The sequence below is a fragment of the Rhynchophorus ferrugineus genome, unplaced genomic scaffold (genome assembly GCF_030347505.1).
Source record: "Rhynchophorus ferrugineus isolate W39M unplaced genomic scaffold, kcgeb_rfMv2 rfM13, whole genome shotgun sequence".
NCBI classification, from domain to species: domain Eukaryota; kingdom Metazoa; phylum Arthropoda; class Insecta; order Coleoptera; family Curculionidae; genus Rhynchophorus; species Rhynchophorus ferrugineus.
Genome location: NW_027472592.1, coordinates 3,654,039 through 3,798,217, shown reverse-complemented (window position 1 = coordinate 3,798,217; position 144,179 = coordinate 3,654,039).

The window sequence follows — 144,179 nt, the reverse complement described above, 5'->3', positions numbered from 1 at the left end:
TCGATTGTCCATATCTCGGAAACTATGAGAGATAATGCAATTTGGCAATCGGCAGCGTAATTAGCATGCCGAATATTACTTGGAATGTGAATTGGAACGAAATCGCTAATTCATAAGACCATTTTACAATTCTGGCCCAAGTTAGAAGCAGAGCCAATATTGTCAGATGTCGATAGTCCATATCTCGGAAACTATAAGAGATAATGCAATTTGGCAATCGGCAACGTAATTATCATGCCGAATATTACTTGGTATGTGAATTGGAACGAAATCGCTAATTCGTAAGACCATTATACAATTTTGACCCCAGTTAGAAACAGACTCTAAGGTGTAAAATTTCGATTGTCCATATCTCGGAAACTATAAGAGATAATACAGTTTGGCAATCGGCAACGTAATTAGCATGCCGAATATTACTTGGAATGTGAATTGGAACGAAATCGCTAATTCATAAGACCATTTTACAATTCTGGCCCAAGTTAGAAGCAGAGCCAATATTGTCAGATGTCGATAGTCCATATCTCGGAAACTATAAGAGATAATGCAATTTGGCAATCGGCAACGTAATTATCATGCCGAATATTACTTGGTATGTGAATTGGAACGAAATCGCTAATTCGTAAGACCATTATACAATTTTGACCCCAGTTAGAAACAGACTCTAAGGTGTAAAATTTCGATTTTCCATATCTCGGAAACTATAAGAGATAATGCAATTTGGCAATCGGCAACGTAATTAGCATGCCGAATATTACTTGGAATGTGAATTGGAACGAAATCGCTAATTCGTATGACCATTTTACAATTTTGACCCCAGTTAGAAACAGACTCTAAGGTGTAAAATTTCGATTGTCCATATCTCGGAAACTATGAGAGATAATGCAATTTGGCAATCGGCAGCGTAATTAGCATGCCGAATATTACTTGGAATGTGAATTGGAACGAAATCGCTAATTCATTAGACCATTTTACAATTCTGGCCCAAGTTAGAAGCAGAGCCAATATTGTCAGATGTCGATAGTCCATATCTCGGAAACTATAAGAGATAATGCAATTTGGCAATCGGCAACGTAATTAGCATGCGGAATATTACTTGGAATGTGAATTGGAACGAAATCGCTAATTTGTAAGACCATTTTACAATTTTGACCCCAGTTAGAAACAGACTCTAAGGTGTAAAATTTCGATTTTCCATATCTCGGAAACTATAAGAGATAATGCAATTTGGCAATCGGCAACGTAATTAGCATGCCGAATATTACTTGGAATGTGAATTGGAACGAAATCGCTAATTCGTATGACCATTTTACAATTTTGACCCCAGTTAGAAGCAGAGCCAATATTGTCAGATGTCGATAGTCCATATCTCGGAAACTATAAGAGATAATGCAATTTGGCAATCGGCAACGTAATTATCATGCCGAATATTACTTGGTATGTGAATTGGAACGAAATCGCTAATTCGTAAGACCATTATACAATTTTGACCCCAGTTAGAAACAGACTCTAAGGTGTAAAATTTCGATTTTCCATATCTCGGAAACTATAAGAGATAATGCAATTTGGCAATCGGCAACGTAATTAGCATGCCGAATATTACTTGGAATGTGAATTGGAACGAAATCGCTAATTCGTATGACCATTTTACAATTTTGACCCCAGTTAGAAACAGACTCTAAGGTGTAAAATTTCGATTGTCCATATCTCGGAAACTATGAGAGATAATGCAATTTGGCAATCGGCAGCGTAATTAGCATGCCGAATATTACTTGGAATGTGAATTGGAACGAAATCGCTAATTCATTAGACCATTTTACAATTCTGGCCCAAGTTAGAAGCAGAGCCAATATTGTCAGATGTCGATAGTCCATATCTCGGAAACTATAAGAGATAATGCAATTTGGCAATCGGCAACGTAATTAGCATGCGGAATATTACTTGGAATGTGAATTGGAACGAAATCGCTAATTTGTAAGACCATTTTACAATTTTGACCCCAGTTAGAAACAGACTCTAAGGTGTAAAATTTCGATTTTCCATATCTCGGAAACTATAAGAGATAATGCAATTTGGCAATCGGCAACGTAATTAGCATGCCGAATATTACTTGGAATGTGAATTGGAACGAAATCGCTAATTCGTATGACCATTTTACAATTTTGACCCCAGTTAGAAACAGACTCTAAGGTGTAAAATTTCGATTGTCCATATCTCGGAAACTATGAGAGATAATGCAATTTGGCAATCGGCAGCGTAATTAGCATGCCGAATATTACTTGGAATGTGAATTGGAACGAAATCGCTAATTCATAAGACCATTTTACAATTCTGGCCCAAGTTAGTAGCAGAGCCAATATTGTCAGATGTCGATAGTCCATATCTCGGAAACTATAAGAGATAATGCAATTTGGCAATCGGCAACGTAATTATCATGCCGAATATTACTTGGTATGTGAATTGGAACGAAATCGCTAATTCGTAAGACCATTATACAATTTTGACCCCAGTTAGAAACAGACTCTAAGGTGTAAAATTTCGATTGTCCATATCTCGGAAACTATAAGAGATAATGCAGTTTGGCAATCGACAGCGTAATTAGCATGCCAAATATTACTTGGAATGTGAATTGGAACGAAATCGCTAATTCATTAGACCATTTTACAATTCTGGCCCAAGTTAGAAGCAGAGCCAATATTGTCAGATGTCGATAGTCCATATCTCGGAAACTATAAGAGATAATGCAATTTGGCAATCGGCAGCGTAATTAGCATGCGGAATATTACTTGGAATGTGAATTGGAACGAAATCGCTTATTCGTAAGACCATTTTACAATTTTGACCCCAGTTAGAAACAGACTCTAAGGTGTAAAATTTCGATTGTCCATATCTCGGAAACTATAAGAGATAATGCAATTTGGCAATCGGCAATGTAATTAGCATGCCGAATATTACTTGGAATGTGAATTGGAGCGAAATCGCTAATTCATAAGACCATTTTACAATTCTGGCCCAAGTTAGAAGCAGAGCCAATATTGTCAGATGTCGATAGTCCATATCTCGGAAACTATAAGAGATAATGCAATTTGGCAATCGGCAACGTAATTAGCATGCCGAATATTACTTGGAATGTGAATTGGAACGAAATCGCTAATTCGTAAGACCATTTTACAATTCTGGCCCAAGTTAGAAGCAGAGTCTATATTGTTAGATGTCGATAATCCATATCTCGGAAACTATAACAGATAATGCAATTTGGCAATCGGCAGCGTAAATAGCAGGCTGAATATTACTTGGAATGTGAATTGGAACGAAATCGCTAATTCGTAAGACCATTTTACAATTTTGACCCCAGTTAGAAACAGACTCTAAGATGTAAGATTTCGATTGTCCATATCTCGGAAACTATAAGAGATAATGCAATTTGGCAATCGGCAGCGTAATTAGCATGCCGAATATTACTTGGAATGTGAATTGGAACGAAATCGCTAATTCATAAGACCATTTTACAATTCTGGCCCAAGTTAGAAGCAGAACCAATATTGTCAGATGTCGATAGTCCATATCTCGGAAACTATAAGAGATAATGCAATTTGGCAATCGGCAACGTAATTAGCATGCCGAATATTACTTGGAATGTGAATTGGAACGAAATCGCTAATTCGTAAGACCATTTTACAATTTTGACCCCAGTTAGAAACAGACTCTAAGGTGTAAAATTTCGATTGTCCATATCTCGGAAACTATAAGAGATAATGCAATTTGGCAATCGGCAACGTAATTAGCATGCCGAATATTACTTAGAATGTGAATTGGAGCGAAATCGCTAACTCATAAGACCATTTTACAATTCTGGCCCAAGTTAGAAGCAGAGCCAATATTGTCAGATGTCGATAGTCCATATCTCGGAAACTATAAGAGATAATGCAATTTGGCAATCGGCAACGTAATTAGCATGCCGAATATTACTTAGAATGTGAATTGGAGCGAAATCGCTAATTCATAAGACCATTTTACAATTCTGGCCCAAGTTAGAAGCAGAGCCAATATTGTCAGATGTCGATAGTCCATATCTCGGAAACTATAAGAGATAATGCAATTTGGCAATCGGCAACGTAATTAGCATGCCGAATATTACTTGGAATGTGAATTGGAACGAAATCGCTAATTCGTATGACCATTTTACAATTTTGACCCCAGTTAGAAACAGACTCTAAGGTGTAAAATTTCGATTGTCCATATCTCGGAAACTATGAGAGATAATGCAATTTGGCAATCGGCAGCGTAATTAGCATGCCGAATATTACTTGGAATGTGAATTGGAACGAAATCGCTAATTCATAAGACCATTTTACAATTCTGGCCCAAGTTAGAAGCAGAGCCAATATTGTCAGATGTCGATAGTCCATATCTCGGAAACTATAAGAGATAATGCAATTTGGCAATCGGCAACGTAATTATCATGCCGAATATTACTTGGTATGTGTATTGGAACGAAATCGCTAATTCGTAAGACCATTATACAATTTTGACCCCAGTTAGAAACAGACTCTAAGGTGTAAAATTTCGATTGTCCATATCTCGGAAACTATAAGAGATAATACAGTTTGGCAATCGACAGCGTAATTAGCATGCCAAATATTACTTGGAATGTGAATTGGAACGAAATCGCTAATTCATTAGACCATTTTACAATTCTGGCCCAAGTTAGAAGCAGAGCCAATATTGTCAGATGTCGATAGTCCATATCTCGGAAACTATAAGAGATAATGCAATTTGGCAATCGGCAGCGTAATTAGCATGCGGAATATTACTTGGAATGTGAATTGGAACGAAATCGCTTATTCGTAAGACCATTTTACAATTTTGACCCCAGTTAGAAACAGACTCTAAGGTGTAAAATTTCGATTGTCCATATCTCGGAAACTATAAGAGATAATGCAATTTGGCAATCGGCAATGTAATTAGCATGCCGAATATTACTTGGAATGTGAATTGGAGCGAAATCGCTAATTCATAAGACCATTTTACAATTCTGGCCCAAGTTAGAAGCAGAGCCAATATTGTCAGATGTCGATAGTCCATATCTCGGAAACTATAAGAGATAATGCAATTTGGCAATCGGCAACGTAATTAGCATGCCGAATATTACTTGGAATGTGAATTGGAACGAAATCGCTATTTCGTAAGACCATTTTACAATTTTGACCCCAATTAGAAACAGACTCTAAGGTGTAAAATTTCGATTGTCCATATTTCGGAAACTATAAGAGATAATGCAATTTGGCAATCGGCAACGTAATTAGCATGCCGAATATTACTTGGAATGTGAATTGGAACGAAATCGCTAATTCATTAGACCATTTTACAATTCTGGCCCAAGTTAGAAGCAGAGCCAATATTGTCAGATGTCGATAGTCCATATCTCGGAAACTATAAGAGATAATGCAATTTGGCAATCGGCAGCGTAATTAGCATGCGGAATATTACTTGGAATGTGAATTGGAACGAAATCGCTTATTCGTAAGACCATTTTACAATTTTGACCCCAGTTAGAAACAGACTCTAAGGTGTAAAATTTCGATTGTCCATATCTCGGAAATTATAAGAGATAATGCAATTTGGCAATCGGCAATGTAATTAGCATGCCGAATATTACTTGGAATGTGAATTGGAGCGAAATCGCTAATTCATAAGACCATTTTACAATTCTGGCCCAAGTTAGAAGCAGAGCCAATATTGTCAGATGTCGATAGTCCATATCTCGGAAACTATAAGAGATAATGCAATTTGGCAATCGGCAACGTAATTAGCATGCCGAATATTACTTGGAATGTGAATTGGAACGAAATCGCTAATTCGTATGACCATTTTACAATTTTGACCCCAGTTAGAAACAGACTCTAAGGTGTAAAATTTCGATTGTCCATATCTCGGAAACTATGAGAGATAATGCAATTTGGCAATCGGCAGCGTAATTAGCATGCCGAATATTACTTGGAATGTGAATTGGAACGAAATCGCTAATTCATAAGACCATTTTACAATTCTGGCCCAAGTTAGAAGCAGAGCCAATATTGTCAGATGTCGATAGTCCATATCTCGGAAACTATAAGAGATAATGCAATTTGGCAATCGGCAACGTAATTATCATGCCGAATATTACTTGGTATGTGAATTGGAACGAAATCGCTAATTCGTAAGACCATTATACAATTTTGACCCCAGTTAGAAACAGACTCTAAGGTGTAAAATTTCGATTGTCCATATCTCGGAAACTATAAGAGATAATACAGTTTGGCAATCGACAGCGTAATTAGCATGCCAAATATTACTTGGAATGTGAATTGGAGCGAAATCGCTAATTCATAAGACCATTTTACAATTCTGGCCCAAGTTAGAAGCAGAGCCAATATTGTCAGATGTCGATAGTCCATATCTCGGAAACTATAAGAGATAATGCAATTTGGCAATCGGCAACGTAATTAGCATGCCGAATATTACTTGGAATGTGAATTGGAACGAAATCGCTAATTCGTATGACCATTTTACAATTTTGACCCCAGTTAGAAACAGACTCTAAGGTGTAAAATTTCGATTGTCCATATCTCGGAAACTATGAGAGATAATGCAATTTGGCAATCGGCAGCGTAATTAGCATGCCGAATATTACTTGGAATGTGAATTGGAACGAAATCGCTAATTCATAAGACCATTTTACAATTCTGGCCCAAGTTAGAAGCAGAGCCAATATTGTCAGATGTCGATAGTCCATATCTCGGAAACTATAAGAGATAATGCAATTTGGCAATCGGCAACGTAATTATCATGCCGAATATTACTTGGTATGTGAATTGGAACGAAATCGCTAATTCGTAAGACCATTATACAATTTTGACCCCAGTTAGAAACAGACTCTAAGGTGTAAAATTTCGATTGTCCATATCTCGGAAACTATAAGAGATAATACAGTTTGGCAATCGACAGCGTAATTAGCATGCCAAATATTACTTGGAATGTGAATTGGAACGAAATCGCTAATTCATTAGACCATTTTACAATTCTGGCCCAAGTTAGAAGCAGAGCCAATATTGTCAGATGTCGATAGTCCATATCTCGGAAACTATAAGAGATAATGCAATTTGGCAATCGGCAACGTAATTAGCATGCCGAATATTACTTGGAATGTGAATTGGAACGAAATCGCTATTTCGTAAGACCATTTTACAATTTTGACCCCAATTAGAAACAGACTCTAAGGTGTAAAATTTCGATTGTCCATATTTCGGAAACTATAAGAGATAATGCAATTTGGCAATCGGCAACGTAATTAGCATGCCGAATATTACTTGGAATGTGAATTGGAACGAAATCGCTAATTCATTAGACCATTTTACAATTCTGGCCCAAGTTAGAAGCAGAGCCAATATTGTCAGATGTCGATAGTCCATATCTCGGAAACTATAAGAGATAATGCAATTTGGCAATCGGCAGCGTAATTAGCATGCGGAATATTACTTGGAATGTGAATTGGAACGAAATCGCTTATTCGTAAGACCATTTTACAATTTTGACCCCAGTTAGAAACAGACTCTAAGGTGTAAAATTTCGATTGTCCATATCTCGGAAACTATAAGAGATAATGCAATTTGGCAATCGGCAATGTAATTAGCATGCCGAATATTACTTGGAATGTGAATTGGAGCGAAATCGCTAATTCATAAGACCATTTTACAATTCTGGCCCAAGTTAGAAGCAGAGCCAATATTGTCAGATGTCGATAGTCCATATCTCGGAAACTATAAGAGATAATGCAATTTGGCAATCGGCAACGTAATTAGCATGCCGAATATTACTTGGAATGTGAATTGGAACGAAATCGCTAATTCGTAAGACCATTATACAATTTTGACCCCAGTTAGAAACAGACTCTAAGGTGTAAAATTTCGATTGTCCATATCTCGGAAACTATAAGAGATAATGCAGTTTGGCAATCGACAGCGTAATTAGCATGCCAAATATTACTTGGAATGTGAATTGGAACGAAATCGCTAATTCATTAGACCATTTTACAATTCTGGCCCAAGTTAGAAGCAGAGCCAATATTGTCAGATGTCGATAGTCCATATCTCGGAAACTATAAGAGATAATGCAATTTGGCAATCGGCAGCGTAATTAGCATGCGGAATATTACTTGGAATGTGAATTGGAACGAAATCGCTTATTCGTAAGACCATTTTACAATTTTGACCCCAGTTAGAAACAGACTCTAAGGTGTAAAATTTCGATTGTCCATATCTCGGAAACTATAAGAGATAATGCAATTTGGCAATCGGCAATGTAATTAGCATGCCGAATATTACTTGGAATGTGAATTGGAGCGAAATCGCTAATTCATAAGACCATTTTACAATTCTGGCCCAAGTTAGAAGCAGAGCCAATATTGTCAGATGTCGATAGTCCATATCTCGGAAACTATAAGAGATAATGCAATTTGGCAATCGGCAACGTAATTAGCATGCCGAATATTACTTGGAATGTGAATTGGAACGAAATCGCTAATTCGTAAGACCATTTTACAATTCTGGCCCAAGTTAGAAGCAGAGTCTATATTGTTAGATGTCGATAATCCATATCTCGGAAACTATAACAGATAATGCAATTTGGCAATCGGCAGCGTAAATAGCAGGCTGAATATTACTTGGAATGTGAATTGGAACGAAATCGCTAATTCGTAAGACCATTTTACAATTTTGACCCCAGTTAGAAACAGACTCTAAGATGTAAGATTTCGATTGTCCATATCTCGGAAACTATAAGAGATAATGCAATTTGGCAATCGGCAGCGTAATTAGCATGCCGAATATTACTTGGAATGTGAATTGGAACGAAATCGCTAATTCATAAGACCATTTTACAATTCTGGCCCAAGTTAGAAGCAGAACCAATATTGTCAGATGTCGATAGTCCATATCTCGGAAACTATAAGAGATAATGCAATTTGGCAATCGGCAACGTAATTAGCATGCCGAATATTACTTGGAATGTGAATTGGAACGAAATCGCTAATTCGTAAGACCATTTTACAATTTTGACCCCAGTTAGAAACAGACTCTAAGGTGTAAAATTTCGATTGTCCATATCACGGAAACTATAAGAGATAATGCAATTTGGCAATCGGCAACGTAATTAGCATGCCGAATATTACTTAGAATGTGAATTGGAGCGAAATCGCTAATTCATAAGACCATTTTACAATTCTGGCCCAAGTTAGAAGCAGAGCCAATATTGTCAGATGTCGATAGTCCATATCTCGGAAACTATAAGAGATAATGCAATTTGGCAATCGGCAACGTAATTAGCATGCCGAATATTACTTGGAATGTGAATTGGAACGAAATCGCTAATTCGTATGACCATTTTACAATTTTGACCCCAGTTAGAAACAGACTCTAAGGTGTAAAATTTCGATTGTCCATATCTCGGAAACTATGAGAGATAATGCAATTTGGCAATCGGCAGCGTAATTAGCATGCCGAATATTACTTGGAATGTGAATTGGAACGAAATCGCTAATTCATAAGACCATTTTACAATTCTGGCCCAAGTTAGAAGCAGAGCCAATATTGTCAGATGTCGATAGTCCATATCTCGGAAACTATAAGAGATAATGCAATTTGGCAATCGGCAACGTAATTATCATGCCGAATATTACTTGGTATGTGAATTGGAACGAAATCGCTAATTCGTAAGACCATTATACAATTTTGACCCCAGTTAGAAACAGACTCTAAGGTGTAAAATTTCGATTGTCCATATCTCGGAAACTATAAGAGATAATGCAGTTTGGCAATCGACAGCGTAATTAGCATGCCAAATATTACTTGGAATGTGAATTGGAACGAAATCGCTAATTCATTAGACCATTTTACAATTCTGGCCCAAGTTAGAAGCAGAGCCAATATTGTCAGATGTCGATAGTCCATATCTCGGAAACTATAAGAGATAATGCAATTTGGCAATCGGCAGCGTAATTAGCATGCGGAATATTACTTGGAATGTGAATTGGAACGAAATCGCTTATTCGTAAGACCATTTTACAATTTTGACCCCAGTTAGAAACAGACTCTAAGGTGTAAAATTTCGATTGTCCATATCTCGGAAACTATAAGAGATAATGCAATTTGGCAACCGGCAATGTAATTAGCATGCCGAATATTACTTGGAATGTGAATTGGAGCGAAATCGCTAATTCATAAGACCATTTTACAATTCTGGCCCAAGTTAGAAGCAGAGCCAATATTGTCAGATGTCGATAGTCCATATCTCGGAAACTATAAGAGATAATGCAATTTGGCAATCGGCAACGTAATTAGCATGCCGAATATTACTTGGAATGTGAATTGGAACGAAATCGCTAATTCGTAAGACCATTTTACAATTCTGGCCCAAGTTAGAAGCAGAGTCTATATTGTTAGATGTCGATAATCCATATCTCGGAAACTATAACAGATAATGCAATTTGGCAATCGGCAGCGTAAATAGCAGGCTGAATATTACTTGGAATGTGAATTGGAACGAAATCGCTAATTCGTAAGACCATTTTACAATTTTGACCCCAGTTAGAAACAGACTCTAAGATGTAAGATTTCGATTGTCCATATCTCGGAAACTATAAGAGATAATGCAATTTGGCAATCGGCAGCGTAATTAGCATGCCGAATATTACTTGGAATGTGAATTGGAACGAAATCGCTAATTCATAAGACCATTTTACAATTCTGGCCCAAGTTAGAAGCAGAACCAATATTGTCAGATGTCGATAGTCCATATCTCGGAAACTATAAGAGATAATGCAATTTGGCAATCGGCAACGTAATTAGCATGCCGAATATTACTTGGAATGTGAATTGGAACGAAATCGCTAATTCGTAAGACCATTTTACAATTTTGACCCCAGTTAGAAACAGACTCTAAGGTGTAAAATTTCGATTGTCCATATCTCGGAAACTATAAGAGATAATGCAATTTGGCAATCGGCAACGTAATTAGCATGCCGAATATTACTTAGAATGTGAATTGGAGCGAAATCGCTAACTCATAAGACCATTTTACAATTCTGGCCCAAGTTAGAAGCAGAGCCAATATTGTCAGATGTCGATAGTCCATATCTCGGAAACTATAAGAGATAATGCAATTTGGCAATCGGCAACGTAATTAGCATGCCGAATATTACTTAGAATGTGAATTGGAGCGAAATCGCTAATTCATAAGACCATTTTACAATTCTGGCCCAAGTTAGAAGCAGAGCCAATATTGTCAGATGTCGATAGTCCATATCTCGGAAACTATAAGAGATAATGCAATTTGGCAATCGGCAACGTAATTAGCATGCCGAATATTACTTGGAATGTGAATTGGAACGAAATCGCTAATTCGTAAGACCATTTTACAATTTTGACCCCAGTTAGAAACAGACTCTAAGGTGTAAAATTTCGATTGTCCATATCTCGGAAACTATAAGAGATAATGCATTTTGGCAATCGGCAACGTAATTAGCATGCCGAATATTACTTAGAATGTGAATTGGAGCGAAATCGCTAACTCATAAGACCATTTTACAATTCTGGCCCAAGTTAGAAGCAGAGCCAATATTGTTAGATGTCGATAGTCCATATCTCGGAAACTATAAGAGATAATGCAATTTGGCAATCGGCAGCGTAAATAGCATGCCGAATATTACTTGGAATGTGAATTGGAGCGAAATCGCTAATTCATAAGACCATTTTACAATTCTGGCCCAAGTTAGAAGCAGAGCCAATATTGTTAGATGTCGATAGTCCATATCTCGGAAACTATAAGAGATAATGCAATTTGGCAATCGGCAGCGTAATTAGCATGCCGAATATTACTTGGAATGTGAATTGGAACGAAATCGCTAATTCGTAAGACCATTTTACAATTTTGACCCCAGTTAGAAACGGACTCTAAGGTGTAAATTTTCGATAGTCCATATCTCGGAAACTATAAGAGATAATGCAATTTGGCAATCGACAGCGTAATTAGCATGCCGAATATTACTTGGAATGTGAATTGGAACGAAATCGCTAATTCATTAGACCATTTTACAATTCTGGCCCAAGTTAGAAGCAGAGCCAATATTGTCAGATGTCGATAGTCCATATCTCGGAAACTATAAGAGATAATGCAATTTGGCTATCGGCAACGTAATTAGCATGCCGAATATTACTTGTAATGTGAATTGGAACGAAATCGCTAATTCGTAAGACCATTATACAATTTTGACCCCAGTTAGAAACAGACTCTAAGGTGTAAAATTTCGATTGTCCATATCTCGGAAACTATAAGAGATAATGCAGTTTGGCAATCGACAGCGTAATTAGCATGCCGAATATTACTTGGAATGTGAATTGGAACGAAATCGCTAATTCATTAGACCATTTTACAATTCTGGCCCAAGTTAGAAGCAGAGCCAATATTGTCAGATGTCGATAGTCCATATCTCGGAAACTATAAGAGATAATGCAATTTGGCAATCGGCAGCGTAATTAGCATGCGGAATATTACTTGGAATGTGAATTGGAACGAAATCGCTTATTCGTAAGACCATTTTACAATTTTGACCCCAGTTAGAAACAGACTCTAAGGTGTAAAATTTCGATTGTCCATATCTCGGAAACTATAAGAGATAATGCAATTTGGCAATCGGCAACGTAATTAGCATGCCGAATATTACTTGGAATGTGAATTGGAGCGAAATCGCTAATTCATAAGACCATTTTACAATTCTGGCCCAAGTTAGAAGCAGAGCCAATATTGTCAGATGTCGATAGTCCATATCTCGGAAACTATAAGAGATAATGCAATTTGGCAATCGGCAACGTAATTAGCATGCCGAATATTACTTGGAATGTGAATTGGAACGAAATCGCTAATTCGGAAGACCATTTTACAATTCTGGCCCAAGTTAGAAGCAGAGTCTATATTGTTAGATGTCGATAATCCATATCTCGGAAACTATAACAGATAATGCAATTTGGCAATCGGCAGCGTAAATAGCAGGCTGAATATTACTTGGAATGTGAATTGGAACGAAATCGCTAATTCGTAAGACCATTTTACAATTTTGACCCCAGTTAGAAACAGACTCTAAGATGTAAGATTTCGATTGTCCATATCTCGGAAACTATAAGAGATAATGCAATTTGGCAATCGGCAGCGTAATTAGCATGCCGAATATTACTTGGAATGTGAATTGGAACGAAATCGCTAATTCATAAAACCATTTTACAATTCTGGCCCAAGTTAGAAGCAGAGCCAATATTGTCAGATGTCGATAGTCCATATCTCGGAAACTATAAGAGATAATGCAATTTGGCAATCGGCAACGTAATTAGCATGCCGAATATTACTTGGAATGTGAATTGGAACGAAATCGCTAATTCGTAAGACCATTTTACAATTTTGACCCCAGTTAGAAACAGACTCTAAGGTATAAAATTTCGATTGTCCATATCTCGGAAACTATAAGAGATAATGCAATTTGGCAATCGGCAACGTAATTAGCATGCCGAATATTACTTAGAATGTGAATTGGAGCGAAATCGCTAACTCATAAGACCATTTTACAATTCTGGCCCATGTTAGAAGCAGAGCTAATATTGTCAGATGTCGATAGTCCATATCTCGGAAACTATAAGAGATAATGCAATTTGGCAATCGGCAATGTAATTAGCATGCCGAATATTACTTAGAATGTGAATTGGAGCGAAATCGCTAATTCATAAGACCATTTTACAATTCTGGCCCAAGTTAGAAGCAGAGCCAATATTGTCAGATGTCGATAGTCCATATCTCGGAAACTATAAGAGATAATGCAATTTGGCAATCGGCAACGTAATTAGCATGCCGAATATTACTTGGAATGTGAATTGGAACGAAATCGCTAATTCGTAAGACCATTTTACAATTTTGACCCCAGTTAGAAACAGACTCTAAGGTGTAAAATTTCGATTGTCCATATCTCGGAAACTATAAGAGATAATGCATTTTGGCAATCGGCAACGTAATTAGCATGCCGAATATTACTTAGAATGTGAATTGGAGCGAAATCGCTAACTCATAAGACCATTTTACAATTCTGGCCCAAGTTAGAAGCAGAGCCAATATTGTTAGATGTCGATAGTCCATATCTCGGAAACTATAAGAGATAATGCAATTTGGCAATCGGCAGCGTAAATAGCATGCCGAATATTACTTGGAATGTGAATTGGAGCGAAATCGCTAATTCATAAGACCATTTTACAATTCTGGCCCAAGTTAGAAGCAGAGCCAATATTGTTAGATGTCGATAGTCCATATCTCGGAAACTATAAGAGATAATGCAATTTGGCAATCGGCAGTGTAATTAGCATGCCGAATATTACTTGGAATGTGAATTGGAACGAAATCGCTAATTCGTAAGACCATTTTACAATTTTGACCCCAGTTAGAAACGGACTCTAAGGTGTAAATTTTCGATAGTCCATATCTCGGAAACTATAAGAGATAATGCAATATGGCAATCGGCAACGTAATTAGCATGCCGAATATTACTTGGAATGTGAATTGGAGCGAAATCGCTAATTCATAAGACCATTTTACAATTCTGGCCCTAGTTAGAAGCAGAGCCAATATTGTTAGATGTCGATAGTCCATATCTCGGAAACTATAAGAGATAATGCAATTTGGCAATCGGCAACGTAATTAGCATGCCGAATATTACTTGGAATGTGAATTGGAACGAAATCGCTAATTCGTAAAACCATTTTACAATTCTGGCCCAAGTTAGAAGCAGAGCCTATATTGTTAGATGTCGATAGTCCATATCTCGGAAACTATAAGAGATAATGCAATTTGGCAATCGGCAGCGTAAATAGCATGCCGAATATTACTTGGAATGTGAATTGGAACGAAATCGCTAATTCGTATGACCATTTTACAATTTTGACCCTAGTTAGAAACAGACTCTAAGGTGTAAAATTTCGATTGTCCATATCTCGGAAACTATAAGAGATAATGTAATTTGGCAATCGGCAGCGTAATTAGCATGCCGAATATTACTTGGAATGTGAATTGGAACGAAATCGCTAATTCATAAGACCATTTTACAATTCTGGCCCAAGTTAGAAGCAGAGCCAATATTGTCAGATGTCGATAGTCCATATCTCGGAAACTATAAGAGATAATGCAATTTGGCAATCGGCAACGTAATTAGCATGCCGAATATTACTTGGAATGTGAATTGGAACGAAATCGCTAATTCGTAAGACCATTTTACAATTTTGACCCCAGTTAGAAACAGACTCTAAGGTGTAAAATTTCGATTGTCCATATCTCGGAAACTATAAGAGATAATGCAATTTGGCAATCGGCAACGTAATTAGCATGCCGAATATTACTTAGAATGTGAATTGGAGCGAAATCGCAAACTCATAAGACCATTTTACAATTCTGGCCCAAGTTAGAAGCAGAGCCAATATTGTTAGATGTCGATAGTCCATATCTCGGAAACTATAAGAGATAATGCAATTTGGCAATCGGCAGCGTAAATAGCATGCCGAATATTACTTGGAATGTGAATTGGAGCGAAATCGCTAATTCATAAGACCATTTTACAATTCTGGCCCAAGTTAGAAGCAGAACCAATATTGTTAGATGTCGATAGGCCATATCTCGGAAACTATAAGAGATAATGCAATTTGGCAATCGGCAGCGTAATTAGCATGCCGAATATTACTTGGAATGTGAATTGGAGCGAAATCGCTAATTCATAAGACCATTTTACAATTCTGGCACAAGTTAGAAGCAGAACCAATATTGTTAGATGTCGATAGTCCATATCTCGGAAACTATAAGAGATAATGCAATTTGGCAATCGGCAGCGTAAATAGCATGCCGAATATTACTTGGAATGTGAATTGGAGCGAAATCGCAAACTCATAAGACCATTTTACAATTCTGGCCCAAGTTAGAAGCAGAGCCAATATTGTTAGATGTCGATAGTCCATATCTCGGAAACTATAAGAGATAATGCAATTTGGCAATCGGCAGCGTAAATAGCATGCCGAATATTACTTGGAATGTGAATTGGAGCGAAATCGCTAATTCATAAGACCATTTTACAATTCTGGCCCAAGTTAGAAGCAGAACCAATATTGTTAGATGTCGATAGGCCATATCTCGGAAACTATAAGAGATAATGCAATTTGGCAATCGGCAGCGTAATTAGCATGCCGAATATTACTTGGAATGTGAATTGGAACGAAATCGCTAATTCGTAAGACCATTTTACAATTTTGACCCCAGTTAGAAACGGACTCTAAGGTGTAAAATTTCGATAGTCCATATCTCGGAAACTATAAGAGATAATGCAATTTGGCAATCGGCAACGTAATTAGCATGCCGAATATTACTTGGAATGTGAATTGGAGCGAAATCGCTAATTCATAAGACCATTTTACAATTCTGGCCCTAGTTAGAAGCAGAGCCAATATTGTTAGATGTCGATAGTCCATATCTCGGAAACTATAAGAGATAATGCAATTTGGCAATCGGCAACGTAATTAGCATGCCGAATATTACTTGGAATGTGAATTGGAGCGAAATCGCTAATTCATAAGACCATTTTACAATTCTGGCCCAAGTTAGAAGCAGAGCCAATATTGTCAGATGTCGATAGTCCATATCTCGGAAACTATAAGAGATAATGCAATTTGGCAATCGGCAGCGTAAATAGCATGCCGAATATTACTTGGAATGTGAATTGGAACGAAATCGCTAATTCGTAAGACCATTTTACATTTTTGACCCCAGTTAGAAACAGACTCTAAGGTGTAAAATTTCGATTGTCCATATCTCGGAAACTATAAGAGATAATGCAATTTGGCAATCGGCAGCGTAATTAGCATGCCGAATATTACTTGGAATGTGAATTGGAACGAAATCGCTAATTCATAAGACCATTTTACAATTCTGGCCCAAGTTAGAAGCAGAGCCAATATTGTCAGATGTCGATAGTCCATATCTCGGAAACTATAAGAGATAATGCAATTTGGCAATCGGCAGCGTAATTAGCATGCGGAATATTACTTGGAATGTGAATTGGAACGAAATCGCTTATTCGTAAGACCATTTTACAATTTTGACCCCAGTTAGAAACAGACTCTAAGGTGTAAAATTTCGATTGTCCATATCTCGGAAACTATAAGAGATAATGCAATTTGGCAATCGGCAACGTAATTAGCATGCCGAATATTACTTGGAATGTGAATTGGAACGAAATCGCTAATTCGGAAGACCATTTTACAATTCTGGCCCACGTTAGAAGCAGAGTCTATATTGTTAGATGTCGATAATCCATATCTCGGAAACTATAACAGATAATGCAATTTGGCAATCGGCAGCGTAAATAGCAGGCTGAATATTACTTGGAATGTGAATTGGAACGAAATCGCTAATTCGTAAGTCCATTTTACAATTTTGACCCCAGTTAGAAACAGACTCTAAGATGTAAGATTTCGATTGTCCATATCTCGGAAACTATAAGAGATAATGCAATTTGGCAATCGGCAGCGTAATTAGCATGCCGAATATTACTTGGAATGTGAATTGGAACGAAATCGCTAATTCATAAGACCATTTTACAATTCTGGCCCAAGTTAGAAGCAGAGCCAATATTGTCAGATGTCGATAGTCCATATCTCGGAAACTATAAGAGATAATGCAATTTGGCAATCGGCAACGTAATTAGCATGCCGAATATTACTTGGAATGTGAATTGGAACGAAATCGCTAATTCGTAAGACCATTTTACAATTTTGACCCCAGTTAGAAACAGACTCTAAGGTATAAAATTTCGATTGTCCATATCTCGGAAACTATAAGAGATAATGCAATTTGGCAATCGGCAACGTAATTAGCATGCCGAATATTACTTAGAATGTGAATTGGAGCGAAATCGCTAACTCATAAGACCATTTTACAATTCTGGCCCATGTTAGAAGCAGAGCCAATATTGTTAGATGTCGATAGTCCATATCTCGGAAACTATAAGAGATAATGCAATTTGGCAATCGGCAATGTAATTAGCATGCCGAATATTACTTAGAATGTGAATTGGAGCGAAATCGCTAATTCATAAGACCATTTTACAATTCTGGCCCAAGTTAGAAGCAGAGCCAATATTGTCAGATGTCGATAGTCCATATCTCGGAAACTATAAGAGATAATGCAATTTGGCAATCGGCAACGTAATTAGCATGCCGAATATTACTTGGAATGTGAATTGGAACGAAATCGCTAATTCGTAAGACCATTTTACAATTTTGACCCCAGTTAGAAACAGACTCTAAGGTGTAAAATTTCGATTGTCCATATCTCGGAAACTATAAGAGATAATGCATTTTGGCAATCGGCAACGTAATTAGCATGCCGAATATTACTTAGAATGTGAATTGGAGCGAAATCGCTAACTCATAAGACCATTTTACAATTCTGGCCCAAGTTAGAAGCAGAGCCAATATTGTTAGATGTCGATAGTCCATATCTCGGAAACTATAAGAGATAATGCAATTTGGCAATCGGCAGCGTAAATAGCATGCCGAATATTACTTGGAATGTGAATTGGAGCGAAATCGCTAATTCATAAGACCATTTTACAATTCTGGCCCAAGTTAGAAGCAGAGCCAATATTGTTAGATGTCGATAGTCCATATCTCGGAAACTATAAGAGATAATGCAATTTGGCAATCGGCAGTGTAATTAGCATGCCGAATATTACTTGGAATGTGAATTGGAACGAAATCGCTAATTCGTAAGACCATTTTACAATTTTGACCCCAGTTAGAAACGGACTCTAAGGTGTAAATTTTCGATAGTCCATATCTCGGAAACTATAAGAGATAATGCAATATGGCAATCGGCAACGTAATTAGCATGCCGAATATTACTTGGAATGTGAATTGGAGCGAAATCGCTAATTCATAAGACCATTTTACAATTCTGGCCCTAGTTAGAAGCAGAGCCAATATTGTTAGATGTCGATAGTCCATATCTCGGAAACTATAAGAGATAATGCAATTTGGCAATCGGCAACGTAATTAGCATGCCGAATATTACTTGGAATGTGAATTGGAACGAAATCGCTAATTCGTAAAACCATTTTACAATTCTGGCCCAAGTTAGAAGCAGAGCCTATATTGTTAGATGTCGATAGTCCATATCTCGGAAACTATAAGAGATAATGCAATTTGGCAATCGGCAGCGTAAATAGCATGCCGAATATTATTTGGAATGTGAATTGGAACGAAATCGCTAATTCGTATGACCATTTTACAATTTTGACCCTAGTTAGAAACAGACTCTAAGGTGTAAAATTTCGATTGTCCATATCTCGGAAACTATAAGAGATAATGTAATTTGGCAATCGGCAGCGTAAATAGCATGCCGAATATTACTTGGAATGTGAATTGGAACGAAATCGCTAATTCATAAGACCATTTTACAATTCTGGCCCAAGTTAGAAGCAGAGCCAATATTGTCAGATGTCGATAGTCCATATCTCGGAAACTATAAGAGATAATGCAATTTGGCAATCGGCAACGTAATTAGCATGCCGAATATTACTTGGAATGTGAATTGGAACGAAATCGCTAATTCGTAAGACCATTTTACAATTTTGACCCCAGTTAGAAACAGACTCTAAGGTGTAAAATTTCGATTGCCCATATCTCGGAAACTATAAGAGATAATGCAATTTGGCAATCGGCAACGTAATTAGCATGCCGAATATTACTTAGAATGTGAATTGGAGCGAAATCGCAAACTCATAAGACCATTTTACAATTCTGGCCCAAGTTAGAAGCAGAGCCAATATTGTTAGATGTCGATAGTCCATATCTCGGAAACTATAAGAGATAATGCAATTTGGCAATCGGCAGCGTAAATAGCATGCCGAATATTACTTGGAATGTGAATTGGAGCGAAATCGCTAATTCATAAGACCATTTTACAATTCTGGCCCAAGTTAGAAGCAGAACCAATATTGTTAGATGTCGATAGGCCATATCTCGGAAACTATAAGAGATAATGCAATTTGGCAATCGGCAGCGTAATTAGCATGCCGAATATTACTTGGAATGTGAATTGGAGCGAAATCGCTAATTCATAAGACCATTTTACAATTCTGGCACAAGTTAGAAGCAGAGCCAATATTGTTAGATGTCGATAGTCCATATCTCGGAAACTATAAGAGATAATGCAATTTGGCAATCGGCAGCGTAAATAGCATGCCGAATATTACTTGGAATGTGAATTGGAGCGAAATCGCTAATTCATAAGACCATTTTACAATTCTGGCCCAAGTTAGAAGCAGAACCAATATTGTTAGATGTCGATAGGCCACATCTCGGAAACTATAAGAGATAATGCAATTTGGCAATCGGCAGCGTAATTAGCATGCCGAATATTACTTGGAATGTGAATTGGAACGAAATCGCTAATTCGTAAGACCATTTTACAATTTTGACCCCAGTTAGAAACGGACTCTAAGGTGTAAAATTTCGATAGTCCATATCTCGGAAACTATAAGAGATAATGCAATTTGGCAATCGGCAACGTAATTAGCATGCCGAATATTACTTGGAATGTGAATTGGAGCGAAATCGCTAATTCATAAGACCATTTTACAATTCTGGCCCTAGTTAGAAGCAGAGCCAATATTGTTAGATGTCGATAGTCCATATCTCGGAAACTATAAGAGATAATGCAATTTGGCAATCGGCAACGTAATTAGCATGCCGAATATTACTTGGAATGTGAATTGGAGCGAAATCGCTAATTCATAAGACCATTTTACAATTCTGGCCCAAGTTAGAAGCAGAGCCAATATTGTCAGATGTAGATAGTCCATATCTCGGAAACTATAAGAGATAATGCAATTTGGCAATCGGCAACGTAATTAGCATGCCGAATATTACTTGGAATGTGAATTGGAACGAAATCGCTAATTCGTAAGACCATTTTACAATTTTGACCCCAGTTAGAAACAGACTCTAAGTTGTAAAATTTCGATTGTCCATATCTCGGAAACTATAAGAGATAATGCAATTTGGCAATCGGCAACGTAATTAGCATGCCGAATATTACTTAGAATGTGAATTGGAGCGAAATCGCTAACTCATAAGACCATTTTACAATTCTGGCCCAAGTTAGAAGCAGAGCCAATATTGTTAGATGTCGATAGTCCATATCTCGGAAACTATAAGAGATAATGCAATTTGGCAATCGGCAGCGTAATTAGCATGCCGAATATTACTTGGAATGTGAATTGGAGCGAAATCGCTAATTCATAAGACCATTTTACAATTCTGGTCCAAGTTAGATGCAGAGCCAATATTGTCAGATGTCGATAGTCCATATCTCGGAAACTATAAGAGATAATGCAATTTGGCAATCGGCAACGTAATTAGCATGCCGAATATTACTTGGAATGTGAATTGGAACGAAATCGCTAATTCGTAAGACCATTTTACAATTCTGGCCCAAGTTAGAAGCAGAGCCTATATTGTTAGATGCCGATAGTCCATATCTCGGAAACTATAAGAGATAATGCAATTTGGCAATCGGCAGCGTAAATAGCATGCCGAATATTACTTGGAATGTGAATTGGAACGAAATCGCTAATTCGTAAGACCCTTTTACAATTTTGACCCCAGTTAGAAACGGACTCTAAGGTGTATATTTTCGATAGTCCATATCTCGGAAACTATAAGAGATAATGCAATTTGGCAATCGGCAACGTAATTAGCATGCCGAATATTACTTGGAATGTGAATTGGAGCGAAATCGCTAATTCATAAGACCATTTTACAATTCTGGCCCTAGTTAGAAGCAGAGCCAATATTGTTAGATGTCGATAGTCCATATCTCGGAAACTATAAGAGATAATGCAATTTGGCAATCGGCAACGTAATTAGCATGCCGAATATTACTTGGAATGTGAATTGGAACGAAATCGCTAATTCGTAAGACCATTTTACAATTCTGGCCCAAGTTAGAAGCAGAGCCTATATTGTTAGATGTCGATAGTCCATATCTCGGAAACTATAAGAGATAATGCAATTTGGCAATCGGCAGCGTAAATAGCATGCCGAATATTACTTGGAATGTGAATTGGAACGAAATCGCTAATTCGTATGGCCATTTTACAATTTTGACCCTAGTTAGAAACAGACTCTAAGGTGTAAAATTTCGATTGTCCATATCTCGGAAACTATAAGAGATAATGTAATTTGGCAATCGGCAGCGTAATTAGCATGCCGAATATTACTTGGAATGTGAATTGGAACGAAATCGCTAATTCATAAGACCATTTTACAATTCTAGCCCAAGTTAGAAGCAGAGCCAATATTGTCAGATGTCGATAGTCCATATCTCGGAAACTATAAGAGATAATGCAATTTGGCAATCGGCAACGTAATTAGCATGCCGAATATTACTTGGAATGTGAATTGGAACGAAATCGCTAATTCGTAAGACCATTTTACAATTTTGACCCCAGTTAGAAACAGACTCTAAGGTGTAAAATTTCGATTGTCCATATCTCGGAAACTATAAGAGATAATGCAATTTGGCAATCAGCAACGTAATTAGCATGCCGAATATTACTTAGAATGTGAATTGGAGCGAAATCGCTAACTCATAAGACCATTTTACAATTCTGGCCCAAGTTAGAAGCAGAGCCAATATTGTCAGATGTCGATAGTCCATATCTCGGAAACTATAAGAGATAATGCAATTTGGCAATCGGCAACGTAATTAGCATGCCGAATATTACTTGGAATGTGAATTGGAACGAAATCGCTAATTCGTAAGACCATTTTACAATTTTGACCCCAGTTAGAAACAGACTCTAAGTTGTAAAATTTCGATTGTCCATATCTCGGAAACTATAAGAGATAATGCAATTTGGCAATCGGCAACGTAATTAGCATGCCGAATATTACTTAGAATGTGAATTGGAGCGAAATCGCTAACTCATAAGACCATTTTACAATTCTGGCCCAAGTTAGAAGCAGAGCCAATATTGTTAGATGTCGATAGTCCATATCTCGGAAACTATAAGAGATAATGCAATTTGGCAATCGGCAGCGTAATTAGCATGCCGAATATTACTTGGAATGTGAATTGGAGCGAAATCGCTAATTCATAAGACCATTTTACAATTCTGGCCCAAGTTAGAAGCAGAGCCAATATTGTCAGATGTCGATAGTCCATATCTCGGAAACTATAAGAGATAATGCAATATGGCAATCGGCAACGTAATTAGCATGCCGAATATTACTTGGAATGTGAATTGGAACGAAATCGCTAATTCGTAAGACCATTTTACAATTCTGGCCCAAGTTAGAAGCAGAGCCTATATTGTTAGATGTCGATAGTCCATATCTCGGAAACTATAAGAGATAATGCAATTTGGCAATCGGCAGCGTAAATAGCATGCCGAATATTACTTGGAATGTGAATTGGAACGAAATCGCTAATTCGTAAGACCATTTTACAATTTTGACCCCAGTTAGAAACGGACTCTAAGGTGTAAATTATCGATAGTCCATATCTCGGAAACTATAAGAGATAATGCAATTTGGCAATCGGCAACGTAATTAGCATGCCGAATATTACTTGGAATGTGAATTGGAGCGAAATCGCTAATTCATAAGACCATTTTACAATTCTGGCCCTAGTTAGAAGCAGAGCCAATATTGTTAGATGTCGATAGTCCATATCTCGGAAACTATAAGAGATAATGCAATTTGGCAATCGGCAACGTAATTAGCATGCCGAATATTACTTGGAATGTGAATTGGAACGAAATCGCTAATTCGTAAAACCATTTTACAATTCTGGCCCAAGTTAGAAGCAGAGCCTATATTGTTAGATGTCGATAGTCCATATCTCGGAAACTATAAGAGATAATGCAATTTGGCAATCGGCAGCGTAAATAGCATGCCGAATATTACTTGGAATGTGAATTGGAACGAAATCGCTAATTCGTATGACCATTTTACAATTTTGACCCTAGTTAGAAACAGACTCTAAGGTGTAAAATTTCGATTGTCCATATCTCGGAAACTATAAGAGATAATGTAATTTGGCAATCGGCAGCGTAATTAGCATGCCGAATATTACTTGGAATGTGAATTGGAACGAAATCGCTAATTCATAAGACCATTTTACAATTCTGGCCCAAGTTAGAAGCAGAGCCAATATTGTCAGATGTCGATAGTCCATATCTCGGAAACTATAAGAGATAATGCAATTTGGCAATCGGCAACGTAATTAGCATGCCGAATATTACTTGGAATGTGAATTGGAACGAAATCGCTAATTCGTAAGACCATTTTACAATTTTGACCCCAGTTAGAAACAGACTCTAAGGTGTAAAATTTCGATTGTCCATATCTCGGAAACTATAAGAGATAATGCAATTTGGCAATCGGCAACGTAATTAGCATGCCGAATATTACTTAGAATGTGAATTGGAGCGAAATCGCAAACTCATAAGACCATTTTACAATTCTGGCCCAAGTTAGAAGCAGAGCCAATATTGTTAGATGTCGATAGTCCATATCTCGGAAACTATAAGAGATAATGCAATTTGGCAATCGGCAGCGTAAATAGCATGCCGAATATTACTTGGAATGTGAATTGGAGCGAAATCGCTAATTCATAAGACCATTTTACAATTCTGGCCCAAGTTAGAAGCAGAACCAATATTGTTAGATGTCGATAGGCCATATCTCGGAAACTATAAGAGATAATGCAATTTGGCAATCGGCAGCGTAATTAGCATGCCGAATATTACTTGGAATGTGAATTGGAGCGAAATCGCTAATTCATAAGACCATTTTACAATTCTGGCACAAGTTAGAAGCAGAACCAATATTGTTAGATGTCGATAGTCCATATCTCGGAAACTATAAGAGATAATGCAATTTGGCAATCGGCAGCGTAAATAGCATGCCGAATATTACTTGGAATGTGAATTGGAGCGAAATCGCAAACTCATAAGACCATTTTACAATTCTGGCCCAAGTTAGAAGCAGAGCCAATATTGTTAGATGTCGATAGTCCATATCTCGGAAACTATAAGAGATAATGCAATTTGGCAATCGGCAGCGTAAATAGCATGCCGAATATTACTTGGAATGTGAATTGGAGCGAAATCGCTAATTCATAAGACCATTTTACAATTCTGGCCCAAGTTAGAAGCAGAACCAATATTGTTAGATGTCGATAGGCCATATCTCGGAAACTATAAGAGATAATGCAATTTGGCAATCGGCAGCGTAATTAGCATGCCGAATATTACTTGGAATGTGAATTGGAACGAAATCGCTAATTCGTAAGACCATTTTACAATTTTGACCCCAGTTAGAAACGGACTCTAAGGTGTAAAATTTCGATAGTCCATATCTCGGAAACTATAAGAGATAATGCAATTTGGCAATCGACAACGTAATTAGCATGCCGAATATTACTTGGAATGTGAATTGGAGCGAAATCGCTAATTCATAAGACCATTTTACAATCTGGCCCTAGTTAGAAGCAGAGCCAATATTGTTAGATGTCGATAGTCCATATCTCGGAAACTATAAGAGATAATGCAATTTGGCAATCGGCAACGTAATTAGCATGCCGAATATTACTTGGAATGTGAATTGGAGCGAAATCGCTAATTCATAAGACCATTTTACAATTCTGGCCCAAGTTAGAAGCAGAGCCAATATTGTCAGATGTCGATAGTCCATATCTCGGAAACTATAAGAGATAATGCAATTTGGCAATCGGCAGCGTAAATAGCATGCCGAATATTACTTGGAATGTGAATTGGAACGAAATCGCTAATTCGTAAGACCATTTTACATTTTTGACCCCCAGTTAGAAACAGACTCTAAGGTGTAAAATTTCGATTGTCCATATCTCGGAAACTATAAGAGATAATGCAATTTGGCAATCGGCAGCGTAATTAGCATGCCGAATATTACTTGGAATGTGAATTGGAACGAAATCGCTAATTCATAAGACCATTTTACAATTCTGGCCCAAGTTAGAAGCAGAGCCAATATTGTCAGATGTCGATAGTCCATATCTCGGAAACTATAAGAGATAATGCAATTTGGCAATCGGCAGCGTAATTAGCATGCGGAATATTACTTGGAATGTGAATTGGAACGAAATCGCTTATTCGTAAGACCATTTTACAATTTTGACCCCAGTTAGAAACAGACTCTAAGGTGTAAAATTTCGATTGTCCATATCTCGGAAACTATAAGAGATAATGCAATTTGGCAATCGGCAACGTAATTAGCATGCCGAATATTACTTGGAATGTGAATTGGAGCGAAATCGCTAATTCATAAGACCATTTTACAATTCTGGCCCAAGTTAGAAGCAGAGCCAATATTGTCAGATGTCGATAGTCCATATCTCGGAAACTATAAGAGATAATGCAATTTGGCAATCGGCAACGTAATTAGCATGCCGAATATTACTTGGAATGTGAATTGGAACGAAATCGCTAATTCGGAAGACCATTTTACAATTCTGGCCCAAGTTAGAAGCAGAGTCTATATTGTTAGATGTCGATAATCCATATCTCGGAAACTATAACAGATAATGCAATTTGGCAATCGGCAGCGTAAATAGCAGGCTGAATATTACTTGGAATGTGAATTGGAACGAAATCGCTAATTCGTAAGACCATTTTACAATTTTGACCCCAGTTAGAAACAGACTCTAAGATGTAAGATTTCGATTGTCCATATCTCGGAAACTATAAGAGATAATGCAATTTGGCAATCGGCAGCGTAATTAGCATGCCGAATATTACTTGGAATGTGAATTGGAACGAAATCGCTAATTCATAAGACCATTTTACAATTCTGGCCCAAGTTAGAAGCAGAGCCAATATTGTCAGATGTCGATAGTCCATATCTCGGAAACTATAAGAGATAATGCAATTTGGCAATCGGCAACGTAATTAGCATGCCGAATATTACTTGGAATGTGAATTGGAACGAAATCGCTAATTCGTAAGACCATTTTACAATTTTGACCCAGTTAGAAACAGACTCTAAGGTATAAAATTTCGATTGTCCATATCTCGGAAACTATAAGAGATAATGCAATTTGGCAATCGGCAACGTAATTAGCATGCCGAATATTACTTAGAATGTGAATTGGAGCGAAATCGCTAACTCATAAGACCATTTTACAATTCTGGCCCATGTTAGAAGCAGAGCCAATATTGTCAGATGTCGATAGTCCATATCTCGGAAACTATAAGAGATAATGCAATTTGGCAACCGGCAATGTAATTAGCATGCCGAATATTACTTAGAATGTGAATTGGAGCGAAATCGCTAATTCATAAGACCATTTTACAATTCTGGCCCAAGTTAGAAGCAGAGCCAATATTGTCAGATGTCGATAGTCCCATATCTCGGAAACTATAAGAGATAATGCAATTTGGCAATCGGCAACGTAATTAGCATGCCGAATATTACTTGGAATGTGAATTGGAACGAAATCGCTAATTCGTAAGACCATTTTACAATTTTGACCCCAGTTAGAAACAGACTCTAAGGTGTAAAATTTCGATTGTCCATATCTCGGAAACTATAAGAGATAATGCATTTTGGCAATCGGCAACGTAATTAGCATGCCGAATATTACTTAGAATGTGAATTGGAGCGAAATCGCTAACTCATAAGACCATTTTACAATTCTGGCCCAAGTTAGAAGCAGAGCCAATATTGCTAGATGTCGATAGTCCATATCTCGGAAACTATAAGAGATAATGCAATTTGGCAATCGGCAGCGTAAATAGCATGCCGAATATTACTTGGAATGTGAATTGGAGCGAAATCGCTAATTCATAAGACCATTTTACAATTCTGGCCCAAGTTAGAAGCAGAGCCAATATTGTTAGATGTCGATAGTCCATATCTCGGAAACTATAAGAGATAATGCAATTTGGCAATCGGCAGTGTAATTAGCATGCCGAATATTACTTGGAATGTGAATTGGAACGAAATCGCTAATTCGTAAGACCATTTTACAATTTTGACCCCAGTTAGAAACGGACTCTAAGGTGTAAATTTTCGATAGTCCATATCTCGGAAACTATAAGAGATAATGCAATATGGCAATCGGCAACGTAATTAGCATGCCGAATATTACTTGGAATGTGAATTGGAGCGAAATCGCTAATTCATAAGACCATTTTACAATTCTGGCCCTAGTTAGAAGCAGAGCCAATATTGTTAGATGTCGATAGTCCATATCTCGGAAACTATAAGAGATAATGCAATTTGGCAATCGGCAACGTAATTAGCATGCCGAATATTACTTGGAATGTGAATTGGAACGAAATCGCTAATTCGTAAAACCATTTTACAATTCTGGCCCAAGTTAGAAGCAGAGCCTATATTGTTAGATGTCGATAGTCCATATCTCGGAAACTATAAGAGATAATGCAATTTGGCAATCGGCAGCGTAAATAGCATGCCGAATATTACTTGGAATGTGAATTGGAACGAAATCGCTAATTCGTATGACCATTTTACAATTTGACCCTAGTTAGAAACAGACTGTAAGGTGTAAAATTTCGATTGTCCATATCTCGGAAACTATAAGAGATAATGTAATTTGGCAATCGGCAGCGTAAATAGCATGCCGAATATTACTTGGAATGTGAATTGGAACGAAATCGCTAATTCATAAGACCATTTTACAATTCTGGCCCAAGTTAGAAGCAGAGCCAATATTGTCAGATGTCGATAGTCCATATCTCGGAAACTATAAGAGATAATGCAATTTGGCAATCGGCAACGTAATTAGCATGCCGAATATTACTTGGAATGTGAATTGGAACGAAATCGCTAATTCGTAAGACCATTTTACAATTTTGACCCCAGTTAGAAACAGACTCTAAGGTGTAAAATTTCGATTGTCCATATCTCGGAAACTATAAGAGATAATGCAATTTGGCAATCGGCAACGTAATTAGCATGCCGAATATTACTTAGAATGTGAATTGGAGTGAAATCGCAAACTCATAAGACCATTTTACAATTCTGGCCCAAGTTAGAAGCAGAGCCAATATTGTTAGATGTCGATAGTCCATATCTCGGAAACTATAAGAGATAATGCAATTTGGCAATCGGCAGCGTAAATAGCATGCCGAATATTACTTGGAATGTGAATTGGAGCGAAATCGCTAATTCATAAGACCATTTTACAATTCTGGCCCAAGTTAGAAGCAGAACCAATATTGTTAGATGTCGATAGGCCATATCTCGGAAACTATAAGAGATAATGCAATTTGGCAATCGGCAGCGTAATTAGCATGCCGAATATTACTTGGAATGTGAATTGGAGCGAAATCGCTAATTCATAAGACCATTTTACAATTCTGGCCCAAGTTAGAAGCAGAACCAATATTGTTAGATGTCGATAGGCCATATCTCGGAAACTATAAGAGATAATGCAATTTGGCAATCGGCAGCGTAATTAGCATGCCGAATATTACTTGGAATGTGAATTGGAGCGAAATCGCTAATTCATAAGACCATTTTACAATTCTGGCCCTAGTTAGAAGCAGAGCCAATATTGTTAGATGTCGATAGTCCATATCTCGGAAACTATAAGAGATAATGCAATTTGGCAATCGGCAACGTAATTAGCATGCCGAATATTACTTAGAATGTGAATTGGAGCGAAATCGCTAAACTCATAAGACCATTTTACAATTCTGGCCCAAGTTAGAAGCAGAGCCAATATTGTTAGATGTCGATAGTCCATATCTCGGAAACTATAAGAGATAATGCAATTTGGCAATCGGCAGCGTAAATAGCATGCCGAATATTACTTGGAATGTGAATTGGAACGAAATCGCTAATTCGTATGACCATTTTACAATTTTGACCCTAGTTAGAAACAGACTGTAAGGTGTAAAATTTCGATTGTCCATATCTCGGAAACTATAAGAGATAATGTAATTTGGCAATCGGCAGCGTAAATAGCATGCCGAATATTACTTGGAATGTGAATTGGAACGAAATCGCTAATTCATAAGACCATTTTACAATTCTGGCCCAAGTTAGAAGCAGAGCCAATATTGTCAGATGTCGATAGTCCATATCTCGGAAACTATAAGAGATAATGCAATTTGGCAATCGGCAACGTAATTAGCATGCCGAATATTACTTGGAATGTGAATTGGAACGAAATCGCTAATTCGTAAGACCATTTTACAATTTTGACCCCAGTTAGAAACAGACTCTAAGGTGTAAAATTTCGATTGTCCATATCTCGGAAACTATAAGAGATAATGCAATTTGGCAATCGGCAACGTAATTAGCATGCCGAATATTACTTAGAATGTGAATTGGAGTGAAATCGCAAACTCATAAGACCATTTTACAATTCTGGCCCAAGTTAGAAGCAGAGCCAATATTGTTAGATGTCGATAGTCCATATCTCGGAAACTATAAGAGATAATGCAATTTGGCAATCGGCAGCGTAAATAGCATGCCGAATATTACTTGGAATGTGAATTGGAGCGAAATCGCTAATTCATAAGACCATTTTACAATTCTGGCCCAAGTTAGAAGCAGAACCAATATTGTTAGATGTCGATAGGCCATATCTCGGAAACTATAAGAGATAATGCAATTTGGCAATCGGCAGCGTAATTAGCATGCCGAATATTACTTGGAATGTGAATTGGAGCGAAATCGCTAATTCATAAGACCATTTTACAATTCTGGCACAAGTTAGAAGCAGAGCCAATATTGTTAGATGTCGATAGTCCATATCTCGGAAACTATAAGAGATAATGCAATTTGGCAATCGGCAGCGTAAATAGCATGCCGAATATTACTTGGAATGTGAATTGGAGCGAAATCGCTAATTCATAAGACCATTTTACAATTCTGGCCCAAGTTAGAAGCAGAACCAATATTGTTAGATGTCGATAGGCCACATCTCGGAAACTATAAGAGATAATGCAATTTGGCAATCGGCAGCGTAATTAGCATGCCGAATATTACTTGGAATGTGAATTGGAACGAAATCGCTAATTCGTAAGACCATTTTACAATTTTGACCCCAGTTAGAAACGGACTCTAAGGTGTAAAATTTCGATAGTCCATATCTCGGAAACTATAAGAGATAATGCAATTTGGCAATCGGCAACGTAATTAGCATGCCGAATATTACTTGGAATGTGAATTGGAGCGAAATCGCTAATTCATAAGACCATTTTACAATTCTGGCCCTAGTTAGAAGCAGAGCCAATATTGTTAGATGTCGATAGTCCATATCTCGGAAACTATAAGAGATAATGCAATTTGGCAATCGGCAACGTAATTAGCATGCCGAATATTACTTGGAATGTGAATTGGAGCGAAATCGCTAATTCATAAGACCATTTTACAATTCTGGCCCAAGTTAGAAGCAGAGCCAATATTGTCAGATGTCGATAGTCCATATCTCGGAAACTATAAGAGATAATGCAATTTGGCAATCGGCAACGTAATTAGCATGCCGAATATTACTTGGAATGTGAATTGGAACGAAATCGCTAATTCGTAAGACCATTTTACAATTTTGACCCCAGTTAGAAACAGACTCTAAGTTGTAAAATTTCGATTGTCCATATCTCGGAAACTATAAGAGATAATGCAATTTGGCAATCGGCAACGTAATTAGCATGCCGAATATTACTTAGAATGTGAATTGGAGCGAAATCGCTAACTCATAAGACCATTTTACAATTCTGGCCCAAGTTAGAAGCAGAGCCAATATTGTTAGATGTCGATAGTCCATATCTCGGAAACTATAAGAGATAATGCAATTTGGCAATCGGCAGCGTAATTAGCATGCCGAATATTACTTGGAATGTGAATTGGAGCGAAATCGCTAATTCATAAGACCATTTTACAATTCTGGCCCAAGTTAGAAGCAGAGCCAATATTGTCAGATGTCGATAGTCCATATCTCGGAAACTATAAGAGATAATGCAATATGGCAATCGGCAACGTAATTAGCATGCCGAATATTACTTGGAATGTGAATTGGAACGAAATCGCTAATTCGTAAGACCATTTTACAATTCTGGCCCAAGTTAGAAGCAGAGCCTATATTGTTAGATGTCGATAGTCCATATCTCGGAAACTATAAGAGATAATGCAATTTGGCAATCGGCAGCGTAAATAGCATGCCGAATATTACTTGGAATGTGAATTGGAACGAAATCGCTAATTCGTAAGACCCTTTTACAATTTTGACCCCAGTTAGAAACGGACTCTAAGGTGTATATTTTCGATAGTCCATATCTCGGAAACTATAAGAGATAATGCAATTTGGCAATCGGCAACGTAATTAGCATGCCGAATATTACTTGGAATGTGAATTGGAGCGAAATCGCTAATTCATAAGACCATTTTACAATTCTGGCCCTAGTTAGAAGCAGAGCCAATATTGTTAGATGTCGATAGTCCATATCTCGGAAACTATAAGAGATAATGCAATTTGGCAATCGGCAACGTAATTAGCATGCCGAATATTACTTGGAATGTGAATTGGAACGAAATCGCTAATTCGTAAGAACATTTTACAATTCTGGCCCAAGTTAGAAGCAGAGCCTATATTGTTAGATGTCGATAGTCCATATCTCGGAAACTATAAGAGATAATGCAATTTGGCAATCGGCAGCGTAAATAGCATGCCGAATATTACTTGGAATGTGAATTGGAACGAAATCGCTAATTCGTATGGCCATTTTACAATTTTGACCCTAGTTAGAAACAGACTCTAAGGTGTAAAATTTCGATTGTCCATATCTCGGAAACTATAAGAGATAATGTAATTTGGCAATCGGCAGCGTAATTAGCATGCCGAATATTACTTGGAATGTGAATTGGAACGAAATCGCTAATTCATAAGACCATTTTACAATTCTAGCCCAAGTTAGAAGCAGAGCCAATATTGTCAGATGTCGATAGTCCATATCTCGGAAACTATAAGAGATAATGCAATTTGGCAATCGGCAACGTAATTAGCATGCCGAATATTACTTGGAATGTGAATTGGAACGAAATCGCTAATTCGTAAGACCATTTTACAATTTTGACCCCAGTTAGAAACAGACTCTAAGGTGTAAAATTTCGATTGTCCATATCTCGGAAACTATAAGAGATAATGCAATTTGGCAATCGGCAACGTAATTAGCATGCCGAATATTACTTAGAATGTGAATTGGAGCGAAATCGCTAACTCATAAGACCATTTTACAATTCTGGCCCAAGTTAGAAGCAGAGCCAATATTGTCAGATGTCGATAGTCCATATCTCGGAAACTATAAGAGATAATGCAATTTGGCAATCGGCAACGTAATTAGCATGCCGAATATTACTTGGAATGTGAATTGGAACGAAATCGCTAATTCGTAAGACCATTTTACAATTTTGACCCCAGTTAGAAACAGACTCTAAGTTGTAAAATTTCGATTGTCCATATCTCGGAAACTATAAGAGATAATGTAATTTGGCAATCGGCAACGTAATTAGCATGCCGAATATTACTTAGAATGTGAATTGGAGCGAAATCGCTAACTCATAAGACCATTTTACAATTCTGGCCCAAGTTAGAAGCAGAGCCAATATTGTTAGATGTCGATAGTCCATATCTCGGAAACTATAAGAGATAATGCAATTTGGCAATCGGCAGCGTAATTAGCATGCCGAATATTACTTGGAATGTGAATTGGAGCGAAATCGCTAATTCATAAGACCATTTTACAATTCTGGCCCAAGTTAGAAGCAGAGCCAATATTGTCAGATGTCGATAGTCCATATCTCGGAAACTATAAGAGATAATGCAATATGGCAATCGGCAACGTAATTAGCATGCCGAATATTACTTGGAATGTGAATTGGAACGAAATCGCTAATTCGTAAGACCATTTTACAATTCTGGCCCAAGTTAGAAGCAGAGCCTATATTGTTAGATGTCGATAGTCCATATCTCGGAAACTATAAGAGATAATGCAATTTGGCAATCGGCAGCGTAAATAGCATGCCGAATATTACTTGGAATGTGAATTGGAACGAAATCGCTAATTCGTAAGACCATTTTACAATTTTGACCCCAGTTAGAAACAGACTCTAAGGTGTAAAATTTCGATTGACCATATCTCGGAAACTACAAGAGATAATGCAATTTGGCAATCGGCAGCGTAATTAGCATGCCGAATATTACTTGGAATGTGAATTGGAACGAAATCGCTAATTCATAAGACCATTTTACAATTCTGGCCCAAGTTAGAAGCAGAGCCAATATTGTCAGATGTCGATAGTCCATATCTCGGAAACTATAAGAGATAATGAAATTTGGCAATCGGCAACGTAATTAGCATGCCGAATATTACTTGGATTGTGAATTGGAACGAAATCGTTAATTCGTAAGACCATTTTACAATTCTGGCCCAAGTTAGAAGCAGAGCCAATTTTGTTAGATGTCGATAGTCCATATCTCGGAAACTATAAGAGATAATGCAATTTGGCAATCGGCAGCGTAATTAGCATGCCGAATATTACTTGGAATGTGAATTGGAACGAAATCGTTAATTCGTAAGACCATTTTACAATTCTGGCCCAAGTTAGAAGCAGAGCCAATTTTGTTAGATGTCGATAGTCCATATCTCGGAAACTATAAGAGATAATGCAATTTGGCAATCGGCAGCGTAATTAGCATGCCGAATATTACTTGGAATGTGAATTGGAACGAAATCGCTAATTCGTAAGACCATTTTACAATTTTGACCCCAGTTAGAAACAGACTCTAAGGTGTAAAATTTCGATTGTCCATATCTCGGAAACTATAAGAGATAATGCAATTTGGCAATCGGCAACGTAATTAGGATGCCGAATACTACTTAGAATGTGAATTGGAGCGAAATCGCTAATTCATAAGACCATTTTACAATTCTGGCCCAAGTTAGAAGCAGAGCCAATATTGTTAGATGTCGATAGTCCATATCTCGGAAACTATAAGAGATAATGCAATTTGGCAATCGGCAGCGTAATTAGCATGCCGAATATTACTTGGAATGTGAATTGGAACGAAATCGCTATTTCGTAAGACCATTTTACAATTTTGACCCCAGTTAGAAACAGATTCTAAGGTGTAAAATTTCGATTTTCCATATCTCGGAAACTATAAGAGATAATGCAATTTGGCAATCGGCAACGTAATCAGCATGCCGAATATTACTTGGAATGTGAATTGGAGCGAAATCGCTAATTCATAAGACCATTTTACAATTCTGGCCCAAGTTAGAAGCAGAACCAATATTGTTAGATGTCGATAGGCCATATCTCGGAAACTATAAGAGGTAATGCAATTTGGCAATCGGCAGCGTAAATAGCATGCCGAATATTACTTGGAATGTGAATTGGAGCGAAATCGCTAATTCATAAGACCATTTTACAATTCTGGCCCAAGTTAGAAGCAGAACCAATATTGTTAGATGTCGATAGGCCATATCTCTGAAACTATAAGAGGTAATGCAATTTGGCAATCGGCAGCGTAATTAGCATGCCGAATATTACTTGGAATGTGAATTGGAACGAAATCGCTAATTCGTAAGACCATTTTACAATTTTGACCCCAGTTAGAAACGGACTCTAAGGTGTAAAATTTCGATAGTCCATATCTCGGAAACTATAAGAGATAATGCAATTTGGCAATCGGCAACGTAATTAGCATGCCGAATATTACTTGGAATGTGAATTGGAGCGAAATCGCTAATTCATAAGACCATTTTACAATTCTGGCCCAAGTTAGAAGCAGAGCCAATATTGTCAGATGTCGATAGTCCATATCTCGGAAACTATAAGAGATAATGCATTTTGGCAATCGGCAACGTAATTAGCATGCCGAATATTACATGGAATGTGAATTGGAACGAAATCGCTAATTCGTAAGACCATTTTACAATTCTGGCCCAAGTTAGAAGCAGAGCCTATATTGTTAGATGTCGATAGTCCATATCTCGGAAACTATAAGAGATAATGCAATTTGGCAATCGGCAGCGTAAATAGCATGCCGAATATTACTTGGAATGTGAATTGGAACGAAATCGCTAATTCGTAAGACCATTTTACATTTTTGACCCCAGTTAGAAACAGACTCTAAGCTGTAAAATTTCGATTCTCCATATCTCGGAAACTATAAGAGATAATGCAATTTGGCAATCGGCAGCGTAATTAGCATGCCGAATATTACTTGGAATGTGAATTGGAACGAAATCGCTAATTCATAAGACCATTTTACAATTCTGGCCCAAGTTAGAAGCAGAGCCAATATTGTCAGATGTCGATAGTCCATATCTCGGAAACTATAAGAGATAATGCAATTTGGCAATCGGCAACGTAATTAGCATGCCGAATATTACTTGGAATGTGAATTGGAACGAAATCGCTAATTCGTAAGACCATTTTACAATTTTGACCCCAGTTAGAAACAGACTCTAAGGTGTAAAATTTCGATTGACCATATCTCGGAAACTACAAGAGATAATGCAATTTGGCAATCGGCAGCGTAATTAGCATGCCGAATATTACTTGGAATGTGAATTGGAACGAAATCGCTAATTCATAAGACCATTTTACAATTTTGGCCCAAATTAGAAGCAGAGCCAACATTGTCAGAAGTCGATAGTCCATATCTCGGAAACTATAAGAGATAATGCAATTTGGCAATCGGCAACGTAATTAGCATGCCGAATATTACTTGGATTGTGAATTGGAACGAAATCGTTAATTCGCAAGACCATTGTACAATTCTGGCCCAAGTTAGAAGCAGAGCCAATTTTGTTAGATGTCGATAGTCCATATCTCGGAAACCATAAGAGATAATGCAATTTGGCAATCGGCAGCGTAATTAGCATGCCGAATATTACTTGGAATGTGAATTGGAACGAAATCGCTAATTCGTAAGACCATTTTACAATTTTGACCCCAGTTAGAAACAGACTCTAAGGTGTATAATTTCGATTGTCCATATCTCGGAAACTATAAGAGATAATGCAATTTGGCAATCGTCAACGTAATTAGGATGCCGAATATTACTTAGAATGTGAATTGGAGCGAAATCGCTAATTCATAAGACCATTTTACAATTCTGGCCCAAGTTAGAAGCAGAGCCAATATTGTTAGATGTCGATAGTCCATATCTCGGAAACTATAAGAGATAATGCAATTTGGCAATCGGCAGCGTAATTAGCATGCCGAATATTACTTGGAATGTGAATTGGAACGAAATCGCTATTTCGTAAGACCATTTTACAATTTTGACCCCAGTTAGAAACAGATTCTAAGGTGTAAAATTTCGATTTTCCATATCTCGGAAACTATAAGAGATAATGCAATTTGGCAATCGGCAACGTAATCAGCATGCCGAATATTACTTGGAATGTGAATTGGAGCGAAATCGCTAATTCATAAGACCATTTTACAATTCTGGCCCAAGTTAGAAGCAGAGCCAATATTGTTAGATGTCGATAGTCCATATCTCGGAAACTATAAGAGATAATGCAATTTGGCAATCGGCAGCGTAAATAGCATGCCGAATATTACTTGGAATGTGAATTGGAGCGAAATCGCTAATTCATAAGACCATTTTACAATTCTGGCCCAAGTTAGAAGCAGAGCCTATATTGTTAGATGTCGATAGTCCATATCTCGGAAACTATAAGAGATAATGCAATTTGGCAATCGGCAGCGTAAATAGCATGCCGAATATTACTTGGAATGTGAATTGGAACGAAATCGCTAATTCGTAAGACCATTTTACAATTTTGACCCCAGTTAGAAACAGACTTTAAGGTGTAAAATTTCGATTGACCATATCTCGGAAACTACAAGAGATAATGCAATTTGGCAATCGGCAGCGTAATTAGCATGCCGAATATTACTTGGAATGTGAATTGGAACGAAATCGCTAATTCGTAAGACCATTTTACAATTTTGACCCCAGTTAGAAACAGACTCTAAGGTGTAAAATTTCGATTGACCATATCTCGGAAACTACAAGAGATAATGCAATTTGGCAATCGGCAGCGTAATTAGCATGCCGAATATTACTTGGAATGTGAATTGGAACGAAATCGCTAATTCATAAGACCATTTTACAATTCTGGCCCAAGTTAGAAGCAGAGCCAATATTGTCAGATGTCGATAGTCCATATCTCGGAAACTATAAGAGATAATGCAATTTGGCAATCGGCAGCGTAATTAGCATGCCGAATATTACTTGGAATGTGAATTGGAACGAAATCGCTAATTCGTAAGACCATCTTACAATTCTGGCCCAAGTTAGAAGCAGAGCCTATATTGTTAGATGTCGATAGTCCATATCTCGGAAACTATAAGAGATAATGCAATTTGGCAATCGGCAGCGTAAATAGCATGCCGAATATTACTTGGAATGTGAATTGGAACGAAATCGCTAATTCGTAAGACCATTTTACATTTTTGACCCCAGTTAGAAACAGACTCTAAGGTGTAAAATTTCGATTGACCATATCTCGGAAACTACAAGAGATAATGCAATTTGGCAATCGGCAGCGTAATTAGCATGCCGAATATTACTTGGAATGTGAATTGGAACGAAATCGCTAATTCGTAAGACCATTTTACAATTTTGACCCCAGTTAGAAACAGACTCTAAGGTGTAAAATTTCGATTGACCATATCTCGGAAACTACAAGAGATAATGCAATTTGGCAATCGGCAGCGTAATTAGCATGCCGAATATTACTTGGAATGTGAATTGGAGCGAAATCGCTAATTCATAAGACCATTTTACAATTCTGGCCCAAGTTAGAAGCAGAGCCAATATTGTTAGATGTCGATAGTCCATATCTCGGAAACTATAAGAGATAATGCAATTTGGCAATCGGCAGCGTAAATAGCATGCCGAATATTGCTTGGAATGTGAATTGGAACGAAATCGCTAATTCGTAAGACCATTTTACAATTTTGACCCCAGTTAGAAACAGACTCTAAGGTGTAAAATTTCGATTGTCCATATCTCGGAAACTATAAGAGATAATGCAATTTGGCAATCGGCAACGTAATTAGCATGCCGAATATTACTTAGAATGTGAATTGGAGCGAAATCGCAAACTCATAAGACCATTTTACAACTCTGGTCCAAGTTAGAAGCAGAGCCAATATTGTTAGATGTCGATAGTCCATATCTCGGAAACTATAAGAGATAATGCAATTTGGCAATCGGCAGCGTAAATAGCATGCCGAATATTACTTGGAATGTGAATTGGAGCGAAATCGCTAATTCATAAGACCATTTTACAATTCTGGCCCAAGTTAGAAGCAGAACCAATATTGTTAGATGTCGATAGGCCATATCTCGGAAACTATAAGAGGTAATGCAATTTGGCAATCGGCAGCGTAATTAGCATGCCGAATATTACTTGGAATGTGAATTGGAACGAAATCGCTAATTCGTAAGACCATTTTACAATTTTGACCCCAGTTAGAAACGGACTCTAAGGTGTAAAATTTCGATAGTCCATATCTCGGAAACTATAAGAGATAATGCAATTTGGCAATCGGCAACGTAATTAGCATGCCGAATATTACTTGGAATGTGAATTGGAGCGAAATCGCTAATTCATAAGACCATTTTACAATTCTGGCCCTAGTTAGAAGCAGAGCCAATATTGTTAGATGTCGATAGTCCATATCTCGGAAACTATAAGAGATAATGCAATTTGGCAATCGGCAACGTAATTAGCATGCCGAATATTACTTGGAATGTGAATTGGAGCGAAATCGCTAATTCATAAGACCATTTTACAATTCTGGCCCAAGTTAGAAGCAGAGCCAATATTGTCAGATGTCGATAGTCCATATCTAGGAAACTATAAGAGATAATGCAATTTGGCAATCGGCAACGTAATTAGCATGCCGAATATTACATGGAATGTGAATTGGAACGAAATCGCTAATTCGTAAGACCATTTTACAATTCTGGCCCAAGTTAGAAGCAGAGCCTATATTGTTAGATGTCGATAGTCCATATCTCGGAAACTATAAGAGATAATGCAATTTGGCAATCGGCAGCGTAAATAGCATGCCGAATATTACTTGGAATGTGAATTGGAACGAAATCGCTAATTCGTAAGACCATTTTACATTTTTGACCCCAGTTAGAAACAGACTCTAAGGTGTAAAATTTCGATTGTCCATATCTCGGAAACTATAAGAGATAATGCAATTTGGCAATCGGCAGCGTAATTAGCATGCCGAATATTACTTGGAACGTGAATTGGAACGAAATCGCTAATTCATAAGACCATTTTACAATTCTGGCCCAAGTTAGAAGCAGAGCCAATATTGTCAGATGTCGATAGTCCATATCTCGGAAACTATAAGAGATAATGCAATTTGGCAATCGGCAAAGTAATTAGCATGCCGAATATTACTTGGAATGTGAATTGGAACGAAATCGCTAATTCGTAAGACCATTTTACAATTTTGACCCCAGTTAGAAACAGGCTCTAAGGTGTAAAATTTCGATTGTCCATATCTCGGAAACTATAAGAGATAATGCAATTTGGCAATCGGCAACGTAATTAGCATGCCGAATATTACTTAGAATGTGAATTGGAACGAAATCGCTAACTCATAAGACCATTTTACAATTCTGGCCCAAGTTAGAAGCAGAGCCAATATTGTTAGATGTCGATAGTCCATATCTCGGAAACTATAAGAGATAATGCAATTTGGCAATCGGCAGCGTAATTAGCATGCCGAATATTACTTGGAATGTGAATTGGAGCGAAATCGCTAATTCATAAGACCATTTTACAATTCTGGCCCAAGTTAGAAGCAGAGCCAATATTGTCAGATGTCGATAGTCCATATCTCGGAAACTATAAGAGATAATGCAATATGGCAATCGGCAACGTAATTAGCATGCCGAATATTACTTGGAATGTGAATTGGAACGAAATCGCTAATTCGTAAGACCATTTTACAATTCTGGTCCAAGTTAGAAGCAGAGCCTATATTGTTAGATGTCGATAGTCCATATCTCGGAAACTATAAGAGATAATGCAATTTGGCAATCGGCAGCGTAATTAGCATGCCGAATATTACTTGGAATGTGAATTGGAACGAAATCGCTAATTCGTAAGACCATTTTACAATTTTGACCCCAGTTAGAAACAGACTCTAAGGTGTAAAATTTCGATTGACCATATCTCGGAAACTACAAGAGATAATGCAATTTGGCAATCGGCAGCGTAATTAGCATGCCGAATATTACTTGGAATGTGAATTGGAGCGAAATCGCTAATTCATAAGACCATTTTACAATTCTGGCCCAAGTTAGAAGCAGAGCCAATATTGTTAGATGTCGATAGTCCATATCTCGGAAACTATAAGAGATAATGCAATTTGGCAATCGGCAGCGTAAATAGCATGCCGAATATTACTTGGAATGTGAATTGGAACGAAATCGCTAATTCGTAAGACCATTTTACAATTTTGACCCCAGTTAGAAACAGACTCTAAGGTGTAAAATTTCGATTGTCCATATCTCGGAAACTATAAGAGATAATGCAATTTGGCAATCGGCAACGTAATTAGCATGCCGAATATTACTTAGAATGTGAATTGGAGCGAAATCGCAAACTCATAAGACCATTTTACAACTCTGGTCCAAGTTAGAAGCAGAGCCAATATTGTTAGATGTCGATAGTCCATATCTCGGAAACTATAAGAGATAATGCAATTTGGCAATCGGCAGCGTAAATAGCATGCCGAATATTACTTGGAATGTGAATTGGAGCGAAATCGCTAATTCATAAGACCATTTTACAATTCTGGCCCAAGTTAGAAGCAGAACCAATATTGTTAGATGTCGATAGGCCATATCTCGGAAACTATAAGAGGTAATGCAATTTGGCAATCGGCAGCGTAATTAGCATGCCGAATATTACTTGGAATGTGAATTGGAACGAAATCGCTAATTCGTAAGACCATTTTACAATTTTGACCCCAGTTAGAAACGGACTCTAAGGTGTAAAATTTCGATAGTCCATATCTCGGAAACTATAAGAGATAATGCAATTTGGCAATCGGCAACGTAATTAGCATGCCGAATATTACTTGGAATGTGAATTGGAGCGAAATCGCTAATTCATAAGACCATTTTACAATTCTGGCCCTAGTTAGAAGCAGAGCCAATATTGTTAGATGTCGATAGTCCATATCTCGGAAACTATAAGAGATAATGCAATTTGGCAATCGGCAACGTAATTAGCATGCCGAATATTACTTGGAATGTGAATTGGAGCGAAATCGCTAATTCATAAGACCATTTTACAATTCTGGCCCAAGTTAGAAGCAGAGCCAATATTGTCAGATGTCGATAGTCCATATCTAGGAAACTATAAGAGATAATGCAATTTGGCAATCGGCAACGTAATTAGCATGCCGAATATTACATGGAATGTGAATTGGAACGAAATCGCTAATTCGTAAGACCATTTTACAATTCTGGCCCAAGTTAGAAGCAGAGCCTATATTGTTAGATGTCGATAGTCCATATCTCGGAAACTATAAGAGATAATGCAATTTGGCAATCGGCAGCGTAAATAGCATGCCGAATATTACTTGGAATGTGAATTGGAACGAAATCGCTAATTCGTAAGACCATTTTACATTTTTGACCCCAGTTAGAAACAGACTCTAAGGTGTAAAATTTCGATTGTCCATATCTCGGAAACTATAAGAGATAATGCAATTTGGCAATCGGCAGCGTAATTAGCATGCCGAATATTACTTGGAATGTGAATTGGAGCGAAATCGCTAATTCATAAGACCATTTTACAATTCTGGCCCAAGTTAGAAGCAGAGCCAATATTGTTAGATGTCGATAGTCCATATCTCGGAAACTATAAGAGATAATGCAATTTGGCAATCGGCAGCGTAAATAGCATGCCGAATATTACTTGGAATGTGAATTGGAACGAAATCGCTAATTCGTAAGACCATTTTACAATTTTGACCCCAGTTAGAAACAGACTCTAAGGTGTAAAATTTCGATTGTCCATATCTCGGAAACTATAAGAGATAATGCAATTTGGCAATCGGCAACGTAATTAGCATGCCGAATATTACTTAGAATGTGAATTGGAGCGAAATCGCAAACTCATAAGACCATTTTACAACTCTGGTCCAAGTTAGAAGCAGAGCCAATATTGTTAGATGTCGATAGTCCATATCTCGGAAACTATAAGAGATAATGCAATTTGGCAATCGGCAGCGTAAATAGCATGCCGAATATTACTTGGAATGTGAATTGGAGCGAAATCGCTAATTCATAAGACCATTTTACAATTCTGGCCCAAGTTAGAAGCAGAACCAATATTGTTAGATGTCGATAGGCCATATCTCGGAAACTATAAGAGGTAATGCAATTTGGCAATCGGCAGCGTAATTAGCATGCCGAATATTACTTGGAATGTGAATTGGAACGAAATCGCTAATTCGTAAGACCATTTTACAATTTTGACCCCAGTTAGAAACGGACTCTAAGGTGTAAAATTTCGATAGTCCATATCTCGGAAACTATAAGAGATAATGCAATTTGGCAATCGGCAACGTAATTAGCATGCCGAATATTACTTGGAATGTGAATTGGAGCGAAATCGCTAATTCATAAGACCATTTTACAATTCTGGCCCTAGTTAGAAGCAGAGCCAATATTGTTAGATGTCGATAGTCCATATCTCGGAAACTATAAGAGATAATGCAATTTGGCAATCGGCAACGTAATTAGCATGCCGAATATTACTTGGAATGTGAATTGGAGCGAAATCGCTAATTCATAAGACCATTTTACAATTCTGGCCCAAGTTAGAAGCAGAGCCAATATTGTCAGATGTCGATAGTCCATATCTAGGAAACTATAAGAGATAATGCAATTTGGCAATCGGCAACGTAATTAGCATGCCGAATATTACATGGAATGTGAATTGGAACGAAATCGCTAATTCGTAAGACCATTTTACAATTCTGGCCCAAGTTAGAAGCAGAGCCTATATTGTTAGATGTCGATAGTCCATATCTCGGAAACTATAAGAGATAATGCAATTTGGCAATCGGCAGCGTAAATAGCATGCCGAATATTACTTGGAATGTGAATTGGAACGAAATCGCTAATTCGTAAGACCATTTTACATTTTTGACCCCAGTTAGAAACAGACTCTAAGGTGTAAAATTTCGATTGTCCATATCTCGGAAACTATAAGAGATAATGCAATTTGGCAATCGGCAGCGTAATTAGCATGCCGAATATTACTTGGAACGTGAATTGGAACGAAATCGCTAATTCATAAGACCATTTTACAATTCTGGCCCAAGTTAGAAGCAGAGCCAATATTGTCAGATGTCGATAGTCCATATCTCGGAAACTATAAGAGATAATGCAATTTGGCAATCGGCAACGTAATTAGCATGCCGAATATTACTTGGAATGTGAATTGGAACGAAATCGCTAATTCGTAAGACCATTTTACAATTTTGACCCCAGTTAGAAACAGGCTCTAAGGTGTAAAATTTCGATTGTCCATATCTCGGAAACTATAAGAGATAATGCAATTTGGCAATCGGCAACGTAATTAGCATGCCGAATATTACTTAGAATGTGAATTGGAACGAAATCGCTAACTCATAAGACCATTTTACAATTCTGGCCCAAGTTAGAAGCAGAGCCAATATTGTTAGATGTCGATAGTCCATATCTCGGAAACTATAAGAGATAATGCAATTTGGCAATCGGCAGCGTAATTAGCATGCCGAATATTACTTGGAATGTGAATTGGAGCGAAATCGCTAATTCATAAGACCATTTTACAATTCTGGCCCAAGTTAGAAGCAGAGCCAATATTGTCAGATGTCGATAGTCCATATCTCGGAAACTATAAGAGATAATGCAATATGGCAATCGGCAACGTAATTAGCATGCCGAATATTACTTGGAATGTGAATTGGAACGAAATCGCTAATTCGTAAGACCATTTTACAATTCTGGTCCAAGTTAGAAGCAGAGCCTATATTGTTAGATGTCGATAGTCCATATCTCGGAAACTATAAGAGATAATGCAATTTGGCAATCGGCAGCGTAAATAGCATGCCGAATATTACTTGGAATGTGAATTGGAACGAAATCGCTAATTCGTAAGACCATTATACAATTTTGACCCCAGTTAGAAACAGACTCTAAGGTGTAAAATTTCGATTGACCATATCTCGGAAACTACAAGAGATAATGCAATTTGGCAATCGGCAGCGTAATTAGCATGCCGAATATTACTTGGAATGTGAATTGGAACGAAATCGCTAATTCATAAGACCATTTTACAATTCTGGCCCAAGTTAGAAGCAGAGCCAATATTGTCAGATGTCGATAGTCCATATCTCGGAAACTATAAGAGATAATGCAATTTGGCAATCGGCAACGTAATTAGCATGCCGAATATTACTTGGATTGTGAATTGGAACGAAATCGTTAATTCGCAAGACCATTGTACAATTCTGGCCCAAGTTAGAAGCAGAGCCAATTTTGTTAGATGTCGATAGTCCATATCTCGGAAACCATAAGAGATAATGCAATTTGGCAATCGGCAGCGTAATTAGCATGCCGAATATTACTTGGAATGTGAATTGGAACGAAATCGCTAATTCGTAAGACCATTTTACAATTTTGACCCCAGTTAGAAACAGACTCTAAGGTGTAAAATTTTGATTGTCCATATCTCGGAAACTATAAGAGATAATGCAATTTGGCAATCGGCAACGTAATTAGGATGCCGAATATTACTTAGAATGTGAATTGGAGCGAAATCGCTAATTCATAAGACCATTTTACAATTCTGGCCCAAGTTAGAAGCAGAGCCAATATTGTTAGATGTCGATAGTCCATATCTCGGAAACTATAAGAGATAATGCAATTTGGCAATCGGCAGCGTAATTAGCATGCCGAATATTACTTGGAATGTGAATTGGAACGAAATCGCTATTTCGTAAGACCATTTTACAATTTTGACCCCAGTTAGAAGCAGAGCCAATATTGTTAGATATCGATAGTCCATATCTCGGAAACTATAAGAGATAATGCAATTTGGCAATCGGCAACGTAATTAGCATGCCGAATATTACTTGGAATGTGAATTGGAGCGAAATCGCTAATTCATAAGACCATTTTACAATTCTGGCCCAAGTTAGAAGCAGAGCCAATATTGTCAGATGTCGATAGTCCATATCTCGGAAACTATAAGAGATAATGCAATTTGGCAATCGGCAGCGTAAATAGCATGCCGAATATTACTTGGAATGTGAATTGGAACGAAATCGCTAATTCGTAAGACCATTTTACATTTTTGACCCCAGTTAGAAACAGACTCTAAGGTGTAAAATTTCGATTGTCCATATCTCGGAAACTATAAGAGATAATGCAATTTGGCAATCGGCAGCGTAATTAGCATGCCGAATATTACTTGGAACGTGAATTGGAACGAAATCGCTAATTCATAAGACCATTTTACAATTCTGGCCCAAGTTAGAAGCAGAGCCAATATTGTCAGATGTCGATAGTCCATATCTCGGAAACTATAAGAGATAATGCAATATGGCAATCGGCAACGTAATTAGCATGCCGAATATTACTTGGAATGTGAATTGGAACGAAATCGCTAATTCGTAAGACCATTTTACAACTCTGGCCCAAGTTAGAAGCAGAGCCAATATTGTTAGATGTCGATAGTCCATATCTCGGAAACTATAAGAGATAATGCAATTTGGCAATCGGCAGCGTAAATAGCATGCCGAATATTACTTGGAATGTGAATTGGAGCGAAATCGCTAATTCATAAGACCATTTTACAATTCTGGCCCAAGTTAGAAGCAGAACCAATATTGTTAGATGTCGATAGGCCATATCTCGGAAACTATAAGAGGTAATGCAATTTGGCAATCGGCAGCGTAATTAGCATGCCGAATATTACTTGGAATGTGAATTGGAACGAAATCGCTAATTCGTAAGACCATTTTACAATTTTGACCCCAGTTAGAAACGGACTCTAAGGTGTAAAATTTCGATAGTCCATATCTCGGAAACTATAAGAGATAATGCAATTTGGCAATCGGCAACGTAATTAGCATGCCGAATATTACTTGGAATGTGAATTGGAGCGAAATCGCTAATTCATAAGACCATTTTACAATTCTGGCCCTAGTTAGAAGCAGAGCCAATATTGTTAGATGTCGATAGTCCATATCTCGGAAACTATAAGAGATAATGCAATTTGGCAATCGGCAACGTAATTAGCATGCCGAATATTACTTGGAATGTGAATTGGAGCGAAATCGCTAATTCATAAGACCATTTTACAATTCTGGCCCAAGTTAGAAGCAGAGCCAATATTGTCAGATGTCGATAGTCCATATCTCGGAAACTATAAGAGATAATGCAATTTGGCAATCGGCAACGTAATTAGCATGCCGAATATTACATGGAATGTGAATTGGAACGAAATCGCTAATTCGTAAGACCATTTTACAATTCTGGCCCAAGTTAGAAGCAGAGCCTATATTGTTAGATGTCGATAGTCCATATCTCGGAAACTATAAGAGATAATGCAATTTGGCAATCGGCAGCGTAAATAGCATGCCGAATATTACTTGGAATGTGAATTGGAACGAAATCGCTAATTCGTAAGACCATTTTACATTTTTGACCCCAGTTAGAAACAGACTCTAAGGTGTAAAATTTCGATTGTCCATATCTCGGAAACTATAAGAGATAATGCAATTTGGCAATCGGCAGCGTAATTAGCATGCCGAATATTACTTGGAACGTGAATTGGAACGAAATCGCTAATTCATAAGACCATTTTACAATTCTGGCCCAAGTTAGAAGCAGAGCCAATATTGTCAGATGTCGATAGTCCATATCTCGGAAACTATAAGAGATAATGCAATTTGGCAATCGGCAACGTAATTAGCATGCCGAATATTACTTGGAATGTGAATTGGAACGAAATCGCTAATTCGTAAGACCATTTTACAATTTTGACCCCAGTTAGAAACAGGCTCTAAGGTGTAAAATTTCGATTGTCCATATCTCGGAAACTATAAGAGATAATGCAATTTGGCAATCGGCAACGTAATTAGCATGCCGAATATTACTTAGAATGTGAATTGGAACGAAATCGCTAACTCATAAGACCATTTTACAATTCTGGCCCAAGTTAGAAGCAGAGCCAATATTGTTAGATGTCGATAGTCCATATCTCGGAAACTATAAGAGATAATGCAATTTGGCAATCGGCAGCGTAATTAGCATGCCGAATATTACTTGGAATGTGAATTGGAGCGAAATCGCTAATTCATAAGACCATTTTACAATTCTGGCCCAAGTTAGAAGCAGAGCCAATATTGTCAGATGTCGATAGTCCATATCTCGGAAACTATAAGAGATAATGCAATATGGCAATCGGCAACGTAATTAGCATGCCGAATATTACTTGGAATGTGAATTGGAACGAAATCGCTAATTCGTAAGACCATTTTACAATTCTGGTCCAAGTTAGAAGCAGAGCCTATATTGTTAGATGTCGATAGTCCATATCTCGGAAACTATAAGAGATAATGCAATTTGGCAATCGGCAGCGTAAATAGCATGCCGAATATTACTTGGAATGTGAATTGGAACGAAATCGCTAATTCGTAAGACCATTATACAATTTTGACCCCAGTTAGAAACAGACTCTAAGGTGTAAAATTTCGATTGACCATATCTCGGAAACTACAAGAGATAATGCAATTTGGCAATCGGCAGCGTAATTAGCATGCCGAATATTACTTGGAATGTGAATTGGAACGAAATCGCTAATTCATAAGACCATTTTACAATTCTGGCCCAAGTTAGAAGCAGAGCCAATATTGTCAGATGTCGATAGTCCATATCTCGGAAACTATAAGAGATAATGCAATTTGGCAATCGGCAACGTAATTAGCATGCCGAATATTACTTGGATTGTGAATTGGAACGAAATCGTTAATTCGCAAGACCATTGTACAATTCTGGCCCAAGTTAGAAGCAGAGCCAATTTTGTTAGATGTCGATAGTCCATATCTCGGAAACCATAAGAGATAATGCAATTTGGCAATCGGCAGCGTAATTAGCATGCCGAATATTACTTGGAATGTGAATTGGAACGAAATCGCTAATTCGTAAGACCATTTTACAATTTTGACCCCAGTTAGAAACAGACTCTAAGGTGTAAAATTTTGATTGTCCATATCTCGGAAACTATAAGAGATAATGCAATTTGGCAATCGGCAACGTAATTAGGATGCCGAATATTACTTAGAATGTGAATTGGAGCGAAATCGCTAATTCATAAGACCATTTTACAATTCTGGCCCAAGTTAGAAGCAGAGCCAATATTGTTAGATGTCGATAGTCCATATCTCGGAAACTATAAGAGATAATGCAATTTGGCAATCGGCAGCGTAATTAGCATGCCGAATATTACTTGGAATGTGAATTGGAACGAAATCGCTATTTCGTAAGACCATTTTACAATTTTGACCCCAGTTAGAAGCAGAGCCAATATTGTTAGATATCGATAGTCCATATCTCGGAAACTATAAGAGATAATGCAATTTGGCAATCGGCAACGTAATTAGCATGCCGAATATTACTTGGAATGTGAATTGGAGCGAAATCGCTAATTCATAAGACCATTTTACAATTCTGGCCCAAGTTAGAAGCAGAGCCAATATTGTCAGATGTCGATAGTCCATATCTCGGAAACTATAAGAGATAATGCAATTTGGCAATCGGCAGCGTAAATAGCATGCCGAATATTACTTGGAATGTGAATTGGAACGAAATCGCTAATTCGTAAGACCATTTTACATTTTTGACCCCAGTTAGAAACAGACTCTAAGGTGTAAAATTTCGATTGTCCATATCTCGGAAACTATAAGAGATAATGCAATTTGGCAATCGGCAGCGTAATTAGCATGCCGAATATTACTTGGAACGTGAATTGGAACGAAATCGCTAATTCATAAGACCATTTTACAATTCTGGCCCAAGTTAGAAGCAGAGCCAATATTGTCAGATGTCGATAGTCCATATCTCGGAAACTATAAGAGATAATGCAATTTGGCAATCGGCAACGTAATTAGCATGCCGAATATTACTTGGAATGTGAATTGGAACGAAATCGCTAATTCGTAAGACCATTTTACAATTTTGACCCCAGTTAGAAACAGGCTCTAAGGTGTAAAATTTCGATTGTCCATATCTCGGAAACTATAAGAGATAATGCAATTTGGCAATCGGCAACGTAATTAGCATGCCGAATATTACTTAGAATGTGAATTGGAACGAAATCGCTAACTCATAAGACCATTTTACAATTCTGGCCCAAGTTAGAAGCAGAGCCAATATTGTTAGATGTCGATAGTCCATATCTCGGAAACTATAAGAGATAATGCAATTTGGCAATCGGCAGCGTAATTAGCATGCCGAATATTACTTGGAATGTGAATTGGAGCGAAATCGCTAATTCATAAGACCATTTTACAATTCTGGCCCAAGTTAGAAGCAGAGCCAATATTGTCAGATGTCGATAGTCCATATCTCGGAAACTATAAGAGATAATGCAATATGGCAATCGGCAACGTAATTAGCATGCCGAATATTACTTGGAATGTGAATTGGAACGAAATCGCTAATTCGTAAGACCATTTTACAATTCTGGTCCAAGTTAGAAGCAGAGCCTATATTGTTAGATGTCGATAGTCCATATCTCGGAAACTATAAGAGATAATGCAATTTGGCAATCGGCAGCGTAAATAGCATGCCGAATATTACTTGGAATGTGAATTGGAACGAAATCGCTAATTCGTAAGACCATTATACAATTTTGACCCCAGTTAGAAACAGACTCTAAGGTGTAAAATTTCGATTGACCATATCTCGGAAACTACAAGAGATAATGCAATTTGGCAATCGGCAGCGTAATTAGCATGCCGAATATTACTTGGAATGTGAATTGGAACGAAATCGCTAATTCATAAGACCATTTTACAATTCTGGCCCAAGTTAGAAGCAGAGCCAATATTGTCAGATGTCGATAGTCCATATCTCGGAAACTATAAGAGATAATGCAATTTGGCAATCGGCAACGTAATTAGCATGCCGAATATTACTTGGATTGTGAATTGGAACGAAATCGTTAATTCGCAAGACCATTGTACAATTCTGGCCCAAGTTAGAAGCAGAGCCAATTTTGTTAGATGTCGATAGTCCATATCTCGGAAACCATAAGAGATAATGCAATTTGGCAATCGGCAGCGTAATTAGCATGCCGAATATTACTTGGAATGTGAATTGGAACGAAATCGCTAATTCGTAAGACCATTTTACAATTTTGACCCCAGTTAGAAACAGACTCTAAGGTGTAAAATTTTGATTGTCCATATCTCGGAAACTATAAGAGATAATGCAATTTGGCAATCGGCAACGTAATTAGGATGCCGAATATTACTTAGAATGTGAATTGGAGCGAAATCGCTAATTCATAAGACCATTTTACAATTCTGGCCCAAGTTAGAAGCAGAGCCAATATTGTTAGATGTCGATAGTCCATATCTCGGAAACTATAAGAGATAATGCAATTTGGCAATCGGCAGCGTAATTAGCATGCCGAATATTACTTGGAATGTGAATTGGAACGAAATCGCTATTTCGTAAGACCATTTTACAATTTTGACCCCAGTTAGAAACAGATTCTAAGGTGTAAAATTTCGATTTTCCATATCTCGGAAACTATAAGAGATAATGCAATTTGGCAATCGGCAACGTAATCAGCATGCCGAATATTACTTGGAATGTGAATTGGAGCGAAATCGCTAATTCATAAGACCATTTTACAATTCTGGCCCAAGTTAGAAGCAGAGCCAATATTGTTAGATGTCGATAGTCCATATCTCGGAAACTATAAGAGATAATGCAATTTGGCAATCGGCAGCGTAAATAGCATGCCGAATATTACTTGGAATGTGAATTGGAGCGAAATCGCTAATTCATAAGACCATTTTACAATTCTGGCCCAAGTTAGAAGCAGAGCCTATATTGTTAGATGTCGGTAGTCCATATCTCGGAAACTATAAGAGATAATGCAATTTGGCAATCGGCAGCGTAAATAGCATGCCGAATATTACTTGGAATGTGAATTGGAACGAAATCGCTAATTCGTAAGACCATTTTACAATTTTGACCCCAGTTAGAAACAGACTCTAAGGTGTAAAATTTCGATTGACCATATCTCGGAAACTACAAGAGATAATGCAATTTGGCAATCGGCAGCGTAATTAGCATGCCGAATATTACTTGGAATGTGAATTGGAACGAAATCGCTAATTCGTAAGACCATTTTACAATTTTGACCCCAGTTAGAAACAGACTCTAAGGTGTAAAATTTCGATTGACCATATCTCGGAAACTACAAGAGATAATGCAATTTGGCAATCGGCAGCGTAATTAGCATGCCGAATATTACTTGGAATGTGAATTGGAACGAAATCGCTAATTCATAAGACCATTTTACAATTCTGGCCCAAGTTAGAAGCAGAGCCAATATTGTCAGATGTCGATAGTCCATATCTCGGAAACTATAAGAGATAATGCAATTTGGCAATCGGCAACGTAATTAGCATGCCGAATATTACTTGGATTGTGAATTGGAACGAAATCGTTAATTCGTAAGACCATTTTACAATTCTGGCCCAAGTTAGAAGCAGAGCCAATTTTGTTAGATGTCGATAGTCCATATCTCGGAAACTATAAGAGATAATGCAATTTGGCAATCGGCAGCGTAAATAGCATGCCGAATATTACTTGGAATGTGAATTGGAACGAAATCGCTAATTCGTAAGACCATTTTACAATTTTGACCCCAGTTAGAAACAGACTCTAAGGTGTAAAATTTCGATTGACCATATCTCGGAAACTACAAGAGATAATGCAATTTGGCAATCGGCAGCGTAATTAGCATGCCGAATATTACTTGGAATGTGAATTGGAACGAAATCGCTAATTCATAAGACCATTTTACAATTCTGGCCCAAGTTAGAAGCAGAGCCAATATTGTCAGATGTCGATAGTCCATATCTCGGAAACTATAAGAGATAATGCAATTTGGCAATCGGCAACGTAATTAGCATGCCGAATATTACTTGGATTGTGAATTGGAACGAAATCGTTAATTCGTAAGACCATTTTACAATTCTGGCCCAAGTTAGAAGCAGAGCCAATTTTGTTAGATGTCGATAGTCCATATCTCGGAAACTATAAGAGATAATGCAATTTGGCAATCGGCAGCGTAATTAGCATGCCGAATATTACTTGGAATGTGAATTGGAACGAAATCGCTAATTCGTAAGACCATTTTACAATTTTGACCCCTGTTAGAAACAGACTCTAAGGTGTAAAATTTCGATTGTCCATATCTCGGAAACTATAAGAGATAATGCAATTTGGCAATCGGCAACGTAATTAGGATGCCGAATATTACTTAGAATGTGAATTGGAGCGAAATCTCTAATTCATAAGACCATTTTACAATTCTGGCCCAAGTTAGAAGCAGAGCCAATATTGTTAGATGTCGATAGTCCATATCTCGGAAACTATAAGAGATAATGCAATTTGGCAATCGGCAGCGTAATTAGCATGCCGAATATTACTTGGAATGTGAATTGGAACGAAATCGCTATTTCGTAAGACCATTTTACAATTTTGACCCCAGTTAGAAACAGATTCTAAGGTGTAAAATTTCGATTTTCCATATCTCGGAAACTATAAGAGATAATGCAATTTGGCAATCGGCAACGTAATCAGCATGCCGAATATTACTTGGAATGTGAATTGGAGCGAAATCGCTAATTCATAAGACCATTTTACAATTCTGGCCCAAGTTAGAAGCAGAGCCAATATTGTTAGATGTCGATAGTCCATATCTCGGAAACTATAAGAGATAATGCAATTTGGCAATCGGCAGCGTAATTAGCATGCCGAATATTACTTGGAATGTGAATTGGAACGAAATCGCTAATTCGTAAGACCATTTTACAATTTTGACCCCAGTTAGAAACGGACTCTAAGGTGTAAAATTTCGATAGTCCATATCTCGGAAACTATAAGAGATAATGCAATTTGGCAATCGGCAACGTAATTAGCATGCCGAATATTACTTGGAATGTGAATTGGAGCGAAATCGCTAATTCATAAGTCCATTTTACAATTCTGGCCCTAGTTAGAAGCAGAGCCAATATTGTTAGATGTCGATAGTCCATATCTCGGAAACTATAAGAGATAATGCAATTTGGCAATCGGCAACGTAATTAGCATGCCGAATATTACTTGGAATGTGAATTGGAGCAAAATCGCTAATTCATAAGACCATTTTACAATTCTGGCCCAAGTTAGAAGCAGAGCCAATATTGTCAGATGTCGATAGTCCATATCTCGGAAACTATAAGAGATAATACAATTTGGCAATCGGCAACGTAATTAGCATGCCGAATATTACATGGAATGTGAATTGGAACGAAATCGCTAATTCGTAAGACAATTTTACAATTCTGGCCCAAGTTAGAAGCAGAGCCTATATTGTTAGATGTCGATAGTCCATATCTCGGAAACTATAAGAGATAATGCAATTTGGCAATCGGCAGCGTAAATAGCATGCTGAATATTACTTGGAATGTGAATTGGAACGAAATCGCTAATTCGTAAGACCATTTTACATTTTTGACCCCAGTTAGAAACAGACTCTAAGGTGTAAAATTTCGATTGTCCATATCTCGGAAACTATAAGAGATAATGCAATTTGGCAATCGGCAGCGTAATTAGCATGCCGAATATTACTTGGAATGTGAATTGGAACGAAATCGCTAATTCATAAGACCATTTTACAATTCTGGCCCAAGTTAGAAGCAGAGCCAATATTGTCAGATGTCGATAGTCCATATCTCGGAAACTATAAGAGATAATGCAATTTGGCAATCGGCAACGTAATTAGCATGCCGAATATTACTTGGAATGTGAATTGGAACGAAATCGCTAATTCGTAAGACCATTTTACAATTTTGACCCCAGTTAGAAACAGACTCTAAGGTGTAAAATTTCGATTGTCCATATCTCGGAAACTATAAGAGATAATGCAATTTGGCAATCGGCAACGTAATTAGCATGCCGAATATTACTTAGAATGTGAATTGGAGCGAAATCGCTAACTCATAAGACCATTTTACAATTCTGGCCCAAGTTAGAAGCAGAGCCAATATTGTTAGATGTCGATAGTCCATATCTCGGAAACTATAAGAGATAATGCAATTTGGCAATCGGCAGCGTAATTAGCATGCCGAATATTACTTGGAATGTGAATTGGAGCGAAATCGCTAATTCATAAGACCATTTTACAATTCTGGCCCAAGTTAGAAGCAGAGCCAATATTGTCAGATGTCGATAGTCCATATCTCGGAAACTATAAGAGATAATGCAATATGGCAATCGGCAACGTAATTAGCATGCCGAATATTACTTGGAATGTGAATTGGAACGAAATCGCTAATTCGTAAGACCATTTTACAATTCTGGCCCAAGTTAGAAGCAGAGCCTATATTGTTAGATGTCGATAGTCCATATCTCGGAAACTATAAGAGATAATGCAATTTGGCAATCGGCAGCGTAAATAGCATGCCGAATATTACTTGGAATGTGAATTGGAACGAAATCGCTAATTCGTAAGACCATTTTACAATTTTGACCCCAGTTAGAAACAGACTCTAAGGTGTAAAATTTCGATTGACCATATCTCGGAAACTACAAGAGATAATGCAATTTGGCAATCGGCAGCGTAATTAGCATGCCGAATATTACTTGGAATGTGAATTGGAGCGAAATCGCTAATTCATAAGACCATTTTACAATTCTGGCCCAAGTTAGAAGCAGAGCCAATATTGTCAGATGTCGATAGTCCATATCTCGGAAACTATAAGAGATAATGCAATATGGCAATCGGCAACGTAATTAGCATGCCGAATATTACTTGGAATGTGAATTGGAACGAAATCGCTAATTCGTAAGACCATTTTACAATTCTGGCCCAAGTTAGAAGCAGAGCCTATATTGTTAGATGTCGATAGTCCATATCTCGGAAACTATAAGAGATAATGCAATTTGGCAATCGGCAGCGTAAATAGCATGCCGAATATTACTTGGAATGTGAATTGGAACGAAATCGCTAATTCGTAAGACCATTTTACAATTTTGACCCCAGTTAGAAACAGACTCTAAGGTGTAAAATTTCGATTGACCATATCTCGGAAACTACAAGAGATAATGCAATTTGGCAATCGGCAGCGTAATTAGCATGCCGAATATTACTTGGAATGTGAATTGGAACGAAATCGCTAATTCATAAGACCATTTTACAATTCTGGCCCAAGTTAGAAGCAGAGCCAATATTGTCAGATGTCGATAGTCCATATCTCGGAAACTATAAGAGATAATGCAATTTGGCAATCGGCAACGTAATTAGCATGCCGAATATTACTTGGATTGTGAATTGGAACGAAATCGTTAATTCGTAAGACCATTTTACAATTCTGGCCCAAGTTAGAAGCAGAGCCAATTTTGTTAGATGTCGATAGTCCATATCTCGGAAACTATAAGAGATAATGCAATTTGGCAATCGGCAGCGTAATTAGCATGCCGAATATTACTTGGAATGTGAATTGGAACGAAATCGCTAATTCGTAAGACCATTTTACAATTTTGACCCCAGTTAGAAACAGACTCTAAGGTGTAAAATTTCGATTGTCCATATCTCGGAAACTATAAGAGATAATGCAATTTGGCAATCGGCAACGTAATTAGGATGCCGAATATTACTTAGAATGTGAATTGGAGCGAAATCGCTAATTCATAAGACCATTTTACAATTCTGGCCCAAGTTAGAAGCAGAGCCAATATTGTTAGATGTCGATAATCCATATCTCGGAAACTATAAGTGATAATGCAATTTGGCAATCGGCAGCGTAATTAGCATGCCGAATATTACTTGGAATGTGAATTGGAACGAAATCGCTATTTCGTAAGACCATTTTACAATTTTGACCCCAGTTAGAAACAGATTCTAAGGTGTAAAATTTCGATTTTCCATATCTCGGAAACTATAAGAGATAATGCAATTTGGCAATCGGCAACGTAATCAGCATGCCGAATATTACTTGGAATGTGAATTGGAGCGAAATCGCTAATTCATAAGACCATTTTACAATTCTGGCCCAAGTTAGAAGCAGAGCCAATATTGTTAGATGTCGATAGTCCATATCTCGGAAACTATAAGAGATAATGCAATTTGGCAATCGGCAGCGTAAATAGCATGCCGAATATTACTTGGAATGTGAATTGGAGCGAAATCGCTAATTCATAAGACCATTTTACAATTCTGGCCCAAGTTAGAAGCAGAGCCAATATTGTTAGATGTCGATAGTCCATATCTCGGAAACTATAAGAGATAATGCAATTTGGCAATCGGCAGCGTAATTAGCATGCCGAATATTACTTGGAATGTGAATTGGAACGAAATCGCTAATTCGTAAGACCCTTTTACAATTTTGACCCCAGTTAGAAACGGACTCTAAGGTGTATATTTTCGATAGTCCATATCTCGGAAACTATAAGAGATAATGCAATTTGGCAATCGGCAACGTAATTAGCATGCCGAATATTACTTGGAATGTGAATTGGAGCGAAATCGCTAATTCATAAGACCATTTTACAATTCTGGCCCTAGTTAGAAGCAGAGCCAATATTGTTAGATGTCGATAGTCCATATCTCGGAAACTATAAGAGATAATGCAATTTATCAATCGGCAACGTAATTAGCATGCCGAATATTACTTGGAATGTGAATTGGAACGAAATCGCTAATTCGTAAGACCATTTTACAATTCTGGCCCAAGTTAGAAGCAGAGCCTATATTGTTAGATGTCGATAGTCCATATCTCGGAAACTATAAGAGATAATGCAATTTGGCAATCGGCAGCGTAAATAGCATGCCGAATATTACTTGGAATGTGAATTGGAACGAAATCGCTAATTCGTATGGCCATTTTACAATTTTGACCCTAGTTAGAAACAGACTCTAAGGTGTAAAATTTCGATTGTCCATATCTCGGAAACTATAAGAGATAATGTAATTTGGCAATCGGCAGCGTAATTAGCATGCCGAATATTACTTGGAATGTGAATTGGAACGAAATCGCTAATTCATAAGACCATTTTACAATTCTAGCCCAAGTTAGAAGCAGAGCCAATATTGTCAGATGTCGATAGTCCATATCTCGGAAACTATAAGAGATAATGCAATTTGGCAATCGGCAACGTAATTAGCATGCCGAATATTACTTGGAATGTGAATTGGAACGAAATCGCTAATTCGTAAGACCATTTTACAATTTTGACCCCAGTTAGAAACAGACTCTAAGGTGTAAAATTTCGATTGTCCATATCTCGGAATCTATAAGAGATAATGCAATTTGGCAATCGGCAACGTAATTAGCATGCCGAATATTACTTAGAATGTGAATTGGAGCGAAATCGCTAACTCATAAGACCATTTTACAATTCTGGCCCAAGTTAGAAGCAGAGCCAATATTGTTAGATGTCGATAGTCCATATCTCGGAAACTATAAGAGATAATGCAATTTGGCAATCGGCAGCGTAATTAGCATGCCGAATATTACTTGGAATGTGAATTGGAACGAAATCGCTAATTCGTAAGACCATTTTACAATTTTGACCCCAGTTAGAAACGGACTCTAAGGTGTAAAATTTCGATAGTCCATATCTCGGAAACTATAAGAGATAATGCAATTTGGCAATCGGCAACGTAATTAGCATGCCGAATATTACTTGGAATGTGAATTGGAGCGAAATCGCTAATTCATAAGACCATTTTACAATTCTGGCCCTAGTTAGAAGCAGAGCCAATATTGTTAGATGTCGATAGGCCATATCTCGGAAACTATAAGAGATAATGCAATTTGGCAATCGGCAGCGTAATTAGCATGCCGAATATTACTTGGAATGTGAATTGGAACGAAATCGCTAATTCGTAAGACCATTTTACAATTCTGGCCCAAGTTAGAAGCAGAGCCTATATTGTTAGATGTCGATAGTCCATATCTCGGAAACTATAAGAGATAATGCAATTTGGCAATCGGCAACGTAATTAGCATGCCGAATATTACTTAGAATGTGAATTGGAGCGAAATCACAAACTCATAAGACCATTTTACAATTCTGGCCCTAGTTAGAAGCAGAGCCAATATTGTTAGATGTCGATAGTCCATATCTCGGAAACTATAAGAGATAATACAATTTGGCAATAGGCAACGTAATTAGCATGCCGAATATTACTTGGAATGTGAATTGGAACGAAATCGCTAATTCGTAAGACCATTTTACAATTCTGGCCCAAGTTAGAAGCAGAGCCTATATTGTTAGATGTCGATAGTCCATATCTCTGAAACTATAAGAGATAATGCAATTTGGCAATCGGCAGCGTAAATAGCATGCCGAATATTACTTGGAATGTGAATTGGAACGAAATCGCTAATTCGTATGACCATTTTACAATTTTGACCCCAGTTAGAAACAGACTCTAAGGTGTAAAATTTCGATTTTCCATATCTCGGAAACTATAAGAGATAATGCAATTTGGCAATCGGCAGCGTAATTAGCATGCCGAATATTACTTGGAATATGAATTGGAACGAAATCGCTAATTCGTAAGACCATTTTACAATTCTGGCCCAAGTTAGAAGCAGAGCCTATATTGTTAGATGTCGATAGTCCATATCTCGGAAACTATTAGAGATAATGCAATTTGGCAATCGGCAGCGTAAATAGCATGCCGAATATTACTTGGAATGTGAATTGGAACGAAATCGCTAATTCGTATGACCATTTTACAATTTTGACCCCAGTTAGAAACAGACTCTAAGGTGTAAAATTTCGATAGTCCATATCTCGGAAACTATAAGAGATAATGCAATTTGGCAATCGGCAGCGTAAATAGCATGCCGAATATTACTTGGAATGTGAATTGGAACGAAATCGCTAATTCGTATGGCCATTTTACAATTTTGACCCTAGTTAGAAACAGACTCTAAGGTGTAAAATTTCGATTGTCCATATCTCGGAAACTATAAGAGATAATGTAATTTGGCAATCGGCAGCGTAATTAGCATGCCGAATATTACTTGGAATGTGAATTGGAGCGAAATCGCTAATTCATAAGACCATTTTACAATTCTGGCCCAAGTTAGAAGCAGAGCCTATATTGTTAGATGTCGATAGTCCATATCTCGGAAACTATAAGAGATAATGCAATTTGGCAATCGGCAGCGTAAATAGCATGCCGAATATTACTTGGAATGTGAATTGGAACGAAATCGCTAATTCGTAAGACCATTTTACAATTTTGACCCCAGTTAGAAACAGACTTTAAGGTGTAAAATTTCGATTGACCATATCTCGGAAACTACAAGAGATAATGCAATTTGGCAATCGGCAGCGTAATTAGCATGCCGAATATTACTTGGAATGTGAATTGGAACGAAATCGCTAATTCGTAAGACCATTTTACAATTTTGACCCCAGTTAGAAACAGACTCTAAGGTGTAAAATTTCGATTGACCATATCTCGGAAACTACAAGAGATAATGCAATTTGGCAATCGGCAGCGTAATTAGCATGCCGAATATTACTTGGAATGTGAATTGGAACGAAATCGCTAATTCATAAGACCATTTTACAATTCTGGCCCAAGTTAGAAGCAGAGCCAATATTGTCAGATGTCGATAGTCCATATCTCGGAAACTATAAGAGATAATGCAATTTGGCAATCGGCAGCGTAATTAGCATGCCGAATATTACTTGGAATGTGAATTGGAACGAAATCGCTAATTCGTAAGACCATCTTACAATTCTGGCCCAAGTTAGAAGCAGAGCCTATATTGTTAGATGTCGATAGTCCATATCTCGGAAACTATAAGAGATAATGCAATTTGGCAATCGGCAGCGTAAATAGCATGCTGAATATTACTTGGAATGTGAATTGGAACGAAATCGCTAATTCGTAAGACCATTTTACATTTTTGACCCCAGTTAGAAACAGACTCTAAGGTGTAAAATTTCGATTGACCATATCTCGGAAACTACAAGAGATAATGCAATTTGGCAATCGGCAGCGTAATTAGCATGCCGAATATTACTTGGAATGTGAATTGGAACGAAATCGCTAATTCGTAAGACCATTTTACAATTTTGACCCCAGTTAGAAACAGACTCTAAGGTGTAAAATTTCGATTGACCATATCTCGGAAACTACAAGAGATAATGCAATTTGGCAATCGGCAGCGTAATTAGCATGCCGAATATTACTTGGAATGTGAATTGGAGCGAAATCGCTAATTCATAAGACCATTTTACAATTCTGGCCCAAGTTAGAAGCAGAGCCAATATTGTTAGATGTCGATAGTCCATATCTCGGAAACTATAAGAGATAATGCAATTTGGCAATCGGCAGCGTAAATAGCATGCCGAATATTACTTGGAATGTGAATTGGAACGAAATCGCTAATTCGTAAGACCATTTTACAATTTTGACCCCAGTTAGAAACAGACTCTAAGGTGTAAAATTTCGATTGTCCATATCTCGGAAACTATAAGAGATAATGCAATTTGGCAATCGGCAACGTAATTAGCATGCCGAATATTACTTAGAATGTGAATTGGAGCGAAATCGCAAACTCATAAGACCATTTTACAACTCTGGTCCAAGTTAGAAGCAGAGCCAATATTGTTAGATGTCGATAGTCCATATCTCGGAAACTATAAGAGATAATGCAATTTGGCAATCGGCAGCGTAAATAGCATGCCGAATATTACTTGGAATGTGAATTGGAGCGAAATCGCTAATTCATAAGACCATTTTACAATTCTGGCCCAAGTTAGAAGCAGAACCAATATTGTTAGATGTCGATAGGCCATATCTCGGAAACTATAAGAGGTAATGCAATTTGGCAATCGGCAGCGTAATTAGCATGCCGAATATTACTTGGAATGTGAATTGGAACGAAATCGCTAATTCGTAAGACCATTTTACAATTTTGACCCCAGTTAGAAACGGACTCTAAGGTGTAAAATTTCGATAGTCCATATCTCGGAAACTATAAGAGATAATGCAATTTGGCAATCGGCAACGTAATTAGCATGCCGAATATTACTTGGAATGTGAATTGGAGCGAAATCGCTAATTCATAAGACCATTTTACAATTCTGGCCCTAGTTAGAAGCAGAGCCAATATTGTTAGATGTCGATAGTCCATATCTCGGAAACTATAAGAGATAATGCAATTTGGCAATCGGCAACGTAATTAGCATGCCGAATATTACTTGGAATGTGAATTGGAGCGAAATCGCTAATTCATAAGACCATTTTACAATTCTGGCCCAAGTTAGAAGCAGAGCCAATATTGTCAGATGTCGATAGTCCATATCTAGGAAACTATAAGAGATAATGCAATTTGGCAATCGGCAACGTAATTAGCATGCCGAATATTACATGGAATGTGAATTGGAACGAAATCGCTAATTCGTAAGACCATTTTACAATTCTGGCCCAAGTTAGAAGCAGAGCCTATATTGTTAGATGTCGATAGTCCATATCTCGGAAACTATAAGAGATAATGCAATTTGGCAATCGGCAGCGTAAATAGCATGCCGAATATTACTTGGAATGTGAATTGGAACGAAATCGCTAATTCGTAAGACCATTTTACATTTTTGACCCCAGTTAGAAACAGACTCTAAGGTGTAAAATTTCGATTGTCCATATCTCGGAAACTATAAGAGATAATGCAATTTGGCAATCGGCAGCGTAATTAGCATGCCGAATATTACTTGGAACGTGAATTGGAACGAAATCGCTAATTCATAAGACCATTTTACAATTCTGGCCCAAGTTAGAAGCAGAGCCAATATTGTCAGATGTCGATAGTCCATATCTCGGAAACTATAAGAGATAATGCAATTTGGCAATCGGCAACGTAATTAGCATGCCGAATATTACTTGGAATGTGAATTGGAACGAAATCGCTAATTCGTAAGACCATTTTACAATTTTGACCCCAGTTAGAAACAGGCTCTAAGGTGTAAAATTTCGATTGTCCATATCTCGGAAACTATAAGAGATAATGCAATTTGGCAATCGGCAACGTAATTAGCATGCCGAATATTACTTAGAATGTGAATTGGAACGAAATCGCTAACTCATAAGACCATTTTACAATTCTGGCCCAAGTTAGAAGCAGAGCCAATATTGTTAGATGTCGATAGTCCATATCTCGGAAACTATAAGAGATAATGCAATTTGGCAATCGGCAGCGTAATTAGCATGCCGAATATTACTTGGAATGTGAATTGGAGCGAAATCGCTAATTCATAAGACCATTTTACAATTCTGGCCCAAGTTAGAAGCAGAGCCAATATTGTCAGATGTCGATAGTCCATATCTCGGAAACTATAAGAGATAATGCAATATGGCAATCGGCAACGTAATTAGCATGCCGAATATTACTTGGAATGTGAATTGGAACGAAATCGCTAATTCGTAAGACCATTTTACAATTCTGGTCCAAGTTAGAAGCAGAGCCTATATTGTTAGATGTCGATAGTCCATATCTCGGAAACTATAAGAGATAATGCAATTTGGCAATCGGCAGCGTAAATAGCATGCCGAATATTACTTGGAATGTGAATTGGAACGAAATCGCTAATTCGTAAGACCATTATACAATTTTGACCCCAGTTAGAAACAGACTCTAAGGTGTAAAATTTCGATTGACCATATCTCGGAAACTACAAGAGATAATGCAATTTGGCAATCGGCAGCGTAATTAGCATGCCGAATATTACTTGGAATGTGAATTGGAACGAAATCGCTAATTCATAAGACCATTTTACAATTCTGGCCCAAGTTAGAAGCAGAGCCAATATTGTCAGATGTCGATAGTCCATATCTCGGAAACTATAAGAGATAATGCAATTTGGCAATCGGCAACGTAATTAGCATGCCGAATATTACTTGGATTGTGAATTGGAACGAAATCGTTAATTCGCAAGACCATTGTACAATTCTGGCCCAAGTTAGAAGCAGAGCCAATTTTGTTAGATGTCGATAGTCCATATCTCGGAAACCATAAGAGATAATGCAATTTGGCAATCGGCAGCGTAATTAGCATGCCGAATATTACTTGGAATGTGAATTGGAACGAAATCGCTAATTCGTAAGACCATTTTACAATTTTGACCCCAGTTAGAAACAGACTCTAAGGTGTAAAATTTTGATTGTCCATATCTCGGAAACTATAAGAGATAATGCAATTTGGCAATCGGCAACGTAATTAGGATGCCGAATATTACTTAGAATGTGAATTGGAGCGAAATCGCTAATTCATAAGACCATTTTACAATTCTGGCCCAAGTTAGAAGCAGAGCCAATATTGTTAGATGTCGATAGTCCATATCTCGGAAACTATAAGAGATAATGCAATTTGGCAATCGGCAGCGTAATTAGCATGCCGAATATTACTTGGAATGTGAATTGGAACGAAATCGCTATTTCGTAAGACCATTTTACAATTTTGACCCCAGTTAGAAACAGATTCTAAGGTGTAAAATTTCGATTTTCCATATCTCGGAAACTATAAGAGATAATGCAATTTGGCAATCGGCAACGTAATCAGCATGCCGAATATTACTTGGAATGTGAATTGGAGCGAAATCGCTAATTCATAAGACCATTTTACAATTCTGGCCCAAGTTAGAAGCAGAGCCAATATTGTTAGATGTCGATAGTCCATATCTCGGAAACTATAAGAGATAATGCAATTTGGCAATCGGCAGCGTAAATAGCATGCCGAATATTACTTGGAATGTGAATTGGAGCGAAATCGCTAATTCATAAGACCATTTTACAATTCTGGCCCAAGTTAGAAGCAGAGCCTATATTGTTAGATGTCGGTAGTCCATATCTCGGAAACTATAAGAGATAATGCAATTTGGCAATCGGCAGCGTAAATAGCATGCCGAATATTACTTGGAATGTGAATTGGAACGAAATCGCTAATTCGTAAGACCATTTTACAATTTTGACCCCAGTTAGAAACAGACTCTAAGGTGTAAAATTTCGATTGACCATATCTCGGAAACTACAAGAGATAATGCAATTTGGCAATCGGCAGCGTAATTAGCATGCCGAATATTACTTGGAATGTGAATTGGAACGAAATCGCTAATTCGTAAGACCATTTTACAATTTTGACCCCAGTTAGAAACAGACTCTAAGGTGTAAAATTTCGATTGACCATATCTCGGAAACTACAAGAGATAATGCAATTTGGCAATCGGCAGCGTAATTAGCATGCCGAATATTACTTGGAATGTGAATTGGAACGAAATCGCTAATTCATAAGACCATTTTACAATTCTGGACCAAGTTAGAAGCAGAGCCAATATTGTCAGATGTCGATAGTCCATATCTCGGAAACTATAAGAGATAATGCAATTTGGCAATCGGCAACGTAATTAGCATGCCGAATATTACTTGGATTGTGAATTGGAACGAAATCGTTAATTCGTAAGACCATTTTACAATTCTGGCCCAAGTTAGAAGCAGAGCCAATTTTGTTAGATGTCGATAGTCCATATCTCGGAAACTATAAGAGATAATGCAATTTGGCAATCGGCAGCGTAAATAGCATGCCGAATATTACTTGGAATGTGAATTGGAACGAAATCGCTAATTCGTAAGACCATTTTACAATTTTGACCCCAGTTAGAAACAGACTCTAAGGTGTAAAATTTCGATTGACCATATCTCGGAAACTACAAGAGATAATGCAATTTGGCAATCGGCAGCGTAATTAGCATGCCGAATATTACTTGGAATGTGAATTGGAACGAAATCGCTAATTCATAAGACCATTTTACAATTCTGGCCCAAGTTAGAAGCAGAGCCAATATTGTCAGATGTCGATAGTCCATATCTCGGAAACTATAAGAGATAATGCAATTTGGCAATCGGCAACGTAATTAGCATGCCGAATATTACTTGGATTGTGAATTGGAACGAAATCGTTAATTCGTAAGACCATTTTACAATTCTGGAACAAGTTAGAAGCAGAGCCAATTTTGTTAGATGTCGATAGTCCATATCTCGGAAACTATAAGAGATAATGCAATTTGGCAATCGGCAGCGTAATTAGCATGCCGAATATTACTTGGAATGTGAATTGGAACGAAATCGCTAATTCGTAAGACCATTTTACAATTTTGACCCCTGTTAGAAACAGACTCTAAGGTGTAAAATTTCGATTGTCCATATCTCGGAAACTATAAGAGATAATGCAATTTGGCAATCGGCAACGTAATTAGGATGCCGAATATTACTTAGAATGTGAATTGGAGCGAAATCTCTAATTCATAAGACCATTTTACAATTCTGGCCCAAGTTAGAAGCAGAGCCAATATTGTTAGATGTCGATAGTCCATATCTCGGAAACTATAAGAGATAATGCAATTTGGCAATCGGCAGCGTAATTAGCATGCCGAATATTACTTGGAATGTGAATTGGAACGAAATCGCTATTTCGTAAGACCATTTTACAATTTTGACCCCAGTTAGAAACAGATTCTAAGGTGTAAAATTTCGATTTTCCATATCTCGGAAACTATAAGAGATAATGCAATTTGGCAATCGGCAACGTAATCAGCATGCCGAATATTACTTGGAATGTGAATTGGAGCGAAATCGCTAATTCATAAGACCATTTTACAATTCTGGCCCAAGTTAGAAGCAGAGCCAATATTGTTAGATGTCGATAGTCCATATCTCGGAAACTATAAGAGATAATGCAATTTGGCAATCGGCAGCGTAAATAGCATGCCGAATATTACTTGGAATGTGAATTGGAACGAAATCGCTAATTCGTAAGACCATTTTACAATTTTGACCCCAGTTAGAAACAGACTCTAAGGTGTAAAATTTTGATTGTCCATATCTCGGAAACTATAAGAGATAATGCAATTTGGCAATCGGCAACGTAATTAGCATGCCGAATATTACTTAGAATGTGAATTGGAGCGAAATCGCAAACTCATAAGACCATTTTACAATTCTGGCCCAAGTTAGAAGCAGAACCAATATTGTTAGATGTCGATAGGCCATATCTCGGAAACTATAAGAGATAATGCAATTTGGCAATCGGCAGCGTAATTAGCATGCCGAATATTACTTGGAATGTGAATTGGAACGAAATCGCTAATTCGTAAGACCATTTTACAATTTTGACCCCAGTTAGAAACGGACTCTAAGGTGTAAAATTTCGATAGTCCATATCTCGGAAACTATAAGATATAATGCAATTTGGCAATCGGCAACGTAATTAGCATGCCGAATATTACTTGGAATGTGAATTGGAGCGAAATCGCTAATTCATAAGACCATTTTACAATTCTGGCCCTAGTTAGAAGCAGAGCCAATATTGTTAGATGTCGATAGTCCATATCTCGGAAACTATAAGAGATAATGCAATTTGGCAATCGGCAACGTAATTAGCATGCCGAATATTACTTGGAATGTGAATTGGAGCAAAATCGCTAATTCATAAGACCATTTTACAATTCTGGCCCAAGTTAGAAGCAGAGCCAATATTGTCAGATGTCGATAGTCCATATCTCGGAAACTATAAGAGATAATACAATTTGGCAATCGGCAACGTAATTAGCATGCCGAATATTACATGGAATGTGAATTGGAACGAAATCGCTAATTCGTAAGACCATTTTACAATTCTGGCCCAAGTTAGAAGCAGAGCCTATATTGTTAGATGTCGATAGTCCATATCTCGGAAACTATAAGAGATAATGCAATTTGGCAATCGGCAGCGTAAATAGCATGCCGAATATTACTTGGAATGTGAATTGGAACGAAATCGCTAATTCGTAAGACCATTTTACATTTTTGACCCCAGTTAGAAACAGACTCTAAGGTGTAAAATTTCGATTGTCCATATCTCGGAAACTATAAGAGATAATGCAATTTGGCAATCGGCAGCGTAATTAGCATGCCGAATATTACTTGGAATGTGAATTGGAACGAAATCGCTAATTCATAAGACCATTTTACAATTCTGGCCCAAGTTAGAAGCAGAGCCAATATTGTCAGATGTCGATAGTCCATATCTCGGAAACTATAAGAGATAATGCAATTTGGCAATCGGCAACGTAATTAGCATGCCGAATATTACTTGGAATGTGAATTGGAACGAAATCGCTAATTCGTAAGACCATTTTACAATTTTGACCCCAGTTAGAAACAGACTCTAAGGTGTAAAATTTCGATTGTCCATATCTCGGAAACTATAAGAGATAATGCAATTTGGCAATCGGCAACGTAATTAGCATGCCGAATATTACTTAGAATGTGAATTGGAGCGAAATCGCTAACTCATAAGACCATTTTACAATTCTGGCCCAAGTTAGAAGCAGAGCCAATATTGTTAGATGTCGATAGTCCATATCTCGGAAACTATAAGAGATAATGCAATTTGGCAATCGGCAGCGTAATTAGCATGCCGAATATTACTTGGAATGTGAATTGGAGCGAAATCGCTAATTCATAAGACCATTTTACAATTCTGGCCCAAGTTAGAAGCAGAGCCTATATTGTTAGATGTCGATAGTCCATATCTCGGAAACTATAAGAGATAATGCAATTTGGCAATCGGCAACGTAATTAGCATGCCGAATATTACTTGGAATGTGAATTGGAACGAAATCGCTAATTCGTAAGACCATTTTACAATTCTGGCCCAAGTTAGAAGCAGAGCCTATATTGTTAGATGTCGATAGTCCATATCTCGGAAACTATAAGAGATAATGCAATTTGGCAATCGGCAGCGTAAATAGCATGCCGAATATTACTTGGAATGTGAATTGGAACGAAATCGCTAATTCGTAAGACCATTTTACAATTTTGACCCCAGTTAGAAACAGACTCTAAGGTGTAAAATTTCGATTGACCATATCTCGGAAACTACAAGAGATAATGCAATTTGGCAATCGGCAGCGTAATTAGCATGCCGAATATTACTTGGAATGTGAATTGGAGCGAAATCGCTAATTCATAAGACCATTTTACAATTCTGGCCCAAGTTAGAAGCAGAGCCTATATTGTTAGATGTCGATAGTCCATATCTCGGAAACTATAAGAGATAATGCAATTTGGCAATCGGCAGCGTAAATAGCATGCCGAATATTACTTGGAATGTGAATTGGAACGAAATCGCTAATTCGTAAGACCATTTTACAATTTTGACCCCAGTTAGAAACAGACTCTAAGGTGTAAAATTTCGATTGTCCATATCTCGGAAACTATAAGAGATAATGCAATTTGGCAATCGGCAACGTAATTAGGATGCCGAATATTACTTAGAATGTGAATTGGAGCGAAATCGCTAATTCATAAGACCATTTTACAATTCTGGCCCAAGTTAGAAGCAGAGCCAATATTGTTAGATGTCGATAATCCATATCTCGGAAACTATAAGAGATAATGCAATTTGGCAATCGGCAGCGTAATTAGCATGCCGAATATTACTTGGAATGTGAATTGGAACGAAATCGCTATTTCGTAAGACCATTTTACAATTTTGACCCCAGTTAGAAACAGATTCTAAGGTGTAAAATTTCGATTTTCCATATCTCGGAAACTATAAGAGATAATGCAATTTGGCAATCGGCAACGTAATCAGCATGCCGAATATTACTTGGAATGTGAATTGGAGCGAAATCGCTAATTCATAAGACCATTTTACAATTCTGGCCCAAGTTAGAAGCAGAGCCAATATTGTTAGATGTCGATAGTCCATATCTCGGAAACTATAAGAGATAATGCAATTTGGCAATCGGCAGCGTAAATAGCATGCCGAATATTACTTGGAATGTGAATTGGAGCGAAATCGCTAATTCATAAGACCATTTTACAATTCTGGCCCAAGTTAGAAGCAGAGCCAATATTGTTAGATGTCGATAGTCCATATCTCGGAAACTATAAGAGATAATGCAATTTGGCAATCGGCAGCGTAATTAGCATGCCGAATATTACTTGGAATGTGAATTGGAGCGAAATCGCTAATTCATAAGACCATTTTACAATTCTGGCCCTAGTTAGAAGCAGAGCCAATATTGTTAGATGTCGATAGTCCATATCTCGGAAACTATAAGAGATAATGCAATTTGGCAATCGGCAACGTAATTAGCATGCCGAATATTACTTGGAATGTGAATTGGAACGAAATCGCTAATTCGTAAGACCATTTTACAATTCTGGCCCAAGTTAGAAGCAGAGCCTATATTGTTAGATGTCGATAGTCCATATCTCGGAAACTATAAGAGATAATGCAATTTGGCAATCGGCAGCGTAAATAGCATGCCGAATATTACTTGGAATGTGAATTGGAACGAAATCGCTAATTCGTATGGCCATTTTACAATTTTGACCCTAGTTAGAAACAGACTCTAAGGTGTAAAATTTCGATTGTCCATATCTCGGAAACTATAAGAGATAATGTAATTTGGCAATCGGCAGCGTAATTAGCATGCCGAATATTACTTGGAATGTGAATTGGAACGAAATCGCTAATTCATAAGACCATTTTACAATTCTAGCCCAAGTTAGAAGCAGAGCCAATATTGTCAGATGTCGATAGTCCATATCTCGGAAACTATAAGAGATAATGCAATTTGGCAATCGGCAACGTAATTAGCATGCCGAATATTACTTGGAATGTGAATTGGAACGAAATCGCTAATTCGTAAGACCATTTTACAATTTTGACCCCAGTTAGAAACAGACTCTAAGGTGTAAAATTTCGATTGTCCATATCTCGGAAACTATAAGAGATAATGCAATTTGGCAATCGGCAACGTAATTAGCATGCCGAATATTACTTAGAATGTGAATTGGAGCGAAATCGCTAACTCATAAGACCATTTTACAATTCTGGCCCAAGTTAGAAGCAGAGCCAATATTGTTAGATGTCGATAGTCCATATCTCGGAAACTATAAGAGATAATGCAATTTGGCAATCGGCAGCGTAATTAGCATGCCGAATATTACTTGGAATGTGAATTGGAACGAAATCGCTAATTCGTAAGACCATTTTACAATTTTGACCCCAGTTAGAAACGGACTCTAAGGTGTAAAATTTCGATAGTCCATATCTCGGAAACTATAAGAGATAATGCAATTTGGCAATCGGCAACGTAATTAGCATGCCGAATATTACTTGGAATGTGAATTGGAGCGAAATCGCTAATTCATAAGACCATTTTACAATTCTGGCCCTAGTTAGAAGCAGAGCCAATATTGTTAGATGTCGATAGTCCATATCTCGGAAACTATAAAATATAATGCAATTTGGCAATCGGCAGCGTAAATAGCATGCCGAATATTACTTGGAATGTGAATTGGAGCGAAATCGCTAATTCATAAGACCATTTTACAATTCTGGCCCAAGTTAGAAGCAGAACCAATATTGTTAGATGTCGATAGGCCATATCTCGGAAACTATAAGAGATAATGCAATTTGGCAATCGGCAGCGTAATTAGCATGCCGAATATTACTTGGAATGTGAATTGGAACGAAATCGCTAATTCGTAAGACCATTTTACAATTCTGGCCCAAGTTAGAAGCAGAGCCTATATTGTTAGATGTCGATAGTCCATATCTCGAAAACTATAAGAGATAATGCAATTTGGCAAACGGCAACGTAATTAGCATGCCGAATATTACTTAGAATGTGAATTGGAGCGAAATCGCAAACTCATAAGACCATTTTACAATTCTGGCCCAAGTTAGAAGCAGAGCCAATATTGTTAGATGTCGATAGTCCATATCTCGGAAACTATAAGAGATAATGCAATTTGGCAATCGGCAGCGTAAATAGCATGCCGAATATTACTTGGAATGTGAATTGGAGCGAAATCGCTAATTCATAAGACCATTTTACAATTCTGGCCCAAGTTAGAAGCAGAACCAATATTGTTAGATGTCGATAGGCCATATCTCGGAAACTATAAGAGATAATGCAATTTGGCAATCGGCAGCGTAATTAGCATGCCAAATATTACTTGGAATGTGAATTGGAACGAAATCGCTAATTCGTAAGACCATTTTACAATTTTGACCCCAGTTAGAAACGGACTCTAAGGTGTAAAATTTCGATAGTCCATATCTCGGAAACTATAAGAGATAATGCAATTTGGCAATCGGCAACGTAATTAGCATGCCGAATATTACTTGGAATGTGAATTGGAGCGAAATCGCTAATTCATAAGACCATTTTACAATTCTGGCCCAAGTTAGAAGCAGAACCAATATTGTTAGATGTCGATAGGCCATATCTCGGAAACTATAAGAGATAATGCAATTTGGCAATCGGCAGCGTAATTAGCATGCCGAATATTACTTGGAATGTGAATTGGAACGAAATCGCTAATTCGTAAGACCATTTTACAATTCTGGTCCAAGTTAGAAGCAGAGCCTATATTGTTAGATGTCGATAGTCCATATCTCGGAAACTATAAGAGATAATGCAATTTGGCAATCGGCAACGTAATTAGCATGCCGAATATTACTTAGAATGTGAATTGGAGCGAAATCACAAACTCATAAGACCATTTTACAATTCTGGCCCTAGTTAGAAGCAGAGCCAATATTGTTAGATGTCGATAGTCCATATCTCGGAAACTATAAGAGATAATACAATTTGGCAATAGGCAACGTAATTAGCATGCCGAATATTACTTGGAATGTGAATTGGAACGAAATCGCTAATTCGTAAGACCATTTTACAATTCTGGCCCAAGTTAGAAGCAGAGCCTATATTGTTAGATGTCGATAGTCCATATCTCTGAAACTATAAGAGATAATGCAATTTGGCAATCGGCAGCGTAAATAGCATGCCGAATATTACTTGGAATGTGAATTGGAACGAAATCGCTAATTCGTATGACCATTTTACAATTTTGACCCCAGTTAGAAACAGACTCTAAGGTGTAAAATTTCGATTTTCCATATCTCGGAAACTATAAGAGATAATGCAATTTGGCAATCGGCAGCGTAATTAGCATGCCGAATATTACTTGGAATATGAATTGGAACGAAATCGCTAATTCGTAAGACCATTTTACAATTCTGGCCCAAGTTAGAAGCAGAGCCTATATTGTTAGATGTCGATAGTCCATATCTCGGAAACTATAAGAGATAATGCAATTTGGCAATCGGCAGCGTAAATAGCATGCCGAATATTACTTGGAATGTGAATTGGAACGAAATCGCTAATTCGTATGACCATTTTACAATTTTGACCCCAGTTAGAAACAGACTCTAAGGTGTAAAATTTCGATAGTCCATATCTCGGAAACTATAAGAGATAATGCAATTTGGCAATCGGCAGCGTAAATAGCATGCCGAATATTACTTGGAATGTGAATTGGAACGAAATCGCTAATTCGTATGGCCATTTTACAATTTTGACCCTAGTTAGAAACAGACTCTAAGGTGTAAAATTTCGATTGTCCATATCTCGGAAACTATAAGAGATAATGTAATTTGGCAATCGGCAGCGTAATTAGCATGCCGAATATTACTTGGAATGTGAATTGGAACGAAATCGCTAATTCATAAGACCATTTTACAATTCTAGCCCAAGTTAGAAGCAGAGCCAATATTGTCAGATGTCGATAGTCCATATCTCGGAAACAATAAGAGATAATGCAATTTGGCAATCGGCAACGTAATTAGCATGCCGAATATTACTTGGAATGTGAATTGGAACGAAATCGCTAATTCGTAAGACCATTTTACAATTTTGACCCCAGTTAGAAACAGACTCTAAGGTGTAAAATTTCGATTGTCCATATCTCGGAAACTATAAGAGATAATGCAATTTGGCAATCGGCAACGTAATTAGCATGCCGAATATTACTTAGAATGTGAATTGGAGCGAAATCGCTAACTCATAAGACCATTTTACAATTCTGGCCCAAGTTAGAAGCAGAGCCAATATTGTTAGATGTCGATAGTCCATATCTCGGAAACTATAAGAGATAATGCAATTTGGCAATCGGCAGCGTAATTAGCATGCCGAATATTACTTGGAATGTGAATTGGAACGAAATCGCTAATTCGTAAGACCATTTTACAATTTTGACCCCAGTTAGAAACGGACTCTAAGGTGTAAAATTTCGATAGTCCATATCTCGGAAACTATAAGAGATAATGCAATTTGGCAATCGGCAACGTAATTAGCATGCCGAATATTACTTGGAATGTGAATTGGAGCGAAATCGCTAATTCATAAGACCATTTTACAATTCTGGCCCTAGTTAGAAGCAGAGCCAATATTGTTAGATGTCGATAGTCCATATCTCGGAAACTATAAGAGATAATGCAATTTGGCAATCGGCAGCGTAAATAGCATGCCGAATATTACTTGGAATGTGAATTGGAGCGAAATCGCTAATTCATAAGACCATTTTACAATTCTGGCCCAAGTTAGAAGCAGAACCAATATTGTTAGATGTCGATAGGCCATATCTCGGAAACTATAAGAGATAATGCAATTTGGCAATCGGCAGCGTAATTAGCATGCCGAATATTACTTGGAATGTGAATTGGAACGAAATCGCTAATTCGTAAGACCATTTTACAATTCTGGCCCAAGTTAGAAGCAGAGCCTATATTGTTAGATGTCGATAGTCCATATCTCGGAAACTATAAGAGATAATGCAATTTGGCAATCGGCAACGTAATTAGCATGCCGAATATTACTTAGAATGTGAATTGGAGCGAAATCGCAAACTCATAAGACCATTTTACAATTCTGGCCCAAGTTAGAAGCAGAGCCAATATTGTTAGATGTCGATAGTCCATATCTCGGAAACTATAAGAGATAATGCAATTTGGCAATCGGCAGCGTAAATAGCATGCCGAATAGTACTTGGAATGTGAATTGGAGCGAAATCGCTAATTCATAAGACCATTTTACAATTCTGGCCCAAGTTAGAAGCAGAACCAATATTGTTAGATGTCGATAGGCCATATCTCGGAAACTATAAGAGATAATGCAATTTGGCAATCGGCAGCGTAATTAGCATGCCAAATATTACTTGGAATGTGAATTGGAACGAAATCGCTAATTCGTAAGACCATTTTACAATTTTGACCCCAGTTAGAAACGGACTCTAAGGTGTAAAATTTCGATAGTCCATATCTCGGAAACTATAAGAGATAATGCAATTTGGCAATCGGCAACGTAATTAGCATGCCGAATATTACTTGGAATGTGAATTGGAGCGAAATCGCTAATTCATAAGACCATTTTACAATTCTGGCCCTAGTTAGAAGCAGAGCCAATATTGTTAGATGTCGATAGTCCATATCTCGGAAACTATAAGAGATAATGCAATTTGGCAATCGGCAGCGTAAATAGCATGCCGAATATTACTTGGAATGTGAATTGGAGCGAAATCGCTAATTCATAAGACCATTTTACAATTCTGGCCCAAGTTAGAAGCAGAACCAATATTGTTAGATGTCGATAGGCCATATCTCGGAAACTATAAGAGATAATGCAATTTGGCAATCGGCAGCGTAATTAGCATGCCGAATATTACTTGGAATGTGAATTGGAACGAAATCGCTAATTCGTAAGACCATTTTACAATTCTGGCCCAAGTTAGAAGCAGAGCCTATATTGTTAGATGTCGATAGTCCATATCTCGGAAACTATAAGAGATAATGCAATTTGGCAATCGGCAACGTAATTAGCATGCCGAATATTACTTAGAATGTGAATTGGAGCGAAATCACAAACTCATAAGACCATTTTACAATTCTGGCCCTAGTTAGAAGCAGAGCCAATATTGTTAGATGTCGATAGTCCATATCTCGGAAACTATAAGAGATAATACAATTTGGCAATAGGCAACGTAATTAGCATGCCGAATATTACTTGGAATGTGAATTGGAACGAAATCGCTAATTCGTAAGACCATTTTACAATTCTGGCCCAAGTTAGAAGCAGAGCCTATATTGTTAGATGTCGATAGTCCATATCTCTGAAACTATAAGAGATAATGCAATTTGGCAATCGGCAGCGTAAATAGCATGCCGAATATTACTTGGAATGTGAATTGGAACGAAATCGCTAATTCGTATGACCATTTTACAATTTTGACCCCAGTTAGAAACAGACTCTAAGGTGTAAAATTTCGATTTTCCATATCTCGGAAACTATAAGAGATAATGCAATTTGGCAATCGGCAGCGTAATTAGCATGCCGAATATTACTTGGAATATGAATTGGAACGAAATCGCTAATTCGTAAGACCATTTTACAATTCTGGCCCAAGTTAGAAGCAGAGCCTATATTGTTAGATGTCGATAGTCCATATCTCGGAAACTATAAGAGATAATGCAATTTGGCAATCGGCAGCGTAAATAGCATGCCGAATATTACTTGGAATGTGAATTGGAACGAAATCGCTAATTCGTATGACCATTTTACAATTTTGACCCCAGTTAGAAACAGACTCTAAGGTGTAAAATTTCGATTGTCCATATCTCGGAAACTATAAGAGATAATGCAATTTGGCAATCGGCAGCGTAATTAGCATGCCGAATATTACTTGGAATGTGAATTGGAACGAAATCGCTAATTCGTAAGGCCATTTTACAATTCTGGCCCAAGTTAGAAGCAGAGCCTATATTGTTAGATGTCGATAGTCCATATCTCTGAAACTATAAGAGATAATGCAATTTGGCAATCGGCAGCGTAAATAGCATGCCGAATATTACCTGGAATGTGAATTGGAGCGAAATCGCTAATTCATAAGACCATTTTACAATTCTGGCCCTAGTTAGAAGCAGAGCCAATATTGTTAGATGTCGATAGTCCATATCTCGGAAACTATAAGAGATAATGCAATTTGGCAATCGGCAGCGTAAATAGCATGCCGAATATTACTTGGAATGTGAATTGGAGCGAAATCGCTAATTCATAAGACCATTTTACAATTCTGGCCCAAGTTAGAAGCAGAACCAATATTGTTAGATGTCGATAGGCCATATCTCGGAAACTATAAGAGATAATGCAATTTGGCAATCGGCAGCGTAATTAGCATGCCGAATATTACTTGGAATGTGAATTGGAACGAAATCGCTAATTCGTAAGACCATTTTACAATTCTGGCCCAAGTTAGAAGCAGAGCCTATATTGTTAGATGTCGATAGTCCATATCTCGGAAACTATAAGAGATAATGCAATTTGGCAATCGGCAACGTAATTAGCATGCCGAATATTACTTAGAATGTGAATTGGAGCGAAATCGCAAACTCATAAGACCATTTTACAATTCTGGCCCAAGTTAGAAGCAGAGCCAATATTGTTAGATGTCGATAGTCCATATCTCGGAAACTATAAGAGATAATGCAATTTGGCAATCGGCAGCGTAATTAGCATGCCGAATATTACTTGGAATGTGAATTGGAGCGAAATCGCTAATTCATAAGACCATTTTACAATTCTGGCCCAAGTTAGAAGCAGAACCAATATTGTTAGATGTCGATAGGCCATATCTCGGAAACTATAAGAGATAATGCAATTTGGCAATCGGCAGCGTAATTAGCATGCCGAATATTACTTGGAATGTGAATTGGAACGAAATCGCTAATTCGTAAGACCATTTTACAATTTTGACCCCAGTTAGAAACGGACTCTAAGGTGTAAAATTTCGATAGTCCATATCTCGGAAACTATAAGAGATAATGCAATTTGGCAATCGGCAACGTAATTAGCATGCCGAATATTACTTGGAATGTGAATTGGAGCGAAATCGCTAATTCATAAGACCATTTTACAATTCTGGCCCTAGTTAGAAGCAGAGCCAATATTGTTAGATGTCGATAGTCCATATCTCGGAAACTATAAGAGATAATACAATTTGGCAATAGGCAACGTAATTAGCATGCCGAATATTACTTGGAATGTGAATTGGAACGAAATCGCTAATTCGTAAGACCATTTTACAATTCTGGCCCAAGTTAGAAGCAGAGCCTATATTGTTAGATGTCGATAGTCCATATCTCTGAAACTATAAGAGATAATGCAATTTGGCAATCGGCAGCGTAAATAGCATGCCGAATATTACTTGGAATGTGAATTGGAACGAAATCGCTAATTCGTATGACCATTTTACAATTTTGACCCCAGTTAGAAACAGACTCTAAGGTGTAAAATTTCGATTTTCCATATCTCGGAAACTATAAGAGATAATGCAATTTGGCAATCGGCAGCGTAATTAGCATGCCGAATATTACTTGGAATGTGAATTGGAACGAAATCGCTAATTCGTAAGACCATTTTACAATTCTGGCCCAAGTTAGAAGCAGAGCCTATATTGTTAGATGTCGATAGTCCATATCTCGGAAACTATAAGAGATAATGCAATTTGGCAATCGGCAGCGTAAATAGCATGCCGAATATTACTTGGAATGTGAATTGGAACGAAATCGCTAATTCGTATGACCATTTTACAATTTTGACCCAAGTTAGAAACAGACTCTAAAGTGTTAAATTTCGATTGTCCATATCTCGGAAACTATAAGAGATAATGCAATTTGGCAATCGGCAGCGTAATTAGCATGCCGAATATTACTTGGAATGTGAATTGGAACGAAATCGCTAATTCATAAGACCATTTTACAATTCTGGCCCAAGTTAGAAGCAGAGCCAATATTGTCAGATGTCGATAGTCCATATCTCGGAAACTATAAGAGATAATGCAATTTGGCAATCGGCAACGTAATTAGGATGCCGAATATTACTTAGAATGTGAATTGGAGCGAAATCGCTAATTCATAAGACCATTTTACAATTCTGGCCCAAGTTAGAAGCAGAGCCAATATTGTTAGATGTCGATAGTCCATATCTCGGAAACTATAAGAGATAATGCAATTTGGCAATCGGCAGCGTAATTAGCATGCCGAATATTACTTGGAATGTGAATTGGAGCGAAATCGCTAATTCATAAGACCATTTTACAATTCTGGCCCAAGTTAGAAGCAGAGCCAATATTGTTAGATGTCGATAGTCCATATCTCGGAAACTATAAGAGATAATGCAATTTGGCAATCGGCAACGTAATTAGCATGCCGAATATTACTTGGAATGTGAATTGGAGCGAAATCGCTAATTCATAAGACCATTTTACAATTCTGGCCCAAGTTAGAAGCAGAGCCAATATTGTCAGATGTCGATAGTCCATATCTCGGAAACTATAAGAGATAATGCAATTTGGCAATCGGCAGCGTAATTAGCATGCCGAATATTACTTGGAATGTGAATTGGAACGAAATCGCTAATTCATAAGACCATTTTACAATTCTGGCCCAAGTTAGAAGCAGAGCCAATATTGTCAGATGTCGATAGTCCATATCTCGGAAACTATAAGAGATAATGCAATTTGGCAATCGGCAACGTAATTAGCATGCCGAATATTACTTGGAATGTGAATTGGAACGAAATCCTTAATTCGTAAGACCATTTTACAATTCTGGCCCAAGTTAGAAGCAGAGCCAATTTTGTTAGATGTCGATAGTCCATATCTCGGAAACTATAAGAGATAATGCAATTTGGCAATCGGCAGCGTAATTAGCATGCCGAATATTACTTGGAATGTGAATTGGAACGAAATCGCTAATTCGTAAGACCATTTTACAATTTTGACCCCAGTTAGAAACAGACTCTAAGGTGTAAAATTTCGATTGTCCATATCTCGGAAACTATAAGAGATAATGCAATTTGGCAATCGGCAACGTAATTAGGATGCCGAATATTACTTAGAATGTGAATTGGAGCGAAATCGCTAATTCATAAGACCATTTTACAATTTTGACCCCAGTTAGAAACGGACTCTAAGGTGTAAAATTTCGATAGTCCATATCTCGGAAACTATAAGAGATAATGCAATTTGGCAATCGGCAGCGTAAATAGCATGCCGAATATTACTTGGAATGTGAATTGGAGCGAAATCGCTAATTCATAAGACCATTTTACAATTCTGGCCCAAGTTAGAAGCAGAGCCAATATTGTTAGATGTCGATAGTCCATATCTCGGAAACTATAAGAGATAATGCAATTTGGCAATCGGCAGCGTAATTAGCATGCCGAATATTACTTGGAATGTGAATTGGAACGAAATCGCTAATTCGTAAGACCATTTTACAATTTTGACCCCAGTTAGAAACAGACTCTAAGGTGTAAAATTTCGATAGTCCATATCTCGGAAACTATAAGAGATAATGCAATTTGGCAATCGGCAATGTAATTAGCATGCCGAATATTACTTGGAATGTGAATTGGAGCGAAATCGCTAATTCATAAGACCATTTTACAATTCTGGCCCTAGTTAGAAGCAGAGCCAATATTGTTAGATGTCGATAGTCCATATCTCGGAAACTATAAGAGATAATGCAATTTGGCAATCGGCAACGTAATTAGCATGCCGAATATTACTTGGAATGTGAATTGGAACGAAATCGCTAATTCGTAAGACCATTTTACAATTCTGGCCCAAGTTAGAAGCAGAGCCTATATTGTTAGATGTCGATAGTCCATATCTCGGAAACTATAAGAGATAATGCAATTTGGCAATCGGCAGCGTAAATAGCATGCCGAATATTACTTGGAATGTGAATTGGAACGAAATCGCTAATTCGTATGACCATTTTACAATTTTGACCCCAGTTAGAAACAGACTCTAAGGTGTAAAATTTCGATTGTCCATATCTCGGAAACTATAAGAGATAATGTAATTTGGCAATCGGCAGCGTAATTAGCATGCCGAATATTACTTGGAATGTGAATTGGAACGAAATCGCTAATTCATAAGACCATTTTACAATTCTGGCCCAAGTTAGAAGCAGAGCCAATATTGTCAGATGTCGATAGTCCATATCTCGGAAACTATAAGAGGTAATGCAATTTGGCAATCGGCAACGTAATTAGCATGCCGAATATTACTTGGAATGTGAATTGGAACGAAATCGCTAATTCGTATGACCATTTTACAATTTTGACCCTAGTTAGAAACAGACTCTAAGGTGTAAAATTTCGATTGTCCATATCTCGGAAACTATAAGAGATAATGCAATTTGGCAATCGGCAACGTAATTAGCATGCCGAATATTACTTAGAATGTGAATTGGAGCGAAATCGCAAACTCATAAGACCATTTTACAATTCTGGCCCAAGTTAGAAGCAGAGCCAATATTGTTAGATGTCGATAGTCCATATCTCGGAAACTATAAGAGATAATGCAATTTGGCAATCGGCAGCGTAATTAGCATGCCGAATATTACTTGGAATGTGAATTGGAACGAAATCGCTAATTCGTAAGACCATTTTACAATTTTGACCCCAGTTAGAAACAGACTCTAAGGTGTAAAATTTCGATAGTCCATATCTCGGAAACTATAAGAGATAATGCAATTTGGCAATCGGCAGCGTAAATAGCATGCCGAATATTACTTGGAATGTGAATTGGAGCGAAATCGCTAATTCATAAGACCATTTTACAATATTGGCCCAAGTTAGAAGCAGAACCAATATTGTTAGATGTCGATAGGCCATATCTCGGAAACTATAAGAGATAATGCAATTTGGCAATCGGCAGCGTAATTAGCATGCCAAATATTACTTGGAATGTGAATTGGAACGAAATCGCTAGTTCGTAAGACCATTTTACAATTCTGGCCCAAGTTAGAAGCAGAGCCTATATTGTTAGATGTCGATAGTCCATATCTCGGAAACTATAAGAGATAATGCAATTTGGCAATCGGCAGCGTAAATAGCATGCCGAATATTACTTGGAATGTGAATTGGAACGAAATCGCTAATTCGTATGACCATTTTACAATTTTGACCCCAGTTAGAAACAGACTCTAAGGTGTAAAATTTCGATTGTCCATATCTCGGAAACTATAAGAGATAATGCAATTTGGCAATCGGCAGCGTAATTAGCATGCCGAATATTACTTGGAATGTGAATTGGAACGAAATCGCTAATTCGTAAGACCATTTTACAATTCTGGCCCAAGTTAGAAGCAGAGCCTATATTGTTAGATGTCGATAGTCCATATCTCGGAAACTATAAGAGATAATGCAATTTGGCAATCGGCAGCGTAAATAGCATGCCGAATATTACTTGGAATGTGAATTGGAACGAAATCGCTAATTCGTATGACCATTTTACAATTTTGACCCCAGTTAGAAACAGACTCTAAGGTGTAAAATTTCGATTGTCCATATCTCGGAAACTATAAGAGATAATGCAATTTGGCAATCGGCAGCGTAATTAGCATGCCGAATATTACTTGGAATGTGAATTGGAACGAAATCGCTAATTCATAAGACCATTTTACAATTCTGGCCCAAGTTAGAAGCAGAGCCAATATTGTCAGATATCGATAGTCCATATCTCGGAAACTATAAGAGATAATGCAATTTGGCAATCGGCAACGTAATTAGCATGCCGAATATTACTTAGAATGTGAATTGGAGCGAAATCGCTAACTCATAAGACCATTTTACAATTCTGGCCCAAGTTAGAAGCAGAGCCAATATTGTTAGATGTCGATAGTCCATATCTCGGAAACTATAAGAGATAATGCAATTTGGCAATCGGCAGCGTAATTAGCATGCCGAATATTACTTGGAATGTGAATTGGAGCGAAATCGCTAATTCATAAGACCATTTTACAATTCTGGCCCAAGTTGGAAGCAGAGCCAATATTGTTAGATGTCGATAGTCCATATCTCGGAAACTATAAGAGATAATGCAATTTGGCAATCGGAAACGTAATTAGCATGCCGAATATTACTTGGGATGTGAATTGGAGCGAAATCGCTAATTCATAAGACCATTTTACAATTCTGGCCCAAGTTAGAAGCAGAGCCAATATTGTCAGATGTCGATAGTCCATATCTCGGAAACTATAAGAGATAATGCAATTTGGCAATCGGCAGCGTAATTAGCATGCCGAATATTACTTGGAATGTGAATTGGAACGAAATCGCTAATTCATAAGACCATTTTACAATTCTGGCCCAAGTTAGAAGCAGAGCCAATATTGTCAGATGTCGATAGTCCATATCTCGGAAACTATAAGAGATAATGCAATTTGGCAATCGGCAACGTAATTAGCATGCCGAATATTACTTGGAATGTGAATTGGAACGAAATCCTTAATTCGTAAGACCATTTTACAATTCTGGCCCAAGTTAGAAGCAGAGCCAATTTTGTTAGATGTCGATAGTCCATATCTCGGAAACTATAAGAGATAATGCAATTTGGCAATCGGCAGCGTAATTAGCATGCCGAATATTACTTGGAATGTGAATTGGAACGAAATCGCTAATTCGTAAGACCATTTTACAATCTTGACCCCAGTTAGAAACAGACTCTAAGGTGTAAAATTTCGATTGTCCATATCTCGGAAACTATAAGAGATAATGCAATTTGGCAATCGGCAACGTAATTAGGATGCCGAATATTACTTAGAATGTGAATTGGAGCGAAATCGCTAATTCATAAGACCATTTTACAATTTTGACCCCAGTTAGAAACGGACTCTAAGGTGTAAAATTTCGATAGTCCATATCTCGGAAACTATAAGAGATAATGCAATTTGGCAATCGGCAGCGTAAATAGCATGCCGAATATTACTTGGAATGTGAATTATAGCGAAATCGCTAATTCATAAGACCATTTTACAATTCTGGCCCAAGTTAGAAGCAGAGCCAATATTGTTAGATGTCGATAGTCCATATCTCGGAAACTATAAGAGATAATGCAATTTGGCAATCGGCAGCGTAATTAGCATGCCGAATATTACTTGGAATGTGAATTGGAACGAAATCGCTAATTCGTAAAACCATTTTACAATTTTGACCCCAGTTAGAAACGGACTCTAAGGTGTAAAATTTCGATAGTCCATATCTCGGAAACTATAAGAGATAATGCAATTTGGCATTCGGCAACGTAATTAGCATGCCGAATATTACTTGGAATGTGAATTGGAGCGAAATCGCTAATTCATAAGACCATTTTACAATTCTGGCCCTAGTTAGAAGCAGAGCCAATATTGTTAGATGTCGATAGTCCATATCTCGGAAACTATAAGAGATAATGCAATTTGGCAATCGGCAACGTAATTAGCATGCCGAATATTACTTGGAATGTGAATTGGAACGAAATCGCTAATTCGTAAGACCATTTTACAATTCTGGCCCAAGTTAGAAGCAGAGCCTATATTGTTAGATGTCAATAGTCCATATCTCGGAAACTATAAGAGATAATGCAATTTGGCAATCGGCAGCGTAAATAGCATGTCGAATATTACTTGGAATGTGAATTGGAACGAAATCGCTAATTCGTATGACCATTTTACAATTTTGACCCCAGTTAGAAACAGACTCTAAGGTGTAAAATTTCGATTGTCCATATCTCGGAAACTATAAGAGATAATGTAATTTGGCAATCGGCAGCGTAATTAGCATGCCGAATATTACTTGGAATGTGAATTGGAACGAAATCGCTAATTCATAAGACCATTTTACAATTCTGGCCCAAGTTAGAAGCAGAGCCAATATTGTCAGATGTCGATAGTCCATATCTCGGAAACTATAAGAGATAATGCAATTTGGCAATCGGCAACGTAATTAGCATGCCGAATATTACTTGGAATGTGAATTGGAACGAAATCGCTAATTCGTAAGACCATTTTACAATTTTGACCCCAGTTAGAAACAGACTCTAAGGTGTAAAATTTCGATTGTCCATATCTCGGAAACTATAAGAGATAATGCAATTTGGCAATCGGCAACGTAATTAGCATGTCGAATATTACTTAGAATGTGAATTGGAGCGAAATCGCAAACTCATAAGACCATTTTACAATTCTGGCCCAAGTTAGAAGCAGAGCCAATATTGTTAGGTGTCGATAGTCCATATCTCGGAAACTATAAGAGATAATGCAATTTGGCAATCGGCAGCGTAAATAGCATGCCGAATATTACTTGGAATGTGAATTGGAACGAAATCGCTAATTCGTAAGACCATTTTACAATTTTGACCCCAGTTAGAAACGGACTCTAAGGTGTAAAATTTCGATAGTCCATATCTCGGAAACTATAAGAGATAATGCAATTTGGCAATCGGCAACGTAATTAGCATGCCGAATATTACTTGGAATGTGAATTGGAGCGAAATCGCTAATTCATAAGACCATTTTACAATTCTGGCCCTAGTTAGAAGCAGAGCCAATATTGTTAGATGTCGATAGTCCATATCTCGGAAACTATAAGAGATAATGCAATTTGGCAATCGGCAACGTAATTAGCATGCCGAATATTACTTGGAATGTGAATTGGAACGAAATCGCTAATTCGTAAGACCATTTTACAATTCTGGCCCAAGTTAGAAGCAGAGCCTATATTGTTAGATGTCGATAGTCCATATCTCGGAAACTATAAGAGATAATGCAATTTGGCAATCGGCAGCGTAATTAGCATGCCGAATATTACTTGGAATGTGAATTGGAACGAAATCGCTAATTCATAAGACCATTTTACAATTCTGGCCCAAGTTAGAAGCAGAGCCTATATTGTTAGATGTCGATAGTCCATATCTCGGAAACTATAAGAGATAATGCAATTTGGCAATCGGCAACGTAATTAGCATGCCGAATATTACTTGGAATGTGAATTGGAGCGAAATCGCTAATTCATAAGACCATTTTACAATTCTCTCCCTAGTTAGAAGCAGAGCCAATATTGTTAGATGTCGATAGTCCATATCTCGGAAACTATAAGAGATAATGCAATTTGGCAATCGGCAACGTAATTAGCATGCCGAATATTACTTGGAATGTGAATTGGAACGAAATCGCTAATTCGTAAGACCATTTTACAATTCTGGCCCAAGTTAGAAGCAGAGCCTATATTGTTAGATGTCGATAGTCCATATCTCGGAAACTATAAGAGATAATGCAATTTGGCAATCGGCAGCGTAAATAGCATGACGAATATTACTTGGAATGTGAATTGGAACGAAATCGCTAATTCGTATGACCATTTTACAATTTTGACCCCAGTTAGAAACAGACTCTAAGGTGTAAAATTTCGATTGTCCATATCTCGGAAACTATAAGAGATAATGCAATTTGGCAATCGGCAGCGTAATTAGCATGCCGAATATTACTTGGAATGTGAATTGGAACGAAATCGCTAATTCGAAAGACCATTTTTCAATTCTGGCCCAAGTTAGAAACAGAGCCTATATTGTTAGATGTCGATAGTCCATATCTCGGAAACTATAAGAGATAATGCAATTTGGCAATCGGCAGCGTAAATAGCATGCCGAATATTACTTGGAATGTGAATTGGAACGAAATCGCTAATTCGTATGACCATTTTACAATTTTGACCCCAGTTAGAAACAGACTCTAAGGTGTAAAATTTCGATTGTCCATATCTCGGAAACTATAAGAGATAATGCAATTTGGCAATCGGCAGCGTAATTAGCATGCCGAATATTACTTGGAATGTGAATGGGAACGAAATCGCTAATTCATAAGACCATTTTACAATTCTGGCCCAAGTTAGAAGCAGAGCCAATATTGTCAGATGTCGACAGTCCATATCTCGGAAACTATAAGAGATAATGCAATTTGGCAATCGGCAACGTAATTAGGATGCCGAATATTACTTAGAATGTGAATTGGAGCGAAATCGCTAATTCATAAGACCATTTTACAATTCTGGCCCAAGTTAGAAGCAGAGCCAATATTGTTAGATGTCGATAGTCCATATCTCGGAAACTATAAGTGATAATGCAATTTGGCAATCGGCAGCGTAATTAGCATGCCGAATATTACTTGGAATGTGAATTGGAACGAAATCGCTAATTCGTAAGACCATTTTACAATTTTGACCCCAGTTAGAAACAGACTCTAAGGTGTAAAATTTCGATTGTCCATATCTCGGAAACTATAAGAGATAATGCAATTTGGCAATCGGCAACGTAATTAGCAGGCCCAATATTACTTAGAATGTGAATTGGAGCGAAATCGCTAACTCATAAGACCATTTTACAATTCTGGCCCAAGTTAGAAGCAGAGCCAATATTGTTAGATGTCGATAGTCCATATCTCGGAAACTATAAGAGATAATGCAATTTGGCAATCGGCAGCGTAATTAGCATGCCGAATATTACTTGGAATGTAAATTGGAGCGAAATCGCTAATTCATAAGACCATTTTACAATTCTGGCCCAAGTTAGAAGCAGAGCCAATATTGTTAGATGTCGATAGTCCATATCTCGGAAACTATAAGTGATAATGCAATTTGGCAATCGGCAACGTAATTAGCATGCCGAATATTACTTGGAATGTGAATTGGAACGAAATCCTTAATTCGTAAGACCATTTTACAATTCTGGCCCAAGTTAGGAGCAGAGCCAATTTTGTTAGATGTCGATAGTCCATATCTCGGAAACTATAAGAGATAATGCAATTTGGCAATCGGCAGCGTAATTAGCATGCCGAATATTACTTGGAATGTGAATTGGAACGAAATCGCTAATTCATAAGACCATTTTACAATTCTGGCCCAAGTTAGAAGCAGAGCCAATATTGTCAGATGTCGATAATCCATATCTCGGAAACTATAAGAGATAATGCAATTTGGCAATCGGCAACGTAATTAGCATGCCGAATATTACTTGGAATGTGAATTGGAACGAAATCGCTAATTCGTAAGAATATTTTACAATTTTGACCCCAGTTAGAAATAGACTCTAAGGTGTAAAATTTCGATTGTCCATATTTTGGAAACTATAAGAGATAATGCAATTTGGCAATCGGCAACGTAATTAGCATGCCGAATATTACTTGGAATGTGAATTGGAACGAAATCGCTAATTCATAAGACCATTTTACAATTCTGGCCCAAGTTAGAAGCAGAGCCAATATTGTCAGATGTCGATAGTCCATATCTCGGAAACTATAAGAGATAATGCAATTTGGCAATCGGCAACGTAATTAGCATGCCGAATATTACTTGGAATGTGAATTGGAACGAAATCCTTAATTCGTAAGACCATTTTACAATTCTGGCCCAAGTTAGAAGCAGAGCCAATTTTGTTAGATGTCGATAGTCCATATCTCGGAAACTATAAGAGATAATGCAATTTGGCAATCGGCAGCGTAATTAGCATGCCGAATATTACTTGGAATGTGAATTGGAACGAAATCGCTAATTCGTAAGACCATTTTACAATTTTGACCCCAGTTAGAAACAGACTCTAAGGTGTAAACTTTCGATTGTCCATATCTCGGAAACTATAAGAGATAATGCAATTTGGCAATCGGCAACGTAATTAGGATGCCGAATATTACTTAGAATGTGAATTGGAGCGAAATCGCTAATTCATAAGACCATTTTACAATTTTGACCCCAGTTAGAAACGGACTCTAAGGTGTAAAATTTCGATAGTCCATATCTCGGAAACTATAAGAGATAATGCAATTTGGCAATCGGCAGCGTAAATAGCATGCCGAATATTACTTGGAATGTGAATTGGAGCGAAATCGCTAATTCATAAGACCATTTTACAATTCTGGGCCAAGTTAGAAGCAGAGCCAATATTGTTAGATGTCGATAGTCCATATCTCGGAAACTATTAGAGATAATGCAATTTGGCAATCGGCAGCGTAATTAGCATGCCGAATATTGCTTGGAATGTGAATTGGAACGAAATCGCTAATTCATAAGACCATTTTACAATTCTGGCCCAAGTTAGAAGCAGAGCCAATATTGTCAGATGTCGATAATCCATATCTCGGAAACTATAAGAGATAATGCAATTTGGCAATCGGCAACGTAATTAGCATGCCGAATATTACTTGGAATGTGAATTGGAACGAAATCGCTAATTCGTAAGAATATTTTACAATTTTGACCCCAGTTAGAAAGAGACTCTAAGGTGTAAAATTTCGATTGTCCATATTTTGGAAACTATAAGAGATAATGCAATTTGGCAATCGGCAACGTAATTAGCATGCCGAATATTACTTGGAATGTGAATTGGAACGAAATCGCTAATTCATAAGACCATTTTACAATTCTGGCCCAAGTTAGAAGCAGAGCCAATATTGTCAGATGTCGATAGTCCATATCTCGGAAACTATAAGAGATAATGCAATTTGGCAATCGGCAACGTAATTAGCATGCCGAATATTACTTGGAATGTGAATTGGAACGAAATCCTTAATTCGTAAGACCATTTTACAATTCTGGCCCAAGTTAGAAGCAGAGCCAATTTTGTTAGATGTCGATAGTCCATATCTCGGAAACTATAAGAGATAATGCAATTTGGAAATCGGCAGCGTAATTAGCATGCCGAATATTACTTGGAATGTGAATTGGAACGAAATCGCTAATTCGTAAGACCATTTTACAATTTTGACCCCAGTTAGAAACAGACTCTAAGGTGTAAAATTTCGATTGTCCATATCTCGGAAACTATAAGAGATAATGCAATTTGGCAATCGGCAACGTAATTAGGATGCCGAATATTACTTAGAATGTGAATTGGAGCGAAATCGCTAATTCATAAGACCATTTTACAATTTTGACCCCAGTTAGAAACGGACTCTAAGGTGTAAAATTTCGATAGTCCATATCTCGGAAACTATAAGAGATAATGCAATTTGGCAATCGGCAGCGTAAATAGCATGCCGAATATTACTTGGAATGTGAATTGGAGCGAAATCGCTAATTCATAAGACCATTTTACAATTCTGGGCCAAGTTAGAAGCAGAGCCAATATTGTTAGATGTCGATAGTCCATATCTCGGAAACTATTAGAGATAATGCAATTTGGCAATCGGCAGCGTAATTAGCATGCCGAATATTGCTTGGAATGTGAATTGGAACGAAATCGCTAATTCGTAAGACCATTTTACAATTTTGACCCCAGTTAGAAACGGACTCTAAGGTGTAAAATTTCGATAGTCCATATCTCGGAAACTATAAGAGATAATGCAATTTGGCAATCGGCAGCGTAAATAGCATGCCGAATATTACTTGGAATGTGAATTGGAGCGAAATCGCTAATTCATAAGACCATTTTACAATTCTGGCCCAAGTTAGAAGCAGAGCCAATATTGTTAGATGTCGATAGTCCATATCTCGGAAACTATAAGAGATAATCCAATTTGGCAATCGGCAGCGTAATTAGCATGCCGAATATTACTTGTAATGTGAATTGGAACGAAATCGCTAATTCGTAAGACCATTTTACAATTTTGACCCCAGTTAGAAACGGACTCTAAGGTGTAAAATTTCGATAGTCCATATCTCGGAAACTATAAGAGATAATGCAATTTGGCAATCGGCAACGTAATTAGCATGCCGAATATTACTTGGAATGTGAATTGGAGCGAAATCGCTAATTCATAAGACCATTTTACAATTCTGGCCCTAGTTAGAAGCAGAGCCAATATTGTTAGATGTCGATAGTCCATATCTCGGAAACTATAAGAGATAATGCAATTTGGCAATCGGCAACGTAATTAGCATGCCGAATATTACTTGGAATGTGAATTGGAACGAAATCGCTAATTCGTAAGACCATTTTACAATTCTGGCCCAAGTTAGAAGCAGAGCCTATATTGTTAGATGTCGATAGTCCATATCTCGGAAACTATAAGAGATAATGCAATTTGGCAATCGGCAGCGTAAATAGCATGCCGAATATTACTTGGAATGTGAATTGGAACGAAATCGCTAATTCGTATGACCATTTTACAATTTTGACCCCAGTTAGAAACAGACTCTAAGGTGTAAAATTTCGATTGTCCATATCTCGGAAACTATAAGAGATAATGTAATTTGGCAATCGGCAGCGTAATTAGCATGCCGAATATTACTTGGAATGTGAATTGGAACGAAATCGCTAATTCATAAGACCATTTTACAATTCTGGCCCAAGTTAGAAGCAGAGCCAATATTGTCAGATGTCGATAGTCCATATCTCGGAAACTATAAGAGATAATGCAATTTGGCAATCGGCAACGTAATTAGCATGCCGAATATTACTTGGAATGTGAATTGGAACGAAATCGCTAATTCGTAAGACCATTTTACAATTTTGACCCCAGTTAGAAACAGACTCTAAGGTGTAAAATTTCGATTGTCCATATCTCGGAAACTATAAGAGATAATGCAATTTGGCAATCGGCAACGTAATTAGCATGCCGAATATTACTTAGAATGTGAATTGGAGCGAAATCGCAAACTCATAAGACCATTTTACAATTCTGGCCCAAGTTAGAAGCAGAGCCAATATTGTTAGATGTCGATAGTCCATATCTCGGAAACTATAAGAGATAATGCAATTTGGCAATCGGCAGCGTAAATAGCATGCCGAATATTACTTGGAATGTGAATTGGAGCGAAATCGCTAATTCATAAGACCATTTTACAATTCTGGCCCAAGTTAGAAGCCGAACCAATATTGTTAGATGTCGATAGTCCATATCTCGGAAACTATAAGAGATAATGCAATTTGGCAATCGGCAGCGTAATTAGCATGCCGAATATTACTTGGAATGTGAATTGGAACGAAATCGCTAATTCGTAAGACCATTTTACAATTTTGACCCCAGTTAGAAACGGACTCTAAGGTGTAAAATTTCGATAGTCCATATCCCGGAAACTATAAGAGATAATGCAATTTGGCAATCGGCAACGTAATTAGCATGCCGAATATTACTTGGAATGTGAATTGGAGCGAAATCGCTAATTCATAAGACCATTTTACAATTCTCTCCCTAGTTAGAAGCAGAGCCAATATTGTTAGATGTCGATAGTCCATATCTCGGAAACTATAAGAGATAATGCAATTTGGCAATCGGCAACGTAATTAGCATGCCGAATATTACTTGGAATGTGAATTGGAACGAAATCGCTAATTCGTAAGACCATTTTACAATTCTGGCCCAAGTTAGAAGCAGAGCCTATATTGTTAGATGTCGATAGTCCATATCTCGGAAACTATAAGAGATAATGCAATTTGGCAATCGGCAGCGTAAATAGCATGACGAATATTACTTGGAATGTGAATTGGAACGAAATCGCTAATTCGTTTGACCATTTTACAATTTTGACCCCAGTTAGAAACAGACCCTAAGGTGTAAAATTTCGATTGTCCATATCTCGGAAACTATAAGAGATAATGCAATTTGGCAATCGGCAGCGTAATTAGCATGCCGAATATTACTTGGAGTGTGAATTGGAACGAAATCGCTAATTCGAAAGACCATTTTACAATTCTGGCCCAAGTTAGAAGCAGAGCCTATATTGTTAGATGTCGATAGTCCATATCTCGGAAACTATAAGAGATAATGCAATTTGGCAATCGGCAGCGTAAATAGCATGCCGAATATTACTTGGAATGTGAATTGGAACGAAATCGCTAATTCGTATGACCATTTTACAATTTTGACCCCAGTTAGAAACAGACTCTAAGGTGTAAAATTTCGATTGTCCATATCTCGGAAACTATAAGAGATAATGCAATTTGGCAATCGGCAGCGTAATTAGCATGCCGAATATTACTTGGAATGTGAATTGGAACGAAATCGCTAATTCATAAGACCATTTTACAATTCTGGCCCAAGTTAGAAGCAGAGCCAATATTGTCAGATGTCGATAGTCCATATCTCGGAAACTATAAGAGATAATGCAATTTGGCAATCGGCAACGTAATTAGGATGCCGAATATTACTTAGAATGTGAATTGGAGCGAAATCGCTAATTCATAAGACCATTTTACAATTCTGGCCCAAGTTAGAAGCAGAGCCAATATTGTTAGATGTCGATAGTCCATATCTCGGAAACTATAAGAGATAATGCAATTTGGCAATCGGCAGCGTAATTAGCATGCCGAATATTACTTGGAATGTGAATTGGAACGAAATCGCTAATTCGTAAGACCATTTTACAATTTTGACCCCAGTTAGAAACAGACTCTAAGGTGTAAAATTTCGATTGTCCATATCTCGGAAACTATAAGAGATAATGCAATTTGGCAATCGGCAACGTAATTAGCATGCCGAATATTACTTAGAATGTGAATTGGAGCGAAATCGCTAACTCATAAGACCATTTTACAATTCTGGCCCAAGTTAGAAGCAGAGCCAATATTGTTAGATGTCGATAGTCCATATCTCGGAAACTATAAGAGATAATGCAATTTGGCAATCGGCAGCGTAATTAGCATGCCGAATATTACTTGTAATGTGAATTGGAACGAAATCGCTAATTCGTAAGGCCATTTTACAATTTTGACCCCAGTTAGAAACGGACTCTAAGGTGTAAAATTTCGATAGTCCATATCTCGGAAACTATAAGAGATAATGCAATTTGGCAATCGGCAACGTAATTAGCATGCCGAATATTACTTGGAATGTGAATTGGAGCGAAATCGCTAATTCATAAGACCATTTTACAATTCTGGCCCTAGTTAGAAGCAGAGCCAATATTGTTAGATGTCGATAGTCCATATCTCGGAAACTATAAGAGATAATGCAATTTGGCAATCGGCAACGTAATTAGCATGCCGAATATTACTTGGAATGTGAATTGAAACGAAATCGCTAATTCGTAAGACCATTTTACAATTCTGGCCCAAGTTAGAAGCAGAGCCTATATTGTTAGATGTCGATAGTCCATATCTCGGAAACTATAAGAGATAATGCAATTTGGCAATCGGCAGCGTAAATAGCATGCCGAATATTACTTAGAATGTGAATTGGAGCGAAATCGCTAATTCATAAGACCATTTTACAATTTTGACCCCAGTTAGAAACAGACTCTAAGGTGTAAAATTTCGATTGTCCATATCTCGGAAACTATAAGAGATAATGCAATTTGGCAATCGGCAGCGTAATTAGCATGCCGAATATTACTTGGAATGTGAATTGGAACGAAATCGCTAATTCATAAGACCATTTTACAATTCTGGCCCAAGTTAGAAGCAGAGCCAATATTGTCAGATGTCGATAGTCCATATCTCGGAAACTATAAGAGATAATGCAATTTGGCAATCGGCAACGTAATTAGGATGCCGAATATTACTTAGAATGTGAATTGGAGCGAAATCGCTAATTCATAAGACCATTTTACAATTCTGGCCCAAGTTAGAAGCAGAGCCAATATTGTTAGATGTCGATAGTCCATATCTCGGAAACTATAAGAGATAATGCAATTTGGCAATCGGCAGCGTAATTAGCATGCCGAATATTACTTGGAATGTGAATTGGAACGAAATCGCTAATTCGTAAGACCATTTTACAATTTTGACCCCAGTTAGAAACAGACTCTAAGGTGTAAAATTTCGATTGTCCATATCTCGGAAACTATAAGAGATAATGCAATTTGGCAATCGGCAACGTAATTAGCATGCCGAATATTACTTAGAATGTGAATTGGAGCGAAATCGCTAACTCATAAGACCATTTTACAATTCTGGCCCAAGTTAGAAGCAGAGCCAATATTGTTAGATGTCGATAGTCCATATCTCGGAAACTATAAGAGATAATGCAATTTGGCAATCGGCAGCGTAATTAGCATGCCGAATATTACTTGTAATGTGAATTGGAACGAAATCGCTAATTCGTAAGACCATTTTACAATTTTGACCCCAGTTAGAAACGGACTCTAAGGTGTAAAATTTCGATAGTCCATATCTCGGAAACTATAAGAGATAATGCAATTTGGCAATCGGCAACGTAATTAGCATGCCGAATATTACTTGGAATGTGAATTGGAGCGAAATCGCTAATTCATAAGACCATTTTACAATTCTGGCCCTAGTTAGAAGCAGAGCCAATATTGTTAGATGTCGATAGTCCATATCTCGGAAACTATAAGAGATAATGCAATTTGGCAATCGGCAACGTAATTAGCATGCCGAATATTACTTGGAATGTGAATTGGAACGAAATCGCTAATTCGTAAGACCATTTTACAATTCTGGCCCAAGTTAGAAGCAGAGCCTATATTGTTAGATGTCGATAGTCCATATCTCGGAAACTATAAGAGATAATGCAATTTGGCAATCGGCAGCGTAAATAGCATGCCGAATATTACTTGGAATGTGAATTGGAACGAAATCGCTAATTCGTATGACCATTTTACAATTTTGACCCCAGTTAGAAACAGACTCTAAGGTGTAAAATTTCGATTGTCCATATCTCGGAAACTATAAGAGATAATGTAATTTGGCAATCGGCAGCGTAATTAGCATGCCGAATATTACTTGGAATGTGAATTGGAACGAAATCGCTAATTCATAAGACCATTTTACAATTCTGGCCCAAGTTAGAAGCAGAGCCAATATTGTCAGATGTCGATAGTCCATATCTCGGAAACTATAAGAGATAATGCAATTTGGCAATCGGCAACGTAATTAGCATGCCGAATATTACTTGGAATGTGAATTGGAACGAAATCGCTAATTCGTAAGACCATTTTACAATTTTGACCCCAGTTAGAAACAGACTCTAAGGTGTAAAATTTCGATTGTCCATATCTCGGAAACTATAAGAGATAATGCAATTTGGCAATCGGCAACGTAATTAGCATGCCGAATATTACTTAGAATGTGAATTGGAGCGAAATCGCAAACTCATAAGACCATTTTACAATTCTGGCCCAAGTTAGAAGCAGAGCCAATATTGTTAGATGTCGATAGTCCATATCTCGGAAACTATAAGAGATAATGCAATTTGGCAATCGGCAGCGTAAATAGCATGCCGAATATTACTTGGAATGTGAATTGGAGCGAAATCGCTAATTCATAAGACCATTTTACAATTCTGGCCCAAGTTAGAAGCCGAACCAATATTGTTAGATGTCGATAGTCCATATCTCGGAAACTATAAGAGATAATGCAATTTGGCAATCGGCAGCGTAATTAGCATGCCGAATATTACTTGGAATGTGAATTGGAACGAAATCGCTAATTCGTAAGACCATTTTACAATTTTGACCCCAGTTAGAAACGGACTCTAAGGTGTAAAATTTCGATAGTCCATATCCCGGAAACTATAAGAGATAATGCAATTTGGCAATCGGCAACGTAATTAGCATGCCGAATATTACTTGGAATGTGAATTGGAGCGAAATCGCTAATTCATAAGACCATTTTACAATTCTCTCCCTAGTTAGAAGCAGAGCCAATATTGTTAGATGTCGATAGTCCATATCTCGGAAACTATAAGAGATAATGCAATTTGGCAATCGGCAACGTAATTAGCATGCCGAATATTACTTGGAATGTGAATTGGAACGAAATCGCTAATTCGTAAGACCATTTTACAATTCTGGCCCAAGTTAGAAGCAGAGCCTATATTGTTAGATGTCGATAGTCCATATCTCGGAAACTATAAGAGATAATGCAATTTGGCAATCGGCAGCGTAAATAGCATGACGAATATTACTTGGAATGTGAATTGGAACGAAATCGCTAATTCGTTTGACCATTTTACAATTTTGACCCCAGTTAGAAACAGACCCTAAGGTGTAAAATTTCGATTGTCCATATCTCGGAAACTATAAGAGATAATGCAATTTGGCAATCGGCAGCGTAATTAGCATGCCGAATATTACTTGGAGTGTGAATTGGAACGAAATCGCTATTTCGAAAGACCATTTTACAATTCTGGCCCAAGTTAGAAGCAGAGCCTATATTGTTAGATGTCGATAGTCCATATCTCGGAAACTATAAGAGATAATGCAATTTGGCAATCGGCAGCGTAAATAGCATGCCGAATATTACTTGGAATGTGAATTGGAACGAAATCGCTAATTCGTATGACCATTTTACAATTTTGACCCCAGTTAGAAACAGACTCTAAGGTGTAAAATTTCGATTGTCCATATCTCGGAAACTATAAGAGATAATGCAATTTGGCAATCGGCAGCGTAATTAGCATGCCGAATATTACTTGGAATGTGAATTGGAACGAAATCGCTAATTCATAAGACCATTTTACAATTCTGGCCCAAGTTAGAAGCAGAGCCAATATTGTCAGATGTCGATAGTCCATATCTCGGAAACTATAAGAGATAATGCAATTTGGCAATCGGCAACGTAATTAGGATGCCGAATATTACTTAGAATGTGAATTGGAGCGAAATCGCTAATTCATAAGACCATTTTACAATTCTGGCCCAAGTTAGAAGCAGAGCCAATATTGTTAGATGTCGATAGTCCATATCTCGGAAACTATAAGAGATAATGCAATTTGGCAATCGGCAGCGTAATTAGCATGCCGAATATTACTTGGAATGTGAATTGGAACGAAATCGCTAATTCGTAAGACCATTTTACAATTTTGACCCCAGTTAGAAACAGACTCTAAGGTGTAAAATTTCGATTGTCCATATCTCGGAAACTATAAGAGATAATGCAATTTGGCAATCGGCAACGTAATTAGCATGCCGAATATTACTTAGAATGTGAATTGGAGCGAAATCGCTAACTCATAAGACCATTTTACAATTCTGGCCCAAGTTAGAAGCAGAGCCAATATTGTTAGATGTCGATAGTCCATATCTCGGAAACTATAATGTAATTAGCATGCCGAATATTACTTGGAATGTGAATTGGAGCGAAATCGCTAATTCATTAGACCATTTTACAATTCTGGCCCAAGTTAGAAGCAGAGCCAATATTGTTAGATGTCGATAGTCCATATCTCGGAAACTATAAGAGATAATGCAATTTGGCAATCGGCAACGTAATTAGCATGCCGAATATTACTTGGAATGTGAATTGGAGCGAAATCGCTAATTCATAAGACCATTTTACAATTCTGGCCCAAGTTAGAAGCAGAGCCAATATTGTCAGATGTCGATAGTCCATATCTCGGAAACTATAAAAGGTAATGCAATTTGGCAATCGGTAGCGTAATTAGCATGCCGAATATTACTTGGAATGTGAATTGGAGCGAAATCGCTAATTCATAAGACCATTTTACAATTCTGGCCCAAGTTAGAAGCAGAGCCATTATTGTCAGATGTCGATAGTCCATATCTCGGAAACTATAAGAGATAATGCAATTTGGCAATCGGCAACGTAATTAGCATGCCGAATATTACTTGGAATGTGAATTGGAACGAAATCCTTAATTCGTAAGACCATTTTACAATTCTGGCCCAAGTTAGGAGCAGAGCCAATTTTGTTAGATGTCGATAGTCCATATCTCGGAAACTATAAGAGATAATGCAATTTGGCAATCGGCAGCGTAATTAGCATGCCGAATATTACTTGGAATGTGAATTGGAACGAAATCGCTAATTCGTAAGACCATTTTACAATTTTGACCCCAGTTAGAAACAGACTCTAAGGTGTAAAATTTCGATTGTCCATATCTCGGAAACTATAAGAGATAATGCAATTTGGCAATCGGCAACGTAATTAGGATGCCGAATATTACTTAGAATGTGAATTGGAGCGAAATCGCTAATTCATAAGACCATTTTACAATTCTGGCCCAAGTTAGAAGCAGAGCCAATATTGTCAGATGTCGATAGTCCATATCTCGGAAACTATAAGAGATAATGCAATTTGGCAATCGGCAACGTAATTAGCATGCCGAATATTACTTGGAATGTGAATTGGAACGAAATCGCTAATTCGTAAGACCATTTTACAATTTTGACCCCAGTTAGAAACAGAGCCTATATTGTTAGATGTCGATAGTCCATATCTCGGAAACTATAAGAGATAATGCAATTTGGCAATCGGCAGCGTAAATAGCATGCCGAATATTACTTGGAATGTGAATTGGAACGAAATCGCTAATTCGTAAGACCATTTTACAATTTTGACCCCAGTTAGAAACAGACTCTAAGGTGTAAAATTTCGATTGTCCATATCCCGGAAACTATAAGAAATAATGCAATTTGGCAATCGGCAGCGTAATTAGCATGCCGAATATTACTTGGAATGTGAATTGGAACGAAATCGCTAATTCATAAGACCATTTTACAATTCTGGCCCAAGTTAGAAGCAGAGCCAATATTGTCAGATGTCGATAGTCCATATCTCGGAAACTATAAGAGATAATGCAATTTGGCAATCGGCAACGTAATTAGCATGCCGAATATTACTTGGAATGTGAATTGGAACGAAATCGCTAATTCGTAAGACCATTTTACAATTTTGACCCCAGTTAGAAACAGAGCCTATATTGTTAGATGTCGATAGTCCATATCTCGGAAACTATAAGAGATAATGCAATTTGGCAATCGGCAGCGTAAATAGCATGCCGAATATTACTTGGAATGTGAATTGGAACGAAATCGCTAATTCGTAAGACCATTTTACAATTTTGACCCCAGTTAGAAACAGACTCTAAGGTGTAAAATTTCGATTGTCCATATCTCGGAAACTATAAGAGATAATGCAATTTGGCAATCGGCAGCGTAATTAGCATGCCGAATATTACTTGGAATGTGAATTGGAACGAAATTGCTAATTCATAAGACCATTTTACAATTCTGGCCCAAGTTAGAAGCAGAGCCAATATTGTCACATGTCGATAATCCATATCTCGGAAACTATAAGAGATAATGCAATTTGGCAATCGGCAACGTAATTAGCATGCCGAATATTACTTGGAATGTGAATTGGAACGAAATCGCTAATTCGTAAGAATATTTTACAATTTTGACCCCAGTTAGAAATAGACTCTAAGGTGTAAAATTTCGATTGTCCATATTTTGGAAACTATAAGAGATAATGCAATTTGGCAATCGGCAACGTAATTAGCATGCCGAATATTACTTGGAATGTGAATTGGAACGAAATCGCTAATTCATAAGACCATTTTACAATTCTGGCCCAAGTTAGAAGCAGAGCCAATATTGTCAGATGTCGATAGTCCATATCTCGGAAACTATAAGAGATAATGCAATTTGGCAATCGGCAACGTAATTAGCAGGCCGAATATTACTTGGAATGTGAATTGGAACGAAATCGCTAATTCGTAAGACCATTTTACAATTCTGGCCCAAGTTAGAAGCAGAGCCTATTTTGTTAGATGTCGATAGTCCATATCTCGGAAACTATAACAGATAATGCAATTTGGCAATCGGCAGCGTAAATAGCATGCCGAATATTACTTGGAATGTGAATTGGAACGAAATCGCTAATTCGTAAGACCATTTTACAATTTTGACCCCAGTTAGAAACAGACTCTAAGGTGTAAAATTTCGATTGTCCATATCTCGGAAACTATAAGAGATAATGCAATTTGGCAATCGGCAGCGTAATTAGCATGCCGAATATTACTTGGAATGTGAATTGGAACGAAATCGCTAATTCATAAGACCATTTTACAATTCTGGCCCAAGTTAGAAGCAGAGCCAATATTGTCAGATGTCGATAGTCCATATCTCGGAAACTATAAGTGATAATGCAATTTGGCAATCGGCAACGTAATTAGCATGCCGAATATTACTTGGTATGTGAATTGGAACGAAATCGCTAATTCGTAAGACCATTTTACAATTTTGACCCCAGTTAGAAACAGACTCTAAGGTGTAAAATTTCGATTGTCCATATCTCGGAAACTATAAGAGATAATGCAATTTGGCAATCGGCAGCGTAATTAGCATGCCGAATATTACTTGGAATGTGAATTGGAACGAAATCGCTAATTCATAAGACCATTTTACAATTCTGGCCCAAGTTAGAAGCAGAGCCAATATTGTCAGATGTCGATAGTCCATATCTCGGAAACTATAAGAGATAATGCAATTTGGCAATCGGCAACGTAATTAGGATGCCGAATATTACTTAGAATGTGAATTGGAGCGAAATCGCTAATTCATAAGACCATTTTACAATTCTGGCCCAAGTTAGAAGCAGAGCCAATATTGTTAGATGTCGATAGTCCATATCTCGGAAACTATAAGAGATAATGCAATTTGGCAATCGGCAGCGTAATTAGCATGCCGAATATTACTTGGAATGTGAATTGGAACGAAATCGCTAATTCGTAAGACCATTTTACAATTTTGACCCCAGTTAGAAACAGACTCTAAGGTGTAAAATTTCGATTGTCCATATCTCGGAAACTATAAGAGATAATGCAATTTGGCAATCGGCAACGTAATTAGCATGCCGAATATTACTTAGAATGTGAATTGGAGCGAAATCGCTAACTCATAAGACCATTTTACAATTCTGGCCCAAGTTAGAAGCAGAGCCAATATTGTTAGATGTCGATAGTCCATATCTCGGAAACTATAAGAGATAATGCAATTTGGCAATCGGCAGCGTAATTAGCATGCCGAATATTACTTGGAATGTGAATTGGAGCGAAATCGCTAATTCATTAGACCATTTTACAATTCTGGCCCAAGTTAAAAGAGAGCCAATATTGTCAGATGTCGATAGTCCATATCTCGGAAACTATAAGAGATAATGCAATTTGGCAATCGGCAGCGTAATTAGCATGCCGAATATTACTTGGAATGTGAATTGGAACGAAATCGCTAATTCGTAAGACCATTTTACAATTTTGACCCCAGTTAGAAACGGACTCTAAGGTGTAAAATTTCGATAGTCCATATCTCGGAAACTATAAGAGATAATGCAATTTGGCAATCGGCAACGTAATTAGCATGCCGAATATTACTTGGAATGTGAATTGGAACGAAATCGCTAATTCATAAGACCATTTTACAATTCTGGCCCAAGTTAGAAGCAGAGCCAATATTGTCAGATGTCGATAGTCCATATCTCGGAAACTATAAGAGATAATGCAATTTGGCAATCGGCAACGTAATTAGCATGCCGAATATTACTTGGAATGTGAATTGGAACGAAATCGCTAATTCGTAAGACCATTTTACAATTTTGACCCCAGTTAGAAACGGACTCTAAGGTGTAAAATTTCGATAGTCCATATCTCGGAAACTATAAGAGATAATGCAATTTGGCAATCGGCAACGTAATTAGCATGCCGAATATTACTTGGAATGTGAATTGGAGCGAAATCGCTAATTCATAAGACCATTTTACAATTCTCTCCCTAGTTAGAAGCAGAGCCAATATTGTTAGATGTCGATAGTCCATATCTCGGAAACTATAAGAGATAATGCAATTTGGCAATCGGCAACGTAATTAGCATGCCGAATATTACTTGGAATGTGAATTGGAACGAAATCGCTAATTCGTAAGACCATTTTACAATTCTGGCCCAAGTTAGAAGCAGAGCCTATATTGTTAGATGTCGATAGTCCATATCTCGGAAACTATAAGAGATAATGCAATTTGGCAATCGGCAGCGTAAATAGCATGACGAATATTACTTGGAATGTGAATTGGAACGAAATCGCTAATTCGTATGACCATTTTACAATTTTGACCCCAGTTAGAAACAGACCCTAAGGTGTAAAATTTCGATTGTCCATATCTCGGAAACTATAAGAGATAATGCAATTTGGCAATCGGCAGCGTAATTAGCATGCCGAATATTACTTGGAGTGTGAATTGGAACGAAATCGCTAATTCGAAAGACCATTTTACAATTCTGGCCCAAGTTAGAAGCAGAGCCTATATTGTTAGATGTCGATAGTCCATATCTCGGAAACTATAAGAGATAATGCAATTTGGCAATCGGCAGCGTAAATAGCATGCCGAATATTACTTGGAATGTGAATTGGAACGAAATCGCTAATTCGTATGACCATTTTACAATTTTGACCCCAGTTAGAAACAGACTCTAAGGTGTAAAATTTCGATTGTCCATATCTCGGAAACTATAAGAGATAATGCAGTTTGGCAATCGGCAGCGTAATTAGCATGCCGAATATTACTTGGAATGTGAATTGGAACGAAATCGCTAATTCATAAGACCATTTTACAATTCTGGCCCAAGTTAGAAGCAGAGCCAATATTGTCAGATGTCGATAGTCCATATCTCGGAAACTATAAGAGATAATGCAATTTGGCAATCGGCAACGTAATTAGGATGCCGAATATTACTTAGAATGTGAATTGGAGCGAAATCGCTAATTCATAAGACCATTTTACAATTCTGGCCCAAGTTAGAAGCAGAGCCAATATTGTTAGATGTCGATTGTCCATATCTCGGAAACTATAAGAGATAATGCAATTTGGCAATCGGCAGCGTAATTAGCATGCCGAATATTACTTGGAATGTGAATTGGAACGAAATCGCTAATTCGTAAGACCATTTTACAATTTTGACCCCAGTTAGAAACAGACTCTAAGGTGTAAAATTTCGATTGTCCATATCTCGGAAACTATAAGAGATAATGCAATTTGGCAATCGGCAACGTAATTAGCATGCCGAATATTACTTAGAATGTGAATTGGAGCGAAATCGCTAACTCATAAGACCATTTTACAATTCTGGCCCAAGTTAGAAGCAGAGCCAATATTGTTAGATGTCGATAGTCCATATCTCGGAAACTATAATAATGCAATTTGGCAATCGGCAGCGTAATTAGCATGCCGAATATTACTTGGAATGTGAATTGGAGCGAAATCGCTAATTCATTAGACCATTTTACAATTCTGGCCCAAGTTAGAAGCAGAGCCAATATTGTTAGATGTCGATAGTCCATATCTCGGAAACTATAAGAGATAATGCAATTTGGCAATCGGCAACGTAATTAGCATGCCGAATATTACTTGGAATGTGAATTGGAGCGAAATCGCTAATTCATAAGACCATTTTACAATTCTGGCCCAAGTTAGAAGCAGAGCCAATATTGTCAGATGTCGATAGTCCATATCTCGGAAACTATAAAAGGTAATGCAATTTGGCAATCGGTAGCGTAATTAGCATGCCGAATATTACTTGGAATGTGAATTGGAACGAAATCGCTAATTCATAAGACCATTTTACAATTCTGGCCCAAGTTAGAAGCAGAGCCATTATTGTCAGATGTCGATAGTCCATATCTCGGAAACTATAAGAGATAATGCAATTTGGCAATCGGCAACGTAATTAGCATGCCGAATATTACTTGGAATGTGAATTGGAACGAAATCCTTAATTCGTAGGACCATTTTACAATTCTGGCCCAAGTTAGGAGCAGAGCCAATTTTGTTAGATGTCGATAGTCCATATCTCGGAAACTATAAGAGATAATGCAATTTGGCAATCGGCAGCGTAATTAGCATGCCGAATATTACTTGGAATGTGAATTGGAACGAAATCGCTAATTCGTAAGACCATTTTACAATTTTGACCCCAGTTAGAAACAGACTCTAAGGTGTAAAATTTCGATTGTCCATATCTCGGAAACTATAAGAGATAATGCAATTTGGCAATCGGCAACGTAATTAGGATGCCTAATATTACTTAGAATGTGAATTGGAGCGAAATCGCTAATTCATAAGACCATTTTACAATTCTGGCCCAAGTTAGAAGCAGAGCCAATATTGTTAGATGTCGATAGTCCATATCTCGGAAACTATAAGAGATAATGCAATTTGGCAATCGGCAGCGTAATTAGCATGCCGAATATTACTTGGAATGTGAATTGGAATGAAATCGCTAATTCGTAAGACCATTTTACAATTTTGACCCCAGTTAGAAACAGACTCTAAGGTGTAAAATTTCGATTGTCCATATCCCGGAAACTATAAGAGATAATGCAATTTGGCAATCGGCAGCGTAATTAGCATGCCGAATATTACTTGGAATGTGAATTGGAACGAAATCGCTAATTCATAAGACCATTTTACAATTCTGGCCCAAGTTAGAAGCAGAGCCAATATTGTCAGATGTCGATAGTCCATATCTCGGAAATTATAAGAGATAATTCAATTTGGCAATCGGCAACGTAATTAGCATGCCGAATATTACTTGGAATGTGAATTGGAACGAAATCGCTAATTCGTAAGACCATTTTACAATTTTGACCCCAGTTAGAAACAGAGCCTATATTGTTAGATGTCGATAGTCCATATCTCGGAAACTATAAGAGATAATGCAATTTGGCAATCGGCAGCGTAAATAGCATGCCGAATATTACTTGGAATGTGAATTGGAACGAAATCGCTAATTCGTAAGACCATTTTACAATTTTGACCCCAGTTAGAAACAGACTCTAAGGTGTAAAATTTCGATTGTCCATATCTCGGAAACTATAAGAGATAATGCAATTTGGCAATCGGCAGCGTAATTAGCATGCCGAATATTACTTGGAATGTGAATTGGAACGAAATTGCTAATTCATAAGACCATTTTACAATTCTGGCCCAAGTTAGAAGCAGAGCCAATATTGTCACATGTCGATAATCCATATCTCGGAAACTATAAGAGATAATGCAATTTGGCAATCGGCAACGTAATTAGCATGCCGAATATTACTTGGAATGTGAATTGGAACGAAATCGCTAATTCGTAAGAATATTTTACAATTTTGACCCCAGTTAGAAATAGACTCTAAGGTGTAAAATTTCGATTGTCCATATTTTGGAAACTATAAGAGATAATGCAATTTGGCAATCGGCAACGTAATTAGCATGCCGAATATTACTTGGAATGTGAATTGGAACGAAATCGCTAATTCATAAGACCATTTTACAATTCTGGCCCAAGTTAGAAGCAGAGCCAATATTGTCAGATGTCGATAGTCCATATCTCGGAAACTATAAGAGATAATGCAATTTGGCAATCGGCAACGTAATTAGCATGCCGAATATTACTTGGAATGTGAATTGGAACGAAATCGCTAATTCGTAAGACCATTTTACAATTTTGACCCCAGTTAGAAACAGACTCTAAGGTGTAAAATTTCGATTGTCCATATCTCGGAAACTATGAGAGATAATGCAATTTGGCAATCGGCAGCGTAATTAGCATGCCGAATATTACTTGGAATGTGAATTGGAACGAAATCGCTAATACATTAGACCATTTTACAATTCTGGCCCAAGTTAGAAGCAGAGCCAATATTGTCAGATGTCGATAGTCCATATCTCGGAAACTATAAGAGATAATGCAATTTGGCAATCGGCAACGTAATTAGCATGCGGAATATTGCTTGGAATGTGAATTGGAACGAAATCGCTAATTCGTAAGACCATTTTACAATTTTGACCCCAGTTAGAAACAGACTCTAAGGTGTAAAATTTCGATTGTCCATATCTCGGAAACTATAAGAGATAATGCAATTTGGCAATCGGCAACGTAATTAGCATGCCGAATATTACTTGGAATGTGAATTGGAGCGAAATCGCTAATTCATAAGACCATTTTACAATTCTGGCCCAAGTTAGAAGCAGAGCCAATATTGTCAGATGTCGATAGTCCATATCTCGGAAACTATAAGAGATAATGCAATTTGGCAATCGGCAACGTAATTAGCATGCCGAATATTACTTGGAATGTGAATTGGAACGAAATCGCTAATTCGTAAGACCATTTTACAATTCTGGCCCAAGTTAGAAGCAGAGCCTATTTTGTTAGATGTCGATAGTCCATATCTCGGAAACTATAACAGATAATGCAATTTGGCAATCGGCAGCGTAAATAGCATGCCGAATATTACTTGGAATGTGAATTGGAACCAAATCGCTAATTCGTAAGACCATTTTACAATTTTGACCCCAGTTAGAAACAGACTCTAAGGTGTAAAATTTCGATTGTCCATATCTCGGAAACTATAAGAGATAATGCAATTTGGCAATCGGCAGCGTAATTAGCATGCCGAATATTACTTGGAATGTGAATTGGAACGAAATCGCTAATTCATAAGACCATTTTACAATTCTGGCCCAAGTTAGAAGCAGAGCCAATATTGTCAGATGTCGATAGTCCATATCTCGGAAACTATAAGTGATAATGCAATTTGGCAATCGGCAACGTAATTAGCATGCCGAATATTACTTGGTATGTGAATTGGAACGAAATCGCTAATTCGTAAGACCATTTTACAATTTTGACCCCAGTTAGAAACAGACTCTAAGGTATAAAATTTCGATTGTCCATATCTCGGAAACTATAAGAGATAATGCAATTTGGCAATAGGCAGCGTAATTAGCATGCCGAATATTACTTGGAATGTGAATTGGAACGAAATCGCTAATTCATAAGACCATTTTACAATTCTGGCCCAAGTTAGAAGCAGAGCCAATATTGTCAGATGTCGATAGTCCATATCTCGGAAACTATAAGTGATAATGCAATTTGGCAATCGGCAACGTAATTAGCATGCCGAATATTACTTGGAATGTGAATTGGAACGAAATCGCTAATTCATAAGACCATTTTTCAATTCTGGTCCAAGTTAGAAGCAGAGCCAATATTGTCAGATGTCGATAGTCCATATCTCGGAAACTATAAGAGATAATGCAATTTGGCAATCGGCAACGTAATTAGGATGCCGAATATTACTTAGAATGTGAATTGGAGCGAAATCGCTAATTCATAAGACCATTTTACAATTCTGGCCCAAGTTAGAAGCAGAGCCAATATTGTTAGATGTCGATAGTCCATATCTCGGAAACTATAAGAGATAATGCAATTTGGCAATCGGCAGCGTAATTAGCATGCCGAATATTACTTGGAATGTGAATTGGAACGAAATCGCTAATTCGTAAGACCATTTTACAATTTTGACCCCAGTTAGAAACAGACTCTAAGGTGTAAAATTTCGATTGTCCATATCTCGGAAACTATAAGAGATAATGCAATTTGGCAATCGGCAACGTAATTAGCATGCCGAATATTACTTGGAATGTGAATCGGAGCGAAATCGCTAACTCATAAGACCATTTTACAATTTTGACCAGGTTCGTCCATCGATCCAATATTGTTAGATGTCGATAGTCCATATCTCGGAAACTATAAGAGATAATGCAATTTGGCAATCGGCAGCGTAATTAGCATGCCGAATATTACTTGGAATGTGAATTGGAGCGAAATCGCTAATTCATTAGACCATTTTACAATTCTGGCCCAAGTTAAAAGAGATATAAGAGATAATGCAATTTGGCAATCGGCAGCGTAATTAGCATGCCGAATATTACTTGGAATGTGAATTGGAACGAAATCGCTAATTCGTAAGACCATTTTACAATTTTGACCCCAGTTAGAAACGGACTCTAAGGTGTAAAATTTCGATAGTCCATATCTCGGAAACTATAAGAGATAATGCAATTTGGCAATCGGCAACGTAATTAGCATGCCGAATATTACTTGGAATGTGAATTGGAACGAAATCGCTAATTCATAAGACCATTTTACAATTCTGGCCCAAGTTAGAAGCAGAGCCAATATTGTCAGATGTCGATAGTCCATATCTCGGAAACTATAAGAGATAATGCAATTTGGCAATCGGCAACGTAATTAGCATGCTGAATATTACTTGGAATGTGAATTGGAACGAAATCGCTAATTCGTAAGACCATTTTACAATTTTGACCCCAGTTAGAAACGGACTCTAAGGTGTAAAATTTCGATAGTCCATATCTCGGAAACTATAAGAGATAATGCAATTTGGCAATCGGCAACGTAATTAGCATGCCGAATATTACTTGGAATGTGAATTGGAGCGAAATCGCTAATTCATAAGACCATTTTACAATTCTCTCCCTAGTTAGAAGCAGAGCCAATATTGTTAGATGTCGATAGTCCATATCTCGGAAACTATAAGAGATAATGCAATTTGGCAATCGGCAACGTAATTAGCATGCCGAATATTACTTGGAATGTGAATTGGAACGAAATCGCTAATTCGTAAGACCATTTTACAATTCTGGCCCAAGTTAGAAGCAGAGCCTATATTGTTAGATGTCGATAGTCCATATCTCGGAAACTATAAGAGATAATGCAATTTGGCAATCGGCAGCGTAAATAGCATGACGAATATTACTTGGAATGTGAATTGGAACGAAATCGCTAATTCGTATGACCATTTTACAATTTTGACCCCAGTTAGAAACAGACCCTAAGGTGTAAAATTTCGATTGTCCATATCTCGGAAACTATAAGAGATAATGCAATTTGGCAATCGGCAGCGTAATTAGCATGCCGAATATTACTTGGAGTGTGAATTGGAACGAAATCGCTAATTCGAAAGACCATTTTACAATTCTGGCCCAAGTTAGAAGCAGAGCCTATATTGTTAGATGTCGATAGTCCATATCTCGGAAACTATAAGAGATAATGCAATTTGGCAATCGGCAGCGTAAATAGCATGCCGAATATTACTTGGAATGTGAATTGGAACGAAATCGCTAATTCGTATGACCATTTTACAATTTTGACCCCAGTTAGAAACAGACTCTAAGGTGTAAAATTTCGATTGTCCATATCTCGGAAACTATAAGAGATAATGCAGTTTGGCAATCGGCAGCGTAATTAGCATGCCGAATATTACTTGGAATGTGAATTGGAACGAAATCGCTAATTCATAAGACCATTTTACAATTCTGGCCCAAGTTAGAAGCAGAGCCAATATTGTCAGATGTCGATAGTCCATATCTCGGAAACTATAAGAGATAATGCAATTTGGCAATCGGCAACGTAATTAGGATGCCGAATATTACTTAGAATGTGAATTGGAGCGAAATCGCTAATTCATAAGACCATTTTACAATTCTGGCCCAAGTTAGAAGCAGAGCCAATATTGTTAGATGTCGATTGTCCATATCTCGGAAACTATAAGAGATAATGCAATTTGGCAATCGGCAGCGTAATTAGCATGCCGAATATTACTTGGAATGTGAATTGGAACGAAATCGCTAATTCGTAAGACCATTTTACAATTTTGACCCCAGTTAGAAACAGACTCTAAGGTGTAAAATTTCGATTGTCCATATCTCGGAAACTATAAGAGATAATGCAATTTGGCAATCGGCAACGTAATTAGCATGCCGAATATTACTTAGAATGTGAATTGGAGCGAAATCGCTAACTCATAAGACCATTTTACAATTCTGGCCCAAGTTAGAAGCAGAGCCAATATTGTTAGATGTCGATAGTCCATATCTCGGAAACTATAATAATGCAATTTGGCAATCGGCAGCGTAATTAGCATGCCGAATATTACTTGGAATGTGAATTGGAGCGAAATCGCTAATTCATTAGACCATTTTACAATTCTGGCCCAAGTTAGAAGCAGAGCCAATATTGTTAGATGTCGATAGTCCATATCTCGGAAACTATAAGAGATAATGCAATTTGGCAATCGGCAACGTAATTAGCATGCCGAATATTACTTGGAATGTGAATTGGAGCGAAATCGCTAATTCATAAGACCATTTTACAATTCTGGCCCAAGTTAGAAGCAGAGCCAATATTGTCAGATGTCGATAGTCCATATCTCGGAAACTATAAAAGGTAATGCAATTTGGCAATCGGTAGCGTAATTAGCATGCCGAATATTACTTGGAATGTGAATTGGAACGAAATCGCTAATTCATAAGACCATTTTACAATTCTGGCCCAAGTTAGAAGCAGAGCCATTATTGTCAGATGTCGATAGTCCATATCTCGGAAACTATAAGAGATAATGCAATTTGGCAATCGGCAACGTAATTAGCATGCCGAATATTACTTGGAATGTGAATTGGAACGAAATCCTTAATTCGTAGGACCATTTTACAATTCTGGCCCAAGTTAGGAGCAGAGCCAATTTTGTTAGATGTCGATAGTCCATATCTCGGAAACTATAAGAGATAATGCAATTTGGCAATCGGCAGCGTAATTAGCATGCCGAATATTACTTGGAATGTGAATTGGAACGAAATCGCTAATTCGTAAGACCATTTTACAATTTTGACCCCAGTTAGAAACAGACTCTAAGGTGTAAAATTTCGATTGTCCATATCTCGGAAACTATAAGAGATAATGCAATTTGGCAATCGGCAACGTAATTAGGATGCCTAATATTACTTAGAATGTGAATTGGAGCGAAATCGCTAATTCATAAGGCCATTTTACAATTCTGGCCCAAGTTAGAAGCAGAGCCAATATTGTTAGATGTCGATAGTCCATATCTCGGAAACTATAAGAGATAATGCAATTTGGCAATCGGCAGCGTAATTAGCATGCCGAATATTACTTGGAATGTGAATTGGAATGAAATCGCTAATTCGTAAGACCATTTTACAATTTTGACCCCAGTTAGAAACAGACTCTAAGGTGTAAAATTTCGATTGTCCATATCCCGGAAACTATAAGAGATAATGCAATTTGGCAATCGGCAGCGTAATTAGCATGCCGAATATTACTTGGAATGTGAATTGGAACGAAATCGCTAATTCATAAGACCATTTTACAATTCTGGCCCAAGTTAGAAGCAGAGCCAATATTGTCAGATGTCGATAGTCCATATCTCGGAAATTATAAGAGATAATTCAATTTGGCAATCGGCAACGTAATTAGCATGCCGAATATTACTTGGAATGTAAATTGGAACGAAATCGCTAATTCGTAAGACCATTTTACAATTTTGACCCCAGTTAGAAACAGAGCCTATATTGTTAGATGTCGATAGTCCATATCTCGGAAACTATAAGAGATAATGCAATTTGGCAATCGGCAGCGTAAATAGCATGCCGAATATTACTTGGAATGTGAATTGGAACGAAATCGCTAATTCGTAAGACCATTTTACAATTTTGACCCCAGTTAGAAACAGACTCTAAGGTGTAAAATTTCGATTGTCCATATCTCGGAAACTATAAGAGATAATGCAATTTGGCAATCGGCAGCGTAATTAGCATGCCGAATATTACTTGGAATGTGAATTGGAACGAAATTGCTAATTCATAAGACCATTTTACAATTCTGGCCCAAGTTAGAAGCAGAGCCAATATTGTCACATGTCGATAATCCATATCTCGGAAACTATAAGAGATAATGCAATTTGGCAATCGGCAACGTAATTAGCATGCCGAATATTACTTGGAATGTGAATTGGAACGAAATCGCTAATTCGTAAGAATATTTTACAATTTTGACCCCAGTTAGAAATAGACTCTAAGGTGTAAAATTTCGATTGTCCATATTTTGGAAACTATAAGAGATAATGCAATTTGGCAATCGGCAACGTAATTAGCATGCCGAATATTACTTGGAATGTGAATTGGAACGAAATCGCTAATTCATAAGACCATTTTACAATTCTGGCCCAAGTTAGAAGCAGAGCCAATATTGTCAGATGTCGATAGTCCATATCTCGGAAACTATAAGAGATAATGCAATTTGGCAATCGGCAACGTAATTAGCATGCCGAATATTACTTGGAATGTGAATTGGAACGAAATCGCTAATTCGTAAGACCATTTTACAATTTTGACCCCAGTTAGAAACAGACTCTAAGGTGTAAAATTTCGATTGTCCATATCTCGGAAACTATGAGAGATAATGCAATTTGGCAATCGGCAGCGTAATTAGCATGCCGAATATTACTTGGAATGTGAATTGGAACGAAATCGCTAATACATTAGACCATTTTACAATTCTGGCCCAAGTTAGAAGCAGAGCCAATATTGTCAGATGTCGATAGTCCATATCTCGGAAACTATAAGAGATAATGCAATTTGGCAATCGGCAACGTAATTAGCATGCGGAATATTGCTTGGAATGTGAATTGGAACGAAATCGCTAATTCGTAAGACCATTTTACAATTTTGACCCCAGTTAGAAACAGACTCTAAGGTGTAAAATTTCGATTGTCCATATCTCGGAAACTATAAGAGATAATGCAATTTGGCAATCGGCAACGTAATTAGCATGCCGAATATTACTTGGAATGTGAATTGGAAAGAAATCGCTAATTCGTAAGACCATTTTACAATTCTGGCCCAAGTTAGAAGCAGAGCCTATTTTGTTAGATGTCGATAGTCCATATCTCGGAAACTATAACAGATAATGCAATTTGGCAATCGGCAGCGTAAATAGCATGCCGAATATTACTTGGAATGTGAATTGGAACCAAATCGCTAATTCGTAAGACCATTTTACAATTTTGACCCCAGTTAGAAACAGACTCTAAGGTGTAAAATTTCGATTGTCCATATCTCGGAAACTATAAGAGATAATGCAATTTGGCAATCGGCAGCGTAATTAGCATGCCGAATATTACTTGGAATGTGAATTGGAACGAAATCGCTAATTCATAAGACCATTTTACAATTCTGGCCCAAGTTAGAAGCAGAGCCAATATTGTCAGATGTCGATAGTCCATATCTCGGAAACTATAAGTGATAATGCAATTTGGCAATCGGCAACGTAATTAGCATGCCGAATATTACTTGGTATGTGAATTGGAACGAAATCGCTAATTCGTAAGACCATTTTACAATTTTGACCCCAGTTAGAAACAGACTCTAAGGTATAAAATTTCGATTGTCCATATCTCGGAAACTATAAGAGATAATGCAATTTGGCAATAGGCAGCGTAATTAGCATGCCGAATATTACTTGGAATGTGAATTGGAGCGAAATCGCTAATTCATAAGACCATTTTACAATTCTGGCCCAAGTTAGAAGCAGAGCCAATATTGTCAGATGTCGATAGTCCATATCTCGGAAACTATAAGAGATAATGCAATTTGGCAATCGGCAACGTAATTAGCATGCCGAATATTACTTGGAATGTGAATTGGAACGAAATCGCTAATTCGTAAGACCATTTTACAATTCTGGCCCAAGTTAGAAGCAGAGCCTATTTTGTTAGATGTCGATAGTCCATATCTCGGAAACTATAACAGATAATGCAATTTGGCAATCGGCAGCGTAAATAGCATGCCGAATATTACTTGGAATGTGAATTGGAACCAAATCGCTAATTCGTAAGACCATTTTACAATTTTGACCCCAGTTAGAAACAGACTCTAAGGTGTAAAATTTCGATTGTCCATATCTCGGAAACTATAAGAGATAATGCAATTTGGCAATCGGCAGCGTAATTAGCATGCCGAATATTACTTGGAATGTGAATTGGAACGAAATCGCTAATTCATAAGACCATTTTACAATTCTGGCCCAAGTTAGAAGCAGAGCCAATATTGTCAGATGTCGATAGTCCATATCTCGGAAACTATAAGTGATAATGCAATTTGGCAATCGGCAACGTAATTAGCATGCCGAATATTACTTGGTATGTGAATTGGAACGAAATCGCTAATTCGTAAGACCATTTTACAATTTTGACCCCAGTTAGAAACAGACTCTAAGGTATAAAATTTCGATTGTCCATATCTCGGAAACTATAAGAGATAATGCAATTTGGCAATAGGCAGCGTAATTAGCATGCCGAATATTACTTGGAATGTGAATTGGAACGAAATCGCTAATTCATAAGACCATTTTACAATTCTGGCCCAAGTTAGAAGCAGAGCCAATATTGTCAGATGTCGATGGTCCATATCTCGGAAACTATAAGAGATAATGCAATTTGGCAATCGGCAGCGTAATTAGCATGCCGAATATTACTTGGAATGTGAATTGGAGCGAAATCGCTAACTCATAAGACCATTTTACAATTCTGGCCCAAGTTAGAAGCAGAGCCAATATTGTTAGATGTCGATAGTCCATATCTCGGAAACTATAAGAGATAATGCAATTTGGCAATCGGCAGCGTAATTAGCATGCCGAATATTACTTGGAATGTGAATTGGAGCGAAATCGCTAATTCATTAGACCATTTTACAATTCTGGCCCAAGTTAGAAGCAGAGCCAATATTGTTAGATGTCGATAGTCCATATCTCGGAAACTATAAGAGATACTGCAATTTGGCAATCGGCAACGTAATTAGCATGCCGAATATTACTTGGAATGTGAATTGGAGCGAAATCGCTAATTCATAAGACCATTTTACAATTCTGGCCCAAGTTAGAAGCAGAGCCAATATTGTCAGATGTCGATAGTCCATATCTCGGAAACTATAAAAGTTAATGCAATTTGGCAATCGGTAGCGTAATTAGCATGCCGAATATTACTTGGAATGTGAATTGGAACGAAATCGCTAATTCATAAGACCATTTTACAATTCTGGCCCAAGTTAGAAGCAGAGCCATTATTGTCAGATGTCGATAGTCCATATCTCGGAAACTATAAGAGATAATGCAATTTGGCAATCGGCAACGTAATTAGCATGCCGAATATTACTTGGAATGTGAATTGGAACGAAATCCTTAATTCCTAAGACCATTTTACAATTCTGGCCCAAGTTAGGAGCAGAGCCAATTTTGTTAGATGTCGATAGTCCATATCTCGGAAACTATAAGAGATAATGCAATTTGGCAATCGGCAGCGTAATTAGCATGCCGAATATTACTTGGAATGTGAATTGGAACGAAATCGCTAATTCGTAAGACCATTTTACAATTTTGACCCCAGTTAGAAACAGACTCTAAGGTGTAAAATTTCGATTGTCCATATCTCGGAAACTATAAGAGATAATGCAATTTGGCAATCGGCAACGTAATTAGGATGCCGAATATTACTTAGAATGTGAATTGAAGCGAAATCGCTAATTCATAAGACCATTTTACAATTCTGGCCCAAGTTAGAAGCAGAGCCAATATTGTTAGATGTCGATAGTCCATATCTCGGAAACTATAAGAGATAATGCAATTTGGCAATCGGCAGCGTAAGTAGCATGCCGAATATTACTTGGAATGTGAATTGGAACGAAATCGCTAATTCGTAAGACCATTTTACAATTTTGACCCCAGTTAGAAACAGACTCTAAGGTGTAAAATTTCGATTGTCCATATCCCGGAAACTATAAGAGATAATGCAATTTGGCAATCGGCAGCGTAATTAGCATGCCGAATATTACTTGGAATGTGAATTGGAACGAAATCGCTAATTCATAAGACCATTTTACAATTCTGGCCCAAGTTAGAAGCAGAGCCAATATTGTCAGATGTCGATAGTCCATATCTCGGAAACTATAAGAGATAATGCAATTTGGCAATCGGCAACGTAATTAGCATGCCGAATATTACTTGGAATGTGAATTGGAACGAAATCGCTAATTCGTAAGACCATTTTACAATTTTGACCCCAGTTAGAAACAGAGCCTATATTGTTAGATGTCGATAGTCCATATCTCGGAAACTATAAGAGATAATGCAATTTGGCAATCGGCAGCGTAAATAGCATGCCGAATATTACTTGGAATGTGAATTGGAACGAAATCGCTAATTCGTAAGACCATTTTACAATTTTGACCCCAGTTAGAAACAGACTCTAAGGTGTAAAATTTCGATTGTCCATATCTCGGAAACTATAAGAGATAATGCAATTTGGCAATCGGCAGCGTAATTAGCATGCCGAATATTACTTGGAATGTGAATTGGAACGAAATCGCTAATTCATAAGACCATTTTACAATTCTGGCCCAAGTTAGAAGCAGAGCCAATATTGTCAGATGTCGATAATCCATATCTCGGAAACTATAAGAGATAATGCAATTTGGCAATCGGCAACGTAATTAGCATGCCGAATATTACTTGGAATGTGAATTGGAACGAAATCGCTAATTCGTAAGAATATTTTACAATTTTGACCCCAGTTAGAAATAGACTCTAAGGTCTAAAATTTCGATTGTCCATATTTTGGAAACTATAAGAGATAATGCAATTTGGCAATCGGCAACGTAATTAGCATGCCGAATATTACTTGGAATGTGAATTGGAACGAAATCGCTAATTCATAAGACCATTTTACAATTCTGGCCCAAGTTAGAAGCAGAGCCAATATTGTCAGATGTCGATAGTCCATATCTCGGAAACTATAAGAGATAATGCAATTTGGCAATCGGCAACGTAATTAGCATGCCGAATATTACTTGGAATGTGAATTGGAACGAAATCGCTAATTCGTAAGACCATTTTACAATTTTGACCCCAGTTAGAAACAGACTCTAAGGTGTAAAATTTCGATTGTCCATATCTCGGAAACTATGAGAGATAATGCAATTTGGCAATCGGCAGCGTAATTAGCATGCCGAATATTACTTGGAATGTGAATTGGAACGAAATCGCTAATTCATTAGACCATTTTACAATTCTGGCCCAAGTTAGAAGCAGAGCCAATATTGTCAGATGTCTATAGTCCATATCTCGGAAACTATAAGAGATAATGCAATTTGGCAATCGGCAACGTAATTAGCATGCGGAATATTGCTTGGAATGTGAATTGGAACGAAATCGCTAATTCGTAAGACCATTTTACAATTTTGACCCCAGTTAGAAACAGACTCTAAGGTGTAAAATTTCGATTGTCCATATCTCGGAAACTATAAGAGATAATGCAATTTGGCAATCGGCAACGTAATTAGCATGCCGAATATTACTTGGAATGTGAATTGGAACGAAATCGCTAATTCGTAAGACCATTTTACAATTCTGGCCCAAGTTAGAAGCAGAGCCTATTTTGTTAGATGTCGATAGTCCATATCTCGGAAACTATAACAGATAATGCAATTTGGCAATCGGCAGCGTAAATAGCATGCCGAATATTACTTGGAATGTGAATTGGAACGAAATCGCTAATTCGTAAGACCATTTTACAATTTTGACCCCAGTTAGAAACAGACTCTAAGGTGTAAAATTTCGATTGTCCATATCTCGGAAACTATAAGAGATAATGCAATTTGGCAATCGGCAGCGTAATTAGCATGCCGAATATTACTTGGAATGTGAATTGGAACGAAATCGCTAATTCATAAGACCATTTTACAATTCTGGCCCAAGTTAGAAGCAGAGCCAATATTGTCAGATGTCGATAGTCCATATCTCGGAAACTATAAGTGATAATGCAATTTGGCAATCGGCAACGTAATTAGCATGCCGAATATTACTTGGTATGTGAATTGGAACGAAATCGCTAATTCGTAAGACCATTTTACAATTTTGACCCCAGTTAGAAACAGACTCTAAGGTGTAAAATTTCGATTGTCCATATCTCGGAAACTATAAGAGATAATGCAATTTGGCAATCGGCAACGTAATTAGCATGCCGAATATTACTTAGAATGTGAATTGGAGCGAAATCGCTAACTCATAAGACCATTTTACAATTCTGGCCCAAGTTAGAAGCAGAGCCAATATTGTTAGATGTCGATAGTCCATATCTCGGAAACTATAAGAGATAATGCAATTTGGCAATCGGCAGCGTAAATAGCATGCCGAATATTACTTGGAATGTGAATTGGAGCGAAATCGCTAATTCATAAGACCATTTTACAATTCTGGCCCAAGTTAGAAGCAGAGCCAATATTGTTAGATGTCGATAGTCCATATCTCGGAAACTATAAGAGATAATGCAATTTGGCAATCGGCAGCGTAATTAGCATGCCGAATATTACTTGGAATGTGAATTGGAACGAAATCGCTAATTCGTAAGACCATTTTACAATTTTGGCCCCAGTTAGAAACGGACTCTAAGGTGTAAAATCTCGATAGTCCATATCTCGGAAACTATAAGAGATAATGCAATTTGGCAATCGGCAACGTAATTAGCATGCCGAATATTACTTGGAATGTGAATTGGAGCGAAATCGCTAATTCATAAGACCATTTTACAATTCTGGCCCTAGTTAGAAGCAGAGCCAATATTGTTAGATGTCGATAGTCCATATCTCGGAAACTATAAGAGATAATGCAATTTGGCAATCGGCAACGTAATTAGCATGCCGAATATTACTTGGAATGTGAATTGGAACGAAATCGCTAATTCGTAAGACCATTTTACAATTCTGGCCCAAGTTAGAAGCAGAGCCTATATTGTTAGATGTCGATAGTCCATATCTCGGAAACTATAAGAGATAATGCAATTTGGCAATCGGCAGCGTAAATAGCATGCCGAATATTACTTGGAATGTGAATTGGAACGAAATCGCTAATTCGTAAGACCATTTTACAATTCTGGCCCAAGTTAGAAGCAGAGCCTATATTGTTAGATGTCGATAGTCCATATCTCGGAAACTATAAGAGATAAAGCAATTTGGCAATCGGCAACGTAATTAGCATGCCGAATATTACTTGGAATGTGAATTGGAGCGAAATCGCTAATTCATAAGACCATTTTACAATTCTGGCCCAAGTTAGAAGCAGAGCCAATATTGTCAGATGTCGATAGTCCATATCTCGGAAACTATAAGAGATAATGCAATTTGGCAATCGGCAACGTAATTAGCATGCCGAATATTACTTGGAATGTGAATTGGAACGAAATCGCTAATTCGTAAGACCATTTTACAATTCTGGCCCAAGTTAGAAGCAGAGCCTATTTTGTTAGATGTCGATAGTCCATATCTCGGAAACTATAACAGATAATGCAATTTGGCAATCGGCAGCGTAAATAGCATGCCGAATATTACTTGGAATGTGAATTGGAACGAAATCGCTAATTCGTAAGACCATTTTACAATTTTGACCCCAGTTAGAAACAGACTCTAAGGTGTAAAATTTCGATTGTCCATATCTCGGAAACTATAAGAGATAATGCAATTTGGCGATCGGCAGCGTAATTAGCATGCCGAATATTACTTGGAATGTGAATTGGAACGAAATCGCTAATTCATAAGACCATTTTACAATTCTGGCCCAAGTTAGAAGCAGAGCCAATATTGTCAGATGTCGATAGTCCATATCTCGGAAACTATAAGAGATAATGCAATTTGGCAATCGGCAACGTAATTAGCATGCCGAATATTACTTGGAATGTGAATTGGAACGAAATCGCTAATTCGTAAGACCATTTTACAATTCTGGCCCAAGTTAGAAGCAGAGCCTATATTGTTAGAAGTCGATAGTCCATATCTCGGAAACTATAAGAGATAATGCAATTTGGCAATGGGCAACGTAATTAGCATGCCGAATATTACTTGGAATGTGAATTGGAACGAAATCGCTATTTCGTAAGACCATTTTACAATTTTGACCCCAGTTAGAAACAGACTCTAAGGTGTAAAATTTCGATTGTCCATATTTCGGAAACTATAAGAGATAATGCAATTTGGCAATCATCAACGTAATTAGCATGCCGAATATTACTTGGAATGTGAATTGGAACGAAATCGCTAATTCATAAGACCATTTTACAATTCTGGCCCAAGTTAGAAGCAGAGCCTATATTGTTAGATGTCGATAGTCCATATCTCGGAAACTATAAGAGATAATGCAATTTGGCAATCGGCAACGTAATTAGCATGCCGAATATTACTTGGAATGTGAATTGGAACGAAATCCTTAATTCGTAAGACCATTTTACAATTCTGGCCCAAGTTAGAAGCAGAGCCAATTTTGTTAGATGTCGATAGTCCATATCTCGGAAACTATAAGAGATAATGCAATTTGGCAATCGGCAGCGCAATTAGCATGCCGAATATTACTTGGAATGTGAATTGGAACGAAATCGCTAATTCATAAGACCATTTTACAATTTTGACCCCAGTTAGAAACAGACTCTAAGGTGTAAAATTTCGATTGTCCATATCTCAGAAACTATAAGAGATAATGCAATTTGGCAATCGGCAACGTAATTAGGATGCCGAATATTACTTAGAATGTGAATTGGAGCGAAATCGCTAATTCATAAGACCATTTTACAATTCTGGCCCAAGTTAGAAGCAGAGCCAATATTGTTAGATGTCGATAGTCCATATCTCGGAAACTATAAGAGATAATGCAATTTGGCAATCGGCAGCGTAATTAGCATGCCGAATATTACTTGGAATGTGAATTGGAACGAAATCGCTAATTCATAAGACCATTTTACAATTTTGACCCCAGTTAGAAACAGACTCTAAGGTGTAAAATTTCGATTGTCCATATCTCGGAAACTATAAGAGATAATGCAATTTGGCAATCGGCAACGTAATTAGCATGCCGAATATTACTTGGAATGTGAATTGGAGCGAAATCGCTAATTCATAAGACCATTTTACAATTCTGGCCCAAGTTAGAAGCAGAGCCAATATTGTCAGATGTCGATAGTCCATATCTCGGAAACTATAAGAGATAATGCAATTTGGCAATCGGCAACGTAATTAGCATGCCGAATATTACTTGGAATGTGAATTGGAACGAAATCGCTAATTCGTAAGACCATTTTACAATTCTGGCCCAAGTTAGAAGCAGAGCCTATATTGTTAGATGTCGATAGTCCATATCTCGGAAACTATAAGAGATAATGCAATTTGGCAATCGGCAGCGTAAATAGCATGCCGAATATTACTTGGAATGTGAATTGGAACGAAATCGCTAATTCGTAAGACCATTTTACAATTTTGACCCCAGTTAGAAACGGACTCTAAGGTGTAAAATTTCGATTGTCCATATCCCGGAAACTATAAGAGATAATGCAATTTGGCAATCGGCAGCGTAATTAGCATGCCGAATATTACTTGGAATGTGAATTGGAACGAAATCGCTAATTAATAAGACCATTTTACAATTCTGGCCCAAGTTAGAAGCAGAGCCAATATTGTCAGATGTCGATAGTCCATATCTCGGAAACTATAAGAGATAATGCAATTTGGCAATCGGCAACGTAATTAGCATGCCGAATATTACTTGGAATGTGAATTGGAACGAAATCGCTAATTCGTAAGACCATTTTACAATTTTGACCCCAGTTAGAAACAGAGCCTATATTGTTAGATGTCGATAGTCCATATCTTGGAAACTATAAGAGATAATGCAATTTGGCAATCGGCAGCGTAAATAGCATGCCGAATATTACTTGGAATGTGAATTGGAACGAAATCGCTAATTCGTAAGACCATTTTACAATTTTGACCCCAGTTAGAAACAGACTCTAAGGTGTAAAATTTCGATTGTCCATATCTCGGAAACTATAAGAAATAATGCAATTTGGCAATCGGCAGCGTAATTAGCATGCCGAATATTACTTGGAATGTGAATTGGAACGAAATCGCTAATTCATAAGACCATTTTACAATTCTGGCCCAAGTTAGAAGCAGAGCCAATATTGTCAGATGTCGATAGTCCATATCTCGGAAACTATAAGAGATAATGCAATTTGGCAATCGGCAACGTAATTAGCATGCCGAATATTACTTAGAATGTGAATTGGAACGAAATCGCTATTTCGTAAGACCATTTTACAATTTTGACCCCAGTTAGAAACAGACTCTAAGGTGTAAAATTTCGATTGTCCATATTTCGGAAACTATAAGAGATAATGCAATTTGGCAATCGGCAACGTAATTAGCATGCCGAATATTACTTGGAATGTGAATTGGAACGAAATCGCTAATTCATAAGACCATTTTACAATTCTGGCCCAAGTTAGAAGCAGAGCCTATATTGTTAGATGTCGATAGTCCATATCTCGGAAACTATAAGAGATAATGCAATTTGGCAATCGGCAGCGTAAATAGCATGCCGAATATTACTTGGAATGTGAATTGGAACGAAATCGCTAATTCGTAAGACCATTTTACAATTTTGACCCCAGTTAGAAACAGACTCTAAGGTGTAAAATTTCGATTGTCCATATCTCGGAAACTATAAGAGATAATGCAATTTGGCAATCGGCAGCGTAATTAGCATGCCGAATATTACTTGGAATGTGAATTGGAACGAATTCGCTAATTCATAAGACCATTTTACAATTCTGGCAAAAGTTAGAAGCAGAGCCAATATTGTCAGATGTCGATAGTCCATATCTCGGAAACTATAAGAGATAATGCAATTTGGCAATCGGCAACGTAATTAGCATGCCGAATATTACTTGGAATGTGAATTGGAACGAAATCGCTAATTCGTAAGACCATTTTACAATTTTGACCCCAGTTAGAAACAGACTCTAAGGTGTAAAATTTCGATTGTCCATATCTCGGAAACTATGAGAGATAATGCAATTTGGCAATCGGCAGCGTAATTAGCATGCCGAATATTACTTGGAATGTGAATTGGAACGAAATCGCTAATTCATTAGACCATTTTACAATTCTGGCCCAAGTTAGAAGCAGAGCCAATATTGTCAGATGTCGATAGTCCATATCTCGGAAACTATAAGAGATAATGCAATTTGGCAATCGGCAACGTAATTAGCATGCCGAATATTACTTGGAATGTGAATTGGAGCGAAATCGCTAATTCATAAGACCATTTTACAATTCTGGCCCAAGTTAGAAGCAGAGCCAATATTGTCAGATGTCGATAGTCCATATCTCGGAAACTGTAAGAGATAATGCAATTTGGCAATCGGCAACGTAATTAGCATGCCGAATAATACTTGGAATGTGAATTGGAACGAAATCGCTAATTCGTAAGACCATTTTACAATTCTGGCCCAAGTTAGAAGCAGAGCCTATTTTGTTAGATGTCGATAGTCCATATCTCGGAAACTATAACAGATAATGCAATTTGGCAATCGGCAGCGTAAATAGCATGCCGAATATTACTTGGAATGTGAATTGGAACGAAATCGCTAATTCGTAAGACCATTTTACAATTTTGACCCCAGTTAGAAACAGACTCTAAGGTGTAAAATTTCGATTGTCCATATCTCGGAAACTATAAGAGATAATGCAATTTGGCAATCGGCAGCGTAATTAGCATGCCGAATATTACTTGGAATGTGAACTGGAACGATATCGCTAATTCATAAGACCATTTTACAATTCTGGCCCAAGTTAGAAGCAGAGCCAATATTGTCAGATGTCGATAGTCCATATCTCGGAAACTATAAGAGATAATGCAATTTGGCAATCGGCAACGTAATTAGCATGCCGAATATTACTTGGAATGTGAATTGGAACGAAATCGCTAATTCGTAAGACCATTTTACAATTTTGACCCCAGTTAGAAACAGACTCTAAGGTGTAAAATTTCGATTGTCCATATCTCGGAAACTATAAGAGATAATGCAATTTGGCAATCGGCAACGTAATTAGCATGCCGAATATTACTTAGAATGTGAATCGGAGCGAAATCGCTAACTCATAAGACCATTTTACAATTCTGGCCCAAGTTAGAAGCAGAGCAAATATTGTTAGATGTCGATAGTCCATATCTCGGAAACTATAAGAGATAATGCAATTTGGCAATCGGCAGCGTAAATAGCATGCCGAATATTACTTGGAATGTGAATTGGAGCGTAATCGCTAATTCATAAGACCATTTTACAATTCTGGCCCAAGTTAGAAGCAGAGCCAATATTGTTAGATGTCGATAGTCCATATCTCGGAAACTATAAGAGATAATGCAATTTGGCAATCGGCAGCGTAATTAGCATGCCGAATATTACTTGGAATGTGAATTGGAACGAAATCGCTAATTCGTAAGACCATTTTACAATTTTGGCCCCAGTTAGAAACGGACTCTAAGGTGTAAAATCTCGATAGTCCATATCTCGGAAACTATAAGAGATAATGCAATTTGGCAATCGGCAACGTAATTAGCATGCCGAATATTACTTGGAATGTGAATTGGAGCGAAATCGCTAATTCATAAGACCATTTTACAATTCTGGCCCTAGTTAGAAGCAGAGCCAATATTGTTAGATGTCGATAGTCCATATCTCGGAAACTATAAGAGATAATGCAATTTGGCAATCGGCAACGTAATTAGCATGCCGAATATTACTTGGAATGTGAATTGGAACGAAATCGCTAATTCGTAAGACCATTTTACAATTCTGGCCCAAGTTAGAAGCAGAGCCTATATTGTTAGATGTCGATAGTCCATATCTCGGAAACTATAAGAGATAATGCAATTTGGCAATCGGCAGCGTAAATAGCATGCCGAATATTACTTGGAATGTGAAATGGAGCGAAATCGCTAATTCATAAGACCATTTTACAATTCTGGCCCAAGTTAGAAGCAGAGCCAATATTGTTAGATGTCGATAGTCCATATCTCGGAAACTATAAGAGATAATGCAATTTGGCAATCGGCAACGTAATTAGCATGCCGAATATTACTTGGAATGTGAATTGGAACGAAATCGCTAATTCGTAAGACCATTTTACTATTCTGGCCCAAGTTAGAAGCAGAGCCTATATTGTTAGATGTCGATAGTCCATATCTCGGAAACTATAAGAGATAATGCAATTTGGCAATCGGCAACGTAATTAGCATGCCGAATATTACTTGGAATGTGAATTGGAACGAAATCGCTTATTCGTAAGACCATTTTACAATTCTGGCCCAAGTTAGAAGCAGAGCCTATATTGTTAGATGTCGATAGTCCATATCTCGGAAACTATAAGAGATAATGCAATTTGGCAATCGGCAACGTAATTAGCATGCCGAATATTACTTGGAATGTGAATTGGAACGAAATCGCTAATTCGTAAGACCATTTTACAATTCTGGCCCAAGTTAGAAGCAGAGCCTATATTGTTAGATGTCGATAGTCCATATCTCGGAAACTATAAGAGATAATGCAATTTGGCAATCGGCAGCGTAAATAGCATGCCGAATATTACTTGGAATGTGAATTGGAGCGAAATCGCTAATTCATAAGACCATTTTACAATTCTGGCCCAAGTTAGAAGCAGAGCCAATATTGTTAGATGTCGATAGTCCATATCTAGGAAACTATAAGAGATAATGCAATTTGGCAATCGGCAGCGTAAATAGCATGCCGAATATTACTTGGAATGTGAATTGGAACGAAATCGCTAATTCGTAAGACCATTTTACAATTTTGACCCCAGTTATAAACGGACTCTAAGGTGTAAAATTTCGATTGTCCATATCCCGGAAACTATAAGAGATAATGCAATTTGGCAATCGGCAGCGTAATTAGCATGCCGAATATTACTTGGAATGTGAATTGGAACGAAATCGCTAATTAATAAGACCATTTTACAATTCTGGCCCAAGTTAGAAGCAGAGCCAATATTGTCAGATGTCGATAGTCCATATCTCGGAAACTATAAGAGATAATGCAATTTGGCAATCGGCAACGTAATTAGCATGCCGAATATTACTTGGAATGTGAATTGGAACGAAATCGCTAATTCGTAAGACCATTTTACAATTTTGAACCCAGTTAGAAACAGAGCCTATATTGTTAGATGTCGATAGTCCATATCTTTGGAAACTATAAGAGATAATGCAATTTGGCAATCGGCAGCGTAAATAGCATGCCGAATATTACTTGGAATGTGAATTGGAACGAAATCGCTAATTCGTAAGACCATTTTACAATTTTGACCCCAGTTAGAAACAGACTCTAAGGTGTAAAATTTCGTTTGTCCATATCTCGGAAACTATAAGAGATAATGCAATTTGGCAATCGGCAGCGTAATTAGCATGCCGAATATTACTTGGAATGTGAATTGGAACGAAATCGCTAATTCATAAGACCATTTTACAATTCTGGCCCAAGTTAGAAGCAGAGCCAATATTGTCAGATGTCGATAGTCCATATCTCGGAAACTATAAGAGATAATGCAATTTGGCAATCGGCAACGTAATTAGCATGCCGAATATTACTTGGAATGTGAATTGGAACGAAATCGCTATTTCGTAAGACCATTTTACAATTTTGACCCCAGTTAGAAACAGACTCTAAGGTGTAAAATTTCGATTGTCCATATCTCGGAAACTATAAGAGATAATGCAATTTGGCAATCGGCAACGTAATTAGCATGCCGAATATTACTTGGAATGTGAATTGGAGCGAAATCGCTAATTCATAAGACCATTTTACAATTCTGGCCCTAGTTAGAAGCAGAGCCAATATTGTTAGATGTCGATAGTCCATATCTCGGAAACTATAAGAGATAATGCAATTTGGCAATCGGCAACGTAATTAGCATGCCGAATATTACTTGGAATGTGAATTGGAACGAAATCGCTAATTCGTAAGACCATTTTACAATTCTGGCCCAAGTTAGAAGCAGAGCCTATATTGTTAGATGTCGATAGTCCATATCTCGGAAACTATAAGAGATAATGCAATTTGGCAATCGGCAGCGTAAATAGCATGCCGAATATTACTTGGAATGTGAATTGGAGCGAAATCGCTAATTCATAAGACCATTTTACAATTCTGGCCCAAGTTAGAAGCAGAGCCAATATTGTTAGATGTCGATAGTCCATATCTCGGAAACTATAAGAGATAATGCAATTTGGCAATCGGCAACGTAATTAGCATGCCGAATATTACTTGGAATGTGAATTGGAACGAAATCGCTAATTCGTAAGACCATTTTACAATTCTGGCCCAAGTTAGAAGCAGAGCCTATATTGTTAGATGTCGATAGTCCATATCTCGGAAACTATAAGAGATAATGCAATTTGGCAATCGGCAGCGTAAATAGCATGCCGAATATTACTTGGAATGTGAATTGGAGCGAAATCGCTAATTCATAAGACCATTTTACAATTCTGGCAAAAGTTAGAAGCAGAGCCAATATTGTTAGATGTCGATAGTCCATATCTCGGAAACTATAAGAGATAATGCAATTTGGCAATCGGCAGCGTAATTAGCATGCCGAATATTACTTGGAATGTGAATTGGAACGAAATCGCTAATTCGTAAGACCATTTTACAATTTTGGCCCCAGTTAGAACGGACTCTAAGGTGTAAAATCTCGATAGTCCATATCTCGGAAACTATAAGAGATAATGCAATTTGGCAATCGGCAACGTAATTAGCATGCCGAATATTACTTGGAATGTGAATTGGAGCGAAATCGCTAATTCATAAGACCATTTTACAATTCTGGCCCTAGTTAGAAGCAGAGCCAATATTGTTAGATGTCGATAGTCCATATCTCGGAAACTATAAGAGATAATGCAATTTGGCAATCGGCAACGTAATTAGCATGCCGAATATTACTTGGAATGTGAATTGGAACGAAATCGCTAATTCGTAAGACCATTTTACAATTCTGGCCCAAGTTAGAAGCAGAGCCTATATTGTTAGATGTCGATAGTCCATATCTCGGAAACTATAAGAGATAATGCAATTTGGCAATCGGCAGCGTAAAGAGCATGCCGAATATTACTTGGAATGTGAATTGGAGCGAAATCGCTAATTCATAAGACCATTTTACAATTCTGGCCCAAGTTAGAAGCAGAGCCAATATTGTAAGATGTCGATAGTCCATATCTAGGAAACTATAAGAGATAATGCAATTTGGCAATCGGCAGCGTAAATAGCATGCCGAATATTACTTGGAATGTGAATTGGAACGAAATCGCTAATTCGTAAGACCATTTTACAATTTTGACCCCAGTTAGAAACGGACTCTAAGGTGTAAAATTTCGATTGTCCATATCCCGGAAACTATAAGAGATAATGCAATTTGGCAATCGGCAGCGTAATTAGCATGCCGAATATTACTTGGAATGTGAATTGGAACGAAATCGCTAATTAATAAGACCATTTTACAATTCTGGCCCAAGTTAGAAGCAGAGCCAATATTGTCAGATGTCGATAGTCCATATCTCGGAAACTATAAGAGATAATGCAATTTGGCAATCGGCAACGTAATTAGCATGCCGAATATTACTTGGAATGTGAATTGGAACGAAATCGCTAATTCGTAAGACCATTTTACAATTTTGACCCCAGTTAGAAACAGAGCCTATATTGTTAGATGTCGATAGTCCATATCTTTGGAAACTATAAGAGATAATGCAATTTGGCAATCGGCAGCGTAAATAGCATGCCGAATATTACTTGGAATGTGAATTGGAACGAAATCGCTAATTCGTAAGACCATTTTACAATTTTGACCCCAGTTAGAAACAGACTCTAAGGTGTAAAATTTCGATTGTCCATATCTCGGAAACTATAAGAGATAATGCAATTTGGCAATCGGCAGCGTAATTAGCATGCCGAATATTACTTGGAATGTGAATTGGAACGAAATCGCTAATTCATAAGACCATTTTACAATTCTGGCCCAAGTTAGAAGCAGAGCCAATATTGTCAGATGTCGATAGTCCATATCTCGGAAACTATAAGAGATAATGCAATTTGGCAATCGGCAACGTAATTAGCATGCCGAATATTACTTGGAATGTGAATTGGAACGAAATCGCTATTTCGTAAGACCATTTTACAATTTTGACCCCAGTTAGAAACAGACTCTAAGGTGTAAAATTTCGATTGTCCATATTTCGGAAACTATAAGAGATAATGCAATTTGGCAATCGGCAACGTAATTAGCATGCCGAATATTACTTGGAATGTGAATTGGAACGAAATCGCTAATTCATAAGACCATTTTACAATTCTGGCCCAAGTTAGAAGCAGAGCCTATATTGTTAGATGTCGATAGTCCATATCTCGGAAACTATAAGAGATAATGCAATTTGGCAATCGGCAGCGTAAATAGCATGCCGAATATTACTTGGAATGTGAATTGGAACGAAATCGCTAATTCGTAAGACCATTTTACAATTTTGACCCCAGTTAGAAACAGACTCTAAGGTGTAAAATTTCGATTGTCCATATCTCGGAAACTATAAGAGATAATGCAATTTGGCAATCGGCAGCGTAATTAGCATGCCGAATATTACTTGGAATGTGAATTGGAACGAATTCGCTAATTCATAAGACCATTTTACAATTCTGGCAAAAGTTAGAAGCAGAGCCAATATTGTCAGATGTCGATAGTCCATATCTCGGAAACTATAAGAGATAATGCAATTTGGCAATCGGCAACGTAATTAGCATGCCGAATATTACTTGGAATGTGAATTGGAACGAAATCGCTAATTCGTAAGACCATTTTACAATTTTGACCCCAGTTAGAAACAGACTCTAAGGTGTAAAATTTCGATTGTCCATATCTCGGAAACTATGAGAGATAATGCAATTTGGCAATCGGCAGCGTAATTAGCATGCCGAATATTACTTGGAATGTGAATTGGAACGAAATCGCTAATTCATTAGACCATTTTACAATTCTGGCCCAAGTTAGAAGCAGAGCCAATATTGTCAGATGTCGATAGTCCATATCTCGGAAACTATAAGAGATAATGCAATTTGGCAATCGGCAACGTAATTAGCATGCGGAATATTACTTGGAATGTGAATTGGAACGAAATCGCTAATTCGTAAGACCATTTTACAATTTTGACCCCAGTTAGAAACAGACTCTAAGGTGTAAAATTTCGATTGTCCATATCTCGGAAACTATAAGAGATAATGCAATTTGGCAATCGGCAACGTAATTAGCATGCCGAATATTACTTGGAATGTGAATTGGAGCGAAATCGCTAATTCATAAGACCATTTTACAATTCTGGCCCAAGTTAGAAGCAGAGTCAATATTGTCAGATGTCGATAGTCCATATCTCGGAAACTGTAAGAGATAATGCAATTTGGCAATCGGCAACGTAATTAGCATGCCGAATAATACTTGGAATGTGAATTGGAACGAAATCGCTAATTCGTAAAACCATTTTACAATTCTGGCCCAAGTTAGAAGCAGAGCCTATTTTGTTAGATGTCGATAGTCCATATCTCGGAAACTATAACAGATAATGCAATTTGGCAATCGGCAGCGTAAATAGCATGCCGAATATTACTTGGAATGTGAATTGGAACGAAATCGCTAATTCGTAAGACCATTTTACAATTTTGACCCCAGTTAGAAACAGACTCTAAGGTGTAAAATTTCGATTGTCCATATCTCGGAAACTATAAGAGATAATGCAATTTGGCAATCGGCAGCGTAATTAGCATGCCGAATATTACTTGGAATGTGAACTGGAACGAAATCGCTAATTCATAAGACCATTTTACAATTCTGGCCCAAGTTAGAAGCAGAGCCAATATTGTCAGATGTCGATAGTCCATATCTCGGAAACTATAAGAGATAATGCAATTTGGCAATCGGCAACGTAATTAGCATGCCGAATATTACTTGGAATGTGAATTGGAACGAAATCGCTAATTCGTAAGACCATTTTACAATTTTGACCCCAGTTAGAAACAGACTCTAAGGTGTAAAATTTCGATTGTCCATATCTCGGAAACTATAAGAGATAATGCAATTTGGCAATCGGCAACGTAATTAGCATGCCGAATATTACTTAGAATGTGAATCGGAGCGAAATCGCTAACTCATAAGACCATTTTACAATTCTGGCCCAAGTTAGAAGCAGAGCAAATATTGTTAGATGTCGATAGTCCATATCTCGGAAACTATAAGAGATAATGCAATTTGGCAATCGGCAGCGTAAATAGCATGCCGAATATTACTTGGAATGTGAATTGGAGCGAAATCGCTAATTCATAAGACCATTTTACAATTCTGGCCCAAGTTAGAAGCAGAGCCAATATTGTTAGATGTCGATAGTCCATATCTAGGAAACTATAAGAGATAATGCAATTTGGCAATGGGCAACGTAATTAGCATGCCGAATATTACTTGGAATGTGAATTGGAACGAAATCGCTATTTCGTAAGACCATTTTACAATTTTGACCCCAGTTAGAAACAGACTCTAAGGTGTAAAATTTCGATTGTCCATATTTCGGAAACTATAAGAGATAATGCAATTTGGCAATCATCAACGTAATTAGCATGCCGAATATTACTTGGAATGTGAATTGGAACGAAATCGCTAATTCATAAGACCATTTTACAATTCTGGCCCAAGTTAGAAGCAGAGCCTATATTGTTAGATGTCGATAGTCCATATCTCGGAAACTATAAGAGATAATGCAATTTGGCAATCGGCAGCGTAAACAGCATGCCGAATATTACTTGGAATGTGAATTGGAACGAAATCGCTAATTCGTAAGACCATTTTACAATTTTGACCCCAGTTAGAAACAGACTCTAAGGTGTAAAATTTCGATTGTCCATATCTCGGAAACTATAAGAGATAATGCAATTTGGCAATCGGCAGCGTAATTAGCATGCCGAATATTACTTGGAATGTGAATTGGAACGAATTCGCTAATTCATAAGACCATTTTACAATTCTGGCCCAAGTTAGAAGCAGAGCCAATATTGTCAGATGTCGATAGTCCATATCTCGGAAACTATAAGAGATAATGCAATTTGGCAATCGGCAACGTAATTAGCATGCCGAATATTACTTGGAATGTGAATTGGAACGAAATCGCTAATTCGTAAGACCATTTTACAATTTTGACCCCAGTTAGAAACAGACTCTAAGGTGTAAAATTTCGATTGTCCATATCTCGGAAACTATGAGAGATAATGCAATTTGGCAATCGGCAGCGTAATTAGCATGCCGAATATTACTTGGAATGTGAATTGGAACGAAATCGCTAATTCATAAGACCATTTTACAATTCTGGCCCAAGTTAGAAGCAGAGCCAATATTGTTAGATGTCGATAGTCCATATCTCGGAAACTATAAGAGATAATGCAATTTGGCAATCGGCAGCGTAATTAGCATGCCGAATATTACTTGGAATGTGAATTGGAACGAAATCGCTAATTCGTAAGACCATTTTACAATTTTGACCCCAGTTAGAAACAGACTCTAAGGTGTAAAATTTCGATTGTCCATATCTCGGAAACTATAAGAGATAATGCAATTTGGCAATCGGCAACGTAATTAGCATGCCGAATATTACTTGGAATGTGAATTGGAGCGAAATCGCTAATTCATAAGACCATTTTACAATTCTGGCCCAAGTTAGAAGCAGAGCCAATATTGTCAGATGTCGATAGTCCATATCTCGGAAACTATAAGAGATAATGCAATTTGGCAATCGGCAACGTAATTAGCATGCCGAATATTACTTGGAATGTGAATTGGAACGAAATCGCTAATTCGTAAGACCATTTTACAATTCTGGCCCAAGTTAGAAGCAGAGCCTATTTTGTTAGATGTCGATAGTCCATATCTCGGAAACTATAACAGATAATGCAATTTGGCAATCGGCAGCGTAAATAGCATGCCGAATATTACTTGGAATGTGAATTGGAACGAAATCGCTAATTCGTAAGACCATTTTACAATTTTGACCCCAGTTAGAAACAGACTCTAAGGTGTAAAATTTCGATTGTCCATATCTCGGAAACTATAAGAGATAATGCAATTTGGCAATCGGCAGCGTAATTAGCATGCCGAATATTACTTGGAATGTGAATTGGAACGAAATCGCTAATTCATAAGACCATTTTACAATTCTGGCCCAAGTTAGAAGCAGAGCCAATATTGTCAGATGTCGATAGTCCATATCTCGGAAACTATAAGAGATAATGCAATTTGGCAATCGGCAACGTAATTAGCATGCCGAATATTACTTGGAATGTGAATTGGAACGAAATCGCTAATTCGTAAGACCATTTTACAATTTTGACCCCAGTTAGAAACAGACTCTAAGGTGTAAACTTTCGATTGTCCATATCTCGGAAACTATAAGAGATAATGCAATTTGGCAATCGGCAACGTAATTAGCATGCCGAATATTACTTAGAATGTGAATCGGAGCGAAATCGCTAACTCATAAGACCATTTTACAATTCTGGCCCAAGTTAGAAGCAGAGCCAATATTGTTAGATGTCGATAGTCCATATCTCGGAAACTATAAGAGATAATGCAATTTGGCAATCGGCAGCGTAAATAGCATGCCGAATATTACTTGGAATGTGAATTGGAGCGAAATCGCTAATTCATAAGACCATTTTACAATTCTGGCCCAAGTTAGAAGCAGAGCCAATATTGTTAGATGTCGATAGTCCATATCTCGGAAACTATAAGAGATAATGCAATTTGGCAATCGGCAGCGTAATTAGCATGCCGAATATTACTTGGAATGTGAATTGGAACGAAATCGCTAATTCGTAAGACCATTTTACAATTTTGAACCCAGTTAGAAACGGACTCTAAGGTGTAAAATTTCGATAGTCCATATCTCGGAAACTATAAGAGATAATGCAATTTGGCAATCGGCAACGTAATTAGCATGCCGAATATTACTTGGAATGTGAATTGGAGCGAAATCGCTAATTCATAAGACCATTTTACAATTCTGGCCCTAGTTAGAAGCAGAGCCAATATTGTTAGATGTCGATAGTCCATATCTCGGAAACTATAAGAGATAATGCAATTTGACAATCGGCAACGTAATTAGCATGCCGAATATTACTTGGAATGTGAATTGGAACGAAATCGCTAATTCGTAAGACCATTTTACAATTCTGGCCCAAGTTAGAAGCAGAGCCTATATTGTTAGATGTCGATAGTCCATATCTCGGAAACTATAAGAGATAATGCAATTTGGCAATCGGCAGCGTAAATAGCATGCCGAATATTACTTGGAATGTGAATTGGAACGAAATCGCTAATTCGTATGACCATCTTACAATTTTGATCCCAGTTAGAAACAGACTCTAAGGTGTAAAATTTCGATTGTCCATATCTCGGAAACTATAAGAGATAATGCAATTTGGCAATCGGCAGCGTAATTAGCATGCCGAATATTACTTGGAATGTGAATTGGAACGAAATCGCTAATTCATAAGACCATTTTACAATTCTGGCCCAAGTTAGAAGCAGAGCCAATATTGTCAGATGTCGATAGTCCATATCTCGGAAACTATAAGAGATAATGCAATTTGGCAATCGGCAACGTAATTAGCATGCCGAATATTACTTGGAATGTGAATTGGAACGAAATCGTTAATTCGTAAGACCATTTTACAATTCTGGCCCAAGTTAGAAGCAGAGCCAATTTTGGTAGATGTCGATAGTCCATATCTCGGAAACTATAAGAGATAATGCAATTTGGCAATCGGCAGCGTAATTAGCATGCCGAATATTACTTGGAATGTGAATTGGAACGAAATCGCTAATTCGTAAGACCATTTTACAATTTTGACCCCAGTTAGAAACAGACTCTAAGGTGTAAAATTTCGATAGTCCATATCTCGGAAACTATAAGAGATAATGCAATTTGGCAATCGGCAACGTAATTAGCATGCCGAATATTACTTGGAATGTGAATTGGAGCGAAATCGCTAATTCATAAGACCATTTTACAATTCTGGCCCTAGTTAGAAGCAGAGCCAATATTGTTAGATGTCGATAGTCCATATCTCGGAAACTATAAGAGATAATGCAATTTGGCAACCGGCAATGTAATTAGCATGCCGAATATTACTTGGAATGTGAATTGGAACGAAATCGCTAATTCGTAAGACCATTTTACAATTTTGACCAAAGTTAGAAACAGACTCTAAGGTGTAAAATTTCGATTGTCCATATCTCGGAATCTATAAGAGATAATGCAATTTGGCAATCGGCAGCGTAATTAGCATGCCGAATATTACTTAGAATGTGAATTGGAGCGAAATCGCTAACCCATAAGACCATTTTACAATTCTGGCCCAAGTTAGAAGCACAGCCAATATTGTTAGATGTCGATAGTCCATATCTCGGAAAATATAAGAGATAATGCAATTTGGCAATCGGCAACGTAATTAGCATGCCGAATATTACTTGGAATGTGAATTGGAGCGAAATCGCTAATTCATAAGACCATTTTACAATTCTTGCCCAAGTTAGAAGCAGAGCCAATATTGTCAGATGTCGATAGTCCATATCTCGGAAACTATAGGAGATAATGCAATTTGGCAATCGGCAACGTAATTTGCATGCCGAATATTACTTGGAATATGAATTGGAACGAAATCGCTAATTCGTAAGACCATTTTACAATTCTGGCCCAAGTTAGAAGCAGAGCCAATATTGTCAGATGTCGATAGTCCATATCTCGGAAACTATAAGAGATAATGCAATTTGGCAATCGGCAACGTAATTAGCATGCCGAATATTACTTGGAATGTGAATTGGAACGAAATCGCTAATTCGTAAGACCATTTTACAATTCTGGCCCAAGTTAGAAGCAGAGCCAATATTGTCAGATGTCGATAGTCCATATCTCAGAAACTATAAGAGATAATGCAATTTGGCAATCGGCAACGTAATTAGCATGCCGAATATTACTTGGAATGTGAATTGGAACGAAATCGCTAATTCGTAAGACCATTTTACAATTCTGGCCCAAGTTAGAAGCAGAGCCTATTTTGTTAGATGTCGATAGTCCATATCTCGGAAACTATAACAGATAATGCAATTTGGCAATCGGCAGCGTAAATAGCATGCCGAATATTACTTGGAATGTGAATTGGAACGAAATCGCTAATTCGTAAGACCATTTTACAATTTTGACCCCAGTTAGAAACAGACTCTAAGGTGTAAAATTTCGATTGTCCATATCTCGGAAACTATAAGAGATAATGCAATTTGGCAATCGGCAGCGTAATTAGCATGCCGAATATTACTTGGAATGTGAATTGGAACGAAATCGCTAATTCATAAGACCATTTTACATTTCTGGCCCAAGTTAGAAGCAGAGCCAATATTGTCAGATGTCGATAGTCCATATCTCGGAAACTATAAGAGATAATGCAATTTGGCAATCGGCAACGTAATTAGCATGCCGAATATTACTTGGAATGTGAACTGGAACGAAATCGCTAATTCGTAAGACCATTTTACAATTTTGACCCCAGTTAGAAACAGACTCTAAGGTGTAAAATTTCGATTGTCCATATCTCGGAAACTATAAGAGATAATGCAATTTGGCAATCGGCAACGTTATTAGCATGCCGAATATTACTTAGAATGTGAATCGGAGCGAAATCGCTAACTCATAAGACCATTTTACAATTCTGGCCCAAGTTAGAAGCAGAGCCAATATTGTTAGATGTCGATAGTCCATATCTCGGAAACTATAATAGATAATGCAATTTGGCAATCGGCAGCGAAAATAGCATGCCGAATATTACTTGGAATGTGAATTGGAGCGAAATCGCTAATTCATAAGACCATTTTACAATTCTGGCCCAAGTTAGAAGCAGAGCCAATATTGTTAGATGTCGATAGTCCATATCTCGGAAACTATAAGAGATAATGCAATTTGGCAATCGGCAGCGTAATTAGCATGCCGAATATTACTTGGAATGTGAATTGGAACGAAATCGCTAATTCGTAAGACCATTTTACAATTTTGACCCCAGTTAGAAACGGACTCTAAGGTGTAAAATTTCGATAGTCCATATCTCGGAAACTATAAGAGATAATGCAATTTGGCAATCGGCAACGTAATTAGCATGCCGAATATTACTTGGAATGTGAATTGGAGCGAAATCGCTAATTCATAAGACCATTTTACAATTCTGGCCCTAGTTAGAAGCAGAGCCAATATTGTTAGATGTCGATAGTCCATATCTCGGAAACTATAAGAGATAATGCAATTTGGCAACCGGCAACGTAATTAGCATGCCGAATATTACTTGGAATGTGAATTGGAACGAAATCGCTAATTCGTAAGACCATTTTACAATTCTGGCCCAAGTTAGAAGCAGAGCCTATATTGTTAGATGTCGATAGTCCATATCTCGGAAACTATAAGAGATAATGCAATTTGGCAATCGGCAGCGTAAATAGCATGCCGAATATTACTTGGAATGTGAATTGGAACGAAATCGCTAATTCGTATGACCATTTTACAATTTTGACCCCAGTTAGAAACAGACTCTAAGGTGTAAAATTTCGATTGTCCATATCTCGGAAACTATAAGAGATAATGCAATTTGGCAATCGGCAGCGTAATTAGCATGCCGAATATTACTTGGAATGTGAATTGGAACGAAATCGCTAATTCATAAGACCATTTTACAATTCTGGCCCAAGTTAGAAGCAGAGCCAATATTGTCAGATGTCGATAGTCCATATCTCGGAAACTATAAGAGATAATGCAATTTGGCAATCGGCAACGTAATTAGCATGCCGAATATTACTTGGAATGTGAATTGGAACGAAATCGTTAATTCGTAAGACCATTTTACAATTCTGGCCCAAGTTAGAAGCAGAGCCAATTTTGGTAGATGTCGATAGTCCATATCTCGGAAACTATAAGAGATAATGCAATTTGGCAATCGGCAGCGTAATTAGCATGCCGAATATTACTTGGAATGTGAATTGGAACGAAATCGCTAATTCGTAAGACCATTTTACAATTCTGGCCCAAGTTAGAAGCAGAGCCAATATTGTTAGATGTCGATAGTCCATATCTCGGAAACTATAAGAGATAATGCAATTTGGCAATCGGCAACGTAATTAGCATGCCGAATATTACTTGGAATGTGAATTGGAGCGAAATCGCTAATTCATAAGACCATTTTACAATTCTGGCCCTAGTTAGAAGCAGAGCCAATATTGTTAGATGTCGATAGTCCATATCTCGGAAACTATAAGAGATAATGCAATTTGGCAATCGGCAGCGTAATTAGCATGCCGAATATTACTTGGAATGTGAATTGGAACGAAATCGCTAATTCGTAAGACCATTTTACAATTTTGACCCCAGTTAGAAACGGACTCTAAGGTGTAAAATTTCGATAGTCCATATCTCGGAAACTATAAGAGATAATGCAATTTGGCAATCGGCAACGTAATTAGCATGCCGAATATTACTTGGAATGTGAATTGGAGCGAAATCGCTAATTCATAAGACCATTTTACAATTCTGGCCCTAGTTAGAAGCAGAGCCAATATTGTTAGATGTCGATAGTCCATATCTCGGAAACTATAAGAGATAATGCAATTTGGCAATCGGCAACGTAATTAGCATGCCGAATATTACTTGGAATGTGAATTGGAACGAAATCGCTAATTCGTAAGACCATTTTACAATTCTGGCCCAAGTTAGAAGCAGAGCCAATATTGTTAGATGTCGATAGTCCATATCTCGGAAACTATAAGAGATAATGCAATTTGGCAACCGGCAACGTAATTAGCATGCCGAATATTACTTGGAATGTGAATTGGAGCGAAATCGCTAATTCACAAGACCATTTTACAATTCTGGCCCTAGTTAGAAGCAGAGCCAATATTGTTAGATGTCGATAGTCCATATCTCGGAAACTATAAGAGATAATGCAATTTGGCAATCGGCAACGTAATTAGCATGCCGAATATTACTTGGAATGTGAATTGGAACGAAATCGCTAATTCGTAAGACCATTTTACAATTCTGGCCCAAGTTAGAAGCAGAGCCAATATTGTTAGATGTCGATAGTCCATATCTCGGAAACTATAAGAGATAATGCAATTTGGCAACCGGCAACGTAATTAGCATGCCGAATATTACTTGGAATGTGAATTGGAACGAAATCGCTAATTCGTAAGACCATTTTACAATTTTGACCAAAGTTAGAAACAGACTCTAAGGTGTAAAATTTCGATTGTCCATATCTCGGAATCTATAAGAGATAATGCAATTTGGCAATCGGCAGCGTAATTAGCATGCCGAATATTACTTAGAATGTGAATTGGAGCGAAATCGCTAACCCATAAGACCATTTTACAATTCTGGCCCAAGTTAGAAGCACAGCCAATATTGTTAGATGTCGATAGTCCATATCTCGGAAAATATAAGAGATAATGCAATTTGGCAATCGGCAACGTAATTAGCATGCCGAATATTACTTGGAATGTGAATTGGAGCGAAATCGCTAATTCATAAGACCATTTTACAATTCTTGCCCAAGTTAGAAGCAGAGCCAATATTGTCAGATGTCGATAGTCCATATCTCGGAAACTATAGGAGATAATGCAATTTGGCAATCGGCAACGTAATTTGCATGCCGAATATTACTTGGAATATGAATTGGAACGAAATCGCTAATTCGTAAGACCATTTTACAATTCTGGCCCAAGTTAGAAGCAGAGCCAATATTGTCAGATGTCGATAGTCCATATCTCGGAAACTATAAGAGATAATGCAATTTGGCAATCGGCAACGTAATTAGCATGCCGAATATTACTTGGAATGTGAATTGGAACGAAATCGCTAATTCGTAAGACCATTTTACAATTCTGGCCCAAGTTAGAAGCAGAGCCAATATTGTCAGATGTCGATAGTCCATATCTCAGAAACTATAAGAGATAATGCAATTTGGCAATCGGCAACGTAATTAGCATGCCGAATATTACTTGGAATGTGAATTGGAACGAAATCGCTAATTCGTAAGACCATTTTACAATTCTGGCCCAAGTTAGAAGCAGAGCCTATTTTGTTAGATGTCGATAGTCCATATCTCGGAAACTATAACAGATAATGCAATTTGGCAATCGGCAGCGTAAATAGCATGCCGAATATTACTTGGAATGTGAATTGGAACGAAATCGCTAATTCGTAAGACCATTTTACAATTTTGACCCCAGTTAGAAACAGACTCTAAGGTGTAAAATTTCGATTGTCCATATCTCGGAAACTATAAGAGATAATGCAATTTGGCAATCGGCAGCGTAATTAGCATGCCGAATATTACTTGGAATGTGAATTGGAACGAAATCGCTAATTCATAAGACCATTTTACATTTCTGGCCCAAGTTAGAAGCAGAGCCAATATTGTCAGATGTCGATAGTCCATATCTCGGAAACTATAAGAGATAATGCAATTTGGCAATCGGCAACGTAATTAGCATGCCGAATATTACTTGGAATGTGAACTGGAACGAAATCGCTAATTCGTAAGACCATTTTACAATTTTGACCCCAGTTAGAAACAGACTCTAAGGTGTAAAATTTCGATTGTCCATATCTCGGAAACTATAAGAGATAATGCAATTTGGCAATCGGCAACGTTATTAGCATGCCGAATATTACTTAGAATGTGAATCGGAGCGAAATCGCTAACTCATAAGACCATTTTACAATTCTGGCCCAAGTTAGAAGCAGAGCCAATATTGTTAGATGTCGATAGTCCATATCTCGGAAACTATAATAGATAATGCAATTTGGCAATCGGCAGCGAAAATAGCATGCCGAATATTACTTGGAATGTGAATTGGAGCGAAATCGCTAATTCATAAGACCATTTTACAATTCTGGCCCAAGTTAGAAGCAGAGCCAATATTGATAGATGTCGATAGTCCATATCTCGGAAACTATAAGAGATAATGCAATTTGGCAATCGGCAGCGTAATTAGCATGCCGAATATTACTTGGAATGTGAATTGGAACGAAATCGCTAATTCGTAAGACCATTTTACAATTTTGACCCCAGTTAGAAACGGACTCTAAGGTGTAAAATTTCGATAGTCCATATCTCGGAAACTATAAGAGATAATGCAATTTGGCAATCGGCAACGTAATTAGCATGCCGAATATTACTTGGAATGTGAATTGGAGCGAAATCGCTAATTCATAAGACCATTTTACAATTCTGGCCCTAGTTAGAAGCAGAGCCAATATTGTTAGATGTCGATAGTCCATATCTCGGAAACTATAAGAGATAATGCAATTTGGCAACCGGCAATGTAATTAGCATGCCGAATATTACTTGGAATGTGAATTGGAACGAAATCGCTAATTCGTAAGACCATTTTACAATTCTGGCCCAAGTTAGAAGCAGAGCCTATATTGTTAGATGTCGATAGTCCATATCTCGGAAACTATAAGAGATAATGCAATTTGGCAATCGGCAGCGTAAATAGCATGCCGAATATTACTTGGAATGTGAATTGGAACGAAATCGCTAATTCGTATGACCATTTTACAATTTTGACCCCAGTTAGAAACAGACTCTAAGGTGTAAAATTTCGATTGTCCATATCTCGGAAACTATAAGAGATAATGCAATTTGGCAATCGGCAGCGTAATTAGCATGCCGAATATTACTTGGAATGTGAATTGGAACGAAATCGCTAATTCATAAGACCATTTTACAATTCTGGCCCAAGTTAGAAGCAGAGCCAATATTGTCAGATGTCGATAGTCCATATCTCGGAAACTATAAGAGATAATGCAATTTGGCAATCGGCAACGTAATTAGCATGCCGAATATTACTTGGAATGTGAATTGGAACGAAATCGTTAATTCGTAAGACCATTTTACAATTCTGGCCCAAGTTAGAAGCAGAGCCAATTTTGGTAGATGTCGATAGTCCATATCTCGGAAACTATAAGAGATAATGCAATTTGGCAATCGGCAGCGTAATTAGCATGCCGAATATTACTTGGAATGTGAATTGGAACGAAATCGCTAATTCGTAAGACCATTTTACAATTCTGGCCCAAGTTAGAAGCAGAGCCAATATTGTTAGATGTCGATAGTCCATATCTCGGAAACTATAAGAGATAATGCAATTTGGCAATCGGCAACGTAATTAGCATGCCGAATATTACTTGGAATGTGAATTGGAGCGAAATCGCTAATTCATAAGACCATTTTACAATTCTGGCCCTAGTTAGAAGCAGAGCCAATATTGTTAGATGTCGATAGTCCATATCTCGGAAACTATAAGAGATAATGCAATTTGGCAATCGGCAGCGTAATTAGCATGCCGAATATTACTTGGAATGTGAATTGGAACGAAATCGCTAATTCGTAAGACCATTTTACAATTTTGACCCCAGTTAGAAACGGACTCTAAGGTGTAAAATTTCGATAGTCCATATCTCGGAAACTATAAGAGATAATGCAATTTGGCAATCGGCAACGTAATTAGCATGCCGAATATTACTTGGAATGTGAATTGGAGCGAAATCGCTAATTCATAAGACCATTTTACAATTCTGGCCCTAGTTAGAAGCAGAGCCAATATTGTTAGATGTCGATAGTCCATATCTCGGAAACTATAAGAGATAATGCAATTTGGCAATCGGCAACGTAATTAGCATGCCGAATTTTACTTGGAATGTGAATTGGAACGAAATCGCTAATTCGTAAGACCATTTTACAATTCTGGCCCAAGTTAGAAGCAGAGCCTATATTGTTAGATGTCGATAGTCCATATCTCGGAAACTATAAGAGATAATGCAATTTGGCAATCGGCAGCGTAATTAGCATGCCGAATATTACTTGGAATGTGAATTGGAACGAAATCGCTAATTCATAAGACCATTTTACAATTCTGGCCCAAGTTAGAAGCAGAGCCAATATTGTCAGATGTCGATAGTCCATATCTCGGAAACTATAAGAGATAATAATTAGCATGCCGAATATTACTTGGAATGTGAATTGGAACGAAATCACTAATTCGTAAGACCATTTTATAATTTTGACCCCAGTTAGAAACGGACTCTAAGGTGTAAAATTTCGATAGTCCATATCTCGGAAACTATAAGAGATAATGCAATTTGGCAATCGGCAACGTAATTAGCATGCCGAATATTACTTGGAATGTGAATTGGAGCGAAATCGCTAATTCATAAGACCATTTTACAATTCTGGCCCTAGTTAGAAGCAGAGCCAATATTGTTAGATGTCGATAGTCCATATCTCGGAAACTATAAGAGATAATGCAATTTGACAATCGGCAACGTAATTAGCATGCCGAATATTACTTGGAATGTGAATTGGAACGAAATCGCTAATTCGTAAGACCATTTTACAATTCTGGCCCAAGTTAGAAGCAGAGCCTATATTGTTAGATGTCGATAGTCCATATCTCGGAAACTATAAGAGATAATGCAATTTGGCAATCGGCAGCGTAAATAGCATGCCGAATATTACTTGGAATGTGAATTGGAACGAAATCGCTAATTCGTATGACC